The sequence below is a fragment of the Mirounga angustirostris genome, unplaced genomic scaffold (assembly GCF_029215605.1).
Source record: "Mirounga angustirostris isolate CCGP_5_RB_7025 unplaced genomic scaffold, mMirAng1.0.hap1 SCAF_15, whole genome shotgun sequence".
NCBI classification, from domain to species: Eukaryota; Metazoa; Chordata; class Mammalia; order Carnivora; family Phocidae; genus Mirounga; species Mirounga angustirostris.
This window is the reverse complement of record NW_026991723.1, coordinates 68,896,749-69,040,927: the sequence shown is the minus strand read 5'-3', so window position 1 is coordinate 69,040,927 and position 144,179 is coordinate 68,896,749. Positions and strand designations below refer to the sequence as shown.

Below are 144,179 nucleotides of genomic sequence, written 5' to 3'. Positions count from 1 at the left end.
GCCCAGTTCTGCCAATTCCCAGCATCTTAGTCTGATCGTGTCCCCTCTCTGGGTTGCCTGTAAAATGATGAGGTCAGACTAAATAATCTTTGAGATCCTTCAAAACCAATGACTTGGTTTATCCATTGCCTTTCCCCAGATCCCCATGAGATAGCTACTGTAAATTATTTCCCAAACATGGAATAAGTACTCTTCCTTGTCCAACGCCTGGTGCTCTCCTCCAGGTGGAATTAATTAGTTATCAAGGCTTGATGTGGGGAAAAAAGAATTCCATTCTCATGTTATATTTGTTAAAAACACATTTCCATATAAGCACATCCATCTGTCTTTGTGCTTGCACTGAAAGATACTTCTGCTGACAGTTTCTTGGAGGGTTCAGAGACTAGAGGCCTCTTTCTCCAGCACTCACCTCACTCGGGAGTGAGGGCTTTGAAGCCCAATTAATGTAATAGACTTCATTGTGTTGGAGTGCTGGTATCTCCCTTTCTAGCTTACAAGGTCTTTCCCATACTTTATGTCAATTGGGCCCTCACTGCAGCCCTACAAGGTAGGTAGTGTGGGTGTTATTATTACCGTCTTGTTGGTGAGGCATCTGAGATTAGGAGAGGTTAAGTGACTTGGCCAATATCACACAGTGGTCGCTGGCAGAGCTGGGGCACCAATCAAGGTGTCCTGACCCCACAGCCAATGTTTTCACCATTACTCATCCATCCATCCATCCATCCATCCATCCATCCATCCATCCATCCATCCAACATACATTTACTAAGCACTTCACATGAGCCAAAGATGGTGACGGGCTCTGGAAATACAAAGCTGAGTAAGACAAGGTCCCTCTCTTGAGAAGCTAACAATCGAACGAGTTGGGAGGCAGATCTCTACAGCACTGATGGGAATACAAGTGCTGTGCTTTGGGAGGAGAGAGAAAAAGGAAACTAACTGCCTGGGGAGACCTTCTCAGAGCAGCAGATGCTGGAGTAGGAGTTTTCAGAGCTATAAAGAGGGGAGAGAGCACTGCAAGGAAGAGGAACGGCATGGGTAACTAAAGGCACAGAGGCATGAATAGTCGACATATTCAGGGGACACTGCAAAGTTCAGTGGGACTCAAGATGAGGGTGCATTGTGGGCACGGAGGGAGATGAGGCTGAGGGTTAGGGACCTGGTGGTGAAGGATCTCTTGCTTTCTGAGTGGAGCTAGCCTTGACCCAGTAAGTGAGGGGTCGTTGGATAGTCAGCACATGGGTGTTCCAGATTTTCCTGTTTGGCTAATAGTGTGTCTGCCTAATCCACAGTCACCTACACAGTTGTCTCTTCCTCCCCACACATGGCTGACTTGACCCAATTATTCCAGAGTATTGCTCAATTTCAGTATAGCTCCCATAAGAGGGGAGAGAGAGAGAGAGAGAAGAGAAGGAAGAAGAGAGATGTTTGAGCAATGCAGATGGCCCAGCTGGGCCCTGGCCTCTCCAAGCCCATGTGGGTTTCACATTCTCAGGAAAATATTTGCCACCCTCACTGTCAGAGGGAAAGTGGAGCTTCTTCATGAACTGTTTGAGCACAGGTCTAAGCCTGAATGGGAGTAGTCATTGGCCTTGGGTGGAGCTGGAAGGGAGCCTGGTGGCTGATGGGGGGCACGGGTGGAGGGGACTAGGAGGGTCCTCTCCTGGCCAGGGAGATTTTCCTGCTCCTGAGGCTCTCGCCAATCATCAAAACTCCTTGGGTTTCCTCTTGTCCCTCCCCCCACACCAAAGAAAAGGATAGGAAAAAGGGGGCCTGGTCAAATAAGGAAGGTGGAAAGAACCATTTCAACTCTGTTTCCAGTCATAATGTAGAGTTAGCAGCAAGAGCTTCTAAATACAAATACAATGTACAGTGCCTAGTATTTGCATAGCCCCTTAGAGTTTCTACTTTATCACGTGAACTGGGACCCTTGAGAGTGTTATGCTGCTAAACAGGACAGGACATCAGGTATACACTGGAACTGTTCTGGGTGCACTGTGATGTATGGTCACCCTCAATATTTCCAAATCCAGTGGTTCATGAAACCCTCACGTTTTCATTTTACGATGGAAGAGAAGCACGTGTTCCCTGGTGGCCTGCTGCCAAAGGGACGGAAGAGGAAGACGGCCCAGCAGAGGCTGGGCGGAGTCAGCAGCTGCTTCCGGGTGGCAGAGGCTGTGTTGTTAGAAGTGGAGCCAGGAAGGGGACACCACCCCACCCCGTGTGAGCGCTTGGGACGAGACAGGTCTTGCCTTCAGCACGCATCCATTCATTGCCTCGCTTAATCCTGACATTCTGCATGGAGCTAATATTTTGCCAATGAGAAAAACAAGGTTCAGAGAAATCAGGTCATTTGTCCAACACACAGAGGCCTTAGTGAGGAGTTGAGATTCGAGTTCAAACCAGTACCTTTTCTATCATGCTAGGCTGCCCAGTGGGGAGCATGGAGGTTCTCGAGAAGACCTAGGTCTGGTGGTGAGAGCCATTCCCCAGCATTCTGAGCCCCCCTCTCATAACCAACTACAGCTTCAGCAGTCACTTATCTGAATGTGCCTTGTGTCTAGCCAGGCTTGTACCCAGTATGAGAGATACGTGCATTGAAAGAGCCAATAAACAAACCATCTTAACTGGACTCTCCTTTAGCAGGAAGGCTGCTCGAACAAGCATTCTCGGCAGAAACAGAGGGAGAAGGTGAAGAAATGGGCTACAGAGGCTATCTCTGGTTAGTTGCTTATGCTCCAGGACCACCTCTGGCCCTGAAAAAGCTACAGCTACCAACGCAAAGGGCAGTGCCCCGGCCACTTTCTCTGCTCCTAGGATACTTTCCCCTTATCTCGTCCTGATCCCGGCTAATTCCAAGAAGTCTCCTGGCAGCCTGCTCCCTGCCTCTCTGCCGAAGTGGCAAGGCAAAGTGCCCAGCAGCCATCATCCTTCTCTGCTCATGAGCGGCAACCCGCACACAAGGTGATGGGAGTTTGGAGAGCATATTCTCTTCAAGCTACTCATACATTTCATAAGATGAGTACGCATGGCAGTTACCTCATCCCGATTGCTTGTCCAGGTGGCTGCACGATCTTGCCAAGTTTTCTCTAGAACACTGTGAGCCCTATTAGGTTCTTGTTTGTCTGAAATTTTCCTCTCCTCTCTGGTGAGTCATCGCCTAACATGGTCGATTCCCTCGTTACTCAAAGTGTAGACCGTAGTTCATTCAGTTGCTTCAGTGCCTCCTGGGAGCTTGCTCCAAATGCACAATCTCAGCTCCCGCTCTAGACTCACTACACAGTCTGCCTTTACCACGATCATAACATCTGAAAAGAGCTGCTCTCAGATGCCCATGACTGTTCAGTTCCAAAATTCCATCATTCCCTGAAATTAGTTTCATATAATGAAGGATTGAAGGTGATGGTCAAGTGCTACCAGATACTCTTAAAACACGACAGAACACTCCTCTCCTCAGATTATAGAGAGTTATTTGGGCACCAGCTCAATTGGTAAAGTTGTCCTAGCTCAAGAATATTTTTTGTCTGGTAGGCCAAGGCCAAAGTACTGGTTGCGGTGACACGGAACTCAATGCTGAGAATGTGTTTAGGGCTGGGTTAGATTAGAGGCTCAATTTAGGTTTAGTAGGAGCGAGTGGTGATGGATTAGCAGTGTCTGCCTTGGACCAAGGGCTGTAGAGTGGCTGCCTGTATGCCACGCTTTGCCCTCCCTATCCTAAACACTACCTGCTTTCCTGGCACTCATTCTCATTTACGACTCTACTGAGCTCCAGGCATTTCCCAGTAACTCCTGGGAATAAGAACTGGGTGACTCCAGACCTGTCCATTTAGGATAAGCACTAAATCCAATACCTGCACACTGCCATGTAGACAGTGACCACTCATTCTGGCCATTTCCCACCCTGTAGTCACAGTTACATTTCTACAGGAAGAAAGCACAAATACGGCCCCAAAATGGGCTCCCCTGCTATGTCTGATCCACTCGTCTCCATGCAAGGCCTAGGGGGACCATGGTCTTCTTACCACGGGGTCTGGAACTTCTTATATGTCCCAGAAACTTGTCCAAGTGACAGGAACATTGCCCCCAATACCAGTTTTGCTCAGAACACACCACGCAAGGTTTTAGGCAGCAAGTCAGTCACCTTTAGCTTCAATCCATCCTGCTCAGTCCAGAACTCAATAGGAGTGAGGATAGTGACGAACTGGTACGAACATATGACCTCGAATTTCATTAGGGAAGATGCCTGAGGCCACATCAAGAGGCTAAAGGCTCAACCTGAGATGCAAGGGGAAACCTGCCCTCATTTTTCTCTTGGATAGAGTCAGCCGCCCAAACTTTCTGGCCTCTGGGTCAATAACCCTTTCCTTTTCTTTGAAAACAAGCACTGTAGAGGTTTCAAAACCAGAATTTGAGGACACCAAGACCTCTTCCCTGGGGCTGCCCCAAGTTCCCTGCCTTCATACAGCTGCCTGAAAAGTGGGAACCAATATATACTGGGTGCTATGCAATTTCATATACTCGATCTTATGGACACTTTACAACAATCCCATCAGGTAAATGTCATTATCCAAATTTTACAGACAAGTGCAGTAACATGTCCAAAGTCACACAGCTAGTAGGTGGTGGAACTAAAATTCAAACCCAATCCTACTGGGCTCCCAAATTGGCATGCCCTTTGTGTTCATGATGTCTATAATGAAATTCAATGATCTCCCTTTTTCTAGAACCTCGTGTTTACTTTTTAGTCCTTATCTTACTTGATGTTTTAGCAACATTTGACACAGCTGACCTGTGCCCTCCTTCTTGGAACACTTTCTTCTCTTGGCTTTTGCAGTCTTACTTGGTGATGTTCCCCCTACCTCAATGCTCATCCTCACGTGTCGTTTTCAGATTCTCCATTTTTTGCTTAATTTCTCAATTTCAAAAAACTCAGGACTCAATCCTGAGCTTTTTCTTTCTTTCTTTTTTTTAAAAGATTTTATTTTTAAGTAATCTCTACACCCAACATGGGGCTTGAACTCACAGCCCCGAGATCAGGAGTCACACACTCCCCCGACTGAGCCAGCCAGGTACCCCTCCTGGGTTTTTTCTCTTCTCCATCTACACTCTTCCTGAGTGATCCCACTGATCTCCCGGTTTAAATACCATCAATGTATGGAGGTTTCCAAACCTGTGATTCTTGCCCTGACATCTCTTTGAAGATCCAGACTCGCATAACCAACTTTGATATTTCTACTTAATTAATGAGATTAATTTTTTTTCCTGAAAAATTTGATTCTCCAATTTTCCCCATCAAAGTAAATGGTATGCAATTACCCATTGTCTTAGATTCCTGTTTCCCTTGCCCTCAGCAAGTCCTAGAACATCTACCCCCAAAAGATATCCCAGCATCCATTTCTCTCCTCCACTGCCAACACCCTAATCCCTGAGCATCCCTTGCCTGGATCACTGCAGTGGCCCTTGGAACCAGTGTCTGCTTCCAATCTCCCTACAATAGTTTGCCACCCAGCAGCCAGAGGATCTTTCTAAAAACATACATCAGATTAAGTCACTTATTTAAAAACCTTTCAATGACTTCCCATCTCCCTTCTAATAAAATTCAAAGTACTTGCCCTCCCTCACAAAGCCCCACCTGATCTGACCTAATCTCACCCTGCTTCTACCCTCACCCACCATACTCCAGCCACACTAACTTTCCTTCATCCCCCACACTCACCAGAAGGTTTCTGTCCTGAATATGCTGTCCGCTTTCCAGAATATTCTTCTCCTGATCATCCCACATTGGTACCTTCTTGCCATCAGCTGAAGTGCCACCTCTTCAGGGAAGCCTTCCTTGACCACCAATCAAAAGGAGCCCTACCATTAGCCACTGTCACAATCCTGTATTTTAATTCTCTGAATAGCACTATCTGATCTTTTTTTATTCATATATTTACTGCTTTACTGTCTTAAGTTCCTCATGTTTTATTTTCAAATTTTTATTTAAATTCTAGTTAGTTAACATACAGTGTAATATTGGTTTCAGGAGTAGAATTTAGTGATTCATCACTTACATATAATACCCAGTCACATCAAAACAAGTGTCCTCCTTAATCCCCATCACCCACTAGGTACATCTTCCACCCACCTCCCTCCCTCAACCCTCAGTTTGTTCTCTATTGGTAAGAGTCGCTTATGGTTTGTTTCCCTCTCTCTCTTTTTTTTTCCCTTCCCCTATATTCATCTGTTTTCTTTCTTAAATTCCACATATGAGTGAAATCATATGGTATTTGTCTTTCTCTGATTGACTTACTTCGCTTAGCACAATACACTCTAGCTCCATCCACGTTTTTGCTAATGGCAAGATTTCATTCTTTTTGATGGCTGGGTAATATTCCATTGTGTGTGTTTATGTGTGTGTGTTTATATATATACATATATATATATGTGTGTATATATATATATACATATAAACACACACACATATATACACATACTACATCTTTTTTTAAATTTCTCTTTAGGATTTATTTTTTTTTAAGATTTTATTTATTTATTTGACGGAGAGAGATACACAGCTAGAGAGTGAACACAAGCAGAGGGAGTGGGAGAGGGAGAAGCAGGCCTCCCACGGAGCAGGGAGCCCATTGCGGGGCTCAATCCCAGGACCCTGGGATCATGGCCTGAGCCGAAGGCAGACGCTTAACGACTGAGCCACCCAGGCACCCCATACCACATCTTCTTTGTCCATTCATCAGTTGATGGACATTTGGGCTCTCTCCATAGTTTGGCTATTGTTGATAGTGCTGCTATAAACATTAGGGTGCATGTGCCCCTTTGAATCAGTATTTTTATATCCTTTGGGTAAATACCTCGTAGTGCAATTGCTGGATCATAGGGTAGTTCTATTTTTAACTTCTTGAGGAACCTCCATACTGTTTTCCAGAGTGTTAAGTACCTCATTATAAATCAGGCTCCAAGGCCTTCCTTTTCTTGTTCACCATTTTATATTTAAGATGCCTAGAATGGTGTCTAGCACATAGGAGGCTCTCTGTAAATATCTATTAAATGAATGACCAAGGAGACAAAGCACTGGTGTTTGTAATTCAGAGGGACAAAGCTACCAGGTAGCTTTTGGAGAGAAGAGAGCGTGGTGAGCTAGCCCAGCATGGCTCAGGCACATTACAGTCGTGTTCTTTAGAGGCAAGGCACTGGTCTGGGGGTGTTTGAGAACCTCCTTCACACCTTCAAGGACGAAGTCCATAGTTGGAATTTACTTTCTTTCTTTCTTCTCTCCCTTTCTTATTAATTAGAGAATGAATTTTAAAAGCTATCCATAACCCCATCACCCTAACAGAGAAATTCTTTTCACCTATGTGTATTTCCGTCAAGTCTTTGTCCACGATTGAGCAGATATAGTTTTCACAAAATTGCAGTCATGGAAGATATAGTATTTAGTGGATTTTTTTTTTTTTTTTGCATTGGCCATTGTGTCATAAACATCTTCCAAGCTACTCCAGATCTGCATGGTTTTTAAAAGAATATTAATAATAGTTGGCATAGGGCGCCTGGGTGGCTCAGTCGTTAAGCGTCTACCTCCGGCTCAGGTCATGATCCCAGGGTCCTGGGATCGAGTCCCACATTGGGCTCCCTGCTCGGCGAGAGGCCTGCTTCTCCCTCTCCCATTCCCCCTGCTTGTGTTCCTGCTCTCGCTATTTCTCTGTCAAATAAATAAATAAAATCTTTTAAAAAAAAAAATAATAGTTGGCATATACTGAGCATCCATGATGTGTCAGCTACTACTCAAACATTATCAGGGCTTGTCTCATTTTACCCTCACAATAACCTTACAAGATAGGTACCATGAGATGGGCACTATTAACATTTGCATTCTGCAGAAGAGAAGACTGAAGCACAGAGAGGCTAGGTAATTTGTCCAAGGTAACACAGCCAGGAAGTGCATTCTGTTTCCGGAGACTGAACCCTTACCACTATGTTTTACTGTGTCAAGTGGAAGTTACTTTATCATTCTCTGGCTATTGGATATTCATCTGTATTTCTGGATATTTGTCTGTAAAATGGGGATACTAACTAACTAACTAACTAACTTCCCTCAGAGGGTTGTTGTCTCTAGGATGAAGTGAGAAAAATGTATAAAGTATATGAACAGACAGTTCATAGAATGCAAGCAGTCAACAAAAGAATTAAAAGATGCTCCACTTTCCTAGTAATCAGCAACATGAATATTAGGACAGCAGTGAAAGACCAATGCCAGACATTGGCAACAATTTGGGGAAGGATGCACATTCACACCCTGATGGCAGAAGAAGAAATGGTGATGATTTTTTGAATTGCAGCTTGGCAGTTGTAAAAATAAGCATAACCTTGCATCTGGGATTCCTCTTCTAAGCATCTGACAAAGTGCCTGTGCGTGGGCATGATATGTACGAACAAGGACCCTCAGCATAGGATTGTTGATAACATTTACTGTATACCACCCAAATATCTAGCAAAAATAGGATGGTTAAATAAACCATGATATACCTGTACAGTATAATAGACTACCATTAAAAAAGAATTGCATAGATCTACATAAACTCTAATGGAATAGATGTCATTAAGTAAAAAAAGTAAGATTCAGAACATTACGTGCATTGTGGTCCCATTACATTTTTTTAATTTAAAAGTTATATGTGAATGGATAAGCAAAGTGTGGTATAGAAATACAATGGGCTATTAAGCAGTCTTAAAAAGGAAAGAAATTCTGGTATATGCCAGAAAAACCTCCAAGACATTATGCTGAGTGAAATAAGCCAGTCACAAAAAGACAAATACTATAGGATTCCACTTATATGATGCTATAGGCCAATGTTTGTATCTCTCCTAAATTCATATATTGAAACCTAATCCCCAGTGTGAATGGTGTTTGAAGGTGGGGCCTTTGGGAGGTGATTAGGTCATGAGGGTGGGTGGAGTCCTCATGAATGGGATTAGCATCCTTATAAAAGAGACCTCAGAGAGTTGCCTTGACCCTTCCGCGGTGTGAGGGCACAGGGAAAAGAGAGCCATCTACGAACCAGGAAGCAGGCCTTCTCTAGATACCTAGTCTGCCAGTGTCTTGATCTTAGACTACCAACCTTGAGAACGATGAGGAATACATTTCTGTTGCTTATAAGCTTCCCAGTCTATGGTGTTCCATTATAGTAGCTCAAATGAATGGAGACATATGAGGTACTTGGATTGTCGAAATCATAGGGACAGAGAGCTGAGCAGTGCTCCCGAGGGGCTGGGGGAGGGAGGAACGGGGAGGTACTGTTTAACGGCTATAAAGTTTCAATTTGCAGGATGGGAAGAGTGGATGGTGGTGCTGGTCCACCGAATTGTGCACTTAAACGTGGTTAAGATAGAAAATTTCATGTTATACATTATAAAAATTAGATGTAAGATATATATATCTTATGTATGTATGTATGTACATAACGATTTTCCATGTAAAGAGGGAGGGCTAGGAGAATGTACACAGAACAGTTGCAGGTGGTAGAGGAGAGAAGAAGTTGGGGAAGTGCCGTGTGAAGGCGGAAATTTGTTTCCATTCTACTTGTTTACATTGAGAATGTCCTGGAAATGGGTGTTCATATAAGGATTCCTTCTGTCTCTATGTCACGTGATTAGCTTGATTGCTCTTATACCACCCTCCTGTACCAGTACCCAGGAGAGGGCATAGTTCTCTCTAAATTCCAGTGTGGAAATTCACGGTAAGGTTTTAAATTCATACTGTAAGATAAATTGCTACTTTTCAAACTGTGAGCTTGCCACATGAAAGGAGGGGATTTTGACTTTGAATTTGCCTTGAGAAGTGGGTGGGGAGAGGAGTGTGAAACACTCTGGAGGGCCACTCCTTCCTTCCTGCTCATTCCAGGCCTTTCTCTGTTGGGCTCCTTTATTTTGGAGGGTAGTTAGGGCATAGTAAGCCCTTGGTGGGTCGGTTGGAGATGGAACACTCCATCTGTCACATGATAACTAACAATAGATGGTTACTGAATGAAGGACAGAGAGCAATAAGAGAAACTGAAGGAATTACCTCAAAGGAACCATGAACTACATAGATCACTGGTAATGGCAACCACACAATGCCATCCCATGGAGATTAGGATGAGGGCGCTACCTTGGTTGCCAGGGTGTAGCTGGGCTGTTCCATTCTGTCATGATGGTGGTAGATGGTGTGGATGAAGTATCATCCCCTATTATTCTGAGGAGGAATATCAAGCAAGTCAGGCTGAGGAGCTCTTGTCTTGGTGATGTTGGCTGTCTTGTGGTGTTTTCTGCCTGGGGGTGCACACATGGCATTAATACCAACACATCAAACATCAACCCAAAGTAGTAGTGAGGACGTCAATCAACTTGTTTGGGTTCTTAGACGTCTTCTCACAAGATCAGCCACATCGTCTGCAGGTCCCAGGGCAAAATGAAAATGGGAAGCCCCTTGTTCAAAAAATATGAGACATTTTGGGGTGTCTGGCTCAGTTGGTAAAGTGGCTGACTCTTGATTTTGGATCGGGTCATGATCTCAGGGTCCTGGGATGGAGCCCGCGCCAGGCTCTAGGCTCAGCGGGGAGTCCTCTTCAGGATTCTCTCTCTCCCTTGGCCCCTTCCCCCACTTGCATTCTCTCTCTCTCTCTCTCAAATAAATAAATCTTTAAAAAACCGAAAAAGCAAAAAACAAAACAAAATATGAAGCATTTTAAGGTGACGTCAGAGGAGTAAGCCAAGCACAGGGCCCCACTAAGTAGGAGGATCTGTGTGACTGCTCGGCTTAGAAAGCCTTCCTGCCGTCCACATCAACACATCTGCATCCCCCATCTTTCTCTGAGTCCTCAGTCTCTCATTGTCCAATTCCTCCCACACACTCTCCTTAAGCCACTCCCTCAACCCAGTGTCTCCACCTCCCTAACTTGGGTAATTCCATCGTCCTCACGTGGGAGAGCTCTGACTCAGTTTTTGCATCTTGCCAATTCTGGAACCCTGTTTCACCAGTTGTTATGGGAAATGCTGCCCTACCTGTTCTCTGAATCAGTCCTGTGGACTGAGATGAGGAGGGGGTGTGGAGGCTCCGGGCACTCTAACTGCAGTTTGATCTCTGCGACAGAGGAGGAGTTCACCCATTCCTTCGGAACTACCTGAGGGCAAAGCCCCTCACCACTGAAACCATTCGCCTTCTTCCAAAGGGAACAGTCTCGTCTCAGAGAATGAATACATATTTTTTCCTCTGAGAAAAAAATCAACCCTTTTCCTAGTAACACCATGGCCCTGGCATTGTTGTGCTCAAAGAAGCTTCTTTGTCCTGTTTTTACTACAGAGAGCCCCACATTCACTGAATTCCTTTCTGACTGAGCTGTCTGGAACTATTCTAAATAGTTTCTCTCTGATTCTCCATTTTTTTTCTTTGACAGAAAGAGAAAATTGAGTTTCTGTCATCCCACCACATGGCGACAGGCCAGGGAGAGCAAGGATGGTAAGCCTGATTCTTAGAGGTTATCACTGCGGGGCTAGGAAGGCATCCGTAATACCTCACAGAATCCTTACTTACGGTGTTGACTCATCCTGATCTGGGGTTGCCATGTTACTGCCCCTTCTCCTTCGGTCACATTTACTTGCCTCCTCTCTGAGGGAGCAGGGACTATCACCAGGCTCTAAACTCATGCTGGTGGCATCCGTGTGCCCGTGATGTCACTCCAGAATCCTTTCACCCAGCTCTTGCCTCTTTGCTGATCCAGCCTTTCAAAAATGTCTCACCTCATCTTGCGTTTCCCAAAGTCCCTCCTCCGATAGAACTCTCTCTCCTTCTGCACCAATTGGATACCCACTGAACACCCAACTTCTCCTTCTCGACTCATCTCTGTATTTTCACTTATCTTCCTTCTTCCCCTTTACCTGAGCTTGGAATCCCTTCCATCTCCTTCGAAACCCTGCCCCATGGACCTCCCTCCCTTTCTGTCTTTGACCTCCAATCCTTTCTCCTATGGGTCCCCCGTCCCAAGTCCTCCAAATATCTGCCAGCCTGAAATAACTTTCCCTTCACCCCAGCTTGCCCTTAGGGGATCATCACATCTCTTGCCTTACACTTCACAGCACATAAATTGAGCATATTTCTCTCACACTTGGTCTCCATTTCCTTGCCTCCATACATCCTCAACCCACAGCAATCTGGTTTCTTCCGACCTCTCCACAGCAACCGCTCTGACAAAGGTCAATAGCCTCCTTTTGCCAAACCCAGTGGGTGTGTTTCGGTCCTTATCTCACTCGATGTCTCTGTGAGTCTCATGTTAATCATCCCACTCTTCATGAAGCTCACTTCTCTGGGGATCCACACCTTTCCCTCAAGTTTCTCCTCCTACCTTCTTGGCATCTTATTCCTTTTCCTGGTTATATCATCCTCAGCCTTGATGACAGCAGAAAGAGAACACCAGTAATTAGGAGTAGGACATGAAAGTTGGGGTCCCAGTGATGTTGCTTCCTGGGAGCTAGACAGGATCCCACTAATTGTTAACTGAGAGCTTGGAAACCCAGGAGAGAGGTGCCTAAAGAGCTAAAGATTGTGTGTCCAGGTGCTCAAGCAAGTACTACGGAAAATTTGCATGGTCTTTCATCTCTCCAAACTGTCTTTCAAGTTCCCAGAATCCTTCCCATCAGGGTGGAGATAAACACAAAAGAGCCACATGGCTCCATGACACTGAATAAATCAAAACAATCCAACCATACCACGCTGAGGATCAAGGGTAAGGAGTGATTGATGTGCAGTCTCTCCCTTCATGCACTATAAGAACGTTACTCTAGCAACGCTTCCCTCTCTGCTCTACATGATCATTCCCATCAGCATACAAAGAGGCTCTTATTCTTCCTGTCTTTGAAAAGGTACTATCATATTGTATTTGTCTTTCTATGTCTGACTTATCCCTGACCTACATAATGCCCTCAAGATCCATTCATGTTGTAAGAAAGGGCAGGATATCCTTCTTTCTCATGGCTGAATAATATTCTGGGGTGTGAATGTGTGTGTATGTATGTATGTGTAGCATGTCTTCTTTATCCATTCATCCATTAATAGACACTTAGGTTATTTCTATATCTTGGCTATTATAAATAATGCCACAATAAACATGAGAGTTCAGATAAGTTTTTGATAGCCTGTTTTCATTTCCTTTGATTATACACTCAACAGTGGAATTCCTGGATCATAGGGTGGTTCTGTTTTTAATTCTTGAGGAACCTCCATACTGTTTCCACAGTGGCTGCACCAGCTTGCATTCCCACCAACAGTGTAGGAGGGCTCCCCTTTCTCCGCATCCTTGACAACGCTTGTTATCTCTTGTCTTTTTGATAATAGCAATTCTAACATGTGTGAGGTGATATCTTATTGTGGTTTTGACTTGCTATAATTTCTAAAGGAAACAAGGAACAGAGGAAAGATGCTGTATTAAAACTTAAAGACTTGGGGGACACCTGGGTGGCTGGCTCAGTCGGTTAAGCGTCTGCCTTCGGCTCAGGTCATGATCCCAGGGTCTTGGGATCAAGTCCCGCGTCGGGCTCTTTGATCAGCAGGGGGCCTGCTTCTCCCTCTCCCTCTGCCCCTGCTTATGTGCTCTCTCTCTGTCAAATAAATAAAATATTTAAAAAAATAAAATAAATCATCTACACCTTGCCCTCCCATCCCCCCTGCCCTGCCTGCAGCCTGCAGGCGGTCCTCGTTCACAATCTGGTGCCTGTCCTTCCTTTCTTCTGGACCCGGACCCGTACAAACGAGTACTTTGTTGTTTGTAGCTGCCTGCTATTGGTCTTTGTTTTATAAAATGAGGTCACCCGTCTCCTCACATCTGGCTTTTCTCGGTCAGCAGCACGCCTGGAAATCCCTCCAAGGTCACCTGAAAGGATCTCGGCTCCTCTTAAGTGGCTACTGCGTATTCTGTGGCCAGTTACGTGAAGGTGAAATTTCTCCACCCACTTTCCCCAAGGAGTCTGATCCTTGCAGATGCGGAAGAAATCGCAGTCCACTGGGAAGGCAGTGAGGTGCAGTGGGAGACCAGGAATCGTGGAGACTGAGAACACAGGTTCCTCAGTACCTGGTAAGCATAAACTAGGAAGATTATGGGAAATAAGCCTTTTAAATAATGATGGTGTGGATGCTCTCCTGCCGTGGACACTAATATTTGCATGAATCGGTTCTGACTTTCTTGCAAACTTTGTTTTGTTTCTAAGTTTAGCTTTTCTTTTTTTTAAAGATTTTATTTATTTATTTGACAGCGAGAGACACAGCAAGAGAGGGAACACAAGCAGGGGGAGTGGAAGAGGGAGAAGCAGGCTCCCCACAGAGCAAGGAGCCCGACGCGGGGCTCGATCCCAGGACCCTGGGAACATGACCTGAGCCGAAGGCAGATGCCCAAAAACTGAGCCACCCAGGCGCCCCTCTAAGTTTAGCTTTTCAATAAATAATACCTTCCCATGGTTCAAACTCCCCAAACGTATAAAGGGTACACAGTGAAAAGGTTCCTTCCCACTCCCGTCTCCAAGCTGCCCAGCTCCCCACCCCACGGAAGTGTTACTAGTGGGTACTTTCTAAATTATAAAGAATTTTGATTTTCTTTATTCCATTTACTCATCCTACCAGAGTAAAGTAGGTAGTAGAACAGTTATCACTCTGTGTTGCAAACAAGGAAGCTGAGACTCCAAGATTCAGGTACTTGAATCTGATGGCGACAGATTCAAGCCCAATGTGGATGGGGCTCCCCAATCTGTCAGACCCCAGGCCCACTTGGCTGGGTTTTCTACTCACTGAATGAGCTCACTATGTGGCTCAGTGAAAGGAAGCCAATCATAAATCCTTGTCTAGAGTGAGTACTCATCTCTTCCACTGATTTATCACTTCAGCAAGCCTGGATTTTTCTCCCCAGAGGCTTTTCATTTTTATTTTTTCCTACTGCAGAGCAGAGCTGATTCCCTGAGCAGTGGGATGTGACCAAGCCAGGGACTATCCCACCTACGTTCTTGCAGCATCTGGAGCTTCTAGAGAAAGCTGGTGCTTGTGCAGCTGGGCCCCTTGTGCCTTCTCTCTATCTGCCTGGTGTCTGCCCTGAGGGCCTCAGGACAGAGGCTGTCTGTTTCTGTGTCTGTTTTGCTACTTCTGCCAACAAACCTTTCCCAATACCCCTTGATAATCCCCTGATGCTCAGTTGAGAAAGATCCCCTAGGCTTTCTTGGGCTCCATCCACCTGATCCTCACAACAGTGAGACAGGCATGAGGAATCTGAGGCTCAGAGAGACCAAGCGACCCACCCAGGACTACACAGCAGGCAAGTGGCCCCACTAGGACTGACACCAGAGTTTTCTCAGGCCAGTTCACATGCTTGGTCTACGGTCCCGGGCCACCTGTATGGACCGCCCGTGCCCTTTGCTTCTGCCTCCAGCGCGCAGGCAGTACTATACAGAGGTTAAGGTCGTGGGTTTGGGGATTAGCAGAGGGCTGGCTTTGGCACTTACCAGCTCTATAATTCAGGACATGTTCCCTATTTCTCTAAACTTTGGCCAGCCAAAAAGTGGAGACAATGAGCTTCGTCTCCTAAAGTCCCAGGAGAGAAAATGGGACCATGTACATAGCATACTCATTGCAGGGCTTGGTTGGATGTGAGCAGTGGAGGCTTTCTAAGATGATTTTTAAAAAACTGACTCATTAGTTCCAGTTCTCCTTCCTTGCTCCCGGCAGACAGAGGCCCACCGATCTTTGGGCACCGAGCCGTGTTTTGCACAGAATGGCTGACACTTTGAGCTGGGGCTCCAAGGTGACAAGCTGAACTAACAGGGAGGGGCTGCCAAGGCCAGCAGGTAGGAGAGTGCTGGTATGGCCTCTGAATGATGGCTCTTCTTCCCATGTGCTTGGACCTCACAGCTGGCTGGAGGGGGTGCGGAGAGCGATAAGCCTGGAGAAGTAAAGAGGAACCAGATCCATACCAGGGGGTAAAATGGAGAACAAAATTAGCTCGTGGCCTAGCAGGTCCATGAGGGGGATCAAACCAGACCTCCACATCTAAGACTATTTTAGGCAAGATGGAAAAGAAACAGAACTTCCTAGGTGCCTCCGGGTACCCCCCCAGCTGATGGGCAGCGAGAACAGAATTTTTGTTGTTGGAAGAACTCATCTGTTTCTCTCCCCAGTTGCAAGTTTTCCTTCTGGATCCCTCTGATTTCCCTAGATTTACCAGTCTACCCTTCCCACTGCTAGGATAATCCCAGATAAAGATGATCTCTCATGAATTTGGGAGTAGGAACATTCAGTTGTAAAATCAGAAAGGGTTTGATTATTGAGGTGAAAGATCACACTAAAACAACCCAAAACAAGGAAACAAACAAAAAGCTGCCTCAGCTTCATCTGTCTGCAACACAAACATTTAAGTTTCTTCCTAAAGCCATGGGAGGGAAATTCTCTAAAGTTTATCGTGAACAAGAGGTTGTACTTAGAAAAATGACAACACGGTGCCCATAATTTCTAATCTCACATATAGACCAGGTCGCCAGCCTTGCTTGCTTTGTTGAATACGCCCTGTTCATCAGGCTAGTCTCATGCAGGTAAAAATATTCCTAAGCATAACCTAGTTTCCCCAGGCCTTGCCAACCTGCGGGTAGTCTTGGGGTTACCCTGAACACTAATAACTCAGTTTCTTCAGTCGATGCTTATGACAGACAGAATAACCGTCCCCCACAGAGGTCCGCATCCTGATCCCCAGAACCTAAGACTATGTCAGATTACATGGCAAGGGGGAATCAAGGTTGAGGATGAAATTAAGACTGCTCATCAGCTGACCTGAACATAAGGGGATAATCCAGGTAGGCCCAATGTAATCTTGATTACATTGATAGGAGGGTCTTGATAGGTGGCAGACAGGAGTGTCGGAGCTGAAGGGCATGCAACAACAGAATCAGAGGCCTGAAGAATGTGGCCGCAAGCCAAGGGATGTGGGTTGGCTTTAGGAGATGGAAAAAGCAAGGAAAAAATGGTTCTCCCCTGCGCTCCCTGGAAAGGAACACAGCTCAGCTGACACCTTGATTGTAGCCCCATGAGACACTCTGACCTCCAGATCTGTACAGTAACAAATCTGTGTTATTTGAAACTGCTCATTTTCCGGTGATCTGTTGCAGCAGAAACGGGAAACGAATATAATGCCCTTGCTTGCTGACAGAGGAGCTGAGCCCTTTCCACCCACGGCGAGTCTCCTGCTTCTTCTGGACAGACGTCCCTGGGCTGACTCACGTAACTCACAGACACGTCTCCCTCATTCTTCTGCTCCAGCTCCTGCAGGGGTGGGTGATGCCCACGGTGCCTTTGGCCGTGCATTGTTCCTGTGGCGGGGATCCCCTGGGAGCACCCAGACCCATCCCCAGGGGATCATCTTACAGGCCACACTGAGCAGCTCCTGCTGGGGTTTCCAAAGAGGCACTAGCCCAGCTGTCAGTCGTCACTTCAAACCCCACCATTGCCTACGAAGGAACTGGAAGAAGATTGCTTCTCCCACTCCATGCTTCCCTCGGGCATCTAGTCTCAAGGGACTGCTCCTTGTGTTCCCTGTGCAACACAACCAGCCGGCATCCCGTGTCCTCCAGGGAAGGAGTGGGGTCTGTCCGTCCCTCCTCCCCAGAGGCTCTTGCTGTGACCTGCCCCGCTCCTTCAGCCAGAGAGCATCATGTACACAAACTCGACTTTCCCCCTACATCCATTCTCACCAGACGTGCCAGGCACATTTTCATCCCTGCTAAGCCACAGGGATGCCTTTCCATGGCTACAAAAGAGCTTTAGAGTTCTACTTGCCCCACACGGCTCCCTCACCCATGTTTCTAGAGTCTTTACTTCCTCCACAGTGAATTCAGCCACCATGGGGGTTTTAGGACCTTGACCAGCCAGTCGGAAGAGCCACTGAAATGCTTTACTCTGGAGAGGGGGTCCCTCATCCCACTTCCCATCTGCAGCTGGGCACGCTGAGCAGTGAGGCATCCGCACCTTACCCCCCCTGCCCCGTGTGCCCTCAAAGACTTACTGGCAAAGCAGCCTCTTTTGGAGAGAGGTGAGGATGTGGCAGGAACTCAATACCATCCCCCGCCCCCGCCGTCCCATTACAGTACTCCCCACTAACCTCTGCAAAGCCGTTCAACCCTCCTTCCTGATGGACCTCAGGAGCATGTGACGGGCCCCAGGGGGCTGCTTTGGCTGATAGAGCGGTCGTGGGGAAGGGGAGGGGTCTCCTGCAAGCTGGGCCCACCAATCAGACCCCGTCTCTGCAGCTGAGTCTCTTGTGGAGCTCGTTTGCATAATTCGGTTCAATATTTACTGAGCCAACCTCATTTTCTGGGCTGTCTCCATGGCCGACAGCTGGGAAGGCTGCAATTACGGCATTACTCGCGCACAGGGAAGCCACAGCGTGAGCATTCTGAGAGGAGGCTTCCAAACACATGCAGCCCGCGGGGAGCCCCCGCTGTGGGCGACCCCATCCCCGCAGCTGGAACTCTGCCTGGGCCCCAGCTGCGAGCCAGGCTGCTCCCAGGCGCAGCTGACAACAACAGCATCAGCAGCAGTAACAGTAATCCTCCCAGCCGGCTTCTGCGGGGTGCTTCGCTGCAGGCACTGGATGGGGAAAGTCGCTTCTCCAGGGCCGCCCCTCTGGGACGCACCAGGGAGCGAGGGGAGGTCGGGGAGGATCTGATAGCAGATGGGCAAACGCAGGCCCCCACTTTCACTGAATCTGCTGCTGGGATGCAGGGTCATTTAAAGCAGGGGCCCAGCACCTAGAAGTGTCAGAACATGGGAGGCTTTCAAATAAATAGGCTGATTCCTGCTTCTTGAGGGATGGGACATATTTGAAGCTTAGTTTAGACAGCCATTAAATGTGGATAAAAATAGCTATCCCAGGGGCGCCTGGGTGGCTCAGTTGGTTAAGCCTCTGACTCTTGATTTCCGCTCAGATCATGGTTTCAGGGTCGTGGGATCGAGCCCCCCTGGGTGTGGAGCCTGCTTAAGATTCTTCCTCTGCCCCTCCCCTCCCCTTCCCCCTTCTCTGTCTAAAAAAAAAAGGAAAGGAAAAAAAAATAGCCATCCCAGTTTGGTGACGATTAAATGAAAAACTGTAAGTAAACATGCCCCAAATTCTAGGTAACACACAATAGGAGCTCCATAAAGGGCTATAGACTTCATGAACTCATCCCTTTTCCAGCTGTACTGACCATGGGAATTGCCCCAGACAGACAATAGTGTCCAACAGATTACTTGTGTCCCCTGATATAATAAAGTGGTTTTTAAAAATAACAGTAACCACGTTATAGCACACTCTGCTATTTACAATGCACCTTTCCAATAATGATCTCATTTGATTCTCTCTAAACCTCCATGTAAATTACCCGATAACTAATATCAGTTGAGAGCGTGTCCATGCCAGGCCCGGGTCTGGATGCTTTGTCTTTATTGATTTCCTTCATCTTCACAAGAGCCCTAAAAAGTAGGTGTTATTCTCCCCGCGGTACAGATGAGGGGGCTGAGGATTGGGAGTCACACGCGACCCTGCCCACACAGCCGAGAAACAGCAGAGCCCCAAATCGTCGGGTCTTGGTGTGGCTTCTTTAACCCCTAAGCAAGATGCTGTTCTCGTTGGTTCCGTGAGAAAACTGGACGTGGAATCATGCAAAAGTCTCCCAAGTAAGTGGTGAGTGGCAAAGGTGGGAGTGGAGGGCAGTAATCCGGATCTTGTCCGATTCCCAGCCCGCAAAGCTCAGTCTCTCTGTCATTCCAGAGCAGAGCGGTCATGTGCCTTCCGTGGGCAGCTACCCGCGGGGCCAAGGACCCTGGGCAGACACACGACAGGGAGCTATGTGGTCTGTGAGGTGGCTGCGTTGTGTGGGGGCAAGAACAGGGATCCCCTGCTTCGCTCTTTTCTTCACACCAAACCTGCAGGGCCCGGGAGCCTGGGCGGCTGGCAGATCAGAGAGAAGGTGGGGAGCGAGCGGGAGCTGCGAGCCCCGAGAGGGCACCCGCCTCCAGACACACAGGAGAGCACCAGGAAACATCTGAGGGGTGAAATGAAAACAAGCACATGACTGAGCCGAGGTGGGAGTTTCCTCCACAGGCCAGCAGAGAGGAGACGCAGAGAAAACAGTGAGCCAGTCAGCAGGCCACATTCTGGGGCTGCCCACACACACCTGGGGCAGTGAGCGGCCCCTGAGGGGTTGATAGCTACAGAGACTTTGTGGGAACAGCAGGCAGCTGGTGAGGGGACAGGTCAAAAGTTTACGCCGGAGAGTCCAAATCTGTGGGACGCTAAATGCAAGGTAGTATCTTGGTTTGATCTCGGAACAGTAAAAGGATATTAGTGGAAAGCACATAAAGCCTTTGGTTTAGTTAATGGTAATACACCCGTGTTAATTTCTCAGTTGTGACAAGCATAGCACGTTTGTGCGAAACGTTCACATCAGGGGACCCTGGGTGAAGGGTGTTCAGGAGATCTCTGTATTACCTATTCCTGAAAATTTTAAATTCCAAAAGAATTTTATTAAACTGGGACGCCTAGGTGGCTCAGTCGGTTAAGCGTCTGCCTTCGGTCCTGGGATCAAGCCCCGCATCGGGCTCCTTGCTCAGTGGGGAGTCTGCTTCTCCCTCTCCCTCTGTCTGCCGCTCCCCCTACTTGTGCTCTCTCTCTCTCTCTGACAAATAAATAAATAAAATCTTTTTTAAAAAGTTAAAAAAATTTTATTAGACTTATTTTTTTCATCTCCAGACAGAATGAATCTCAATTCTGTCCCATGTTATGCAATCTTGACCGAAGTGATTCAAGCACTCTGTGCCTCAGTTTCTTCATCTGTGCCCACAAGCATGGGGATGATAACGGTCCCTGCCTTTGAGGATATACAACACTGAGCCTCAGCTGGCACTGTAAATAAATGTTAACTTATCATGATCAGTACAGTCTGCTTTCAAGTGTAAAGTGCATTCCCGGGTTGTGGTTGACATGGGGAAGGCTCCCAGCACCCCCTTCATGGAAGGACTTGCTGCCCAGCCACAAAGAGCAGCCCTTCCCAAGGTCATGTCCTCCCCGGGGGCAGAGTGATGGGGGGAAGGGTGGTGTAAAGACTCTACCACTTCAGCCAGATGGGGGACAGCTCTGCCCAGCCAGCCTTGCTCCAGGCCTCCCAGGGGACCGGCCGAGGCTTTGTCAGGCTGGCGTCACAGGTGACTTCCCTTGCCCAGTTCCTCACAGGCATTGATCCCTGATCCACCTCTTGCCCCCACCCCCATCCAAACCCCATTTCATTGTTTACTTGCCAAGAACCTTACCTGCTGCAGCTGGTGCTGGGAGTGGTCCAAGAAAGCAGGTGATTAGATGGGGGCTTGGGAGCTGTGCTAGCCCCTCTCAGCTGGCAAGGAGGGCCCCGTCACTGGTGGCGGGTGAAGTGCAGGCAGGCCCTAGTGCAAGGTGGCTTCCAAATGTTAAAACTTGTGGCTGTTGGGGGGCCTGGGTGGCGCAGTCAGTCAGCTGAAACTTGGTTTCAGCTCAGGTCCTGATCTCAGGGTCCTGGGATCGAGCTCTGTGTCAGGCCTTGCGCTCAGCGAGGAGTCTCCTTAGGACTCTCCCTCTCCCTCTGCCCCTCCCCGCTGCACTCTGTCTCTCCCTTTCTCTCAAATAAATAAATCTTAAACCCCACACTGTAGCAGTGCTGAGTTGGATGGCGCAACTGTGGGTGGAGTGTGGTAGTAGGCAGTGAATGCATCAGGCATTGGAGACTTGGGGGTCAGGTGGGGGCTGAGTAACAGTGGCTGTAAAGATCACAGTATTAGATGGCCATAGTAAGCACTATGGATGCCCCTACAGAAAGATAATGAACAGCTGAGGTCAAGAAGCAGATAATGGAAAGTCAGGAATGGAAGCCACAGGGCCCCTTTAATTGCATCCAAGGAAACTTGCATCCCTCAAAGAGGGAAGGGGGAAAGAATTCAGGACAAGCCTGAAGTAGTCTGAGCGGCTAAACTTCAAAGACCGTTGACTGCCCAACCAGGGCAAGTCTGTTAGGCCAAGGTAAAGGCCTGGGATCCTGGCCAATGAGTTAGGGACATCTGGGTGGATGCCTCTGAATGCTTCAATTCCCCAGACTCCTCTGAACCTTCTGAACCAGAAGCATGGTCTAGCCTTTCCCTGCCCTCAAGACAATACCGAGGTCTCTACTTGCAAGGCAAATGTGCCCCACCCCACTCTCCAGGGCCCACTTCAACCTCCTCTTCCCCATCTGGAATCTCCTTTAATAAACCCTTTCCTTCCCTGAGATTAAAAGCATGTTCACATTCCTTTTTCCACCAAAAATCAATACAGCTTTTATTGTATCGTTAAGATGTCACAAATAAGTCTGAAAAATCATCTGACATCTTGCTGTTTCTGTAGCTAGATGACTTAGATCTTATTCATCAGTCTGGCAAACTGTTCCTTTTTCAGAAATATAGATACCATCCCAAACTCTTCTGATATCCTTGTTTTTAACTGCTGTGACTGGCTGAATCAAAGCAGCTGAGTTTTATATAAGTTCAATGTCATTTCCTTCAAGAATTAACTCATCTTTCTGGGCTTGAGATACTGAACAAGCAATACCTGGCCTCATCTGAGCCCTGTGGTTGTATTTCTTTCTTTTTTTTTTTTTTTTTTAAAGATTTTATTTATTTATTTGAGAGAGAGAGAATGAGAGACAGAGAGCAGGAGAGGGAGGAGGGTCAGAGGAAGGAGAAGCAGACTCCCCGCCGAGCAGGGATCCCGATGCGGGACTCGATCCCAGGACTCTAGGATCATGACCTGAGCCGAAGGCAGACGCTTAACCATCTGAGCCACCCAGGCGCCCCCTGTGGTTGTATTTCAACAGGAGAACCATTTTCCTGAACAACAATGTTGATGGAGAAGTGAGCATTCCCAGACCTCATCTGGTAAGGGAAGCCCAGTATAACGCGCCCTTGATCGTGTTCTGTTCACGACTACAGATAGTGCGAACAGTAGCCAGTTCTTTTCTTTTTCCCACCATTTGTCAGGTAGGAGCCTCTTCTTTTTCTTTCCAAGGAGACTGAGTTCTACATCGATGTGACTGAAGCTCCTTTGCAGGGCTCCTCTGGGGCCCTTCACAATAACAGTGCATCCCTTCAGGGTGATGTTGACATTTTCTGGAATGTCGACAGTCTGCTTAGAATGGTCTTCATTCTCGCAGTAGATTTGGCAAAGAGAGCTATTTATATTCCTTTTGTCAGTTTATTTTTTTCCAGCATCCAAAATCTTTTTAATAACAAGGCAGGATCTGAGGTTAGTTTTGGTAGCCATGGTGGGCCAGTTGGCCTCTGGTGCACTTGGACTTCTGGTCCTTGGAGCACTCATGGGGATTGGGGGAGTTGTGTAGGGTTCACAGGGCCTTGCTGAAATGCCTGGATACCTCTGGGCCCTTTCGAGGATCAGAGAACAGGATGGTGCCAGAGCCCTTGTGGGAGTCCCGGGCCTACTGGTTGAAGGTGGCAATCTTGTTCCTGGCCTTGATGTGGCTCATGCGCACACCTTAACTTTGGAGACCTCTGGGACACGCACATCATCCATTACAGTTCCTACAAGCTCAGTTGTTTTGTCTTCCTGGAAGCAAGCTTCATCTTCTTGAGCATCTAGGAAAGGAACAGAAGCCACCAGTTGGTGCAACTCATGAACAACCTCTTCAGCAAAACTGGTTGAAGGTAGAGCTGGTTTGTCCATCCAGAGATCTGTACAGATTTACCAACAGCCTTGGTAGATGTCCTGGCTCTTGGGCTCCTTGCGCCAAACCTTTCGGTCCCTGTTGCAGTGGATGTCACCTCCCATGATGGTGCCGCCTGCTCAACCAGGTCCGTATGTCCCTTTTATTAGTTTCTACAGTCATAAGTTTCACATTTAGGCCTTTAGTCAACCAAAGGTAACTGAAGACCCACACACATAATAAGGTGCCTTTATTTTTGTCTTCCCCAACACCATTTACTACAGGTTCCATCCTTTGTCCATTTGTTCTTGGTGTCACTTCTTTCATACAACAAGCTCTCATGTATTGTTAGATCTGTTTCACAATGTTATGTTTTCTTCCATTTTCTGCTTTGTCCCATGCCTACTTCTTTGGCTATGGCTTTATAATATGTCTTAATAGCTGGTGAGTGAGGTGAGCATGAGTGATAATTATTATCATTACAGTTGAGGACATCCAAGCTCAGACAATCTAAGTGACTTTCCAAGATCACATGACTAATAAGTGGCCAAGTCAGGATTTGAACCCATGTCTGCATTATTTATCTTTTTTTAAAAAAAAATTTTTTTAAAGATTTTATTTATTTATTTTGACAGAGACACAGCAGAGAGGGAACACAAGCAGGGGGGGGTGGGAGAGGGAGAAGCAGGCTTCCCGTGGAGCAGGGAGCCCAACGTGGGGCTCGATCTCAGGACCCTGAGACCATGACCTGAGCCGATGGCAGACGCTTAACGACTGAGCCACCCAGGCGCCCCCATGTCTGCATTATTTAAAAGACTGGGCTCTTTCCACTCCTCCAGGCTGTCCTCAGAGTTGTCTCTTTCCCTGGGCAGGAGAAGAGGTTGGGAGGGTATTTTGATGACATTGGCTTCATGCTTCTGGCATCAAAGGAGGTCACGTTTCTTCCCAGAAGGAACTAACGTTTCTTTTTAGCTCCTGGAACCAAAGGATGAGAAGCCTTATCCTTGGGACACCCAGTAGGGTAGAGAGAAGCGGCCTTGAGCTCAGGGCCCAGAGAAACAGCCCTTCGGGGAGTGGGCTTCATGCTTCCTGTACCGTGGCCGCAAGCGAGGGCTGAGAAACCGCAGAATTATCTTTATCTTTTTGAAAATGGATCTGACCATATCCGTCTCCTGTGCTAAAAGCAAAATAAAGGAATAACACTACACGCCCGCCTGCCACCACCCACCAAGAAAAAACAAAACCCGCCGTGGCTGCGCAATGAAGTGATGGGCTGCAGACTCTTTTGTGTTTGCGTTTCTTTTTATTGGATAAATCTCTTTTTTTCCCCATAATAGAATCATATGCAGAAGCCCCAAATGAAAAACAATAAAGTGTGGCTTTATTAAAGCGTACTTTTTATTTATTCATTTATGTATTTATTTGGTGTAAAAAGGTCGTTTTATTAAAGCACAGGGACAGTGCCCGTGGGCAGAAAGTGCTGCCTAAAGTGTAGCTTTTAAAGTCTAAAGTGCAGATCTGTTCAGCTCCCTCCTGTGCCTGACACCCAGTAGGTGCTCAGTAAATATGTACGGATTTGATGAAGTAGGCTGCGGGGGGGCCTGTCCATGGAATCCATTTGGCATCCACTGACCTTGAAGTCAAGCATGAGCCTCCATGATGGCACTGAAAAGCCTGACTTTGGCCGTGTCTTACCTTAACCTCCCATCTCTTAGACTGACACCAGAGCCATGCTAACCAGCTCACCCTTCCCAAATGTGCCCGGTCCTTTCTTGTACCTGTGCCTTTGCAAAAGCAGTTCTCTCAGCCTGGAGTGTCTCTTCCTCCATGTCTCCTGCTGCGTGAACCACCAAATCTTTGTAACCCAGCTCACACATCCCCTGCTCTTTGAAGCCTTCCTTGATTTCTTGCCAGCTGCCCTGGAAGTGCCAACTTTGTGCTGATGTACCTGCTATCATACTTGTCATGGCTGGTAAAGCTCTGTCCCAGAACTCCTGCGGGCAGGGTTCAGGCCCTTTGCTCCCCATCCTCAGTCTAGCATTTGGTCTCTTGGTGCTCAACAAATACTATGTGAATAAATGAATGAAGAAGTGAATCGATACACGAATATGGAGACACTAGTCAACCCACTGGAGGTTGGCCAGGAGAGAATCCAGCCCAGGACAGCCCTCCCAGAAGGACCAGCAGGGGTCAAAATCCAGCGATGTGTGGCAAGCCCCAGGAAGGCGGTTGTAGCTAGGTCACAGGCTGGGACCATCTATAGCCGTGAAGTGGCAGCCAATCAAGGGTCGGTTCTTGCAGGGGTGGGGCCTCTTCCTGCCTGAGGACTCCTCTCTTCCAGCACCCACACTTCCCTCTCTGTTCATCCCAGACCTGGGCTTTAGCAAAATCACTCCTACCTCCATAGCCTCTGGACCGCCCTGGGGAAGAGCCCCTTCCTCATTCTAAGTCCCGAGTTTCCTTTGCCTGTTCATGGGCAGATACCAACTGCTCCTTTCATTCCGGAGAACTTGCCTGAGGCTCCTTCCCAGACAGTGATCCTTCTGGAGGTCTTGGGTCCTGCCTTATTAATCATTCTCTCTGCTGGCCCTTGGGGGTGCCTCATGCTGGGCTTTGTCTTAGAGGCTCAATGAATATTAACTGCCCAGCAGATCTGTGGGAACACAGAAAGGTCATCAAAACCATCAACAAGCTCTAGCCAGCCCTGGAGCAGGGACAGAGCCATGAGGAGCTCCACACCAAGGGGAGAGAGACAATGGTAAACAGTGACACTGTGGTTGGCTGTATACATGGGTACGCTTTCAGTGCTCACCAATTTGATGCCAGACCCTCGTTGCTGTCAGACATGGTAATGTCCTGCTCGTCAGATTGTTGAAGAGCAAGTATAAAGATCCCCATTTTTTAGACGAGGAAACTAAGGCTTACAGAAGTAAAATGACTTGCCCAAAGTTCCACAGTTCTGCCGTCAGAACCCATGTCCCTCTGCTGTAGGAACCTTGAAAATAAAAGCCATTCCCTGGTTTGTTTGGGTTTTTTTTCATGGGGGGAGGCAAGCATCAGGGAAGCCTTCAGGGGTGTGATCCTTAACCTGAGACTTGAAATCCCTGAACATTGGTTCATTTATTCAACCAAAATGTGTTGAGCACCTATTGGATGCCAGGCACTAAGAGTACTTAGAATAAGATACAGACCTTCCCTGAAGGAGCACAGAGTCTAGTGATGGGAAAAAAAAAAAAAAAAAAAAAAAAAATCAGACAAAGGCAAAGCTTGTGTTAGTGGCAAGTGTGACAGGAGAGTCCACAGGAGGCTCTCCACTCAGCAGCGGGGGGTCGGGTCATAGATGGCTCTCCATCCAGTATGGGGGATCATGGGAAGCTCCTACGACAGTCTGGGGCATTGTGGGAAACTCTTGGTCCAGGGTGGAGGATCGTGGGAGACTCTCCAGCCAGTGTGGGCATCATGAGAAATTCCTGGTCCAATCAGGAGATCTTGTGAGGCTTGGGGAGGAGGGGATATCTGGGCTGAATCTTCTAGAAGGCTGAATAGGAGAGCAAGGGGAAGAAGTGCCCAGGAAGACCCTAGAGCAGTATGTGCAAAGGTCTGGAGGCCAGGCCTTTTCCGAAGGCCCTGAGAACAGGTGGACAGACAGCCATTGGTGTAGTGTGTATGTTCCAAGCCCACAGTGGGAAGTTTATGAGGCCTCAGTCAGTTGCTGGAGTTCGTGCAAGTCCAGCATTGCTCAGAATTGCATTGTGTAGTTTGAGATGATTAGTTCTGTGAAGTCATAAAGAAAGGGACATAAAAAGGTTGTAAAAGCATTCCAGGCCACAGGAAAAGAATGGCCCTTTGGAAATGTTGTCGGTGCACTTCTTCCAGGCACCTTCCTCTGCCAGGGGGCTGTAGGGGCCTCTGCTTGAAGAATCCACAATCACGCGAGAGCCATTCCACCTCCAGTTGGAAGGTGGCTCCTGGACTGGAGCAGGGACAGCCAACATGGAGCAGGGAGCTTCAGATGATTCATAGCCCCTTGGAGGGGCCAGAAGACCCAGCACTCGCTGCACCAGCTGTCTCTGTTTGGATGGGTTCTGAAGGTGAACAGGCTGGTTTTTCTTTCTTCTTTTTAAAAAATATTTTATTTCTTTATTTGACAGAGAGAGACACAGTGAGAGAGGGAACACAAGCAGGGGGAGTGGGAGAGGGAGAAGCAGGCTTCCCACTGAGCAGAGAGCCCTATGCGGGGCTTGATCCCAGGACCCTGGGATCATGGACTGAGCTGAAGGCAGACGCTTAACCGACTGAGCCACCCAGGCGCCCCCAGGCTGATTTTTCTAAAGAGAGGGGCTTCTCCACCCTCACACCACTCCATGTACAGTAAGACACATCGGAAGGAAAAAAAAACCCATCTGACTTAAAATCCATGGGCTTTCCGTGTGCCTCTCCCTCCATCCATGTCGCAGGAGGGCCAAGGTCCAAGAGCACCTCCGAAGAAGAAAATCACGCTGTCTCCCCACCCCCAACACTTGTATAGACAGAAAGTTGGCATAAAGGGGGACTCGGGGGTGGCCTGTGAGCTCCCAGTCTCCCTCGGCTATGTTCTAATGAGAACTTGGCAGATGGCTGTCTCAGAGCCTCGGCTTCCTCATCTGCCAGGCAGTTCTCGAAGAGAACTCAGTGACTCAGTGCAGATAAAGCTTAGTGCCCACAGTCCTGCCTGGAGGTTTGGTTCCCTTCCCTCCATTGCCCTGCATGACATGGGCAATAGAAGTCCAGAAGGGCTAGATATTCTAGCCTGGCCTCTTCCCCTCCTCCCTCTGGATGGAGTCCCCGCAGCTCGCCTCAACTCTTCCATGACCCAGAGGCGCTGGGTCTTCCTCCCCTGCCTGGCGTGCCCCACTTCACCCTCCCACCTGAAACACCCATGGCTCTCCCTCACCACAAGGGGACATGTCAGGGCACGGTGGCGGGCATTCACCTTTCCAGCCTACTCTCTGTCAGGTCCTGGCTTTTCCCCGTCACTCACCTGGGCTTTTCATTTTACTTTTCCTTTACAATGTCAGACCCGCCCTCCTCCCATCCCAACCCCATAGCCAAGTCTTCAAAGCACAATTCCTCACAGTTCCCTTGTTAGCCGTGGGTGCTGAGCTCCTACTGCCACCGATTGGTATGGCAAGTTTTGCTTTTGGCTTTGACACAATGTCCAAAAAGGAAATGTGCAAATAAACAATTATGCTCAGCTAGGCACCTTTTGTGTGCTACACGGTCAGAGAGTAGAACAAGGGGGCAGGCCTCCCCTGGCTCCTGGGCAGGAAAGCCTTCGCAGAGCATGTAACAGTGACGTGGGTTTTGCAGGTTGAATAGGAGTTCCCACGAGGAGAGAGGAGCATGGGAGAATTTCTAAGCAGAGAGAGCCCAGCATATGTAAAGGTGTAGAAGTGTGAAAAGGCGTGGGTGATGAAATCCTGCTGTATGTGGTAGAGAGTCAAGGAGACAAGGTGAAGGTGTAAATTGGAGCAGCCTGGACTGAAAAGGATGTGGGAAGTCAAGCAGAAGTTTTGTGCTTGTTATCCTGAAAGTAGGAATGGAGGGCAGTACGGCAGAAGGGCCTCAGAAAGTTCCAGGTGTCTGATATCCCAACTGTGTCTCCAGCAGACAAGAGGCAAACTCCCCCGGTGCCCCAGGCACCTTCCCAGTGTTTTCTGGGTCACTTAACTGGTCAAAAGTGGAAAAACCGTCACCTAGAGCAGTTCTCAAACTTTCCAGGACCTCTTTTCCCTCTTAAAAATTGTTGAGAAGCCCAAGATTTTTTGTTCATGTGGGTTCTGTCAGTATGTATTTGATCAGAAATTAAAGTTGGGAAATCTAAAAAATACTAATTTATTTAAGAGAAACCCACATGTCGAAATTTTTAAAAAGTCATCATGAAAAATAATTATTTTTAAACAGTGAGAGAAGAACGGTGTTGTGTTTGGTTTTTGCAAACCTCCTTGTTGGTCTGGCTCGAGAGAGGCCCGCCGGATGGCCACCTCTGCTCCTTCGATCTGTGGTCCTAGCACAGCTCACGCAGCCTCAGGCAAACTCCCCTACAGGCCCCTGAGGGTGGAAGTGCAAGCAGCAAGCAGAGTCTTAGGGTTGTTCTAAAAGTACTTCTGACCTCACAGACGACCCCTGGGAGTGGCCCATAAGCCACCCGGTAAGAACTGCTGGCCCAGCAACAGGCAGGGAGGTCCCCAGAGGAGGGAAGAGCCGTCTGAACAGCGAGGAGGAATCAAAACAAAACAAAACAAAAACAAAACATCATCACAGAAAGAACAGACGTAACTCTTGGACACAAAGAGGAAGAGACAAATGTGAGGCACCTAGGGTGATTTGGGAGCCAATTGACATCCGTGTGCCTCCTGGCTCTGCCACGTTGGCCTGATCGACCTCACTTGGCCCATCTGTAAAATGGCAACAATACTAGTGCAAATAAAGCGCTTAGCACAGGGCAAGACTCCTGGACTTGTTCTCTCTCTCCTTTGGGGCCAGAAAAGGACTTTGTAAAAACAGCATTTGTTCAGGAGCTAGGAAATACATGTTTGTGGTAGGCTGCTTTTGCTTCTGTAACACAGATCAGATGTGGACTCCAAATGAATGGAAACCTTGAAAACTCCAGTATATTAGCATAGCTGCTATGGTGTGATGTGGCTGTTAAACCAGCAACCTCAAAATCAGGCTGCATCAATAGAGGTATCACGCACAGAACAAGGGAGGTGAGAGCTCCTCCTAGAGTTCATACTGCTCAGACCCTCCCTGGAGTATTTTGTTCATCAGGATGGGGAAGGGACTTGACATAATTCATTCCAAGTAAAGGATTTTTTTCAGCATCTACAAGACTTGGCCAGAGGGTGAGAGGTGGTCAGGGAGAGACAATCACTCTTAAAGACCTGAAAGGTTGACAGAGTGACCGGCAGAAGTGACTAGAGCCTGAGTCTGGCCTCTGCTGGGAAGCAGAGGGGTTTAACAACCGCTAGGGTGTCTGAAATCTAAGGAGTCTGAGCCGACAGTGCCACATCACTGGAAGGATTCAAGTGGAGGCTGGAGGTCAGGCATGAATGAGGCACTGGGCTTGATCACTGGAAGGCACCCACAGACCCCTTCCAAATCAGAGTTCCTCTGCCTCTGGCAGGCTGGAAAGACTGTCAGGGGAAATGGAAAGAAAACATGGAGAAGAGAGTCGCCAGGGATGTGTGAGAGGCACAGTTGCCATTTTGTCAGGCAGGTTGGCTACGTTCTCTGCCAAATTTAATCTGGAGATGAGATGTACCGCCAATTGCTTGGCCTGGAAACTGACAGCAGAAAATTCAGCACTGCTCAGAAACAGTTCATGGAAATGAAATCTTTCCGTGCCCGAAATGCCAAGTGTCTGAGCTGTGCTGCCCAGCCTAGTGGGAAGCCCACCGGCCTCGTGTGAATAGAGTGAGACCGCTAAAGCAGGGAGGACAAAGGCACCAAATCAGACACCCTCAGCACTCTCAGAAGTAACTCAGCCACGCTCAGTCCTCTCGTGGCAACCTTCTCATTGTTGGAGAGAGGTGGCGAGCTTTTCCCAGACTGCAGGATGGGCAGTCGGCACCCACATCAGAACACAGGCCTAGCCTTGGTAAGGGTGTCCTCCCAACCAGCCTCTCCCTCAAGGCAGGTTCGATTTGATGGATGAGGAAACCAGACCCAGAGGGAGAGAGGCATGGCTGACGTCACACAGCTGGGGTGGGGTGTGAAGGCAGAAAGCCAGGCCTGATCAGTCCAGGTCTTGACCCCCAAGTCCCTCTGAACTGGCCTTGGCCTGGCATCCTGGGGAGTGCAGCTGTTGGTCTGCTCTCCCCCTCAGTCTCAGATGGAGACCCATCTGGAACGTGTCACCAGCTGCCACTGTGTCTGCAAGCAGCCAGCTCACTGGATTATGTCAAGTCTTCCGGAATCTGCTGCAAAGGCCCCTGGGGTGAGGACACAAGACAGCAGCCTTCAAGATACTGTTCACCGTCCCTCAGCTTCTTAGCTTGTAGAACGGAAGGGGTGGCAGAAGGCACAGGAGGGCCCAGAGCCCCAGGAGGGATGACTGATGTCCTGACTATGTGTTCACGGCCCATGTGTATCTGATATTGACTGGGCATCTCCTTTGGTCTAGCCCTACACCAGGTTCTGGGGATACAGAGATGAGAGGCACGGGTTTCCAGGAAGAGGGGCCTTGTAAAGTTTCAGATATATACTTGCTGAATGTACGAATCAGGGAAGCAGCCCTGTGCCAAGACAGACACAGGACAGAGCACAATTCATGAGGGCGGGAGGACTGGAGACCACGAAGAGCCCAGCGTGTGGACTGTCCTCCTCTCCCCCAGCCGCCCCCTCCTGCAGGCTCCCTGGATGTTACCAGCACCTAGAACACACATTGGTCCCAAGTAGAAGAAACTGGGAAAACTCACCCAGCATTTAAATTCCATGAGCATTTAAGCTCTCAGGGCATTTAGAGATGGATCTGGTGGCCCAACAATGGGAACAAATAAGGCCTTCTCCAGAGTAGACAGGTGCTATTACTGGAGTGCTGAATTCAGAACTTATCTACGTTATCACCTCTATTTAAGTCCAGTGAAAAATAACACTTAAAATACTCATGTTCCAGCTGTGCAAAGAAGTGGCCGCACAGCTAGCAGCTTGGCGTCCAAACAAGAAAGGAGCCCGAGTGCCTAAGGAGATGGGTTACACACAGAGCATGAGGAGAGCCAAGTTTCTCCCTGTCCAAGAAAGCAGACCATGGACAGTGAGAAGCTAGACTGGGTCCTGGGGTGTTGGACTGCAATGAAAAGTACCAGTGTGAACTTATCAGTATTTATATGCAGATACGGAAATTCAGACGCAACTGTGTGGGCACGCTCGTATACTTACTTTCTACGGGTCTACCCGCCCAGATGACCTGGGAGCAGTGAGACTCCAGTAGCAAGGGGCATACCTAGCACCAAGTTGTGGTTTCTAAATACAATCTCCCTGGAAGGGAACCAGGGCTCCTTGAAGAAATGGCCAATTCCAGGGCTGGGGCACAGGGAGGACGAGAGCCTGGAACACAGTATTGTGGCACAAAGGAAGGACGGACTCGAAAAGAGTGGTAAGAGCAGGCCAAGCACAGAAGGCAGCCCTCAGAAGGCAAAGGCTGGGACAACGTGTGCATCAAAACTGCAACACTAATGGATTATATACCACTGAATAAAACAGCGACCTGAGCCCATACCGATGCAGATTGTGAACGGGGGAAAGAACGCCAGAATCCAGGAGATGGCTAACTAATAAATGTACAAGAAATTACGCAGTCTGAAAATCACTTGGCAACCATCTTAGTAGTAATTCAGGCAAGGAAATCAATGGATACTAAAATTAATGGGCGTAATTTTCATGAGAAATAAGATATTCTGTCTCAAAATACCTTATCATAAAACACTGAATACAAAGGGACAGTGAGTAACAACTGCTCAGTGGAGAAGCTGGGCAGATCCTTGAATAATCAGAGTGAACCAGAAGTGGGACAAGCTGACATCCCTCATGGGATGCAGCAAAAAAACGCACAGCAGCACTTCTGTTATTTCTTCCAAAACCACAGAACTGGAGCCTAGTCATGAGGAAACCACCAAACATAAATTGAGGGCCATCCTAAGAGACAACGGTCCTGTAATGTTAAAATAAAAAGTTAAGGTCATGAAGACCAAGTAAGGACTAAGGAAGGTATAAACTTGGTTTGTTATCCTGGATCCGGTCCCTTTGCTACGAAGATACTTACTGGGACACCGCACACTGAAATGGGTTCGGGGGTAATTGGGAGCACTTTGTATTGTCCCTGGGACTTTTCTGTGTGAAATTGTTTAGGGGTGAAAAGCTGTTAACGCTCTTTGCAAAAACGCAAACACGGTCTAAAAATTTTAACACCAAAGTTAAACATATGAAACTATTGAACTTTCCTTTAGTTTCCTTGGAACTGGAAAAATAAAAATTAGCAAAACTGCTATCGAACCAGCACAGGCAGGCCTAATTGACCAAAAAAGAAATTTGAACCCCCTCCCACCCCCAAAAACCTCCTAAAAGTTGCAAAAATCACTCCAGGGTTCCTAACATTGTTCAAGACCTCCACCTCAGCTGTTCCACGGCAGAGCATCACCAGCCCCAATCGTTCTCATCCAGTTTATAGTCAATCACTTTTGAATAATTTATCAAGTATCCTCCTATCCGCTATTGCAGGCAAATTAAAACCCAGACTGGCTTCCAGAACTTACTGCCGAACTTTTAGGAGCAGTTTTGAGACAACGGTGGACTTTGTTAAAGAGATGGAAGCTGTCAGTTCCACAGGCTTCCATGCGGAAGGCCCACTGGCTAGCACAAAGGATAAAGCCTCCCAATGTTCTTGTCATGGCCAACGTTAATAGTTGTCCAAAACATTGGGGAAAAAGACAAGGCTGCTTGAGAGGCAGCCAGGGTTGAGATCAGCTTCCCCAGTTGCTCTGAAGACCACCTCGTTGCCTGGGGAGGGATTACGCACTCTCAACATCAATAACTCATGGCAAACCAGCTGGGAAAGGATGAGGGCCTAGGTCACGAAGAATGGAAAACGAAGTTTAAGTGGTCTCTTTGTAGGCCACAAGTCTGGGATGGCTATTTTCTCATCTGTGCTCCTGGAAGACAAGTTCCGCTACACCTGGTAAAAGAATTCATTACTAGTTAAATGTTGTCATAGAATTTCAAACTCAATGGCAGAGACCTGGTCTCCAGTCATTCTGGAATTGGCAGCACCATGCACATGAAGCAAACTTGTCACCACTGTTGTTTCTTTGGTCATCCAGCCTCCTCTCCACTGAAAACCCTCCCCGGGGGACCATTGCTTTCCCTACTGAACATCATGAGATGTCACCACCACCGCCCCCGTGGTTCCCCAAACACTGCTTCAGCGCTTGATCTTTTTCCTAGCAAGCCCAGGCCTTCTCTCCCTGTCACTGCCCCTCCCACCCTCCCATTCCCAAACGACCCACACACCGTTCTGGAAACTAGTCTGCCACCCAAACAGGTCCAGCAGCTATACTCCCCCTCTGGGGTTCTACCCACTCTCTTCTTCCAGCCGTGGTTAAGGTGCTTCCTCCAACTGTCTCAACTCTGATCCTAGGGCCCAAAGATTCCCAGATGTGTTCATCTGACTGCTTTGTTCTGGCCAATTTATCGCCATGCTGGGTGCTTCTGAGTGTTTAGTGCTGAATGGCATTCTCTGACTTTAAGTGCAAGGTAGCGCAGCAACAGCAATGAATTAATTTCAAGGTGGTACCCTAAGCCCCCACATACATGTGAGGCAAGCACACATGGAACACACTGCTTGATACCACTCCTCTGGAAAGAACCTGTGATGGTCACAAGTAAACCAAACTGAAGCTAAGACCCAAAGTCAAGAGGCCAAGATGCCAAAAAAGCAACAGAAAGCATCATATACTTTGATATAGGGTGGGCTAGTCACAGTTTAGAACAGGGGTGGCTAACTTTTTCTGGAAAGAGCCAGACAGTAATTATTTGGACTTTGTAGGTCTCAGTCTCAGCTCCAACTATTTGACAGCAAATCTGCAGCACAGAAGTATAGCTACAGGCAATACGTAAACAAATAAGCATGGTTGTGTTTCAATAAAACTATAGACACTAAAATTTGAATCATCTTCACATAAAATCCTTTTTTGAAAACCCTTAAAAATGTAAAGACCATTGCTAGCTCATAGGACTGAAGTTTGCCAGCCCCTGGCTTAGAAGATCAAAGTGGAACAAAATGGACATGGGAGGTCAACTAAAAGGACATGTACCCAAGCCTCATGGCTAAGGAACTCACCAGAACAGACTTGGTCAGGAAGTTCTTATGCCCTGAAACTGCTTAATTTTGGTTGAATATTTTGTACCAGTCTTATTAGGCTGGCTGCTATAATACAAGAGCATGGGAAAAATGGGAATTGAACTAAAATTTCTAAAAGCCCTTTTGAACCTTAATTTATGGTCCATCAAGTATTCCAGCTGTGTTGATGTTTTGATTGAGGAAAACAGGAGACCCAATAAAACTGACCTAGCATCTGGCCCCCTACATGCCAATCACTGAAGAAAACAGAACTATGGGTGACAGAGGCATCGTCAACTCTCAATCTAAGATTCTATATGGCAAAAGGATCATTTTAAAAAATGAGAAATGCAATGGTGGATATGTTGAAAATATTTTATAATTAATTCTCTAGAATCCTAGCCATGTAGTACAGGAAAAAATTATAGGGTGGAACACTTCAGTATTTTTAAACAATGTAAAGACATATTTGACTAGAGGATGGCAATAAGAATTTAACAAATATAAACTCAAGCTTCCTCACATTTTCCATAGAGCAACTAAACAATAAAAATATTTCAAGAAATAGATGACAGAATACCTCAAACGTAAAAATTCCAAAATCAAAGAGCCAATTACATTAAAAGATTTACCAAAACTGTTTGTAAATTAAAAGGTAACAGCAAAAGGTCACAAAAAGCCTATTTTTTTCACAGCGTCTTGGCTAATTCTTTAAGCAGATAGAACAAGGTAAAGAATGATCAAAACTTGGCCTCAACTGTTTTCTTGTAATGATTAATCCCACTATTTGTGGTTTTGTTGTCTGAGGACAAAAACGCCGTGCCATCAACTTCTGCTGTCACTTTCCAGAGAAAAGAGGCTGCTGCTGGGGGTTTTTTGTGTTGGGTTTTTTTGTTTTTTTTTTTTTCCAGTTTTCGCTATACTGATCAATTAGGTAGCAGACAGAATGACATAAAATAAGTGAAAATATTCCATTATTCGACCAGAAATGCCACCCTCTTCCCAACTCATTGCTCTGTCTTGAAGGAGGAACATATTTACAAATGCTCGTTTTATTCTCCTGAGACATTTTGCATGATCCATTATAAAACATACAGGTAATACAAAGTCCAAAGGTGTGCCGTGTTTAAGGAGTACACACATGAAGATTAAACTACATGATAACACTGTGGGGAGAAACCATGGTCTCATTTATTTTCATGAGAGACAGGTACGAGTGCATGACATGAAAGCTTAAAAGTCATCCCCAAAGTCTGCTAAGGATTATTGCAAGAGATTACGCAGGGAGAAATCTGTGCAAATTCATTTTCTTTACTCAGTATCAGATGGTAGGGGAAAAAATAATTCCTTTAAACAGTCTTGTTTATATTGAGGAAAAAAGATCTGAAAAACTGAACAAGTAGACATATTCCCCCTCTTTACGATCAAATAGTAATGCCAATGAAGGAGATTCTAATAAAAAACAGAGTTGAAAAAAATCCAAATAAACGCCAACACTGCTATTAAGATTTTTTTTTTAATATGCCATGAGATATTCTTGATTGTATATTTTCCAAAGTACTTTTCCAGCTGCATCTCCCAACCCTTCCAGAAGATTCCGCCAGTCTTTCCAATGCAATAAAAGATGCTGGATTATACTTTTGTCCACCTCCTCTTTTTGAAAGTAATATAATCCTAATGACTTTAATGGTCATACATTCTTATCTAATAAGGAAAAACACTTACAAATATCAGAAACCCAGTTTTGGAACATTTGCATTTCTTTTGAACTGAATCAGCATTTTGTGGGTTTAAAAAAGGCAGCAATTTGAACTCACGACTTACTGACAAACACATTTCTGCAGAGGGATGGGGAAGAGAGGGATAGTGAATGCTGCATTTCTCCATTGGCCCCAAAGTGCTAATTTTACAAAGGGATACATCAAAAGCAAACATGCGATGGTGGCTTTAAAACTTTTACTGCAATGTAACAATGAAGTAAACAGTAATTAGACACCTACCAATTTCTTCCCAAAACAAACCAAAAAAAAAAAATGTAAACAGGAAAATAACTCTGCCTATACTTGTACAGCTTCTCAAATCATGTCCGAAGGGTCTCACATTCGATGATCAAGAAATTTTAAAATCGCAGTAATTATTTTCATTTTAAGAAAAGGTTCCCCTTCTTCCTCCCCCACCGCAAGTATTTAACATGAAAGAATGGGCTTTCTTACACATCAATTCAATATGTATTTGAGCAGCAGCAATAACCATCAATAATTTGGCATTTCTGCTTACAGTTGCTCCAAACTTTTTCCAATTTCACAAAGCCATTATCCAGTGTTGCCACGAAATAGAGACTGTAAATTCTAGGTAGCAAAGATTCTCTCTGAAACCAAAGTTAAGTCAAAGAAATATAAAGCAGGGCATTACACTAAATTTCTGGATCTAGTACACTAAAAAGAGTGAAACCTAGGAAAAGTTACCTACTGTTTTAAAGAAGAAATAAAGACCTGCAAAAGCTGATTTTTGGTTGTATAATATTTTACACACTGTGTGGATTTGCGGCATCTGCTAATTGAAGCAGACATGCACTGTATTTATCCCTGCCCTATATCCTAGATCCCTCCCTCCCCACCCCCAACAATCTACTACCTTATACCAAGTATTGTGGATATGAGCCCAAGTCATCCCAGACAATCCAGTGAACAAAGTTAGTGTAATGCACTGGTGTGAAGTGTGAGATAAAAAAAAAGTCCCTTTCAATCTTCATCAAAGTTTTGCTGTAGAAGAAAATTGGCAGCCAAGTTCTCATTCTTCTCACAAGCAAAATACGCTTGTATCACAAGTCCTTCAGGAAATCCTAGTGCCTTTAACTGGAAGAAAAGAGAGAAAACACACATGGGTTCCAACATAGCAATAGGGGCAGATCAGCATTGAAAATATGAAAGGCACAAAAAAACTCCTGAAGACGTTATGTGAACACATGCCTACCTGAGTATGGATTCACTGTCCAACCCGAGCGGCTAGATGGGAGCCTAGACCTCTTTATCAACCACCGATGAAATTCTCTGTTCCTAGTTAAAGCTATTAGACGAATAGCTCCTCTGCTAACACTCAATGGCACTAACACTAAAAATTAGTTGCTGACTATGATGGTTTAAAAATAAATGACCCTACAGCCTACAGAAATGTGTAAATCAAACAGCTTTTACTATGTAAGGGGGGCGGGGAGATAAAGATGAGAGCAACAGGAGAGGAGTTTAACAACTTCATCCAATTATTTATAAAGAAGGTCAGTCAGGTCAACTATCACTCTCCATCTCCTCACCTTATGAAACACTTCACATACTAGAAAAATGGGTGATCAATTATTAATATTACATGATATATTTTGAGATCAAGACATATGGTGTTCTATTTATATCTGCTTAATTTTTACGGCATTTTAAATGGTGATACCAGCCACTTAAGTTTTGTTTTCCTAGTCTATTACTGTGACTCCAAAATCACTGCTTTTAAAAGTCTTTAAGCACTCAGGTCAATTATCTAATTCACTAGGTACTATATATTTGTCAACCAAGTATTTTTTATGAAGCCTCTGTTCAACTGTCTAAACCACCTGCATTAGACTATTATACCAAGAAATGACCTTAAGTCTCAATTCAGCATGATTAACTATTCATCCATGAAAGGAGAAGATAAAACTCAAAAATGATTTTGTTACCTAGGTCTTGTCCAGATTAAAGCTGGGCTAGCTGAAGTAAAAGGTAGATAGGGCACGATCCAATTATATGCTTCTACAAGGCACACACTTTAGATTCAAAGACACAAATATGCTGAAAGTAAAAGGATGGAAAAAGATATATACCATGCAAACACTTACAAAAAGAAAGCTGGAGTAGCTACATTAATATCAGACAAAATACACATTAAGATTAAAAACTGTTACTAAAAACAAAGACATTTTATGATGATAAACCACCAGGAAGACTTTGTTATAAACACATGTTACAAGAGAGCCCCGAAACACATGAAACAAAAACTGAGAGAACTGAAGGTTCTGGTGATTCAACAGTAGTTGGAGACTTCGTTATCCCCACATTCAATGTCGGACAGAACGACCAGGCAGAAGAAAAGACAAGAAAGCTGATTTGAGCCACATTATGAACCAACTTAACCTAAAAGACATTTACGGAACACTTAACAACAGAAGATCACACGTTCTTTTCAAGTATGTATCAAACATTCTCCATAAAGACGATGTTAGGCCAAAGAACTAGCCTCAATGCATTTAAGAGAATTAAAATTTTGCAAAGTACATTCATTCTCTGACCACAACACAATGAACTCTGAAATCAGCAACAGAAGGAAATTTGGGAAATTCAAAATATGTGGAAGTTAACATAATCCTTAACCAATGGATGAAAGAAGGAATCACAAAGGAAATTAGAAAACACTTGAGATGAATGAAAACACCGCCAAACTTAACTAAAACTTATAGGATGCTGCTGTAGCAGTTCCTTGAGGGAAATTTATAGCTGTAACTATCTATAGTAAGAAAAATCTTAAATAGATAATCTAAGGTTCTAGTTTAAGAAACTAGAAAAAAGAGAAAACAAAATCCAAAGCAACCAGAAGAAGAAAAAGAATAAGGGTTAGAGAGAAAATAAATAAAATAGAGATTAGAAAAATACAATCAGGAAAACCAGAAGTTGGTTCTTTTTTTCTTCAGAGTAACAATACTGACAAATGTTTTAGCTGAACAAAAAGGTGAAAAAAAAAAAAAAAGAAAACCCAGGATTCAAATTACTAACATCAGAAATGTGGGAACACTACTATTGTTTAGAGAAATAAAAACTATTTTAGGAAAATACTGTGAACAATTGTATGCCATCAAATTAGATAACGCTGATGAAATACAAATTCCTAGAAAGACAAAATCACCAAAACTGACTCAAGAAACAGAAAATCTGAATAGCCCTGTAACAAATGAAGAGGCTGAATTAGTAATCACAAAATTTCCCCAAAAGAGAAGCCAGGCCCAGATAATTTTACTGGTGAATTCTACCAACTGTTGAATGAATTAAAACTATTCTTCATAAACTCTTCTAACCAAGAGAGAAGAAGGGAATACTTCCTAATTCATTCTCTAATGAGGCCAATATTAATGATACCCAACCAGACAAAATCATCACACATAAAAAGCTACAGACCAATGCTCCTTATGAATACAGATGCAGAAATCTTCAACAAACATTGGCAGACGAAATCCAGCAACATGTAAAAAGGACTATCCACCACAATCAAGTGGGATTTATCCTAGGAATGCAAGGCTGGTCCAACATACAAAAATCAATGTTATTAATAAAGCATATTAACAAAAAAAGAACAAAACCACACAATCATCTCAACACATAAAAACCATCTGACAAAATCAATACCCTTTTGTAATAAAAACAATCAATAAACTAGAACAGAAAGGAACTCCCTCAACCTGATAAAGGGCATCTAAATCTAGTAAAACCCATAGCTAACATCATACTTAATGGTGAAAGACTTACTGCCTTTTCCTAAGATCAGGGACAAGACAAAGATGTTGGCTCTCACTACTTCTATTCAACAATACACATACACAGAAGGCTGCAAACAGGACAATTAGGGGAGAGAGAGAGAGAGAGACAGAAAGAGACAAAGAGGGACACCTGGGTGGTTCAGTCAGTCAGACCTTTGGCTCAGGTCATGATCCCAGAGTTTTGGGCCGGCATCAGGCTCCTTGCTCAGTGGGGAGCCTGCTTCTCCCTCTGCCTGCCGTTCCCCCCCTGGTGGTGTGCTCTCTCTCTCTGACAAATAAATAAAATCTTTAAAAAAAAAAAAAAGAGAAGAGAAGGGAAGGGAAGAAAGGAAAAGAAAACAGAAGTCAAGAGAAGAGAAGAGAAGAGAAGAGAAGAGAAGAGAAGGCAAGGCATCCGTATTGGAAAAGAATTAAAACTACTTGCAAATGATATTCTACAATTAGGAAATCCTAAGAAACACACACATATTATCAGAATTAATAAATGAGTTCAGGAAGGTTGCAAGTTGTAAGATCAACACATAAAAGTAAGTTGTATTTTTATACAGCTAGCAATGAACAATCCAAAAATGAAATTAAGAAAACATTCCCACTGATAACAGCATCAAAAAGAATAAAAATACTGAGGAATAAATTTAACAAAAGAAGCACAAACCAAAGACTATAGAACATTTCTGAAATTATAAAAAAAATCTAATAATGGAAAGCATCTCATGTTCATGGCTTGGTGAGATTTAATACTGCTAACATGGCAATATTCTCCAAACTGATCTGCAGAAAAAACACAGTATTAAAATCCCAGTTTTTTGTTTCACTTTTCTTACAGAAATCAGACAAGTGGATTCTAAAATTGATATAGAAATGCAAGGGATCCAGAACAGCCAAAACAATCTTGAGAAATGAAAACCAGAGATTTCAAAACTTACTACAAAAAGCCACATTAATTAAGACCATGAGGTAGTGGCATAAGATAAACATATAGATCAATGGAACAAAACTGAAAGCCCAGTAAACCCTCACAATTATGGCCAGTTGATTTTCAAAAGGATGCCAAGACAATTTAATGGAAAAAGAGTAGAATTTTCAGTAAATGGTGCTGGATATCCACAAGCAAAAAATATGAAGTTAGACTCCTACATCTCACACTATAAACAAAAAGTAACTCAAAATAGATCACAGACCTAAATACAACAGGAATTATAAAACTCCTCAGAGAAAAGATAGGAGTAAACCTTTGACTGTGGATTAGGCAACTTCTCTTAGTATGACACCAAAGGCACAAGCAAAAAAAGAAAAGAATTTCTTCTCCAAAACAAAAATCAAGAACGGATATCCCTAACCATTAAAAAAAAAAAAAAAAAAAGCTATAGAACAATTGAGGCAAGTGTCATTCACTCACTTCCCTTATTTGAGGGGGAGAAATATTAGCATGATACATAAAATATCTTTTAAGAAATACATAATTATAAACCTTGAACACTTGAAATGTTTATATCATAAATATGAACAAATTATCTTTCAGATGATTTTCTAAGTATTAAGTTAAAATGAACTTTAACAGATTTCCATCTCAAAACGCTTCAGAAGATAAGATGGGGCAAGTACTGTGATTCCATATTTACAAATATTAACAATGGAGCCTAGAGAAAAACGAATGACTTGTCAGAGTATATCATATAAACTAAGTTACTGCAGTGAACTGGTTGACCTAGTAAGATGGAAACAGAATTATGATATCAGGTTCTGATGGTCAATGTACATATTTTTTATATGTAATTCATATACATATCTATTTTACATTTTAGTGACAGTAGTAAAGTAAAATTTTAAAAAATGGATAATTTTGAGTTAGGCATTCACTTTAAGATCATTTTCCTTCTTTTAAAGATTTTTATTTATTTATCCGAAACAGAGAGCAAGAGAGCACAGGTAGGGGGAGCAGCAGAGGGAGAGGGAGAAGCAGGCTCCCCGCTGAGCAGGGAGCCCACCACCGACACGGGGCTCAATCCCAGGATCCTGGCATCATGACCTGGGCTGAAGGCAGATGCTTAATGGACTGAGCCACCCAGGTTCCCCTCAGGTCATTTTCTTTATAAATTTTAAGACATAAATGAAATCTTTAATTTTTAAAATATGTTTGTAACTATCTTATAAAGCTGACTGGCATTCATTACTAGTCCCTTGGCTAGCACAAAGGCCACGATGTGAGAGCAGGGATGAAAATACATGGTCTTTACAGCAATCCTCAGGACAATGCTGCATCTGGCTCTGTCCAATAGCACTATCTCCAGGGGCAGAAATACTGTGTATCTGTGCTACCCCCACGCAGCAGCCACTAACCCCGTGTGACTACTGAGCATCTGAAATGTGGCTAGTGGACTACGGAACTAAATTTTCAGTTTTACTTCAACTCACCCTTTCTATAGCTTCTTTTTCCTGAGGCGTTACTTGAATGTAGTTCATATGACCACTTCCGGCTTCTGCAATTCCTCCACTGCCACCTCCACCCCCTCCTCCTTGACCACCAGCTTCTTGAACTGGTTCATTTAACATCTGAATAAAATGCTCCTGGTGCTGGCTAATTTGCTGTGGTAATTTGAAGGACAGGAAAAAAAAACAACAACAATACAATGATATAAAGTATCTTCAGGAAACTAAGAATTCTAAACACAAATAGAGAAAGCTAGAATTTTGTAACTGCCTTATTTTTAGACTGATTCTGAATTATTTAATCTTTGGAAGGATGTGATTTCTTATATACTATTAAAGAAACTTGGTACTTTTCAGTGAGGCAAACAGTGAAGAAATAAGAGAATTGAAATTCTCTTCCATAAATGCGTCCCGTCCCCCCAAATCAATGTTAAAAAACTACTTGGGGACTATAAAAAGAAACAAAACTTCTGTATCTTCCATACTAGTAGGTAGTACAACACTGTATAAAACTCAAAATACTTCGTGACTTGAGCATTAAATAAACCCATGGGTATGTCTCTAAGAGGCAATGCTCCACTATAATAAGTGTGGGGAAAAAAGATTTTATGAACGGTTTCTTTGATAAAGAGTTTCTCTGATTCTTTGTTTCCCCAAATTATTATTTGACCAACTTAAATTAAGCCCCCCCCCCTCTTTTTTTTAGTACATCTAATCTACAGCATATTCTATTGAGTGCAGCTCGGAAGAAGAGTTTATAGAGCTTGTGGAGGGGAAGGGAGTACACACAGACTTTAAAAAAGTATGATATACTCTACAAACCCACTTTTGAAATTAACTCTGATTAAATAGTTACCTGCAGTAATTGAGGATTTTCCCGACCTATCTGTTGTAGCAATGCTGGAAGCAGGGAAGGATTCTGTTGAATAATTTGTCTCATCTGTTGAAACTGAGGCTGATTCCGTAAAAATTCAAGGGGATGTCCTAAAAAACACATAAATATTTTTAAACAAAAGCAGCGGGCGCCTGGGTGGCTCAGTTGGTTAGGCGACTGCCTTCGGCTCAGGTCATGATCCTGGAGTCCCGGGATTGAGTCCCACGTCGGGCTCCCTGCTCAGCAGGGAGTCTGCCTCTCTCTCTGACCCTCCCCCCTCTCATGCTATCTCATTCTCTCTCTCTCAAATAAATAAATAAAATCTTTAAAAAAAATCTAAAAAATAAAAATAAAAAATAAAAAATAATAAACAAAAGCAGCAATTACATATACAAAGAGCTGGTTCAATCATAATATTAGACAGCAAACACTGACAAGTAAAAAATATGAGTTCGCAGATGTATATAAAAATGAATAATGACAAAAATCTTTCAACCGTACAAACGTCCAAGTCTTATACTATAGAAATTACTCCTATTAGCAAAGGTAGAGAGTACAGAACACTGAAAGAACGAAGTTTTCCTACAATTGTCCTGGGCAGTCAATATCATCAAATAATGAGAATTTATGACCTGCATGCACTTTATCAAAATAAAAAGTACTAATACTGTTCCTAAGAAAAATACATACCTAGAACTAACAAAACCAAAAAATCCACCTATAATACAACCCCAACCTTTAAGGAAAAAAACAAAACAAAACAAAACAAAACAAAAACAATCTGAGCTTGAATTCCTGAGAAATTCTAAACCAAATAAATCAAAGATAATATTTAAAAGAGTTCAGATATGCAGATCAGAAGCAGTTTTATTAATACAAACTTAAATTACAATTAGAAAAACAATTTTGGTTATTACCATTAAACTTCAAACATTTATAACCTATAAAAGCTTGAGATAAATAAGCTATAAGTAGGGGCGCCTGGGTGGCTCAGTCGTTAAGTGTCTTCGGCTCAGGTCATGATCCCAGGGTCCTGGGATGGAGCCCTGCATTGGGCTCCCTGCTCAGCAAGGAGCCTGCTTCTCCCTCTCCCCCTCTCCCTGCTTTGTGAGCACACGCTCTGTCAAATAAATAATCTTTAAAAAAATAAAATAAATAAACTATAAATCAATCGAGTACTAATACATTTAGAACTCTTTAGTCCAAAATCCCATGACAATAATAAATATTAAGGATGCCAAGATAGAACTTGCAACTTTTTGGGGGTAGTCGTGGTTGTCTGATTATACTACGTGAAACCAAAAATTGCATATAATTATGTTTTTGAGGTTACTAATGAATTATGAGAATTTTTTAGATGTTATTTCCTAAAATATCCAAATTAAAATGGCCACATGAGTATGAGAAGTACCCTTCCTTCTGTGACACTGGTTTTACAGATGAAGAAAATGAGACTCAGAAACTAAATTAATCCATTAAGGGCTGCTAAATGGGACAGCAGTCCATATCTGAACCAAAGCAGTGGCCTCTTCTTCCCATTCTTATGCCAATTCCATAGAAATGAAAGCCTGTCCTCTGGGAGACTGTACACAAAATGCTCAGGGCTTGTTGTCAACTAGAGCTGACGGTCGTAAGAGCTAGGAAAAGCATCAAAGAAGGGCCTCTTCAAAATGATCAGTTTAAATTACTTTATCACTACCGTACACAGAACGGAGACTGAAGGAGAATGAAGTAACTCCTGGGCCCCCCACAGGCTCCAGGGCCTCCTCTGTAGTCACACCTTCGGCAATGGAAGGGTGGGTGCCGACCAGTAAAGAAAGAGAGGTGAATTCAAGATTGACTTTCACCTCTAGACCCAAGTCTTCAAACTTCTCAGTGCTTTATTTCTTTGGTTGTATAACAGCCACTAAGATAGTCCTGGCTTTGAAATGACACATACTTTATATGACATTCATAGGGAAAGAGAAGAGACAAGGTGAGCAAACGTTCTAAATCGCTTCAGAATGTTAACACAAAATGCGAACTGGGAAGCATCTCTTCCTCCGAACAGGCTAAACAGAATGTGCCCTTTGCCCAAACTACGGCGCCGAGGTCTCAGTGAGAAGGTATGCTATAGCCCCTGGAGAGAATTTGTTTGGGGCCCTTCTCTAACATCAATGGATAGAAAACTTGTGTGAAGAGTCCTTCAGATGCTCCAGGAAAAAGCCTCAGCTCACACGACAAAGCCAGGACTGTGCCCCGCACCGCCCCAGCCCACTCTAACCTCCAGGGCTCGCTGTGGTTGTCGATGCCGTCGTCGTCGCCGCAGCGGCCGCCACCGAAGACGGAGGAGCCCCAGTGCTGACCGCAGGAGGGGTGTCCACCACAGCCTGACTCTCTCTATCTCCGGGGATCCCCTACAATACAATTTCCCTGCTTTAAAATAGCTTGTCATTCAAAGTTAGTTCAATACTATACAAAGTAAAAGATTTATTGATCTATTTAATGTGCTTGTCTAATTTCCAAAAGCATCAGATGTCTGCTTCTATTAAAAGTAAAGGATTAAGACTTATCTGAAAGCTGCATATATTCAAAGTGCATTAGAAATAACATGAGTGTGGTCTAGAAGAACCCATACTGCAATAATGTAAGGCAGCACTGTCTAGCAGAATTTTCCATTATGACAAAAATGTTCTGTATTTGTGCTATCTAATAAAATACTCATTAATCTCATGTAGCTACTGAGAACTTGAAATGTGGCTGCTACTAAAGAAACTAATTTTTAATACGCTTTTAATTTTTTTAAATTAAAATAGCTACTTGTCCTCAATAGTACTTAATAGCTATTTTACTAGACAGTGCAGATCTAAGGTATAAAGAGATTTGTGATTTAAAACATGCATAAAACAATGTTTACCTATAGCAACACATTATATCTAACATCAAAGATCCTAAGTTTGTATATAAGGAATAACGTACATTTTTAAAAGGCTATTAAAAATTTTTTAAATATCAATACAAACCTTATTAAAATTGGATATATTTGGTTTTTATGCTATATATTACTCTAATTTTTGAATTTCATAGAAACTCACCAGCTCTGCCATAGAAAGGTTTGCATTTGTAACCCTAGCCTTAAAATTATCCAAAGAAACAGGTTTTGATGCATGTACAGTTCTGAAATGAACCCGGGGGGAAAAAAATCTAATGGAAACAGAGCAGGTGGCAACAGTGGCCAAGCAAGAAGGATCTCCTCTATTGACCCATGGTTCTGAGAAAGCGTCCTCCAGAAAGTATCACATACAAAAAATGAACACTGATTATTCAAAATTTACAAAAGTAGATATAAGAACCTTAAATATTTCAGTATTTTCTAAGTTTATAGCATTTGTCTTCTGAAGTTATTAGAATTTAAAACTGCACTGAGACTTCTGGAACACTATTTTGATGCATGATTTACAAGACTTTTCATATACAACCTATTAAAAAAGTCTTTATGAAATCCACATAGATTGTGAAGGAAGAGAATGAAGAAGGAAATATTACATTTGGGTAAGAGATGATAATGGTAAATGCTTCCATTTCCCAATAAATCAGAAGTCAAAATCATAAACATATAACAAATTATGCATAATGAGCCACATTAAGGGTAATGGCTGCCGGCATTAGATGTCACTTCAGGCATTAGAAACAAATGTTTCTGAGAATCCCTTGACTACTACTGATAATAAATAAGCTAACAACTCAAATGCCAATGGAACCAGGCAAATAATATCATACACTAAATTAAATGCAACGATGTTATGTCAGGTAACAGGGAATGGATGGGAGGAAGATAATGAATTAAATAGTCTATGATCTAAAATTTTTCCTAAACCCTTGCAAAAATCCAGAATCCAAGTTGTCCAGACAAACCAGCTCTCTGAATTAATTAATTAGTTAATTAATTAATCTTCCAAGTTTTTATTTAGGATGTCAGTTTTTTTTCTTTTTCTTAGCTATCTGAATTTGTAAGTGAAATCTCTTCATTTTTAAAAGTTGCCGACTAATTACAAAAATGTACACAGTACAAGACAAATAAAATTGGGCTTGGGCTTCCAACTTGATACTTTTGCCCTCAACAGTAAGTATACCCAGGAAGGGTGCCTGGGTGGCTCAGTTGGTTAAGCATCTGCCTTTGGCTCAGGTCATGATCCCAGAGTCCTGGGATCGAGTTCCGCATCGGGCTCCCTGCTCAGTGGGAAGCCATGCTTCTCCCTCTCCTTTGCCTGCAGCTCCCCCTGCTTGTGTTCTCTGTCAAATAAAATAAAAATAAAATCTTAAAAAAAAAAAGTACACTCAGGAGTATGCTGGCCATCAAAAAAGCTACTAAAATGGTAGATCAGATTTAAAAAATCTGTCCCCTTCTACCCCCAAACACACAAACTGCCATCCTTTGAGGATAACATGAATGGGGTAGCAAAGAGAGAGCCAATTTTACAACTCATTTAGCTATGTTGTTTCCTAACTAAAAATCACATCAAAATCTTTTGGAAGAGGTTACATTTTACCAACACAAAATATTAACAAACTAAGAAAAATAAAAGCATTACGTAAATTACTAGCATATATTCTCATTCTCCTGTGAATTGTTATTGTTCCTTAAAAATCTTTGATATTTTGGTATTAAACTACAATAAACAGAGTGAAATATTTCTCACCATTAAAAGATACTCCACTGCTCTGTCGGGGTTGTTGAAACTGGCTCTCAGGGCTGCGATCACTTGCTCTCGTTCATATCCCATCGACATGATCTCAGTTACCATATTCTCGTAAGACTGACCTGTCACTAAGAAAAGGTGTGTGGGGTGGGAGGAAGGGAAAGAAAGGAAACATTTAATAAATATGCACTTCCTGCCTATTTCTTGAGTGTATATGTATGTAATGTTTCAGGCACTACAGGACTAGGGGTACAAAGATGAATAACAGTACAAACTACAACATATATGTGGTAGGTAGAATAATGCCCCCCCTGCCAATCCCCAGAACCTATAAATATGATAGGTTACAAGGCAAAGTGGAATTAAGGTTGTTCATCAGCTGACTTTCAGATAGGGAAATTATCCCAGATTATCTTTGTAGGCCCAATGTAATCACAAGGGTCTTTAAAAGTAAAAGGAAAACAGATGGGAGGGTCAGAGAAACAGATGTTAGGACAAGAGGAAAGAAGCAAGGTCACAGATGCTATGCTGCTGCCTTTGATGACAGAGGAAGGGGCTCTAAGCCAAGGAAGGCGGGCAGCCTCCAGAAGCGTTGAAAGGACACAGAACAGATTCTCCCCCTAGAATGTACAGAAAGAATGGTAGCCCAGTGATTTAGCCCCTTGATTTTAGTCCAGTGAGGACTATGTTAGACTCCTAACTTACTGTGCCTTAAGATAATAAATCTGTTGTTTCCTACCAGGAAGTTTGTGGTAAGTTATCAATAATCGTAGCAACAGAAAATTAACACAGTATGTTTAGTAAGTACAATAAAAACATCAGATACAAATGTATGACAAATATAGAACAGAATTAGCAGGTCAGAGAAGGCAACCTGGAAGAGACAGATGAACTAATTTTTGAAAACAAGGAGGGACGTTTCAGGCAATCGATTCTACTGCAACAACTTCAGTTTTCCTTTGACATCTTTTATTATCAAAGCGGAGGAAAAAAGGAGGCTAGAAGCAGGAAAGTCAGACTTTCATATACCATACAGAGCTGATGCAATGCCCCAAGCACTACTATCCCAGGAAGTCACTTCCCACAGGCTGTCTCCAACCCAAACTTGCTCTTCACAGAAATGGCAGACCACAGACAACAGTCCAAAAGAAAGCCAACTCTCTATACTAAACTTACCTCACTTAAGCCATTTTTTCTTCTACTTCTCTTCTGGGTACCATTCCCTTTCTTGTCTCCTCAAAGAACTGGACCCTTTAGTTATCCTCTCTCTTGTCCACCTCCCACCCTTCACTCTCCACTTAATTATCCTGATCAGCAGTTAACTATACCCTAGAATGTCATCCTAAAAACAGAAGCCTACCCCCTTGGTCGCATCTCAATTCCTCTTTGAGGAACTGGTCCACCTGTCTGCTGCCTTCCCCTTCCAGCCATAGCTATCTGCACAGGCTGTGTCCACTTCTCACATTCCACCCACTCCTTAGTCAATATTGATACGTGATTTTGATCTCGAAAGATGTCCCCCTCAGATGTACCCCACCAGTATCTGACTTCTCCCTTTCAATAACTAGCACCTCTATCCACCCAAGCACAAGAGCCAGGAACCCTGGTGACTGCCAAGTTCCCTCTCCCTTCCCTTCCACACTTTATCTACCAGCGTATCTGCTAGGTCCTATCTCTGAATTACAGTGCAAAATTACCTACTTCCCTCTTTGTCCACTGCCTTCACTGAAGACCAGGCCACAACAATCTCTCACCTGGATTACACTCTGCTTCCTCTCCTGCCCCCGAGCCTATAATCTATTCTGCCAGCTGGAAAAGCAAGCTTTTTAAAAAGAAAACCTCATCTCATTTCGGGCTCCCAATACTCAACAATCTCTGTACACCACACTCCAACTAAGCTGATGTTTTCCAGTTCACTTCACAAGTCATACCTTTTAGAACCAGTCCCAGAACCTCTACACACTTACACACACACGCGTGCGCGTGGCTTCTCTGAGGGTCAATTCCTTCACAGGCTCCAGTTCTCAATTTAAACTGAGAATACATCCCAGAGATGTACTACCTAACTATCCTAAGTATAAGTACCTTCCGTTTTTCTTTATGGAAGCCATTAGTTTCCTTAAAATCATTAATCATGATTTGCAATTTACTTTGTTTCACCCTTCTTTCTTTCCCCCATGTAAATGAAAAGCTCAACTGTGAAAGGGACCCTGTCATTTTGCATCACCATTTCCCTGGCACAGGTGAATGATTTATTTTTTTCTGCAAAATTTTCAATAAAGGCATTTAATAGCTATGAAAGTATATTTTTAAAAAACTAAGTATCATTGAGGAAATGTGGTATTTTTTATCTTGTTTAATGATTTTTCCTTTCCCCTTCCATAAAGGACTTGTTAATGTATTTTTATTTCTTAATTACCCATTCATATGATTCTAGCACTACACTATTTTGACATGATGTTTCTCATTTAATTCTCACAATAACTCCATGGGAAAGGTTTATTGTGATCATGGTTTAACAGTGGCTGGTAAGTCATGGTACAGACTAACAGGCTGTCAGAGTACAGAGCTCCCACACCTAGTCATCAAGCTACACCTCCTAAAATCATGCCTCCTAATTAATCAAGTTATAAAACTCAAAAAGAAATGCCTATAAGCAGTATGATACTCTTCAGATCGTAATAGTACAAGGGCAAATGACTCATAGGAAAACTAGAGACAATGGACAACACAAGGGAGAGCCAAGAGGCTCTCTTAAGGAAAATAGGGAAAAAAACAAAACTGATTTTGACAGACTAAGTGTGAAGGGGAGATGAAAAAGCATTATCCAATAGTTAAAGCTGGGACAGAAAGGTACGTTCACTGCAAGTACCATAACAAGCAACAAGACAGAGATGGGACCCGAAAGGGCTTCAAACTGGAATAAAGATAAAGTGTAAGATTTAGTAACATTTTATACCCATTTCACAAACATTTTGTAATAAACCTGTACACAGTTCAAACTTTGTTAAGACCTCGTTTAAAATTCACATTTGGAAAATTATCTGCTTTAACCCAAAGAATATGCTTAACTCTAATAGTACAATTTAAAGGATTCAATATATAACACATTAACTCACAAAGTCTTTAGTAACATTAATCAAATAATTATCTAAATCATTTAACAGCTTGATTATAAGCAACCATGAAAATGAACACATTTTCATGATCTAGAAAAGTGCAATTTGAACCTCTTCCCTATCTCTTAGAAGGTTATTTACAATGTAGATACTTACCAAGTGCACTTGTTGCATCTTCAAAAAGGTTCGACCGAGAAGAATCTCCTGATGTACTGCAAAAGGTTTTTAGAAAACTGTATATCAGAAAGTATATAAAACTTACATTAGTTTAGTAACTGTCCAAATTTTAAAGAGACTGTTTGATTTTAATTAAATGTAAAGGTCTGGCTACAGTGTTTAAACCATCTTCTACATTAAACCCCAAAGCTTTTTCCATAACATTTATGGCTTGGGAAGAATTTTCAATCTTTATATTCATACTGTTCTGCAAATGCATCACTTTAAATGTCCAATGACATAAAATAACAACTGAACGGAATGCTTACCATTTAAGGAATACAAAAAAGATAACGCACAACTATTTCCCTAAAAGAATTTACAATGATAGGTTAAATAATCTGTAAGTCAAGTCACAATAGAAAAAATACCAAACAGTACAAGTATCCTCCACTTTTCCAAAGTTCACATTCCACCACATTTTGCTTTTACAAAAGATCTACATTAGTACCCGTCTTCATTAACTAGAAGAAATCTGAAGAGAATTTTCTCTGAAGAGGACTTCTGCTTTTATGAGAAAAGTGAAAGTAGTGTTTCATTTGTTTTGCGGCAAGCCTTTATAGAGGAACACACTCTGAGAAGCAAGAGCAGCCCCCAAACTCCTTCCCCAGAACTGTACTTAAGCATCTCAGCATCAATTCTGAGCTGTGTCCGTGAGCATCTGTGCTTCATCTAAATGTATTTTGTGCCTCCATTACCAAGGTGTGTTCTAACATATCCGAAAAGCCTCAGAGGTTATTTTACGGGTCTGGGAATGATCAAAACTTTTTCCACATAAATTTATGGTAATTGCTTCTTTGCTTTATGCCACTTCAGCTTACAAAAGGTTTCACAGGAATGCTCTACTTTCCAATAGTGGGGGAAACCTGTACACAATAAACAGCCGAAGTAGAAACCACATTAGGCTGGAAAGGCCTGGGAAATCTTTACATAACAGAATTTCAGTTAGGTCTTATAGGTAAGTTTTCAACACAGGAGCTGAAAGAAGACATTCAAGTCAAGGAACATGGCAAAAGCAAAAAACGGAGGGGTGTGATAAAATCCAAGTTGTAACCGAAAGTAAACCAATTTAAAAGGACTAAGTTTCTGTTGGGCAACTGCAGAAGATGAGTCTGGAAAACAAAGTAGACAAAAACAAGATTATGAAAGACCATGAAGAGTAGGCCAAAGAAAAATAAGTTGAAATTTACAAAGTAGTAAAGGTAGCAGCTAGCAGTTTAGATTAAAACATACATACAACACAACACACACTTATACCTCTGTCCCAGTTTTAAAAAATAAAACACAGTACGGGCGCCTAGGTGGCTCCATCAGTTAAGCGTCCAACTCTTGATTTCGGCTCAGGTTATGATCTCAGGGTCGTGAGATCGAGCCCCATGTCAGGCTCCACACTGAGCGTGCAGCCTGTTTAAGATTGTCTCCCTCTTCCTCTGCACTCCCCCCCCCCCAACCTGTACCACAGGAAGAGCAAGAGATATATCTAAGTTTGAATTCATAAATTATTTTCTAATCCTCAGTTTCTTCATCAATACAATGATGTCAACAATAATATCCATGTATCCCAAAGTGCTGTATGTAGGGTTACTGCTGGTTAAGTGTTTAGCAAAGTGCCTGGCATCATAACATCCAATACGATTAAACTAATTTTCTGGTGTAATTTTTAAATTATCTTCATTAACTAGATAATAAAGCTAGCTTATATAGAAGGCAAAACTTTGAAAAAATTATATATAGAAAAAATAATTCTCTTGCCCAAGACCCCTACCCAGGGAACAATCACTACCACCAGCTTCTATATAACGATGACTATGTCTTACCTTTGGGTGTGTTTTATTTAACTTAATTATCTCATGTTAGCATAACAATGACCTCAAATTTTCCCCACAGACACAGTATTCCACTTAATTGACCAAATCAAGCTATTCATAGGGAATTTTTAGTTTGGTTCTCAACTTTTAAATTCTTTCTGTAGTCAAATTTATCAGTTGTCCCTTTTATGACTTTTTTGATTAAGATTATTTTTATTTTTCCCATGTTCTCTAGTTTATGGTTTCCTTTTATGTTGATTCTTTCTCTACCTAGAATTTATTTTTATGAGTACAAGGTAAGTGATCCATCTTCCCTCTTCCATCTGGCTAGGCATTAATCCCAACAGCATCTTCCCCACGGAGTGGTTTGAAATTACATCTTTATCTTACATTAAGTCCCAGGTATGTACTCTGGTCTGTTTCTAGACTACCATCTATTTACCTAAGCAGTCTTTCTAGTAAGAGCCATTGTAAATTATTACAATCATTTACCACCATGTATAATACACTTTACTACCTGGCAGGATTAATCTCCTTCATTCCAGTTCTCTAACAGGATAATTTATGCTGTTCTGCACACTGCTTTGAAATTTCTTCTTACATATCTCAGATAAGAGTGAGGTAGGGCCGAACCACAATTCTTCAACTTTGATTCCCCTTCAGCACTTCTCCTTCCCCATCTGCAGTTTTCAGTGTGCTGTCCCCTTGCTACTGTTCTTCTACACATTACTATACACAGCCACAGAATATGTTGTTTTGTAGCTTTTGCTTGGTTTATGGTTATTGCCCATATTGTTTTGTAATCTGTTTTTCTCCCTGATAACAAAGCCTTGAAACCACATTCACTCCATATGATACCTACTACATACTTTAACTGGCCGGCAGTATTGGACATTAGGGCTTCTCAAACTTTAGGAAGCCCAAGAATTTACCAGGAGAGCTTGCTAAAATACAGATTTCTGGGATCCACCCCCAGATAATTCTAATTTAGGTCAGGGGTTTACTTTCAAACAAACTCCCACTAATGCTGATGCTGCTTACTATCACTTTGAGTAGCACTGCTCTCTAATATGAATAAATTACAGGTCAAGTCATTCCCTTACTAATGCATTTAGGTTGGTTCCAATTTGCCTTTAACTATAAATAATGTAGTCTTGTGCACATGCGCAGTTTCTCTAAGGTAAAGATAAACAAATAGAATTTGCATTGTAACTGGTGGTTTTTAAAGAACAAAATTGGCCTAAAGACACAAACGCCTATTAATGAAATGTCAGGCCAGTGGTGATGAATAAACTTTCCGGTATCCCTCAAATTTATACCAACATGTCTCTCGACAATTATCTCACTAAGTTTCGTGCTTTATAGGACACTCCACGTTGTACAATACAGATGAAAGGACTAAGGCACATTTAAGCAGCCAGTTTTCTGAGCTTCTCTCATCCTTCCTTTCCCATGTTATCCTTCTCTAAGGTGATAATGTGGAGAAATAAAAATAAGCAGTTGGTGTATAAGGCCAAACCAAGTAAGTAACTCTAGCATCTGCTCTCTGTATCACTGACCATCTACTGATTTATGCAACTTCTGTAAGTCTGAAAACGTAATACTGACTCTTGAGAATGCGTAAATGAAACTGTACCCCAGAAAGAAATTTTAAAAAGAGATAATAAAGAAATTTGGATAGATCATATTAGCACATTAAAATATACTGATCAATTCTGAAATTCTCACTATGAGCTTTTCAAAGAGCTGAAAACATTTAAGAAAATAAAATATACTGCACTGAACGAAGACATATTTAATTACAGTTACAATATTTATATGATCTGGAAAACCAATGTGTTAAATTTGTTCAGTTCCCTCCCATACACAGAACTGATGAACAACCTTTTGATAGAACAGCTTAACCTGAGTCTAGGTTCTCTCCCACTAGGTAAGAGTGTTGAATGCATTTCTAAATATACATGGGAGAAGCATCAAGTTAGGCAACAGTGTCTCAATGCCTAAAGCAAAGTTCAGCAAGCAGGCATAGATAGGGGAAGCATTTTATTACCTGAGCCTATGCTCTCCTCGTAGGGAATCAATTCCCTGGAAAGAGGCCCTAAGTGACCAATTAATCAGATGACTCAAACCTCTCCAAACACTGTGGACTGAGTCAGACACAGTAACCAGACATAAAGGCAAACACTAAAATGAAGGATCCTAATTTTTTTCTAATCATTGTTGTATTTATCACAAACATGCTTTCCTATCAGTGTTTCCAACTCCTGTATAATCTCTACTCCATCTGGTTCTGATTCCGAGGACTTTAACTACTGCCACTGAGGTCCCAAGCTGTACTGAAGTCACAAAAGACAAACAGTGCCAGTGCACACTGGACTTAATACTACCCATGTTCTCAGATAAAGGAGAAATTCTCTATACATGTCCACCCAAAAGAACCAAAGCACTTGTTTTGGTTATTTTATTTATCCTTGGGGGGAAAAGAACCTTTGTCATAAACTACTCAATACTCCTGCCAACTTCCCACAAGAAAATATTTCTTGGGCGCCTGGGTGGCTCAGTTGGTTAAGCGACTGCCTTCAGCTCAGGTCATGATCCTGGAGTCCCGGGATCGGTCCCACGTCGGGCTCCCTGCTCAGCAGGGAGTCTGCTTCTCTCTCTGACCCTCCCCCTCTCATGCTCTCTATCTCATTCTCTCTCTCAAATAAATAAATAAAATCTTAAAAAAAAAAAAAAAATTAAAAAAAAAAAAAGAAAGTATTTCTTGCTCCTCAAATATCCTGCACCTTTTCCTTTGTTTTAAAGATCTACACTGGTAAAATTTAAATTTCTACAAAAGTTCACAAAAATATAGATAAAACAGTGGAAAATTCAAACAATCCATATGTTCAACAAAAGGTAGTAGGTCACTATGCACAATAGTTGATACTTAACTCTGCTGTGAACATGTGCTATTTCACAGCTTTTACATTCATTATTTCATTTAATCCTTACAACAACTCTAAGAGATAGGTCCTATTGTCATCCACTTTTTTAAAAAATTTATTTATTTGACAGAGAGAGACACAGCGAGAGAGGGAGCACAAGCAGGGGGAGTGGGAGAGGGAGAAGCAGGCTTCCCGTGGAGCAGGGAGCCCGATGCAGGGCTCGATCTCAGGACCCTGGGATCATGACCTGAGCTGAAGGCAGACGCTTAACGACTGAGCCATCCAGGCACCCCATGTCATCCACATTTTACAGATGAGGAAAATACCCAAAGATATTATTTTTCTAAGGTAAAGTGCCAACAAATGTCAGATCCAAACACAATGCTACGCAGCAACTGGAAATATTTAGTGGCATGGAAGGATATTTACAATATAAATGACAATGATCAGAAAAGAATATAGATCAAATATAAATAATGATTAGGGGTCAAGGTCAAATTATTTATAATGTCAAACTATAATAAAATAGCAAGTTATTTTTATTCTTTTTTTTTTTTTTTTTTTAAAGATTTTATTTATTTATTTGAGAGAGAGAGAGAGATAGCGAGAGCAGGAACACAAGCAGGGGGAATGGGAGAGGGAGAAGCAGGCTTCTTGCCGAGCAGGGAGCCCGATGTGGGACTCGATCCCAGGACCCTGGGATCATGACCTGAGCCGAAGGCAGACGCTTAACGAATGAGCCACCCAGGCGCCCCGAGTTATTCTTATAAGTCATTTGTATTTCTTAATTTTTCTACACAAAATAAATAATGACTTTGACCCTCTTTCCCCTCCCCCTGCGGGAAAAAAATGCAGAGTATACAAATTTGGATTATGGAAATTTAAACAGGCACAAGCATGCTGTTTAGTCACAATTCAATGTTTAGAAAAAGTTTAACGTAGCAGAAACAAAGTTTGATCAAAACAATCATCAAAATAAATACTCGCGTTAAGTTCTTGTCATGAACTTGTGTTGAGATATGATTTCCTAGACTGTAGGTCTTACCTGTCAGTTGCTGTTGGACTCGTGGCCACAGGGGTCTCTGCTGGCTTTTCTGCAGGCTTCTCTGGTTGCGCCGCACTAGCAGGTGCAGGTTCAGAAGATGCTGTCGTTGGTGCTGGAGTGACGGATGCAGGGGAAGGAGTGGGAGCCAGAGTGGGCGCAGGGGCTGGGGCCTGAGCCACAGCTGGAGCTGTGGAGGAGCTAACTGTGGTAGTGGTGGCAGGATTTGACTGCTGGGTTGTAGCTGGTGCTGGTGTTGTCACTGCTTTGGGCTAAACAAATTAAAAAAGTAAAACAATGGATTATGATAAAATACATTACCTGATCTCTAAGTAGACTGTACGGTTATAGGAGGCTACAAACGTAACAATAACACAAACTTGTAACTTGAAAATAATTTCATAAAGTAACGTAATAAGTGATCAATATTATCCATCTGAATCACTACTTAACGTTACTCTTTCAAAGCCAATGACAGCATATGTATTATCTATCAACCTTAATTAGCTTTAGCTAATAGTTTCAGTCTTTGTTATCAAGTTAATACGAAAAAGAACCAAAAGCAGCCACTACTCAGAAATATACAGAATGTGTACTGAGAAAAAGAACCATGTAATTACTGTCCCACCACCCCCAAGCACTACACTTTAAGTTCCTTGGTTATAATTTTCAAGTATTTATTGTCATTTAAAAGCGTCACCAAAATAACTTTGATTTGAGCTGGTATAGAGCACATTGGAGAAAGAGTGGCCTGTGCAAGGTAGGGCAGGGGAATTAAAAGAAATACTAGCAGCGTTCATTCCCTCCTTTCTTTATTCTAAGAGCCCTGTGTTAGGCCTGTAACTTTTAAACTGCCAATACTCTGCAAATTATTAATGTTCTAAAACTCCAGTCTAGATGAAATGAAATTTAAATGCATTACTATGCTCATTTATTTCCCTTAAGATTACTTGTGATCAATATAATACAGTCACATTCCATGCCCTCAAGGTCTCTGTTGCCATAGAGCTATTTAAGCCTCATTCTAAATGGTATCAAACCCATCTGCTTTTTGAAGTTTTTCTGCTTACTTTTGATCTAAATAGCTTTTTCCTGTCTCTTCTTTATAATAAGGTCATTTCTCATTGCTTCCATAATGCCCAATTCTTCCCCTTCTAATAGCTGGCTTCTATTAACTTGAAAATAAAATAACCGCAAATATCATTAGAATCCTATGTAAAATAAGAAAAGGCTTGGCTCTAAGTAGCTATTCTTCAAATGCATGGATCTATTCTGAGACCTATCCTGCTTAATTCTTAGCTATGTTCTAAATAATCAAAGTTATTATAATACTAAAGGAAATAACACCAATAACATACATATCCAAATATGTGGCTACCACATTTTCCATTATGTACTATACATAAACTAGATGAGACAATGGAATATTATTCAGCCCTAAAAGGACACAAATTCTGGCATGTAGCTACAACATGGATGAACCTGGATGACATTATGCTAAGGGAAATAAGCCAGTCACACAAGGGAAACACTGTATGATTCCACTTATATGAAGTATGTAGTTAAACTCATAGAAAGTAGAATAGTGGTTACCAGGGACTGGGGGGCAAGGGAAATGGGAGATACTATTTAGTGGGTATAGAGTTCTAGAGACAGATGGTGATGATGGTTGTAGAACATGAATGTACTTAATGCCACTGAACTGTACAATTAAAAATGGTTAAACTGGTAAATTTTGTGTTATGTATATTTTATCACAGTTAAAAATACTAGACTGAGACAAAGTTTCCTCAGATGATTCTGTTCCTCTATATGTAAAGTTTAACATTTAGTGAGTATAAGTGCTTTAATATAACAAAATCACTATGGTTCTTAATGGATTAAAAACTTTTAAATCCAATACCTATGTTTAGCTGCTTTTTCTCAGGACAAAAATATGCAGTTAATTAAAATTTACTTGCTCAACTATTTTCTACTGCATATAGTACCTTAAACTTACAAAAAAAATCCTCATTTATTCTTTCAGTCTTTGATAAACTGTTTTCCAATTACTTTTTTTTTTTTTTTTTTTTTTAAAGATTTTATTTATTTATTTGACAGAGAGAGATACAGCGAGAGAAGGAACACAAGCACGGGGAGTGGGAGAGGGAGAAGCAGGCTTCCCGCCGAGCAGGAAGCCCGATGTGGGGCTCGATCCCAGGACCCTGGGATCATGACCTGAGCCGAAGGCAGACGCTTAACGACTGAGCCACCCAGGCACCCTTCCAATTACTTTTTTAAACTTATTTTCAGTGTCACAAGTATCACTGTTCTTCTCAGATTACGACAACTCAATCCTAAAAATTCATGTCATGAGTACCACCACATCCCTATTTAACTCTCCACTGCATGCTTATGTATCTTTAAACAAAAATATAACAGAACCTCTGAAAGAACCCGAATTCATTCTCTGCCTTAGAGAAAACTCTGACTTTTATAAACTGTCCCAAATATATTTCAATCCAACAAGTCACAAAAATATTCCCTTTAAAAAACTTCCTCAAGGGGCGCCTGGGTGGCTCAATTGGTTGGTTAAGTGTCCGAATCTTGGTCTGTCATGATTTCAGAGTCCTGAGATTGAGCCCCACGTCCAGCACTGCACTGGGCAGAGAGCCTACTTAAGATTCTCTCTCTCCTTCTGCCCTTCCCCTCTAAAAAACACCACCAAACCAAAACCTTTCTCACAACTATCATTCTATCATTTCTTCAGCTGCCTTTTCCTTTTTTAGCATCTAAAAATCTACCCCCTCAACTAAGGAATATCACTGAAATTATGAGTTTACATGCCTTTTCTGCCTGAGGAGTCAAGTCAGATCTAGTACATAATTTAGCAAGTCCCTTTAAGGCACCCTTATTAAAAACACAAAATAAGAACTATTTACTCAATTACTAAGAATCACACTTTAAATTACTTAATTACCGATTTTACTACTCCAGCAAAACTTAACAATTTTTACATGACCTTTTATTATCTGTTTCATTTAAAGTTATGTTTAAGCTATAAATGTACAAAATAATTAACTTTATGGCTGACTCAAAGTAGACTGTTAAAACCTTTAAATAACAGTTAAGTACCTGCCATATGGATGTGCACAAACTATATACACAGTTGGGATCATTATTTAAAAAAAAAAACCCAAAAACCCAAAAAACCCTCATATGCATAAAGATATACAGAACAAGGCTCAAACTCACTTTTGTCACCATAACCACCACGAAGTTTTTTTCGTCAATTTTATATTCTTTTAGAGCAGTATCATCATTGAGGATTTTGCCTAGTACATTAAGAAAAAAAGAACACATCATTTGAAGCCCCATAACCTTTGTCTTACACATTAACTGAAGTTAAAATAATCACCAATGTCAATTCTATCAATTAATACTTTCCCCAAAGAAAAACATTAACTAATCAGCCAAGATAAATATAAACGGAAATATAATCGGGTGAAAAGGCACTAACATTTGACTGAAAGATATCAAACACAAACACCGTATATATTTCTGAAAGACTCAATCTGTATACACAATTTATAAGATGACAATTTCTAAAACCAAAGACTGTCACTGTAAGCAAGAAGATGGCATATTACTTACAATATTTAATTCATACCTGCATAAATTAATTTTTGACCTGCTACAGGAAAGGCATCTTTCCCCTTTTCAGATTCAATCTTCTCTTTCAGTGCCTTCACCTACAGGAAAAACAAAGATTTTTTTCTAAAAAGTCTAAACAACAAATGACAATCCAGAATTTGAATAAATAATGCAAGGTAAAATTTTATGCATATTAATTATTAAATATACTTCCAAAAACTTAAAGATCCTGTCTTTACAATATTATATCAAAAAGACTCATTCTTAATACATATCGCTAGGCATAAAAGGGGCGCCTGGGTGGCTCAGTCCTTAAGCGTCTGCCTTTGGCTCAGGTCATGATCCCAGGGTCCTGGGATCGAGCCCCACGTCGGGCTCCCTGCTCCACGGGAAGCCTGCTTCTCCCTCTCCCACTCCCCCTGCTTGTGTTCCCTCTCTCGCTGTTGTCTTTCTCTGTCAAATAAATAAATAAAATCTTAAAAAAAAAATACATATCGCTAGGCATAATAGGTATAAACTTTGTTTTACCACAGATGCTAGACATACACAGATTAAAAAGAAAAAACTTTACCAGTTGACTTGATAAATCCATTCAAAATAAAGATTTCAACATCAGAAAGTTTTGATTCTCATTATAGTTTATGGCCTTATTTCCCACAGAGTAAAAAAGTAAAGAAAAACTCTCTAACCTAAAAGGCCTAAGAAATGAAATAGTCACTTCTACAATAATAATAGAAGTTAAATATGAATGTTAAATGGCAAATGATTCACTTTAAAAGTGGGATACGTTTCATTATAATCACACCCGAGGGAGCTTAAAGACCAATTAAAACAATTTCTGGGGATGTGGCGTGAACATCTGTATTTTTTTTTAAAGCTTTACAGGTGGTTCCAAAGTTCAGCCTTGGCCAAGGACCACTGTACCACTTAAATGATCTTAAACAAGTAGTTCGGTTTCTCTCAAATATCAGTCTCATCTACGAAGTACGAGGGACTGAAATAGATGATCTTTATGGTCTCTTTGATTCCTAAAATTATGTGACAATAGGGTCATTATAAGGTATTTTGAAAATGAGTCCAATCAATTTCTGACACTGATCAGAAAGCAGGGTGGCACAGGAGTAAAAGAGGCAAGAAGACATAATGGAACTAGTTTCATTACTTTAAAGGCACAAGAATCAAGAGGGAAAATTCTATTCTTTCTATTTCCGAGAATACTTCTAAAAAGCGTCTAAGTTGATAGTTCTGAGCTTTAGGTGAAAGACTGCCTGATAGGGATACAAAGAGAACGTACTAGTTTCATTAAAGACACAAGAATCAAAGGGGAAAATTCCATTTCCTTCAATTTCCCAGCATACTTCTGAAAATTGTCTAAGTTGATAGTTCTGAGCTTTAGATGAAAAACCGCCTGAGAGAGAAAGAGAAGGTCCCTTTGTACAATTAAAAAGCAACAATGTATCTTCCAAAAGAAAAAAAAGATGATAATGCTTATACAGCTTTAAGTACATTAACATACACAAATTCAAGTAATTCTTAAAACTCTGGGACAAATGGGAATATCATCCACTCAATGTTATAGATGAGAAGAGACGTTAAATCTCCTCCCCAGGTCACACAGCTACTAAGTAGTAGCTGAAACCCAGCTTTCTGACTTCAAGCTTTAAAGCAGAGTTATTTTGCACACACCATATAAATTACCCTTGCTGCATTGATCTTCCTGAAATGAGTCAACAGCATCACCACTATTCTGATGTTCCCCAAAGTAGAAATCCATCAGAAGAATCTAAGTCCACTATTTTCTATTGTTCTGAATTTCAAAGGTTAAATGAACACAAGTAACAACTTAAAAAAAAAAGCACTCAGAGAATCTGATCTCAACATCAGTAAACTCAGGCTATAAATTCCACGGCCTTATTCAATTTCACATAATGTTCTTTATCATAATGGTAAACTCTCTGCTATGTGTGTTTCAGAATAAAGAAGAACAAAGACTTCACAACTTCAATAACTCTACAGTTGGCCCTTGCTTTAAATTAATGTTGACAGTTCTGATTTTACCTATACATTCAACTAGCACTTCATGATAAGAGCAGGAAATAAAAGATACGATATATCCAAATTTCTAACATAAATTTTAAAGATCATTTCACTAAATCCCTGCACTGCTATGGATTCTAACGCCTAGAGCAATGATTGTCTAGGTGAGGTTAGGGAGCCATAAAGGTTCGTAAAACCTTATCAAGTGGTCTGCAAGGTCAAAGACATTATTTGCCTTTTTCCATTCTAATTTTCTCACAACTATATACTTGAGTTTTCCAGAGGTTACAAAGCATGTGATTCCACAAAAGACTGAATGCAGAAGCAGGTGAGAAGCTAATCTATCTTCTATTAAGCCAAACATTAAAGAGTTTTGCTGGGGTGTCTGGCTGGTTCAGTTGGTAGAGCATGTGACTCTTGATCTCAGGGTGGTGAGTTTGAGGCCCATGCTGGGTGTGAAGCATGATGGTACATTGGACTAATCATGTCTGAATAAAAAAAAGCAGAACAACAACAACAACAAACACCTCCAATCATTTTGCTCCAAAGAAACCAAACCGGTGATTAAATATTAAGAATATAACAATGAGAACTCTATAGACATCACTATCTATATAATTTGGCTAAAAAAGTAATCACAGACTAACACTCTAAGTGTTTAGGGGCGCCTGGGTGGCTCAGTTGTTAAGCTTCTGCCTTCAGCTCAGGTCATGATCCCAGTGTCCTGGAATCAAGCCCCGCATCGGGCTCCCTGCTCCGCGGGAAGCCTGCTTCTCCCTCTCCCACTCTCCCTGCTTGTGTTCCTTCTCTCGCTATGTCTCTCTCTGTCAAATAAATAAATAAAATCTTAAAAAAAAAAAAAGAAAAAACTTCCCAACTCCCCATATCTCTTGTCAGCTACACTCTCCTCCCTTTAGTCTCAGGCATTTTTCAAAAAATTAACTACACACACTGTAGAACTTACTGGTAACACCAGACCTACTACTCAACTATACAGTGCTGACAAAAGAATGGACTTTATTCTCATTCTGCTGCTTATTTTCTCCCTATCCCCAGGATTCCATAAAACTGCTCTTACCAGTTATCACCAAATTCAGCAAAAATCATAACCAGACACTTCTTAGTCCTTTCTTACCTTACTTGACTTGTCACATTAAACAGTACTGAACCTGTTTCTCCTGTTTACAGTGCTTTCCTTTGGCTTCCGTAAGGCCATGCTCTTCTGGATTTCCTCCTATCTCTCTGTTCACGGCTTTGTGAAATCCTCTTCCTTGGCTAGCCCTTTAAGTGCTACTTGGGGTTATACCCAAGGCTGCCTTTTGTTCTATATAAACTTCCCAGATATTCCATCTCCTTTAGTTTTAATAACCATCCAGGTGTCACTTCTTAGCCCTCTCAACTTTAGCCATGCATACTTAAGTCTCTACTTTATCCCATAGGCATTTCAACCATAATATATTTGCTTAAAGATGGCCTATAGACTAGTAAGTCTAAATCCTAACCTGATCAAATTGAACACACTTTAAAACAGCTTATTAAGAAAGGTCTTCTTTCTGGATGTTGCAAAAAAAGAAGAGGTAGCACCTCTGCACATGGCTTGTCTTGGGAAAGTTATGACCAGCAACACATGCAGTTATGACTCCTCTAACTGCGCTGAGCCCCATGCCAGTGCTATTTCATTAAGTAGTAAACAGGATGGATCTAGAATTGATCACCACAGTCCCAATAAATAATGAAGGCTATCTTTTCATTTTGCTAAACTTTCATTTTGCTGTTTATTTCCCCCTGAAGAATGAGTTTATCATCAACCCAACCATCAACAAAGCACTGTTATCAGAAACCAAACTTTTTTCCTAGCCGCATACTTCTCTTATGAAATTGTGTGCATTTCAAAAGAAAAACATATTCTTTTTTATTTATTTTTTTATTCTTATGTTAATCCCCATACATTACATCATTAGTTTTAGATGAAGTGTTCCATGATTCATTGTTTGTGCATAACACCCAGTGCTCCATGCAGAATGTGCCCTCCTCAATACCCACCACCAGGCTAACCCATCCTCCCACCCCCCTCCCCTCTAGAACCCTCAGTTTGTTTTTCAGAGTCCATCGTCTCTCATGGTTCGTCTACCCCTCCGATTTCCCCTGCTTCATTCTTCCCCTCCCGCTACCACCTTCTTTTTTTTTCCTTAACATATATTGCATTATTTAAGAAAAACATATTCTTTATCTAACATTAAACATGGTTGACATGGCTTTTCCCCCCCCCAAAAGGGAGACAATCACAATTAATAATAATAGTCTATTAAAAAGTGCCAACACAAAAGCTGATCAGTTATTCTTTTTCATCCCATTTCCATGAGGTGCTTGTCTCTTCCACATTCTTCAAATCATTCATCCAGTGGTTCCAACTTACCACCTAATTATTTCCCCATGTGAATATTACACTGCATCCCCTGGCACTACCCTAGTCCAGGCCAATAACCATTAAAAGTAGTCTTTTCCATTCAACAAATTTAAGTTTTATGTTTCAGATATCAAAATGTCTTACAAATTGTATCCCCATGACAGTAACATAATGTTTTGCACCTCAGTCCTCTTACACAGCACTTTTGCACAAGATTTCTAGGACTACAGCTTGTTGATTAGGTTAGCAATTGAATATTCATATGATAACCCAGCTTCCTCAATGTTACAGTATATTTTCCTTATTTCTGCTGTAACTGTATTGTTCCTTATTACTGTTATAACTATAAGTAGTAAAAAAAAATTATGCAAGCTTTAATGGGTAGCCCTGAAATACAGAGGCTGAATGAGTAACAGCTCATGGGTGCTATGTACTTACCACATGCCAGGCAGTATATGAAGAGCTTCACAATATTTAACTCATTTAATCTGTGCTACATCTCTTATTTGAATACTGGCTAGTTACTCATATGGAAGTTGATATTTGTGAGCACTGATGCAGGCAAATATGAAGCAAACTGATGCCTTTGATCCAACAATTCTACATCTAGAAATCAAGGCTAAAGATATGGTCACACAAATACTTCAAAGATACATGAACAAAATATGTGTACCACACTACTGTTTATAATACTGAAAACCCTAAACATTCAATGGTAAAATACATTATTGTACATTCATTTGAATACAATGCAATACAAGAACAATCACTATACATGCAAGGTATTCACTGAATGCATGTACATATGAATAAATGACACATAATTATCTTTAAGGGGCAAAAGCTAGTTGATTTTTAAAAAACAGTGTAGTTATGTTTATGTGCTACATGTACATAAAAAAAATGTCTAGCAGCATATAGAGTCCATAGTGGTTACCTGGACCAGGAGGATAAAGCCTTCTGCTTTTTTATACACTTTACTAACTATAACAAGCCTGGATTATTTTAGTAATTTAAGGGAAAATTTAAAAAGTTTAAAAAAAAAATCATTGCACCCCCTCTCAACCATTGCTTACTAATATTATCCAAGAATACACTGCAATTTTGGGGCATCTGCGTGGCTCAGTCAGTTAAGCGTCTGCCTTCGGCTCAGGTCATGATCCCCAGGTCCTGGGATCAAGCCCCACATCAGGCTCCCTGCTCAGTGGGGAGTCTGCTTCTCTCTCTGCCCCTTCCCCCTGCTTCTCCTCTCTCTCTAGCTTGCTCTATTTCAAATAAATAAATAAAATCTTAAAAAAAAAAAGAATACACTGCAATTCTGGGAGGAGTCTTCATTAAAAAAGAAAAGTCTGGGGCGCCCGGCTGGCTCACTTGGTAGAGCATGCGACTCTTGATCTCAGGGTCTTGAGTTTGAGCCCCACGCTGGGCACAGAGATTACTTAAAAAAGAAAAATAAAAAGAGAAAGGTCTGAGGCAGTAGTCTAATACCTAGGTAAATTTTTGGAAAATAATTAAGAGCAACCAAAATTTGGCTATTAGCCATTAGCAAAAGGAGAGTCCCAAAGCAAAAGGGTTTCACAGATTTACACTGTGGGCAATGCATTTTTTTTGGGGGGGGGGGGGATTCTTTGGGTGGTATACTTCCATTTGAGAAAGTGGCAGGCACCAAGGAGTAATTCCTGGATTCCTCCCCCAAAGTAGTCTCCCGCTAATTCTAAAAACAGAATTGATTATCAAGAATCAGCTGACTCTAGTGCAACAGGAAAAATCTTCCCACTAGACCCACGGAATGGAAAAATGTAGTAAAAGAGATTTTTTATTACTGAGAGTACAGTATTAATAATATGTGAGTAGACAGTAAATAAAAGCCATCAATTCTCAAATTATAATTATGATCCAAAAGGCTATGATTTTAAAATATACTCTGAGGGGCATGTGGGTGGCTCAGTCAGTTAAGCCTTTGCCTTCAGCAGGGGCCATGATCCCTGTCAGGTTCCCTGCTCAGCATGGAACTTGCTTCTCCAGCTTCCTCTGCCCCTCCCCACCACTTATGTTCTATCTCACTCTACTCTCTCTCTCTAATAAATAAACTAACAAACAATCTTTAAAAAAAATGTAATTTGAAATCCAGAATCTATTTTTCCCATAGAAACTATGATATTCAGGCTCCTAAGCCAAACTATTCATGCCAATTTAATCTATACCAAAATATATTCTTAACGGTATGATTTCAACAAGATAAAAACACAGACTTTGAAAACTAAGTAGAGAAGTAGAAATCTCAAGATACCTATAACTTTTAAAGTTTCTATATAGGCAGAGAATGGATCTAACACACTACAAAAAAAGCCACCTACCTAATTCAACCAAAAGTTTGAGGGGGAAAGGAGAGAGGGAGTGACACATAATTTTTATCCACCTGTTAAAGTATTTAGGATCTGTTCATATACATTAGTCATTTGTAGCCAGTCTACTTCCTCTGCTAGAAAAGGTTTATGTAATATTTAAAGGGTTTATAAAGTTCACTGAGTTATAGAATTAGCTCTTGGAGACACTATATAAGGAATTTATCCAAACTTACAGGGAACAGATGGTGTGATGTCCTTCAGCAGGATTCTGTGCTATGACAGGCTGAAATTTAGCACATTTCTTTACAAAAGTAACAGAAATTTTATACATTACCTATCAAATCATCTCACAATTTCCAAACTAAAAAAAAGCAGAACACCACTCTTAAAAACTGAAATTGCTGATTATATCAAGTTGACACAATGAGAGGAAACCACATCTATATAAACCTTTTTAAGATAGTGAAAGCATTGATCAAAATAATGGAAAACCAATGAAAAAGCAGGATTTGTTTTAAAAAAAATTGTATACGTTTATTTTTAATTTCACAATTCACTAAAAATTTTCAGATCCATGATCTCATTTGATTTGCACACCAACTCAAAAAGGCAGGCAAATTATTATTACTCCTATTTTACTAATGAGAAAAAAGGTTTAAGTGCTCAAGGACAAAGGACAAATACAAAATGGGAAAAAACTCACCCCTAGGTTGGCCGTAGTGTGATGTATTTGAAAGTGAGCAAGATAATAAAAACAAGTAAAGAGACTCAAGAGCTACCCTTAAGTTTTGCTATGAAGAGCAGCCGGGAAATGAGGCAGTAGCCAAAGAGGGATACTGAGACAAGGGAGGGTTTTTTTAAGATAAGGAAAATGTCTGAATATTCTAGAATGGAAAAATCAATGAGGCAGAAGAGAAAAGGAGAACAGATGGAGTGAGGTCCTTCACAGACGACCAAGTATAGGGTATAGTGGAAAAGTAGAGGCACCAGCCTTAGCACCACCCCTAATAGATACCAACCCCCAACAAAAGGGGACTATAGGAAGTCGATAGCTCTGGTAGGACTCTGCAAAAGTTCTGTCCCGACTGTTTCTATATTCTCAATAAAATCTAAAATCTCAATAAAATCTAAAAGCTAGGGTTATCGGCTGAAAATGAGGACATTCAATGAAATCTGCTTATGACAGTGGAAGAGTTAATGGATGGACTAGTAAAGTGTACACTAGTGAAGTACACTTAACAGGCAGTACAAACGGCCCAATTACAGTTAATGTTCACGAACTTTAAGTGAGACAAATCAATGTGGCTATGTGTTTGTTTGTCTTCTAGCTACACAAGTGCCAAGTACAAACAAAACTGAATTTAATCACATTTGGGGTTTTCCAAGAAAAAACAATGAAGTGAGATTGGGACCATGTTGTCAAGCATGGTCACGGTTTTATGTGTATGCTCTCAAACTCGTAAAACCTTCCAAACAACCACATGAGGTTAGTACTGCCAGTGGCAGTACTCTCATTTTAAGATGAGGAAACAGACATATTATTGGGTAACTAGCCCAAGGTCACAGAGCAAGTGCTACAGCCAGGATTGAAACTCAGGCAGCCTGGCTCAAGAGACATGCTATGCTGACCCTTGCAAGAGAGTGATTATAATCACTGACCCTATTTTAGCTGGGCAAAAGTGGAAGCAATAACATGAAGGGAGGGCCAGCAAAAAGAAGCGTGGATCAAATGAATTATAGGTCTCATAAGAACTGGAATCAGAAGAAAGGTAAAGTAGGTTACTAAAAACAGATTACTGGGGATGGGGGAATAGCTACAGTTACTGGCAGTAAGATCTAGTTACCAGTCATGGGACTGAATAATTGAGGTAGTGTAGAAGGAAATATCACTGGATGAGAGATTAAGGAATACAAGACCAGGGTATGAGGCAAGACCATCTTTCATAGATACTGAAACTACCAAAGCCATTGACTGTGTGATGGCAGCAAGTTACTAATCACGCTGGCATTCATTTCTTCTTTTTAAAACATACACTAATACATTATTTTCTGGTGTGGATGTCTTTTTTAAACAATGTCTACCACATGCTGTGAAGATCAGAATTGTGATCATTTTCACATGTTTTTAACACAAAGATAAAAGCAGCTACATAAGGGAAAATGACAATGTCAAGATAACTAATATATGTCCATAGTTACCATCTACATTTCCTCATCTCCCACTCATTCCTCAATCCACTTAAACGTAACTTTTGGCTTTCCATTCCATGGAAATTACTTGTCAGGGTAACTAATAATCTCCAAGCTGTCAAAACCAAAGGGCATGTCTCTTGAACTCTCAAGCAGTACATTAGATCCTTTCCTTCTCCTTGAAACATTTTCTTTTCTTGGATTCTTCCTACTTCAAAGATTGTTCCTTGACTGACCTATTCACTACTCAATCTCCAAATAAAGGCTTCAACCCCAGGCCCCATCCTATTACCTAGCTACATTCTCACCATGGTTCTTCAATTCTAGTAGAATACAATTAATTACATATAGTGGATAATTTAGGGTTCAAATTACACAAGCAACTGACACTGAAAAAGACTGCTAGATGATCTTATCTGGTCCCATGGATTGAAGTCAACCACATAGGCTGCCTATCGTCAGGGCTCTATCTCCATCCCAAACTTCTCTCTGGAATTGAGATTCGTAACAAATCTCCTTGTCATCTTTACTTGAACGCTTAATAGGCATCTTAAATCTTGAGTTCCCACCACAACCCCAAACCTGCTCCCTTACCAGCCCTCCACATCTCAGGAAAGACCGTAAGTATTCACACAATTTATACAACCAAAATCTAGGCTTAATCTTCAATTTCTCAATTTTCCCCACTCCAACCCATCAAAAATTCTCTCAACTCTACGCTCCCAAGCACATCTCAAATCCATCCATTTTTCTTCATATCTGTGGCTCCTACTTCCCTAGTTAAAGCCTTGACTGTTTAAGACTACTATACAAGCTTAACTGTTCTCCCTGCTATTCCTCTTGCTCATCCTATTATCCATTTCCCATATAGCAGTCAAAGTAACCTTTAAAATCATTTTCTCCTCTGCTTAAAATTCCCCAAAGGCTTCTTATTTTACCTTGAAAACCCCCCTTGCCTAACTCTGATTACCTCTCTTCTCCCTCACCTACTAGATTAGCAATACAAGCCTTTTTTGAGTCCCAAAACACACTCTTAAAGGTCTTTCCCTACAGAAAGCACTCTTCCCCATCTGAGTACTTATTATTATTCAGATATCAGTTTAAATGTCACTGTATTCAAAAAGGCCTTCAGTGACTAGTCAATTTAAAAGTAGCCACCCAGTCATACACTATCACATTACCTCACCCTATTTCAATTCTCTACATAGCTCTTAGCATTATCTAGTTATTAAAATTTGTTTTTTTAACGGATTTATTCCATTGTAACATATGCACCATGACCGTAGGACTGAAAGTTTAGTAAGTACTCAACAAATATTAAATAAAAATCAACATGCAAATATTGAGGGATCACTAAAAGAATACATTCAATTCATTCAAAAGATGTTTATTAAATGCCCACTATGTGCTAGGTATAGGAAGAGCAAAAGTCTGGCAGAAACCGTATCTGATTTCCCAGGTACTTCCCGTATTATGTTTTACCAATATGCCAAGAAACCTTCATTTCATCTCTGTGATATAGTTTTTTAAAGACTTATTTATTTGCTTTAAAGAGAGAGCATCTCAAGCAGACTCCCCGCTGAGCACAGTGCCCAACTCCGTGCTCCATCCCAAACCCTGAGATCATGACCTGAGCCAAAAGCAAGAGTCAGACCCTCAACCGACTGGGCTACCCAGATGCCCCTGTAATACAGTATTTTAATACATTTATTACTCTGAATGTATTAATAATCTAGGAAACTTCTATAATAAAGTACTATCTCCAGCACAACTATATTAAAATACAGTAAACCACAACAGGAACAAGTTGCTAATAAATGACGGCTAACAAATACCATATACAGAACAAGTACTAAACAATATTTTACAGTGTAATCACCAATATTATACAAATAAACCACAAAGCAAGGTATTTCTTTACACATTACAGTACACTAAATGTGCTTTCTATAATTAAAACTACTGTATCTTTACAGTTCTTTTATCCAAAATTCCAACATATACATACAATAGCTTTGATGTCACTTATGTACTATTAATTGCATTTCAGCTTCTTCATTTAAAGTCTAATCTCTCACTTACTATTGTTCCTCCACTTATTGAAAGCACACAACAGTGACAAGGGTTAGCATATTGAAGAATTAAATCTGAGTATCACATAACTCTTTCTTGTCATCATTTTTAGTGATACAATAAAACCTGCAATGTATTACAATCATCTCAATTTTTGTTTTTTAATATATTTGTTCTTAATTAAGGGTTGAAGTAACCGCAAAACAAAATTAAGTGCCTTTGGATTTGAGCTTTAAAAAACTGTGTACTCCATTTTCCTCTATATGTCCATCCATCACATCACCAACTTTCAGAATTTTTAAGATTTTATACAAGTAGTAGTCTATTAGACATCACAGAATGCTTTATATAGATTAAATTTCTCCAATTTTTTTAAATAAAAAATGTCTTTAAAATAAAACCACACAATTAAGAATATTCTCTTTTAGCAATGGTCTTCCCATCCAACCTTCTCATTTTATTTCTGTATTGTTTGACTATAAGAGGAGATAGACTACTATCGTTAACAGTAAAAAGACTTGCACTGATTACACTAAAGGTGGTGCATGGGAATGGTCAAGTAAATGATACAAAATGGCTAGTAAGTGTTAAGAAAATTTTGGTAGTTGAAAAAGGGGGAGAGGACTTTCAGCATTCAAAAACTAAAGCAAACGCGAACAATATAAAAACAAATTCCATTGCTTTCCCCGCTTTGTACATCTACTCTACAGCTTTTGAGCTACTAGGTCAATAAGGCTCCCAAAAGACCCACCACATTCCACATGTGCCTGTACTCCTCCAGTGCTGACACTCAAAAGACCGCTAAACATATACATGTTCAACAAATGAATCACTCCCATAATTCCTCTTATCTCAGTCTTTTCTTGCATTCATTTTTTTCCCGCTCATCTCAAGCTCACCAGAGTTTCTATGCTGGCCACTTCAAGTTACTTAATTTTCTTAGTTCCTTCTAGGTAAAAATCAAACAAGGACAAACCTTTGAGGAGCCAAAATCAAGGTCTCTGAGAGCAAAAACTGTTCTTCACTTTATGTGGATCTCCCTACAGGTCTCACTAAAATCCTATTTTCTCCTCTTTATTTTAGATCTATTTCTAATATCCTTGGTTACCTAGTTTTCACAACAAATTTTCACAACAGGACACTTAGAGTCTCCTTGTATTATTTTAACTTTCATTGTTTCTTTTCTTACAGAAATTTTACCTAAATACTGTATCCAAAATAGATACTAAAAAAACCACTAAAGGGCGCCTGGGTGGCTCAGTTGGTTAAGCAACTGCCTTCCGCTCAGGTCATGATCCTGAGTCCCAGGATGGAGTCCTGAATTGGGCTCCCTGCTCAGCAGGGAGTCTGCTTCTCCCTCTGACCCCTCCCTCCCCCATGTACTCTCTCTCTCAAATAAATAAATAAAACCTTAAAAGCAAAACAAAAAAACCCCACTATAAATATCTCTGAAATTTAAGTCCATTAAAATGAAATCCTACAAGGGGCAGCTGTAGAGCACAGGACTCTTGATCTCTGGGTTGTAAGTTAGAGCCCCACATTGGGTGTAGACCATTACTTAAAAATAAAATCTAAAAAAAAAAAAAAGAAAAAAAAAGAAATCCTACAAATCATTTTAATGTAAATGCTCCTGTCTTCATTTCTTGCTCCAGACTAACAATGTTAGTTTTTATATTTATATAAATAAGAACAAAAATATATTTAGACAAATAGGAATAAGAAGCTGAAGCCACTCTCTGTAACAATGGTCTTTCGGAAAATACACTTTTAGAAGTATATTTATAAATCCTGTAACTCAAGATATTCCTTAGAAATAAACCAGTAAACAACAAATATATTGAGTATATACAAATACAATATTGGCTCTAAGATAATCAATGCACGAAGTGCCGTAAGAGTTATCCAACTATCATAGAACATTCAGTGGAGCTGTAGAAAAGTTACTGCATAACTTCAATAAACCCACAGGTATTTACAAAAACTCCTTTAGGTTTCAATAATTCTGGAGTTAATTCTGAATACTGTAAGCTGGGAAAGCTCCTGCCGCACCAATATTACTGCAAAGAACCAAAGTCAAATAGACATTTTATGAAAAGTTTTGTCTGAGAACATTAAACAGTTGCACTTTAAACTTTAATCCTTTAACTTATTAGTACACACTTGGCAATAAGGAAAAATTCAAGAAAAATCTGACTTCTATTAATTACATCAATCCACAGGGCATTGTCAATTACTTCTGAGGACACTGAAGAGTTTCTCATCTATAATTGCTATCTCCTGTACCTTTAAGAATTTATCACAAAGCATACTTTTACATATTCTTGCAATAAAATTATTTTGTGCCACAGTTCCAAAAAGATTGGGAACTATGTTTCTTAAATAATTGAAGAGACACAAAACTTCAGATTAAATGAGACAAGTAAAACATAACACTATATCCTCACCCAAAGGTATCCGTTCGTTAACCACTGATTTCATTTACTGACCACCAATTAAATATCATTTAATCCTCACATCTCCGAAAGGCAGGTAGGTACATAGCAAATAAGTTAGAGGCACAAATGGAACTCATCTATTTAACACCAAGACCGCTGATCTCCACCAAAGCCAGAATCAACTATTTTTTAATATAGATGGGCAGAAAGCAGCTGGTTTAAACTAAACATGACAATCTTAATGATATACAGAACCACAATTCCAAAAGAAAAGCTGATATACACCGGTGGCATATTTAGATTCTTGGCATAAATTGTACTGACTTCAACACAGTGGCTCTTTTTGCAGTCACAAATACAGAAGATGGCATGAAAATCTACCACGTGGACTTCTGAAGTGTTCGAGGGTTTAACTGCAGAAAAGATTCAAAGTTTTTATTTTCTTTTTTTTCTCCCCTGAAGTGCTATTATTTGGGGGCTGGGGGAAGAGTGTAGGGTAAGTACCTACATTACAGGACTTACAACACAAGAGGAGTCTTTAATCTGGAGGTGAGTTTGAGCCTGGATATGAAGGGCTCTAACACAAAAAATCTTCACCACCGAAGAGGCCTGGAAGTGCAATCTACGTGTGGGTGTGGGCTCGGTGGCGGGAGAACTGCGGCTACAGGATTCAAGACAGTGTATGCGAATAAAAGGGTCACCAATTCTGGGGAGGAGGGGGCAAATCATTCATTTTCAACACCCCTCTCCACTCACCACTCGCCTTTCACTCTGGGGCTGACGGAACCTGCTATCTTTTTTTAAAGCTCATTCTCTCCAGTTACCACGTCCCAGACTTTAGCTCCTAACCGGGTCCACTCAGGGGTAGTGACGACGCCTACATCTCCCTCCCGCACCTGAGGACCCATAAAGGCCGACTACCATCACCAACGAAGCCTCGACCTCCCCTCCCCCCCGGCCCCACTACCGAGAGCTGCTCAGGCCCAGGCCTCCTGTGCCCCGCGGCCGTGTGCTCCACGCCATCTGCCACCAGGGCTTCGGCGTCCGGCCGCCGCTTCCCCTTACTCCTGCCACAAAGCCCGCGGCCAACTCCGAAGGCTCGGGTGGGCCGCACACCGCCAGAGCCGGGACCCCGGGCCCTGCCCGTGCCCAGAACCAGCAGGCCTTACTCAGCGCCCGGGGCCCAAGCCCTACGCTCGCCGCGCACTCCCGGGTGTGCTGAGGGCTCTCCCCGCTCGGCCGCGCTGCCGGGCCCTGCTCGGGGCTGAGGCCCGGGCCCAGGGCACAGAACAGCCGCGCCGCCCCCCGCCCAGGCCCGGCGGGCCCCTCGCGCTCCCCGCGGCCCGCGCGCGGCCGCCTCCGCCCCGCCCGGCCCCACGCTCCCCGCCGCTCGCACCGTCTCGTCGGGGTCGATGTCGATCTTGAAGGTCTGCTGCTGGAGGGTCTTCAGGGTGACCAGCATGGTGCCGGGGCGCAGCTCCGCTGCCGGGCCTGCTCCGGGTGCTGGCCGCTGGGCGGGGTCTGTGGCCTGGCGGGGCCCCGGGGTCGCCCGCGCTCCTCGCGCACTAGGGAGGAAGGCGGTGGGGGTGGGGGTTTGTCACATTCGCCCTGCGGAGCGGCCTCTCCCCCAGCCCTGGGCCCGGGCCGCGCCGCTCCCTCCGCGACTGCGGCCTTCCTCGCGAGTTCTGGCCGCCGTGCTTCCTCACGCGCCCGGCGCCGGCCACTGAGTCTGCAGGAGGCACGAGGGGCTCTGCGAGACAAGCAGAGAATCCGCTAGCTCACCACAGGCTGGTGGCCGCCATCAACGTGACTCGCCGAGACGCGCCCCCTCCCCCACCCGAAAAAATCTGGGGGATGGGAACGGGCTGGCGAACCGCGCAGGCGTAGGGTGCGGCGAGGCTGTGCGCAGGCGCGGCCGAGAACTCCGCCCCGGAATTGGGGCGGGGCGGATTGCGGCTCTGGAATGTCGGTGGCCTGGATCGGGCGTGCGCAGACGCAGTCAGTGGGCGTCTGGAGGGCTCTCGGGGCTTCCTTGTGGCGTCTGCAGCCGGGGCGTTCTCCCGCCTGCCGCTGCTCCGCCTACGTCCAGACTCCTCCCGGCTCCCTGAGTTGCGCAACCCGTAGCCGGGGAAGCGCTACGTGGAGACCGCGCTAAGTGGATGCCGAAGTCTGGAGCTGGGGAACTGGAGGGCGGTAGGTTGGGGCGGGGTTTAAGAGAAAGGCTCGTGGTAACCCCGGTACTGGGCCGGAGCTTACCGGGAGCTTTCTATGTGGATGAGCATTTGTGGTGGCGACTCTGATTCTTTACTCCTGAGAGTACAGGCCCCAGTGCCGGACTGCCTAGGTGGACCTTGGGCCTAAGTAGAAGGACGGACAGAGGCGGTCAAGTTCTTTCACTCCTCCGTGGACAGAACTGTCCGGTGGCTCCTGTCACGGAGAAGTCAAAGTCACAGTTCCTGGAACTGGATACATAGCCCCAGCCTCTCACCGCATCTCCCTCCTCTCCCTGGCTCTTGGGGTTGTTGGTGGGTACTAGGCACTTGCTCCCGCCTAAAGGCCTGCCTTTGCACTTGCTGTACCCGCTTCTGAATCCTCTTTACCCAGATGGCTGGGTGGCTCACTGTCTCAACTCCTTCAAATCTTTGCTCAAATGTCACCTTCTCAGTGAAGTCTACCCTGATCCTCGGCTTAAAACCGCAGCTTCCCTAGCTCCATTATCCTATTCTGTTTTGTCCATAGCATTTAACATCCTCCAGTTACCATATAATACAGATATTTATTATCTTTGTCATCTTTTCCTCCAAGCCCCAGACTGAAGCTGCACAAAGGCGAGGATCTTGATGTGTTAACCGATGTATCTCTAGCATGGAGAAACGTGCCTGACAGCAAGCACACGATAAATATTAGTGGAATGGGTAAATGTGTTTCCAGTTCCTCATCAGTAAGGTAGGAATAATAATAGCACTCAACTCCATTGATTATTGGAGGGGGGTATTGGATAATGTATATAAAGACAAGGAACAGAGTGAGAATCGCATAAGGAGTTAGCTGTTTGTAGTATGCCCATTTACAGATAAAAAAAAAAGTGGAATACAGAGATGCTGAGTAATGTGCCTGGAGTCACCCACCTAGTAAGTGACAGATCAGCATTTTAACCCAAGCAGAATGACTCTAGAGCATGTGCTCCTAGGTGCTGGGCTATTCTGCCTCTTATTAAGGTACTGTTTGACATAAGGTGGTTCAAGTATAAAGGAAAGTTAGAGTTAGATCACTAACCATGTGACCAATTGCAAATTACATCTTTGTGCCATCATCCTGACTGATACAGTATCACTGCTTGGTTTTTCCTGTATTTAAGAGCTCAGGTATAATCCTTCCATGGAACTTTCCCTGACCAACTTCCCTCTCCACTAACCTGGCATTTCCTCTTTCACAGCACAGATGTCCCTGTATTGTAATTCAATATTTAATCCTCTGCTCTCTGCATTTCTGTGTATCTACTGTTGGTCATCAGGTGATCTCATCTTGTCCTTTGTTTTGAAATACCTCCAGCCTGGACCTGTCCCCTTAGCTGTAGATAGAGTTAGCCAGTTACCTATATAATACCTTCACTTAGAGTGTAACAAGCGCTGAAGCCTACCATGGCCAAACAGAACCATTGATTTTTCTCTGGACCTCTCTTCCCCATGAAACCTGCCCCTTTACCAGTTTTCCCCCATTTTAGTTCATGGCACCACCATCTACCCAGGTGCTCAGACCAGAAATCTAGTCATCATCCCTGGTAAATCTCTCCTCTGTTCCTATTTCCTCCCCCACCACATGTAATCCACTATCAAGTCCTGTCAATTTTATTCTCCAAAATACATCCCAAATTCAGCCATTTTCACCATTTCTAATTCACCAACCCTAGGCTAATCCATCATTATGCTTCACCTGCCTCCCAACTGGTCTCTCCGCTTCTACTCTTTTCCCCCAGCAGCCTCCCCAGCAGTCAGAGTAGTCTTTTTCAACCATAATTCAAATCATGTCACATCTATTCTTAATACCTAATTACACTTTAGAATACAGTTCAAACTCTTTACCTGGCTTTGAAGAGTACACATGATCTGACTCCTGCCAAATTGTCTGGCTTCATCTCTTTTCTTCTCTCTCCCTTTCATTCACCGTCATCCCTCTGCACCTCCCTTTCTTTCGTACCTCAAACAGGCTAAGCTGTTTCTAACCTGTGAAACTTTGCAGTTGAGGTCACTTCAGCTTGAAACTCTCTCTTCCTACATCTTCGAGTGGCTAACTCCTTTTCATCTTTCAAATTCCAGGTCATATTTTACTTCCTTAGAGAGGACTTCTTCAATAACTGAAATGATAAATGATAAATATTAACTCTTTAGGTGAGGCACTATCCACTTTACAAGGACAACCTCATTTGAGCGCCCACAAAACTCCATGAGATAGGTATAACATTACCCTGGCTTTAATTTTTTCATGGATCTACCTGAAATTACTATTTTCCAACTTGTTTATGGTCTGTCTCACATTACTACTCAGTCCCCATCTCTGCTTTGTCGGGAGAGGAACTTGCCTTACGGCTCTCTCCCAAGCACCTAGATCAGTGCCTGGAACACAGGTGCTCAGTAGTGTATGTTGACTGAATCCTCAACTCAGTTGTAAGCTCCATGAGGCCAAGTGTTATGTCAGCCTTGTTCAGAATGGTATCTTTAGAGTCTAGCACAATATGAATGCTTAATATACATTGGCTGAAAAAATAGTGAAGTCACTTTAATTAAAATGAGTCAATTTAGTTGAAATTTAAACAGTTGTAAGAAACTATCTGAAACCATTTTATAATTTATTATAGTTTTATTATAAATTTAATTCATTTATTATAATTAAATTAGAAGTTATTTATTTTTATAATATTAAATGTGTTTCATTATAACTTTATTTGTTATAATATTAAAACTTTTTTCTGCTACAACTGCTATTATCCATCTGCAGAAAAAGGGAGGTGAGAGATGCCTCTCTATATATTAGTGTATATATTTTAAAAATCTTTTGCTCATGGCAAAATAAATAAAAAACGGTATAGAAAGGGATCGATTGAAAATAAATCCCCCTGCCCACTTCCTAGAAATAATAATTGTTTTGAGTGTCTTTAGACATATTTTAGGTATGTACAAGAATGTATCCCCCAAATAGTTGTGGCAACAGTAGATTTTAAATGCCAATTGAAAGATTCACCGGATACATTTTCTAAAGTACAGTGTTCAGATAAAAAGTTGTTTTTGTTTTCTTTTAATTTCTGGTAAAACTGTATGCCAGACATAACCACTCTTGGCCCAATAGCTCAGGTTGGACCGGCTGTATGCCTCCTTGTTAGACGTAGTTGCCTTTACCTAGAGTCTCATAGTTCACATGACAGATGATAGGACTTCACCCCCGACCCTCCCAATACAAAGGCCACCGAGGTGAGGATGCTTGTGAGCAAGGCCTTGTAGGATAGGCCTTGGGCTTCTCCAAGAGCTATTGGGCCAAGATAAAAAGATGGATGGGAGTCATTGGTTCCAAGTACTTGGGAACAAGCCAGGTAATTTTGCTTGTGTTTTTGGAAATCAGTCAAATGATTTCAGGGAAGAAGATGAGCAACCTGAGATGTAGCAACTGCTGACTTAAAAAATACTAGGGCAAAAATGCCAGACTTCAAGCCATTCATTCAGCAGATAATTATTGAGACTCCCCATGCCAGGAACTCTTCTGGGTGTTGGGGATACAATAGGGAAGAAAACAAAGTCCCTGCCCTCATGGAGTTTATATTCTCATGGGATGGTAGATAAATAGATAATGAACTAAAAATCAAAGGTATTTTTAATCTATCAGGTGATAAGTGGTATTTTTTTAAAAAGCACATGAAGAGGATCAGTAGTGCTCAGAAGAAATAGAGTTGCTACAGAGAATGGTGCCAGATAGCTTTCATTCTTTTCCCCATCATTCTTTCTTCCCTCTTCTTTGCCCAGCAATTGGTTCCAAGAAGGCTGACCTATGTGGACTACCACAACTGGCTTCCTGGGGAGTCCTTGCAGGACATAGGAATGAGCAAAAAGAGTGAAGTTAGGGAATTTATTCTTCTTTGTGGTTGGTAGTGCTCTTGATACAAGGTCATTGCTTCTGTAGGGTGCCCCTCCAAGGGTGCAGAAAGGTACCCAGTGGGTCACTGGGAGTGGTAAATGGAACTACTCCTGCTTCCGTGCCTTGGTTCCTAGACCCAGCTGGTCTTCCTACTGGAGACAGAGTGCCCTATAGGGTTCTCTGATTCAGTGTGCAGATTGCATGCTGGAGAATGAAACCCTCCTGCACAGTATTGCTTCAGACATGGTAGTTTAGCTGTACCATCAGCAAGCCATTCCATTGCTCTCTCAGATTGGCTTTTCTGGAAAGGTTGGTATATGAAAAGACCAACAGGTCCTATGATCATGGGATCATTCCCAAACCTCCATTGTGAAGTGGGCCCCCTGGTTGGATGCTATGATGGGTGGGGTTCTGTGTCTGTGGATCAGGTACTCTGTAAACTCCTGTACGATGATACAGGCCAAAGCTCTGCTGGCAGGAAATGTAAACCTACACCAAGAATAAGTGTCTATTCTTGTGAGAACAAATTGGCCCTCCAGTATGCAAATGGCGCAACACAGTCAACTTCCCACTAAGTGGCCGGTTGATCATTTAAAGAATAGTACTATACTGAGAATTCAATACTGGTCTCTATTTCTGGCAGTTTAGATATTCAGAGGTGATGGTAACTAGATCAGCCTTACTGAGAGTTCATGCCAAGAGACTATGCCTAGTCTCCATCTCTGCCACCATGGTCACTCCGTTCATGTGCCCATCATATTTCTACACTTACATCCTTAAAGTCTATTCTAAATACAGTAGCCAGATGAGTTCGTTTACACGCAAAACCCTGTAATGGTTCCCCACTTCAATCAGTAAAATCCCAAGTCTTTACAATGCCATTCGTCCTGTTCATTACTTTCCTGACTTTGTTAGCTACACATTTCCCCAAGTTCACTGTGTTCCAGTTGCACTGGACTCCTTACTGTCCCTTGAACTGGCCAGGTCCACTCCCACCCTGGTCTTTTGTTGTCTCCCTGAAACACTCTTCTGTAGATAGATAAACCCTCTCCTTCACCTCCTCCAATCTTTGTTCGAATTTCACCTTCTCAGTGAAACCTATCCCTGACCCCTTTATCCTACTTATTAATATGACAAAATGCCCCACACTTCCCCATCCAGCATGCTCATGCTCCCTACCCTGCTTTCCTTTTTTCCCCTATTAAACTTACTGTCCTCTAACATGCTACTTTATTTATCTGTTGTGTTTCTTGTCTAGTGTCTGTCTCCCCTGCTAGAAGACAGGGCTATTGGTCTGCTTTGCTCCCTCACATACTTTAAGCACCAGGAAAAGTGCCTGGAAACAGAAACAGAACTCAATAATGCAAGGGAAAATGAGCCACCCATGAATAAACGCAAATTAAAACAAGGTGATACTTTTGTGTTAAAATTAACAATTAAGACTCCGTAACCTCCCCAAATACCAAAAGTGTGCGGGAAAGATGTTTCCATAGTTTGCTAGTGGGTTTACAACCTTTTGGAAAGCCATTTAGCAATATAGCTGGTTCTTAACTTCTCAAATTTCAGTTCTCATACACTCTACATGAATACCTCCAAAACGACTTTCCTCAGCCTATCTATGACTTGAAAAGTTGATTTAATGGTGTAGTCACCCAGCCAGTGGGGCAAAGGCCTGGCATTCACATGTTTTATGTTTAAACAGTATCATTTACACAACCCCAACATTCCTTTTTCTCATTTGAACTGATTTTCTCATTAGTTTTGCAAGACTAAAAAACTGTTAGCAATAAATTGTGAAATAGATCTTTTGCTAAAGTCCAATATGTTTAAACAGTTTTGGTACTTTTGTTTTCGTGTTTTTCCCAGCTCAACATTCTGTTTCTCATTTGACAGGCTTTTTCATTTCCAGCTAAAATTGATTTTAATTCATGAGTTTATTTCAAGTATACCTGACTTGTCTTTGGAGCTAAAAATCATAGCTGGCTTTTTGTTGAAATCATGTTTATTTGTTAATTAGTTTATTATCATTTATCCTCCTGTATTCATTGGGAAGCAGTTATATGCCAGGCCCTACCTAGTTCGGGCTGTCTCTGCCCTCAAGAGATTAATAGGAGAAACAAGCAAGGAGCTGTGTGATGTGTTGGGATTGGGGCAGGCTTCAGGAAGGCAGTGAAGTTTGATTAACTCTGGGTGGGCTGGGAGATGGACGCAGGGACTCGGCATCTTTTCAGCTCTCTCTTCCACAGCCAGTTATCTAGTCTATGTATTGGCCAAATGTTCTGAAAATTGTGTTAGAATTAGAATGTTATCTTGTCATAAATGAAACTATGAATAAATTAATATAATTCTATGAGCTTCTCTGAAGAAACTCTATTTAGAGCATTTAAAGAACATCTTTTTTAAACTTTAAATGGAAAGTGTGGGTTCCTTTTCTATGGACCCATGTTGATTATTTCTGGTTTTGCAATATGTGCCCGCTTGTGTTTTGCAGAGTTGTTACACTATATATTAATTAAGAAGAGCCCCAGGACCCAAAGTGTTTGAAGTTTAGATAGTAGTTGTCCCACTGACATCTTTTCTTGTGTAGTTATTGTTGTATGAAATTGGTTTTATAGTTTCTAGTTTATATATAAACTAGCTATATATGTAATTATATGTAAACATATATATAATTATATATAATTAATAGAATTGACTACATAAAGATTTCATGACCTCATCATGTAATAGCAATGTAAACAGAATAACAAGCATGCAACCAACTGGAAAATATTTCTAACATGTGACAAATTTAATATCCTTAATATATAAATTACTCACAAATTGGAAAAAAAAGCATTGTGATCCAATTAAGCAAAAGCATAAAAAGTTTATACAGAAAATTCATGGCAAAAATACAATTAGTAGTGCTTATTATGTGCCCAGGTGTTTTTCTAAATGCCTAATAGATTGACTTTTAACCCTCATGTCAATTATGAGATGACTCTGATCAAGTTACTTAATCTTCCTGTGCTTCAGTTTCCTTTCTCTGTGCACATGTCTGAGAATTTTTCTGTGAGGGGCGCCTGGGTGGCTCAGTCGTTAAGCGTCTGCCTTCAGCTTGGGTCCTGATCCCAGGGTCCCGAGATGGAGCCCCGCATCAGGTTCCCTGCTCAGTGGGAAGCCTGCTTCTCCTTCTCCCACTCCCCCTGCTTGTGTTCTCTCTTTCGCTGTCTCTCTCTCTGTCAAATAAATAAAATCTAAAAAAAAAAGAATTTTTCTGTGAAAAATGCAAAGAAGTAAAGTTGTTGGGTTGTAGAGACTGTGTATTTTTAATAGGTCCTACCAAAATTCTATCCACATTGCCATGTCAATGTATGTTCCCATCAACACTGTTTGAGATAACCACTTTCCCCTGGCCCGAGCCAACACTTAATAGGCTCTGTAATTTCCTTTTTTTGCCAATGTGGTGGGCAAATCACTTCTGCCTCTCAAGAATTCAAATCCTGCTGAGCATCTTTTCGTGTGCTTCATGGCCATTTGTGTACCTTTTTTGGAGAAAGGTCTATTCAATTACTTTGCCCATTTTTGAATTGGGGTGTTTTTTGTTGTTGAATTCTAGGTGTTCTCTATGTATTCTGGTTGTTAATCCTTAGTCAGATATGTGATCTGGAAATATTTTCACCTATTCTGTGAGTTGCCTTTTAGTTCTATTAATAGTATCTGTCAGGCTATTCGGGCCACGATAACAAAATACTGTAAACTGGGTAGTTTATAAACAAAAGACATTTATTTCCCACAGTTCTGGAGGCTGGAGAGTCCAAGATGAAGGTACTGGAAGATTCAGTGCATGGTTAGAGCCCACTTCCTAGTTTATAGATTGCAGTCTTTTCATTCACTGTGTCCTCACATGGTGGAAGGGATGAGAGCTCTCTCCAGAGTCCCTTTTATAAGGGCAGTAATCTCATTCATGAGGGCTCTGCCCTGATGCCCTAATCACCACCCAGAGGCCCCACCTCCTCATGCCATCACCTTGGGGGTTTGGATTTCAACATGTGAATTTTGACGGGACACAAATATTCAGACCATAGTAGTGTACTTTGTTGCACAAAGCTCTTTAATTTTCATGAAGTCCAATCTGTCTATTTTTCCTTTTGTAGCCGTGCTTACGGTGTCATGTCCAAGAAATTGTTGTCACTTCCAATATCATGAAGGTTTCCCCTACGTTTTCTTCCAAAAGTTTTATAGTTTTAGATCTTATGTTTAGGTCTTTGATCCATTTTGAGTCAAATTTGTATATGGTGTTATGGAGGGTCTAGTTTCCTTCTTTTGCATGTGGATACTAGATGTTCACTTTTATTACATTTGATAATTTTCCATATTGCAAAGCCCCTTGAAGAGTGCTGTGTCTTATAATCCTTTATATCCCTCAGTACCATGCATTTAACAAGAGTTCAATGCACTTAAAAAAAAAAATGCTTTGTAGTTACTGACTATTGAATTGAAAATATTACCCTGCACCTTAATTGTAGGGCCAGCTCATAATAGGCATTTAAAAAATGTTTATTGAATTATGGAATTGAATATACTTATTCTAAGGGATTTCATTGTCAAAGAAAAAATATTTTTTCAATTAAGTGATATTGACAGAATTGGAAAATGAGGATTATTGTAAATGTTGTATTACACAAAACATATGTATAAAAAGAGAATGATATAAATACACATATATAAAAAGAGAATGATATAAATACCCCGAAATAATGTACATAGCCATTTTCAAAGCACATACTCAACTTCTACTTTGAAGATGGTGAATTAAAATGAAGAATTCACTATTTTTTTCTCTCCTCCAAATCTTTTTGAAATAATCTGATTAAAAGAAAAGCCATAAGAACTCTGGAAAACCAAAAAGGGTGATGTAATAGTTACATAAAAATGTTCCCAATGAACAAGGCTTGTTGGCACTACATCCTTGTATAGTCCCCTCCCACATCAAAAGCAGGACTTTAGCCAGTAGATCAGTGAGAGTGATGCTGTGCCATTTGAATCTAAGCCTTTAAAAGTCCTGGCGACTTCCTCTTTTACATTGATGGGGAGAAAAATAACTTTTTTCCTCTATCCATCTTAGGTTCCTTGGCTAGGGCCCTGCAGATTAGACCAACTCAAGGCAGATTAACAAGAGAGAAACAAGAATTTAATAACACCTGCATTGCATATATACATAGGAGAACTCAGTGATGATAACTCAAAGAGGTGGTTAGAACTTGGGCTTATATAGCATCTTAGAAAAGCACAATAAATTCCTAGAGAAGTGACAAGATAAAGGAAAAGGGTTATAGGCTTCTTAGGGTGGCAAACTATGGAAAGGTAAACATTGGGGGGAAACTAATGGAGTAGGTTTGTTTGTGCAGGTCCATCTCAGTGTTGGCTTTCTGTCTTTTTCATGGCTATAAAACTTCCCTGGGAGAGGGGAGTTATGGCAGTCCTCATTTCTCAGAAGTTCCTACTTTTAGTCAGATAAGGGAGGCTCTGGGTAGATTTCTTTCTGCATCTGTCAATTCTCATTTGCCTCCAGCTCAAAATAATCCTTATGCCAAAGTGGCATATTTTGGGGTGGCATATTCTCATCCCCTACACACTCTTAGAAGCTGGCAATATGTGAAAAGGTCTTTAAGATTTTTTATAATTTTTGACATAATAACTCTATTTCTAGGTATTATTCCTAAGGAAATATTCAGAAATATGAACTCCCTTTTACAAGTAATATTTACATATCATTGTGAATTACAATAATAAGAACTGGAAGGTGAATGTAGCCCTACTGTTGAATGCCAGAAGAATGTTTCAACAAATTATGTTGTATATATTTGTTAAAATTGCTTAGTCACTGACAGTCATGATTTTGGAGCATATTTACTGACAATGAAATGCCACTCATTCATTTATTCATTCACTCTGTAAATATGTGTAAATAATGTGTGTCAGGCAGTATTATAGGTACTGGGTTTTCATAGTGAACAGAACTCTCTTATGGAACAACTACTCCCCTGGAACAGTCATTCAGGAGATGACAGAAAATAAATAGGCAGACACATATATTATGTAAGGTGGTGATAAATGCTAAGAAGAAAAATAAAATCAGAGGAAAGTTACTACTGTTAAAATATGATATAATGATACAATGTTAGGAGATGTTTGTATAGTGTAATCCCAGTTTTGTAAAGAAATAAACAACCATTACCACCACAATAAATACATGTACATAAAGACAGAATAATGACTTAAAAAATTAGAATATTCACAGTGCTTAGCCTAGAGTAGGAGAATAACTGGTAATTTTTTAAAAATGTGCCCACTTTCCAAAATGTCAATAATGAACATTTATTTAGAATCAGAAAGCCAGGGCGCCTGGGTGGCTCAGTTGGTTAAGCGACTGCCTTCAGCTCAGGTCATGATCCTGGAGTCCTGGGATCGAGTCCCGCATCGGGCTCCCTGCTCGGCAGGGAGTCTGCTTCTCCCTCGGACCCTCCCCCCTCTCATGTGCTCTCTTTCTCATTCTCTCTATCTCAAATAAATAAATAAAATCTTTAGAATCAGAAAGCCACAACACAAATCTTTGAAAAATCCATAGAATTAGGTTTAAAATGAAAATATTAATTTACACATGTTTATTCTTAAGTTCAATTGCTTAAAAGAACATGACATTTGTCAGAACCCATAAAATGTACAACGTGGACTGGACCCTAATTTATACTATGAATTTTGGGTGATAATAATGTATCATTGTAGTATCATGGAACATAACAAGTGTACAATCATGGTACAGAAGGTCCATTGTGGGAAAGGTGTTGTTAGGGTGTAAGATAGAGGATACATGGGAATTCTCTGTACTTCCTACTTAATTTTGCTGTGAACCTAAAATTGCTCTAAAAAATAAAGTTTATCTTTTTAAAGATTTATTTACTTGAGAGAGTGCATGTGTGCACATGCATGAGTTGGAGGAGGGGCAGAGGAAGAGGTAAAGAATCCCAAATAGACTCCCCACTGAGCGAAGAGCCTGCTATGGGGCTCTATCTCATGAACCACAAGAGCATGACCTGAGCCAAAATCACGAGGCAGACACTGAGCTGACTGAGGCACCCAGGTGCCCCCAAAATAAAGTTTATTAATTAAAAAAAAATAACATGGCAGCAGTAACGATGTTAAGCATAGAATTTCTTTAAAGAGGAAATTTTGGAAATACCCTTTATCTCAGTAAATTTGGCACAAATCATATTTCTCTTTCTCACAGTTCAAGAAGCATGGTTTTTCAGTATCACCTGGTAAACACGTCCATTTAAAAGGGGCAAACCATATTTACCAAGCTCATCAAACTGAGATACAAAACCAATGCCTGTTTAATATTTAGAATGAGAAAGTACTGTCATGTCAGCTGGAATACATGTGTTGGTGGAAGCAACATTTTTTTCTGTGAAGGCATGGAAAAATGCTTTATTATCAGAAGATTGCCTGGAGAGACTGAAATTTGAGGAAGTAGTAACTAGTTTTATGATTTGATTCTCAAATGATGTATTTCTCAAAGTGTAGGTTCATGGACTTCCTACATCAAACTACCAAGGGTGTTTATGAAATGCAGATTCCTAGACACTAACCTAGATTTACCTTATCAGAATCTCCAGGCATGGACCCAGAAACTGCATTTTTAACAAGCACTTTTACAAAGCAGAAGTTTGTAAACCACTGGTACTTGGATATAAGGTAATGATGCCCTTTCTCCACAATAGGGAAAACTTTGCTGATGGGAAATTTAACAACTCGAGGGTGTTGGTGAGACATACTTTTCTCTAAATCTACTTCGAGAGCACTGGTAATTTTAAACTCTGAGCCTCTGCTTTTCTCTGATTCCTTGACTATGTTAACTTTATTTAATTACTGTCAAGTCATCACAGAAAATTATTCCTTTTTCTCTTCATATCACTGCCCAGAGTTATTATATTCTTTCTATGTACTCTATAGAGGGATAATTACATACAGTGACAGTGACAGTTTGATGAGTTTTGACAAATGCATATATCCATGTAACCAACATTCCAGTTGAAAAATAGAATATGGGGCACCTGGGTGGCTCAGTTGGTTGAGTGACTGCCTTCAGCTCAGGTCATGATCCCGGAGTCCCAGGATCGAGTCTCACATCGGGCTCCCTGCTCAGTGGAGATCTGCTTCTCCCTCTGACCCTCTCTCCTCTCATGCTCTCTCTCTCTCAAATAAATAAAACTTAAAAAAAAAAAGACTTAAAAAAAAAAAAGAAAAATAGAATATGCTATCATGCTAGGAAGTTCACTAGGGTCCCTTTCCATTTTATCCCTGCCCCATCTATCCTGGCAACCACTATTATGATTTATATCCCCCCAGATCAGTTTTGCCTGTTCTTGAATGTCATAAAATAGTGTATTGATTATGGGCTAACCCCATAGTTGTTATAAAAGATGACACTCATTTTTCCAAGTTATTTTAAGAGAAACTAGACAACTCTTAAGAAACTCCAACATATTTCAATTTTCACTGGTAAAGGTGGAATACCTTAATTAAGATTTCTTTGCCTAGAGATATAAACAGGATCCTGCTGAGGACTTTACAAACTATCCTTCTGTAGCCAGTTAAACCTTCAATTAAAACCAGCTTTAATGTATCAGTTATAAAACTCTGATAGTAAAAGAGAGAATGCAATTGGGAGAAATTTTTCTGACCCAAAAGAATGATATCATGTAGATTCTGCAAGAATTTTAAGATCAACTTGCTGAAATATGATTAATAATAGTAGGAAGAAAGTTTGGAGATAGGCAAATGTATGCCACTTGATCCATAGACTGGACCACCAAGTCTGGTCCCAGATTAGATTCTAAAAGGGATCGGTAATGTTTTCCCCAAACTTGGGTTTCACCATACTCTTACACACTTTTGTGTTTTCAGCCCCATAGTCGCAGTCCTTATCAGAACCTAAAGGAATGTGACATCATTTGAGAAATATTACATCCTTTCTACCATCCATTATCATAATTCCCTGGGTCCATAACACTTTCTCTGGTTCTTACCGTTTTTGCATGCTTTCATTCTTCCAGTACTTGAACATTTCTCCTACTATTTGTGTGGTTCCATGTCACTCTTGTAGAATTGTCATTTGCCTCTGTCTTTCTCATCATTCATTCTGTATCCTAGCTTAAAGAGCTCTATGTCATCACTTTAATTTTTTTAAGAATCTCCCCACATTTTTCTCCTCACTGGAGTTGCCCAAGGTCATATTTCTGAGCACTTCCTGGTTCTGTCTTCTTTTGGAAACTTGTGGAATTGTGCCTGTATTTAAAAAAAATTAAAAGATAGGGGCACCTGGGTGGCTCAGTTGTTAAGCGTCTGCCTTCAGCTCAGGTCATGATCCCAGGGTCCTGGGATCGAGCCCCACATCGGGTTCCCTGCTCTGAGGGAAGCCTGCTTTTCCCTCTCCCATTCCCCCTGCTTGTGTTCCTTCTCTCCCTGTGTCTCTCTCTGTCAAATAAATAGATAAAATCTTAAAAAAATATATGTTGAAGTCTATCTTCCTAAAGTCCTCTGTACACATTTTATCCAGCTCAGTCTTGCCCTACTTTGAAGGTGATATGGCCATGTTCTTCCAGGTTCCCATCCCTTTCACTCTGAAGAATGGCTTCTTCCCATTGGTTGGAATCAGAGCACAATTATTTCTATTACTTCCTTTACCCTCTAGGACATGAAATTGTTAGGGAGACAAGTGAAAAACTCTGCTTTTATCTGAATGAAGTATCCAAATGTTATCTGTATTGTGTACGCTCTGCCAATTTTGTGGCTTTCTTCCATGTGGCTCAGCTCTGCATCCATGAAAACATCGCTTCTGTTCTTCTCTTCTTTCATCTTCATCCAAGTGTTCAGAGAGTCCTCTGAATCTATTGTTATCACAGCCTACAGTGCTGCTCCATCTCCTTCCAACAGGTCTTTGTGCACAGCATACCCTTCTATCACTGTGTTCCCATGGATCTGTTCCATCTCGCCAACTCTCAGTGGTATTTGTGAGGTCTTGTTTGTCGCCCTGTGCTAAATATCAAAGTTGCTGTGTTGCTTGTGTTCTGTGCATGATATCTGGACATCTGCTGCCTACGCTTTCTTTCTGATGTCCTTCCCAATTGTTTTCTTATTGAATCACTCGGCACCTCCCTCGCTATTGAAATTCTTCCCAGACCCTCCTTAATGTCATTCATGGAAACCCATTTCAGTTTAATCTAGGTGTTTTTTTCTCCCTTCCCATCTGTTTTCCATTTACAGCCCCTTTGGCCAGATGAGTTGGTATCTGACTAAACACATTCTTTTCAGTCTTTGAAAAATTCTCTTCATTCCCAGTCAAATATCTGTCATTCCTACATTTGAAGCTGTGGCCCTGAAATAAAAATTTGTACCAAGTGTGTACCTAGTGGTTCACTTTTCATATCATATTTTTGTTCTAAACATTTGTGCCCCTAAGTCTTTTATGTCCCAAATTTCACATCATCTTGAGATGCTTCCATAGTCTATTTTGATGGGCTTTCATTTCCCTGTAACTTGGCAGGTGATACCTTTGACCAGCCTCAGCAGGATCTGCCATGTGCTAGATTTGTACTCCATGAAGATAACACCCCTTCTTGCATGACTTGATTGTGTCAATTCACAGGCATTACTATATCCCTTACAAGGGGTTCCCCAAGTCCCAGTGCTTGGCTTTTCCTCCATAACTTTATCATTTCATTTGTCTTCTTCCTCTGTAGGAGAGCATTATTACAAGTGGTGTAGTACAGTAGAAAGGAATTTTGCTCTGCTACTTGTTATTTGGTAGCTAAGGAGGACAAATAAGTGAACTCTACAAGCCTCAGCTTCCTTATCCTTCAAATGGGGAGAGAATACTGACCTTATAGAGTTATTGTGATGATTTAATAAGATACTATATACGAGACCACTTTGTAAGCTAAAAGTAGAACAAACATAGGTTTTAAGAATAGTCATTAGATTATTTAGTTTTCCTCCCCGCTGCAGAGCACATGGAGCATGCATGAGAATTTGCTCAACATTGGCCCTAACCCTGTATTAACTCAGTTATTGAGTGCCTCCTGGAAGCCAGGTCCTCTGAAAGGAGAAACAAGGCATGTGTGCAAAACTTGGTGATGGAGTACTTGGCCAGAAAGAAACTGAATTCGGGAACATTTCCTTTCCCCAGAAGATTAAAGTCGGCATTGTGCTGGCCTGTAAGCTTCCTACAGTCATCTGTGCCATGCCTTGTTCTTTGGATTTTAACACTTGAACAAGTGCTTCTGGGCACCCAGAGGTCAGCCCAGTGGTGTGCAAGAATCTGCTTATTTTCTAGAACCCTGGATCTCTAGCTTATGCAGGATCCACCCTAAGCTAAATTCATCTGGGAATTAGCCACAGTACACCCTTATCCACCCTGACCATGATGGGATGGCATGGTTCTCTAGCAAGTTTGTAGGACCGGCATTAATAACAAATAACTATGACAGTACCAACTACAATTCACATGTTTTGAATACGTACCATATGTCCATACTCTGTTAGGCTCTTTATATACATCAGTGCTTTTCAACCATTACAAATTATTGCTCCCCTAAGAATGGCTCCCCGTTCTTAGACATATTTTTCTTAATATCCCTTCTATGACATTTTAATACCACAGATAATACCGGGTGCTTGTTTAGGTACTGTATGCATGTAAGGTACTTTCTATGATTTATATGTGAAGAGAGTGAGATTTTTTCACCTTCTCCCCCAAGAACCAATTTTCACCCCCCATTGAGGGTGATATTACCCCCATTGATAATGTGTGTGTGTGTGTGTGTGTGTGTATTCTTCCCCTTCCCTCAATCATTCCCCAAGTAATTTGCAAACTGTTTGCTCAATCCCTGAACCTATTACACAACTATTGACCCCAGGGAAAGAGACCTTAATTCGGAGGTAACAGCAAACACTCCATTTAAGGAAAGGCTGCATTTTCTACATAGAGCCCAGCCCCAGGTCAAGCCTGGACAGACCCCAGCTTGATGAAGTCTTGTGGTCTCTCTCACATACTGTTTTCTTTATGACCTCCTCCCCCAGGACCTTGAATGGATGCTGAACATTCCTTATCAGAAACCTGAGGAGGATACTAAAAAGACAGCCACAATTTTCCTTCTGCTTGCTGCCAAGTTTCTTGAGGTCCCAGCTGTTGGTGTAAGATTTTGTAGGATTTCATATATATATATAAAAGCACGCACACACTGCAATCTGAGGTTTCAAATGCTGTCTTAGTTTTCTGTATCAAAGGGCTAGAAAATATGGAAATGAGGGAATGTAGTAGAAGGATGGGTGAAGGAGAGGAGGAGAGAGAGAGGAGAGGTCGGAAGACTAGAGGGATGGGGGTGGGAGGAAGAAAGAAAAGGAAGAGGAAGTGTAATGGAAGGAGCAAGGGCCTTGCAATCAGACAACTAGCCTGGTCACTTTGTGACCTGGGGAAAGTTATTTAAATGCTCTAGGTCATTAAAAGAATTGTTCTACAGGGTCTATCTTTGTATGCACAATATCTGGCATACAAAAGGTGCCCAGTTATGTCAGCATTATTATTATCATCACACATACATATTGGTAATAAAAGGAATTGGAATCAAATAAGTTTGCCATTCAAGTTTTCTAATCTTAGAAAAGGCTTATGTGTACCAATACATATGGGCACAGCCGCAAGGGCATTCAGGACCTCAGGAGCAAAGGCTGACGGCAGAGGAGGACACATCTGGAGTTTCTAAGGGGCCCAAAAAAGAGCACTCCTGTTTCCCATTGCATTTTTAAACCAGGGGAGATCTAAGACAAAGGAGTCATCAGTGGAGGCCAATATATGGCCCTCATTACTGATCAATGCTACTTTACAGAGCTTGACTTCTATCTTTGAGCAAGTGGAGTTCTCAACATCAAACTCCAGCATTCGACCAACTTACTCACCAGCCTCAGGCAACACCAGAACATGGCAGCCTCCCCCATGTGCGGAAAGATGCCTCTTTCTGTGGGTATTCTCTAAGGAAAGGAACAGAAACAAGAGCTAGGCCATGCATGACTTCTTTCTCCTTCTAAACTCACCAACCAGGTAAGTCAATTCATCTCCCGGGGGGGGGGGGGGAGTGGGAGAGGAATGTGTGACGGAAAGAAGAGGCCAGGTGTGTTCTGCCAGTGGATATCCTTTGACCTGGACAAGATAAAACAAGAGGGGGCTGGATGTGAGAGTCCCACGCTCTAACTGGCTCAGAGGTAGTAATGCAAGGTGACAGAACTGGGAGAATTTCATCAGTCTGTAGAACTGGCCCTAAGTGGGAGGAAGGGATACTGTAGTATGCTTCAAACTGGTCAATAATGAGCAATCTGGGAAAAAAACGATACCCGTTTATAAGTTTTACTGATATAAAGGGTGTGTAGCACACAATTTATAAATAATAATAAAACACACAATACTCTCTTTCAAATTCCATGTAGCCAGTTGATTCTCACTGAATGTTCTCGCTGATTTTTGCTGAACTCTTGTATCCATAGCCAACCTGTGGTTGCAATTTAACCATGATTTGACAAGTGGAGTCATTTCCACCATCCAGATAACAATAGATGTGAATAACTCACAATCATAGACAATAGCAAAATGTAGTAGGATTATTGAGAAGTGATGAGTTTGCGTATTTATGACCTTTGTTTTTAATGTAAATTAATTGTATTTTATATCATATTGAGAAGTGATGAGTTTGCGTATTTATGACCTTTGTTTTTAATGTACATTAATTGTATGTTTATATCATATACATTTTAATAATGGCTGTGTTTAACAGTCCAACTTGTAAAAAGCCTGAAAATTTATCCAGTCAGCACACCACTGAGGAGTATCCAACAGTTCAAATGATGTTCAGCCCCCACCTAAGGAGATATTGGGGTGCCACAGGTGGACAGAGGGCAGGCGGGCTGCAGGGATTGCCAGGCATGAAGAACAGCATCCACCAGGGGGCAGTGTGGTTCCAGGTGGTCCCTTAGGCAGGGAGCCAGACCTCAGCCTGTGGTTACTAGAGGACTAAGGACAAGCACCAGGACCGGAGGCAGAAGGTTGAGACTTGGGGCTTCTCTCTGGGTGCTGACTGGAAACCAAAACACATGACCTGAGCTGCTATTGGAGGAGGGGTCAGGGGAGAATCATCCTGCTCCCTGCACCCATCTGGCTTCAGGACAGGGCAAGAAGGCCCATTGCAGACCCCACTCTCTGGTGAGGTGAAGACTCAATCTGGACAGGAAATGTACTTGGGGCTCAGAAGCTTGAGTGAGACAGAACTTAATTACCTAAAATGGGGTTCAGGGCCTGTCACTGAGAGGACCAGGGAGGGGAGACCAACAGTAGAAGCCAAGCAGAATTTTCTAGTCAGCTAAAAAATGTGGAGCCATGAGGGACACAAGCAGAATCACAAAAATCCATTTCCAAACTGCTTTCTTTCCTGCACACAGGAGCTGTGGTTGAGTTTTTAAGTGGGAGCAAGTTACGTAGCACAACATACCCATCAACAGAGGCTATGATATGATAAATACTTTATAAATTTATCCTAATTCCATTTCATATGCTTACAGTCACTTTCTAGAAGCCCCACTTAAGGCTTAAATGCCTCTTTTAGGAGTTTGAAGGTGTAGTTTCTTGGTGACTTACTTTTTCTCTATCCAAAATAAATCTAGCCACCTTAACAGAGCAAAAGCAAAACTAGTACCTGGAAAACATCACATTTTCTTGCTAATTTAGGCAAAATGGTCCCTAGAATTTTATAAACCATCCAAATCATTTATATAAAGTTTTTGTTTTTTCTCTACACTCACCTGTTAGGAGATTACTTCCTTGTTTTGTTTATGAAGGTCTAGCTTTGTCCTGAAACTTGAAAGCCCAGGATTTCAAAAGAGTTGTGTTTATCTCTTTGCTTACTTCAGTCATGAATTGCTCCTAGGCCACGGGAGAAAAGTCAGTTCATATTGATGTGTGGGCCTTAGGTTAATAGAAGATCAACAATTTTAGTTTGAGACGATAACGTCTTACCTTGTTATTTTTAACAGTTCATGAACTGTTAAGTTCAGTGATATATTAGAAATAATGGGAAAACAGCAAATTGTGGGTGATTAATGTCTAGCATAAATTAGTTCAAGTTGTTAAATAATTTATTTATTACAAACAGTATATTATGTCTATATTAAAAAGCTAAGTCATGTTTTATAGAGAAGAATAAGAGAAAAGATATCTAAAATAAATTAATGAATAGGATCACAGTATATATACTGTTTTATAACTCAAATATTTTTTACAGTACATAATTTTAAGTGTGTGCATAAGGAGACAATAGAGTATAATGAACCCTCGAACTTTGTAAATCTTGTTTCATCTATCGCTTTATAACACCATCGATGTGACATTTCATCTCTAAATACAGAACTTAATAAATAACAATATACCATGATCACATTTAAAAAATCATCGTAAAAATGCCATAGTATCATTCAATATACGACTGTTGTTCAAATGTTCTCAACTTTCAGGTGTGCGCGCACCTGCCTGTATGCGCACTTGGGACTTCTAAAGGTGATATAATATATTGCCGGTGGTTAATATGTCTCTTAAGTGTCTTTTAATCTGTAGGTTCTCCTGTCATTTCTTTTGTTTTTATAATTTATTTATTAAAGATAACTTCTTTTTGTTACTTACTAAATCACAAATATTTCCCCACCATTCATTAAGTCTTCATAATATTCCATTGTGTGGACGTTCCATGATTTATTTTCACAACCTTCTACTGTTGGATAATTAATTGTGTCCAACATTTTCCTAACATTCAATTTATTGTAAACAACACCCTAATACGTATATCTGTGGGAACTTGCTTGATTGTTTAAGAAAAATTGATAGATACAGAATTCCTGGTTGAAAGAATCAGTGTCTCTCTCTCTCTCAACCAATGCTTTTTCCAATGGTTTGCTTTACTTCTAAAGTAAAGGTATGGACTTGCTTTTGAATTTGATTTAAATTTAAACTCTCCAAAAATTGAGGATTCCTGTAGTAAATATTGAAACCATTTCTTTCTATACTGGTAAGGTTCAGGATTTGGTAAACAATCTTTCATTATGGAAGGGTCAGGGAGAGATTTATGGCCAGATGACTATACAGGTGTTGACAGTTGAAGAGCAGGTTAGACTGGAAGGTGTCATATGTCCTTAATGACCCACCCCTCTGGCTTGATGAGTCACTTTAGTTTGAGCCGAAAATGTCACTCTCTTTCATATGATTCATGAAAAACCCTGAGCGTGTATATAGAATGCCTTGGAAAATGTGTTCACTCCTTCTTTGATTGGCTATGCTCATACTCTGAGGTTACAAGAAAGTCTAGTCTCCTGGAGGGAAGGTGAGTAGTTGTTATTGCCACAGGATAAGATTCCATAACTTTCTTTGAAAGCTCCCAGGAATTCAATGTGGGGTTGCATGAATGGGAAGGGGGTGGGGGTAACGATAAAACAAGATCAGCCATGAATTGGTAACTATTGAAGCTAGAAGATAGGTACACGGTAATTCATTGTACTGTTTTCCCTGATTTGGAGAATGTGTGAAAATTCATGTCCATAATAAAAATTTAGAAGGTCTCCCAGAGCAATATGGCCAGTCCATGGCCTGTGCCCCTGGGTGGCTCTTTGGGGTTCCAAGTACAGCCCTTGAAGCAAACGTGAATAAGATTTCACAATAAATTATTGTAATGGGGTGTTTTTAAAGTAATAACAAGTCCTTGGAGAGATTTCAAATGATATTCTACACAAGCATGTGCTACCATTCACTTTTATTTCATGCAATAAATGAATCATACAGGAATATTTTACAAGGGAAATTATTGTGGCCCCTTGTCAATGACCCCAGAGGATTCTGCCTTATATCCTCTGTCAAGGAGACTACTCTTACAGTGCAGCCTTTTAAAAAAACCTTCACAATCAGGAAATTCTACTTTCTGTATAATCTGGTTTATAAAGGTACTGAAAACATGTATGGTGTACCAAACTGGGATACATGAGTTAATACTGAATTTTTTTCTTTTAAACTTCTTTTGAAAGCCAGGGATGCCCAAGGACCTCATACATAGTAAACCATCACCTAGAGTGGCTCTATAAAATTGGTGTCTAAAATTTTAATTGTAGATTAATCCCATGTTCTGGTGGAATATATTGTAGATCTAAAGAATGCTTACACTAGTTATATAGATATTTGATCTATTAGATGCCTCCTCTTAGTCGGCTAAGGACTAGGTGTTGAGAATGCAAAGTCAAATCACTTAACCAACCTCAGTGGTGATTCTCCGACATACAGAGAAGAGGGGATATTTCAATTTATGAGTCAGCAACCACTAGCAAGCAGATGGCTGATTTTTCTTTCTTGCCCCACACGCTGACAAGGAAACTAGAAAGCTATAACCCTTAATGAGCATAAATTAAATCTTGATTATAAAAGACCTCATTTCATAAAATAATAAAGATTCCATCCCTTCGAGGGAGTCTTCATTTTACGCATAAGGAAACAAAGGGTGAATGAGGCTTATCAACTCAAGGTTAGATTGAAATCATAGTTTGTTCTGATTTGATTACATCAAATGGCAAATTCTAAAATTCGTCTGGTGACTTCCTTTATAAAATAAGAGAACGTTTTATATTCTCTGTGAAAAAAATGGATTATATTCTGTCTGGCACCACCAACTGCTTGTTTCTCGCTAATACCAACATACACAATATCATTGCTATTTAGAGTTTGTCTAGAATTGAGGTATAATACGATGGTGAACAGAAGCCAGCTTCTGTCAGCTCATGAGAGCCTGTCTACACATCTCTTCCCAACTCTGTTCTGTAACATCACGTGGATGGCTTGAAATCAGGCATGGTGGGCGTGTTTACACCACATAAATTGGCACACACTGCAACCAGGACTTTTTTTTTAATTGGGAGAGCCAGTTTGCCAGTACACCACTTGATAGACAATAGATGCTTGATTGTCAAGGCTTTGATATTTGTAGTTTCAGCCAATTTACAAAGGACCATGAAGGCTCATTACATTCCGCCAAGATACTGATCAAGTCCAAAATCCTCAGTCTGGTCTGGCCATTGTCCACGTCTGGAGCTTCGCCTTTTTTTTTTCTTTTTGGTGCAAAATGGTGGTTTTATTAAAGCACTGGGACAGGACCCATGGGCAGAAAGAGCTGCTGCATGGGGGTCTTGAGGAGTGGCTGATTATATACTCCAGAGTTGGGGGGGAAGTAAGGAAAAGGGAGGTTTCAAAAGGGTTTTCATATGCTAAAGAGGAACGACAAGATAATGCTAGAGAGGAGCTACAAGATATCAGAGGCCTCGCTGTTGTAAAGGTTGTTTTCCCCTCTAGCAAGATATTAACATTAAGATAGTTGGGAGATTCCTGGAAGAATGTCACACATGTCCCACCCAGGAGTGGGGGTTGAGGAGAGGTTGCAGGGTGTCAACTTATGCTTTGTCTTCAGCTAGCCTTCTGCTCCCTCATCATTTCCCCCCTGAACAATTTTGACCCTTAAATCTTTAAGGTTGTTGAAGGTGGAAGGTCTTATATTCTATAATGTTTTCCTGCTGAATAGAGGTGTAGAGCTGTCCCTACCTATGGGTCAACATTGGTCAGTTGGGAAACATATGGGGGGGGGCAGCTGAATCCAACGCGGTCAACATAGATGAACCTCCTTGAGTAGAAGGGATCATCTGCTGGAGATTATGGCAGTGAAGGAGTCTTGGCACTAGGCAGGGAGACACCGGAAATGACAACAAAATAAGGTTAATAGTGTAATGAGAAAGAGAAGTCTGAATAAAAGACCTTTGATAGTTGGCCTTTGATAATCCAGGAGTTTAAAGCAACCACTAAAGGGAAGAGAGATCAATGAAAGCGCTAATTCAAGTATTCATGGCAGAAACTCTGGAGCTTCACCTTAGGTCATCCTTCTACCTGCTCACTGTTCTTCAGACCCACAGACATGCCTTCATTGCTTTGAAAACTTCTTCCCCACATTTGGATTTTTTACAGTTTTCTCTATGCTGCAACCCACCTGCTCCTAGTTAACACGTACATGTCCTGCAGCTCGTAGCTGAATTTCCACTTCCTCAGGATAGCATTCCTAGACTCCCAAAGTCTAGGTCACGTACAAGAGTTAAAAGCCTTCCTCACAGGCTCACTCTTAGCCTTGTAAGACAGATCACAGTCTGTAACTCTGTGCCCATTATAATTGTTTGATTCAGGGTCACCTCCTTACCCTGGGCAGTGACTCCCATGGGAGGTGGAGCTGTGTCTGGTTTTCCTCCATGTGCTTTCCCTACTAACTAGAAAGCATAGGGCCTTTTAAGTTATGTATTTGGAAAATAGTCCAAAGACTCAGGAAAATGTGGAGAATAAGGTAATAAGCATCTGTATACTTTATCAACCAGCTTTAACCTCGACATTTTGCCAGAATTGTTTCACTTTTTTTTTTTTTTTTTTTTTTAAAGAACAAAAACATTGCTATTCTAACTAAACCCCTTGTGAATTCTTCTCAATCCCATAGCCGTCTTTTCCTCCCTGGAGAAAACCCTTAACACAAAGGTGGTGTGTATTCCTCCACTGGAAGAAGCTGTAATTTGCCTGGGAAGGTCCATCTATGTGTACATTTGAAGAGATATTACTCATCTATGCCAGCATATGTGGTGGCTGGAAGTGAGCAAAAGACCCTTACTAATGAGGATTTATGAATGGCATGCTTCTTAGAAAGGGAATTAACGCCCTGTTTGGGTCAGGATTTCCCAATATGTAGTGTGAATCAACCATTTTATTCTGTTTTTTAAAACTCCTTTATGATTTGTTTGAAGTTGTCTAAGTTCTGACATTAGTTTGATTTGTAGACCCTTTAAGCTCCATTAACATAAGATGACAAAGAGGAGTGTTGAGTTGTGGTAAAGAGCATGAACCACTGGGGTGAAGTCTTTATTAGCTGTATGATCTAGAGCAGAGCGATCCCTGAGCAGCGTTGCTGGCATCACTGGGAAACTTGTTAGAAATGCACATTCCTGGCGCTCACCCCAGGTCCCCTGAAGCTGAAACTCAGTGGTGGGGCCCAGCAATCCGTTTTAATCAGCCCCGTGGCTGATTCTGGTGCCCACTATCATTGGAGAACAACTGATCTAAGGCAAGAAATTTAAGCCCTCCAAGCTTCAATTTATTTATCTGTAAAATAGAAATGATAATCCTCAAGACACAGGATCTTTGTGAGGATGAAATATTAGTTAACATTTATGGAGCACATCTCCCAGTGCCAGGCACTGTTCTTAGCACGTACCATATTTTATCTCATGTAATCCTGAAATTAACTTCATCTCAAATAAAGATTAGAAAAGTACCTAGCACATAGGGAGCAGTCAATAATTGTTACTATTATATTATTACCTTTCTGAGTTGTAAAAGATAAAATGAGATGATATAAATACTGAGCACAGCATCTAATACATAGTATATGCATAACAGGTATTAACTGTTTGCACATAAAAGTATTTGTCTGAAGAGTAAACATTATTCACATGGGTCTTTATGGGAAGTGGGATGGAGTCTAACATTTTAGACTAGACTGGACTAACTGACAGGGAATCTCCCCCTGGAAAAAAAGGCCATTACAGAAAACGTTTTATAGATCACATTTCAACATTTCTTTTTGTGATTTGTCAAAAATCAAGGAAGCCAAAGAGAGCTCTTTGAACTAATTGGGAGGGCCAAGAAAGTAATAACTACTCTCTAATTAAGCTGGTAATAGCTGCCCTCTATTGGTGAGATCAAAGGCCAGAGAAACACTGCCCATGAGGACTTTGGAAGACAGGCTGCTCTCTATGATGATAGCCTTGAAGTTTTGGACCCTCCGAAGTAGCTCAGAGAGAGAGAATTGTTCTGTCTGTGAGGGTCCGAGAGAAAGAGGGAGAAGGCCCAGGTGGATGGAGAACACTTAAAGGTTTGTTAGGCAAGCGTTCGTTTGTATTTGGGCATTTATATTTGTTTCAGAATCTAACTTTGAATTGTGTCTTCTAAAATAAAGAAGTCAAAAAAATGCAAATGAAATGAAATGAACAAGTCACTAGCTGTGGCTTTGCAGCTTTATATAAAGAATTCCTGAGTATTGGAAAAGAACTGCTGGAAAAGCATGCTCTCCCTCTGTCTGCTGTGAATGGGACACCTTTCCTGTCTGCACTCTCTTCCCCAGCAAAGCTGACCTCTCCATCTTTGTGCCCAAAACCCCACTGGCTTCTCCTCTCATGACACCTGGTACGCACAGAAGCGCTTGGCTTTTTCGTGGTCTACACCAGAACTGCCCAGTCATGCAAGTTACATTTTTTACTTAAAATTTTTTTTTAAGTAGACACTAAAAAAAGTGAAAAGGAACAGGTGAAATTAATTTTAACAATGTAGTTTATCGAGACCACAATATCCTGAATATTACGGCTTTGATAGGTAACTAATGTATAAGTATTAAGGAGATATTTTACAGTTTGGGGACGGTACCCATTCTTTGAAGTCTGGTGTGCATTTTATACCTACAGCACATCACAATTTGGCTTAGCCCCATTTTGAGTGCTCGATAGCCACATGGGGCTCGGGGCTCCCGTGTGGGACGCTATGGGGCTAGAAGGCAGCATCTAACCTGTCTTTGCACCCACAGTGCTTTGTTCAGTGCCTAAAGCCAATGTCATTTCATGGGTAAATGTGGCATGTAGAATTCTAAGATCACGTCCAGCGATCCTTGCCTTTGTATAATCGTTTCCTCTTTGAATGTGGGTGGAACATATAACCATGATGAGATATCAATCTATTGATTATGATATGTTATATGGCAAAAGGGAGATTATTTGGGTGGGCCTGCTCTAATCAGGTGAGTCTTTTAAGAGAGAGAAACATTCCTGCTGGCCTAGAAGAAAGCATACATACACCTATGTAGTGAACTGCCAATGGAAAGGAGCAGCCTCTAGAAACTGAGACAGGTCCCCAGCCAATGAGCTAGAGAGAAAACAGGGACCTCAGTCCTAAAACCACAAAGAACTGAATTCTACCAACAACTAGTGAGCTTTTAAGAGCACTCTGAACTCTAGATGAGAACTATAGCTGACACTTTGATTTCAGCCTTGTGAGCGCCCCCCAGCACAGAACCTAGCCATTTTGGGCCCAGATGACCTACAGAACTGTAAGCTAATACAGGCATATTGTTTGGAAGCCACTAAATTTGTTGTAATTTGTTACACAGCAGTAGAAAAGTAATGCAGTAAATAAATGTCATAATTCAGCAACATCATCCAGCTGGTGGCAAGGTCTCTAAACCGTAGGCATAGTCCCTCAGAGGAATTAGTAACTTCTGAACTTTAGACTTAAAAATCAAACCAGTATCATGATGACAACATATTTATTTAATCGTGAGTATTAGCAATCTCAGTGTTTGAGTGAGTCTCTCTTTCCCAGGGCCATTTGTATCAGAGGGAAGAGCTAAGTGAGAGGCAAAAAAACAAAACAAAACAAAACAAAACACAAAAGACAAAGCCTCTGGAAATAAGTTTGATATACTTACCTTGTAAAGGAGTGACTGTTGATTAGAGGCAAATACAAAAAATGACGACGATAATAAGGATAGCTCACACTTTTTGGGTTTGTACTCTGTGCCAGGCATATCACCCACGACCCTGAGAGGCAGATGCGATTATTACCTTCCTTTTATGGATGTGGAAACCAAGTTTAAGAGGTAGGAGGAGATTTAGCTGCATAACCAGGCGATAAAGGTAATTAGGAATTAGGAAGGAAGAGGAAGAAGAGGTATTTTTGGATGAAGTACTCTTCAGAACAGATTAGCTTGACTCTCAAATGCAGCCCTTTCTCTTGGATGACAGAGAGCTCTGTTTCCTCTCTGTTAACAGGTTCTCTTCATACCCGTTCCTTCTAACAAGGTGCATTTCCCAAGTGGTCCTCAATCTCTGCATTCTGCCTTTTACTTTCTCCTTTGGGGAAGTCGATGAGTCCTGTCACTGCCAATAGTACCTCTGGTCCTGGCTGTGAAAGGTACATCTTGAACCCTATTGTTCTGAGTTCCAGCCCTCCAGGGACATTTCCACTTGGATGTCTCCCTGTCCTCTCAAGTTCAGCTCAGTCAAGGTGGAGTTCAGCACTATGCCCTGAAAACCAGCTCTCCTCTGTGATACTCTACACCTGCCAACAATTCCATAACCACTGGCTAGTCCACCAGGCTGCAAACCCCAAAGACTCTTCAGCCCTTTCTCATCTCCGTTCCCTTTAGCCAAACTACTGCTAAAAGTATCTTTCCAGAATGTTTGCTCAGCCATTCCTTCTACACTCTCCAACCTCCTCAGTCCTTTAGTCCACTGCCCTTCTTTACTGTCTTCCTTATCCAGCTTTGATTCCATGGTGCATCAGTTCCGTCCCTCTTGCCAGGGCCCAAATCCCCTTGCCACTCTATTTTCATCATTCCTATTTGACATGACTTGAAGCCAACCATCTTCTTGCTCTCCAACGAGGAGACTGAGTGGTACTGAAAAAAATTGCACAGAGGAAAGATAAAGTTAAGGTAGAAGCCTCTCTTCTAGTTTCCACGGAGGCCCCAAGACCAAGGATGCCAAATACTGTCACATTCCAGAGCAAATTATTGGCTCCTCCCTATGCATGACTCCTAAAGAAGGTGGATGAAACAGGTTTTATGATCTTTATCTTTCACTTACCTTTAGCTGTGAGTTTTTTCTATCTGATACTCCCTCCTACTTACCCCCCTAGCCATGTGGGAGCTTCATAGTCGTCTTTGATAGGTAGCTTTTGAGGCTTGGAGGGTACAGACAGACATTTAGACTCATGCCTAGGGGAAAAAAGTCTTTAATGAGAGGTTTGCTGAAGTGAACTGCGTGTCAGCACAGCAGAGGGCTGCATTTAGGAAATAACCACATTCTGGCCTCTGCCAGGTCAAAGCTGCATTTTTTTTTTCAGGGGCCAAATGTCACACCGACGGTAGGAATGTGAGTCTGCCTTGTTTAGAAAGGAATCTTGACCCAGAGGGCTTCCTGCAATCGATGAGGTATCCTTGGCAAAAAGAGGTCAGGGGTTCCACTGGGTGGAGAAGCAGAAGGGAATCATATGGGGCTGGTTCGAGGAGAGGACCGCCTGAGACAAAGGAATTACAGATGGAAGGGGTCCAAGCAGGGGAGCATCTGAGGAGGCTGTGGATATGATCCCATGAGAGGGACATCAGTCAAGGGAAACTACACCAGCTTATATCTGTGTCAGTCAAATAAGGCCTTCCCTCTTCTTACCATTCTGTTGCCTTTGCCCCCATCCTGGAGGGTCCATTAGAAGTCAGGTGGTGGGGGGAACGGAGCAGCGGTCAGGGAGAAGTAGCATGAATGGGGAAATAGAGATGAACATCCCATTCCCCACTGCAGGCTCTTTGGGATGAAGTGACCAGAGGACATTTTGTTATCTGAGATGATCACAGTCAGAAGACCTTCCTAATGTTTCATCTGAAGGGTGGGGAAGAGTAGGCGCAAAAGAGAGGATTCAGATGGGCAGTTGGGGGTGAAGAATAAAATTGTTTCTCTTTGCATCCTCTGAGTCCAGCTTGCTCAGTGAGACCATTCAGTTTGTATCACTGAAATAATCTCAGTCCACAGTCATCCTTGAGGCCATGGCAATATAACACTTTTCTGGTGGGTGCACTGTCCTATTCTCTGCAAAGTTACCTTATGCTTCTCTACCTTCCTTGATCCCTGAACTTCACACTGGCCCCTTACTCTCAGATGATCTTGCCTCACTCTTTGCAGAGAAAATAGAATCTGTCAGATGGGAGGAAATTCTCTCCATTTCTTCTGCATCACTAAATGGAGTTAACTATACTTAGAGTGTTAATTGTTAATTGATGCATATATTGTAAGTATATAAAGGTTGGTTCCACTATTTGTCAATAGTATATTCTCTTAGGCAGGTGGACTATTTCCTTCATAATCTTATTCTCAATATCAATTTGCCTATCATCTCATTTTCATATAATGTAAAAATGAACTTTTAGCTCAATTTGAAACTTGGAAACTTTTTCCATTTATATTAAAATCTATGAGAAGATCTAAAGTCAAGTTTTAATTTATCTGTATTGCGTTCTGCAAAATACGTCCACAAGATTACCATTTGTATGGTATTTTGCAATATTTGAAATAGGGCATTTCATGCCTTTGCCATCACCCTCAGAGAGCTTTTCCAGTCTCAATTCTCTTATTCCATCTAATTACAATTTCATTTTAAAAGCAGTTGGGAGCATATATACCCTGAGCATTTAAAAATGTTACATTTAATGTATGTAATGAGTTTTTAATTCCAATATAACTAACAAATATAATTGAAAAACAGAGTTGCTAATGGAAGCACGTTTCTCTATAAAAGTAATTTACATTATATAAAAGAATTCTAAGTTCATTACAGAAATTTTTGAAAATCACAGGAAGTATAAAGAATGAAATAAAAATCAGCCATAATCACACCACCACTCTCACACTCATTTTTGAGATCTTCCAGTCTTTTCTAGTTTTCAAAGTTGGTATAATAATGCACACACATTTTATTATTTATTTTACTTTATTTTATTTTAATTCCAGCATAGTCAACATACAGTGTTGTATTAGTTTCAGGAGTACAATATAGTTATTCAACAATTCTTTATATGACTCTGCTCATCGTGATAAGTGTACTCTTAATTCCCATCATCTATTTCCCCCATCCCCTCACCCACCTCCCCTCAGGTAGCCATCTGTTTGTTCTCTGTAGTCAGTCTGTTTTTTGGTTTGTTCCTTTTTTTTTTTTTTTTTACTCTTTGTTTTGTTTCTTAAATTCCACATATGGGTTAAATTATATGGTATTTGTCTTTCTCTGACTGACTTTTTTCACTTAGCATTGTATCCTCTAGATCCATCCATACTGTTGCAAATGGCAAGATTGCATTCTTTTTGATGGCTGAGTAATATTCCATTGTATATATAAGCTATATCTTCTTTATCCATTCATCTATTGATGGACACTTACGTTGCTTCCATAATTTGGTTATTGTGAACAATGCTGCAATAAACATAGGAGAATGCCAACATATTTTAAAACCCTGCTGTTTTTCATCAGAACATTATATTGAGGCCATCCTTTTTCTTTGCTATTGAGTCCTCTCCAACAATCTGGTTTTGGGGACTGAATTGTATTCCATCACATTATAATCTGTTATAATTTATTATATTATTGTCATGTGACATGTAATCTGTTCCTATTATAATTTCTTTAACAACCCCCAGCATGCTTATTTTTTTTTTAAGATTTTATTTATTTATTTGAGAGAGAGTGAGCAAGAAAGAAAGAGAGAGAGAGAAAGAGAGTGCATGAGCCAGGGGAGAGGCAGAAAAGCAGACTCCCCACTGAGCAGGGAGCCCAACGTTGGACTCCACCCCAGGGCTCTGGGATCATAACCTGAGCCAAAGGCAGACACTCAACCAACTGAGCCACACAGGCACTGTGCTTATTTTTAGAAATAGAAAAATCTAGTATATCCTTGGCTTCTGGCATGTATTAAGTTTTGGTATTTTCATTCTACCATCAATAACCTTAACTTAGATTTTTGCCAGATTGCATACTTCTTAGTCTAGCAAACAATCATAGTCTTGTTTTAAATTCAGCAAACATAAGAAGGCCACCAAGATCTTTAGGTTTCTGAAATTGTGGCCTCCCTTCATGGTATCTCTTTCCCCCTTTCTGTTACTTCCTAATACCTTATTATCCAGCTTTCCCCCCATTGAATTATTTTTACTCCTTCCTCCATCTCTCTTCAAGATGGAGTTTATTTCTGTTGGATTTTTCCTTCTTAATGTTCATTGTAGAAAAAATCAGATATTGCACATAAGGCTGGTAGGCCTTATGTTTGTATATTTACATTTGCAAATATATATTTACCTGCATATCAAGGGTGGAACCATCTGGTGAGAGATTCATATATACCAAGTTCATCCCACTGATGTATAAAAGGAGAATGCTATTTTTTAAAATATTTATTTATTTGTTTTAGAAAGAGAGAGAGAGAGCATGAGTGGGGAGGGGCACATGGAGTGGGAGAGAGAGAATCTTAAGCAGGCTCCAAGCCTTGATCTCATGACCCTGAGATCGTGACCTGAGCTGAAATCAAGAGTCAGATGCTTACCCAACTAAGCCCCCCAGGCGCCCCAGAATCCTGTTTTTTAATTTACCTATTGAGAAATGGAGCTGACATGTGGTCTGAAATACTTTAATATGACTAACACATTCCCTTACTGAAGGAAGACCTTCAAGGAAAGCCCAATCATAAGAAGTTTGCTTAATAAGAATGAAATCAGAGGAAGGGTTTTGGGATTAGACATTCAGAATGTCCAGTGGCAACAGGCTAAGGCAGCCTTATGTATGCATTGTTATAATTAAGGTTAGATGTGGGGTTAGGGTTAGGATGAGAAACAGAAATTATGACTGAGAAATTCATCAAGGGAATGAGTACTATCTTGACATGACTCTTGTATTAAATCCCTCTGCCTTCCCATGCATGGTGCACCCTGCTATCAGAAACTTCTGCATTGATCACTTGCTTCCTTCTTCACCCTCTCTCCTTCCTCCTGGTCATCCATGACTTCTGCTTTCTTCGTCCTTCTCCTGTATCTGATTGTTTTTTCTCTGTCTTCTTTCCATGCTGACTCTTAGTCTTACATCTCCGGAGTACCACGTATACAAATTCAGTCCTGGGCCTTCGGATAGTCATTCACGTGGCTCCTGATGTTAATGTAACACTCTTCTCTTTCCAGACACAAGCAAGACATCCTGCCTTTCTTGTTGGGTGGGGCCACGTGACGAGTTCTGGCCTTTGAGCAGGAGCAATATCTGCCACTTCTGGGCTAGAGCATTTAATTATGGCTTTAACTTTATCCTCTAATTAAGTGAATTCCAAATCTACCAAACTAAACTTAATTGATCACCTGAGCTTAGGTCCCAGTTTCCTAGTTACCTTGCAATCGGTTGTTCCGTTTTCAAACCCACTCAGCATTTCTGCCTTTGGAGGCACCTGGCATCCTCAGTTCCCATGGCTCTGGGGATTCTGAGGCATGAACTGGTTTGCTTCTCGTTGACTCTTTCTCCCGTACCCCCTTTCTTTCCCCTCCTTGGATTTCCATTCCCAAAGTATTGTGACTATTTATAATCTGCTGCCATCTCCTTTTTTCTTTTCTTGTGGGTTCATGTTTTATTTTTTCTTTTAAGTGTTACTGTCATTTTAGAGGAGTTCGGGAAAGGAAAGGCAAATTTGTATGTATAATCTTTCATATTTACCAGAAATCCATTCACTTACTCTTTCTTTCAGTTTTTATTACATCTCTCAGAGCACTCCTGAGTGTGTCTTGAACCCCACAGGGACTTGATACAAGTCAAAGCAGTTGTAATATGGTAAGTGTGGCTTCCCTGACCCAAAGAGAAAAAAGGGCAGAGATTAAAATTACCATGCATGAAAATTTCTGAAAACAGCAGATAATGCAATATTTAACCCAATTTTCTTTTCCTGCATTCATTCAAAACTTGGTGAGCACCACACTCAGATTTAGGTGCTGGGACATGGATAAAATGATTAGAAATTTTAGAGTTTCTCGTGGTGAATTTCTTTTGTGTTTCTTCATATGCCACGTGGTAGTTCAGTCACTAACGTAAGTTGACCTTTGTTTCCAGCTGGAGGTTCAGAGAGGAGTGACTGTCTTTTTATAGAGAGAAAACAGCTGTGCCATCATCCCATTTGCCAGGAGAGAGGAAAAAATTGCCAAGGGTTCCTGTGTGTCATTGGCAAGAACAGTGAGATGCTGGGGCAACACAAATTATTCCAGAGGTACAGACTCCTCTGTCAATTTCCAAGAATTAGCTTTATCCACAAAGACCCTGATGGAGGGCCTGAAATTCCTCTTTGGACCAGCCAAAGCATGGCCTTTTACACAGAACACTTCATGATGCCAACAGATAGTTTCCAGAGAGGAATTGGGAATTAAGTTGAGCTCTGGTTGCGGATGATTCTTTTTCATGCCTAGCTACCCAAACAAAGAGAGTGAGCCAGAAGCCAAATCTGTGAGTGAACACACAGAATGGAATTGGTGCATGGGAATGCATGGGGCTCTGCCTGATTAAACTGCTGCCAGAGCGCCAGGGGACCATTTCTCTCCACCTCCCCGGCTCGGCTCGCTCAACTTTTGGCAGCTCTCTCTTCCCTACCCCCGCCATCCCCTTCCCCATGTCCTCAGATCCATGTGCACTGTTGTTTGGAAGAGGCCCAACTCACACAGATTGGCAGCACTGTAATTGGTGTTTTACTTACCTCTGCCTCTCTTCTCTCCACGTTTGATCATTCTCATAATGACAGCTTATTTTCTCTCTCCCTTTACCATCGGGAAACAAAAAGGAAACTCTTGAAAGAGTTGTGGAGTTATATTTGAGTTTTCTGATGTACCGCTATGGAAAATACAATTCATATTTTAAAATGTTTTTTTCACTTCTGTCCCCCCTCCACCCCTCCCCCCTGCAACCCAAACAGTCAGCCCTGATGGGAAACATTCATGTTGAGAATTGATTTTCCCCTCAGAAGGTGTTGTGACTACAGCAGTGACGTCCTCGAGAGTTGGCATGTCAAAATGTTGATGTTCTCATTGAAGACCTTCATCATTGTCATCATTGTTGGTGCCTTCATTTGCTAGCCTCTGTTTACGTGCATTTTATTTCAAGTGATATTTCTTGGGATAATATTCACAAGGGTTTAGGGCTCCTGGAATGAAAAGTGTTATATAAACTGAAATGCTTGCCACCAGCTAAAGGTAATCTCTACCGCACACACCACACCAGGTGGTCGTAACAGCTCACATGTGCACAGTGTTTCTAGTTCAGAAAGATTTTTCACGTCTATTGTTTCATGGAATCCCCCGAGAGCACCATGAAGAGTACATTGGGGGCGGTCTGGCTCCAGGAATCATCCTACCTTGTCATGCCACCAGGCATGAGCTTCTGTACCCTGGGCCCTGCTAACTTTTCACAGGTATGACTGTGTGGCTCTCTAGAAGCTATGTCCCAGGTGGTTTTGTCTTGGAGAAGAGTCAGGTTTATAGAGGCACAAATAAGCACAAAGTAATTAGAGGGATTCTTTTATTTTCTCATGTCTCCAAAGGAGGAAAACTGGGCAGGCAATTAGTTACAGGATCTCTTTGGCAGACTGGGGGGAGAGGGGAAATCTGTGAACACTGTAGAATTAAGAAAACTGATTCCATCACAACTATCTAAACATTTCAGTTAAGGATACATATAATGAGGGCAATAGTTATAATACGAAACGAGTATATCATGTGATTTACCAGAGATCAGGATGCTACTTCTGTGAGTGACAGTAAGGCACTGTTAAGCCAGTGGCAAAAAATAAAAAAACTGTATGTTTCCTGGGACATACACAGTCTTTGAACTGAGATTTTATAAGGCAGCGTTTCAAGGTGGTAAATAAACAGTTCCTCTAGAAGAGTGTTCTTCTAGAAGAGAAGACCAAGCAATACTGCGATAATTGTGGGTGTGGTTTGATTCCTTTGGAGGTCTTGCCTAGAAGTCTAGTTTTTGAAGGAATGACTTAAATACAAAGCTGTTAGAGTGCCTGGGTGGCTCAGTCGGTTGGGCATCTGGCTTGATTTCAGCGCAGGTCATGATCTCAGGGTTGTGAGATGGAACCCTGGATTCTCTCTCTCCCTCTTTCTCTCTACCACCCTCCCCCCCACCTCTCTCTCTCTCTCTCTTCCTCCTTCTCTAAAATAAATAAATACAAAGCTGTTAATGAACACAACCATAGTTGGCCATATAATGGTGTGGGAAAAACACAGTCTTTTAAGCCATGCACAGGCCTTGGACAAGTAGAACTGAGCTTGACTTGTGGATCCTCCATGTACTTTTATGCAACCTTGGGCAAACCATGATTTCTGTGAGCCTCAGTGTCTCCATGTGAATATCTGTGGATTACAAATACCCCCTTCACAGCATCCTTGTGGGGATCAAGTGAGATAAAACGTGCAGCGTGGCTGGCCTGGAGAAGCGCTCCACAAATGGTCGCCATTCTTCCCGTGGCTTGATGTTAGTCCCCTTCTCCATGGAACCTAAACACCTGAGAGTCAGAGACTCAGTTCAGCTTCTTTTTCCGTTCCCTTGAAGCCCCAAGTTACAAAGACTCTCAGAAAGTTGGCTGCAGTTGGTCTTTATTCATCACAGCCTTGCCTCCAACTCACATCCTGACTGATAAATTGGCTCTACTGGATGAGGCTTAGAAAGGACTGTTTAAAAAGCCCTGTGTTTTGGCTGATCACACCGCGGCTGACACTTGGTCCAGAATCTGGTTTGTGTGAATGATTTTAAGTAGGAATCAACTTTTCATTTCTCATGCAACAAAGGAAAAAGGATTATAGCTTTATCTGTTACACGCTGTAAATCACTTAAATGTCTCTCCCCTACATGCCCTGGAATCATACGTAAGGAACGTGGGAACGATGAACGTACTTCCCAGAATCTGAAGTGAGAATCACACTTGCCCTGCATTCCTTTGTCTGACCCTTACACTCACCATGGGATCCCTGGTGAGAGGGGACCCATCTCTAGAGGAGTCAACTGGCCATCTTCCTTTTGCATGCAAGGCATCTCGTATAAACAGACTCAGAAGAAGGAGCTCCGATAGACTTGAGAGTGAGCTAACATATTGGTGAAAAACTTCTTATTGGAAAAAAGGAAATCTGAACAATATAGCTCAGGCAAAATAGGAATTGTATTGGCTCACACGACTTAGAAATTCAGGGATGCTGCTGGCTTCAGATGCCAGGTTATCCACCCTAATGGAAAAGAGGCATTCTGATTACTCTAGCAGCCGAGTCCTAGGGAGGACTCCACTTAGACTTGCATTTAGTGAAAGAACATGCACTATTGCATGTCGTATTCTATTATTCATTGCAAAAGTCACATGTAATGGATACTACTTCTATTTTGTTTTCTGCTTTTGTCTTTCTTTTCTTCCTTTAAACATACTGCACAACCTAAAAGGGCAGGGGAGTAAACATACAGTTTTTTTTTTATTTTTTGCCACTGGCTTAACAGCGCCTTACTGTCACTGAGTGTAGATCTGTAAATATACTTAAATATATGTTTTCTATTTCTATTTCACTCGTCATGGCTCTGCTTATATCCCATGTCCATCTTTGAGCCATTCACCATGACCAGAGAAGTGAGTACATTGACTAGTCATTGGTCAACATGACTACTGTTGAGTTGGGAGGAGCGTGGCATCATTATCCATAGTTCCATTGTGACCACATGAACTGGGGAGGATGAGGGTAAACAAACAACATACTCATCTACTACACCTATCCCTGTGTTGTACCTTTTCTGTTGAGAGGCGTAATTGTAACTAAATAGATTCCCTTTGGCTCCAGTTCAATCCCTTTCCTCTTCTGCCAGCTAGTCTGAATCTTTTCATAAAAGGCAATAGTTAAACGCTTAAAAGTTCTTGAGAAGTTGCATTATTTCATTGCCTTTATAGACTTCGCAATAAGAAGGTTTGTTCCCCGTACAGGCTACAAAAAAAAAAAAAAGCCAAACAAACAAACAACAAAAACCAAAACCCACAAAAAACAAAAACAAAAAAACCTTAGCTATAAGAAAAAGAATTCCCATTTTCAGTAAGTTTTCCCAGGTAAAGTTTCTAAACCTTTTGTCATCTTCATAGATCTGATAGACAGTTTTCTTTATCTTTCTTGCCTTTTTCTAATTCAGGATTCCAAATGAAGCCAATAGGAAGAATATAGTGTAGGGTATTGGTAAAAGAATATGAATTTCTGGGTTAACTGACTTGTGTTCAAATCCCACTTCAACCACTAGACCAGCAGTGGTTAGGGAAATGCAAATAAAAAAATCATTTTTCATTTATCATATTGGCAAACATTTTATTTTTTATTTTTTTTATTTTTTAAAGATTTATTTATTTGGCAAACATTTTAAATATTGATGAAATATACACCTGTTCCCCCCCACCCCCACCCCGTGCCCTTCAGATCCTTCTGTTCTGTGGCAACAATACCACAAGCATTTTGCCTCAAGCCCCATCTGAATCCATATCTACTCCTGGACTGTTCAGTTATACGAGCCAATAAGTTCCCTTTTTCAGTTTAACCATTTTGGGTCAGTTGTCTAGTACTTGAAATTGAATTGCAACTCCCATAATTGATAATTTCCCTTCCTAATGAAGGTATGGGGAAGGTATCAGCCAGGACCCTGAGAACAGATGGACTCTATCCGACCCCTTCCTGCAATGCCAGTTACAGCAGTAGGGACTATAGGTTTGTCCGTATGAAGTCTTTTGTAGAGACTGGAAGTCCACCACACTGAAGGCTGCCTGCTGAATGGGACTTCACATAGGGCAGAGTGGACGTGAGCAGTGCAAGAGATGTGTTATATAAGATACTTGGTGTGTACCACTTTACAGCCTTGCATCTTCTCAGCCCACATTTTACTCCAGCCACTGTCGTAGCAACGAGCTTTGTGCAAACCTATTCTGACAGTGCCTCACTTCATCTGCATCACATCTTTCTGCCCTGGGACTTGTCTAATGCTGTGCTGTGAAATGGCTGTGGAAACCCACTCAGGCATGCACAGCCTAAAAGGGCAGGGGAGTTAAAGCCCAGTGGGGCATCCCTGTTCTAATGGGGGATGAGAGTTGGTGGATAAATGAGGCATGTTATATATGGCTCCTCGGAAGGTCTTAGTGGGGCAAGCCCTAGTAACACAGTGGTGACCAACTGGATAATATACTCCTGTATTGCCATTTCTTCTTGGCCTCACTTTCCTGGATCATTTCCCAAATAAACTGCTTGCACACAAGCCCTTGTCTGAGGCTCTGCCTTTGAAGGAGAATCTATAATCACTACAATCCTAATGAGATCCCCAAATTTATTTCAAGTTTCCTCAAGTCTTGCATAAATAAGTATCATGGAGCTCAGTGTGGGTGATAACCAAATATTTTTGGCTCTTGTCCCAAACTGCATGAGCCTACAAACACTGATCTCAAATTCTTTCTCTCTGGCTTACACAGTCGCTGTCCACCAACTGAAAAGCTCCTCAGTGGTCATGCCTTGGGACGGTTGCTAATTCCAGGGCCTTGGGTGACAACACTGTTGTCCGTGTTCTTCAAGTAATACCCAACATGCAGACCTTGACTCTCTAGCTTCTCCCTGCACTCCCTTGAATCTTCTCTTTGTTGGATCCATACATCAATGAAGAGAAGATCCCTCTTGTTGTCTGGGTTACACTTAATTCCCAGGTCCTGGGCACTGGGAGCAATATCCTCATAACTCCTTTTAATTCTGCCTGCAGCCCAGAGAGCTCAGACCTAGTCTGTGGGCTGGGTCAAGGAGCGATATACAAGGCAGATCCCAAATCCTTCATGTCATATTTATCTCTCTTGAACATTTCCAGACCTTCTCCACTAGCTTCCTTCCAAATAGTCCCATAATTCAGAAAGCTGTTTCCTCATTGATTACTCAGTTATGGCCTATCCTTTGTTTGATTTGTCAGGAAGGTCTGAAACTCAGCATGGTCTGAGGCTCACATGGAGTCCTGCCACTTCTGCTCCCACAATATTATCCTGACAAAGTGAACTTCGTAACTAAACCACCAATGTTTAAGTGGAGTAGAATGTCAAAAAAAATCCTCGTTATATACTGAGATTTCAAACGTGGCTTATGGATTTCCAGGCCTCCCCAGCCTGATTACCAAATAAGGCCATATTTCCTTTTCTGATCTAAAGTAAAATGATTGTAAGCCCCCATCCTGTGAAGGCCCTTCCTCTGCTGAGTCTTCCTCACCAACTGAATTCTGGGAGTCAAGAGAACATTCCCATGCTCTACAGGTCTGTTCTTCTGTCGTGTTTGTCAGCCATTCTCACCCAAAGTAACCTGTTCTTCCAGGATTCCTCATGCTCCACATAGATTTACAAGTAGGGAAGGGGCCTAGGAACTGGATGAATTTCATCAATTTGGTAATCACAGCTCTTAGGGCTTTAAAAAAAAAAAAAAAAGGTAACACTAGTCAGCCAAAGAACTTTGAAGTGGGTAATAATTTGCCACTCCCACATAACCTTGCTACCATGTTATAATGAGAGCAAGTCTCAGACCAAATTCTGCCACCCAAGCAGACACTTGCTAAACACACATTCACTAGCAAGCAGGCACAAAACAGGTCACGGTATCTATTCTGGAAGCTTGATGAAGTCACAGCCTCTGTCTGGCCCTTTGGATGGTCTGATGAACACCTTGCATGAACTTTTGTTCACTTGGAGACAAAAGCCAAGACTGCAGAGGCAGTATTCTGTCACCCTTTCAGTCAATATCAGACATCAAGGATATTCCACATCGATGGGCACACACTGCCATGCATGTAGGGCCTTTTAGCAATCAAATGTCCCTAGGGTTGTCAGTTAGTGGGCTGTCTGGATTCTGATACCCTGGTTGTGCTAGGGTTGAGATGGTTTAGCCAGTCTATGTATTAAGAATACTTTTTCCCTCCCACATTCTTAGAAATATCTTTATTACGAATGTTCTTTTTTAAAACTTTTAGAAACTTTTCTTTAATTGAAATGTATTAGACAAAGAATACTTTTCATTAATAAGAGCTCATTTCTGACATCCGTAATGCTGATCAACAAGACACCATTTCGCATGATAAAAACCCATTTTTGACATTCCACATGCAAATGGGCAAGTTTTGACCACTGATTGACATACAGACAGCAAAAGCATCCACATCAGAATGCCTGCTGACCACCCCAGCTACCCCTGGAGTTAAAAATGAAACTAAATGGCGCAAGTAGTATCTAACTGGCTGTGTTGACGTGTTTTAAAATAAGTTACTGTCATCTCTGTAGGTCCCTGAACTTCAAAGTCCAAGGCCCCAAATCTCTTGGATTCCACCGATTGATCACTGGACCCAAATAAAGCAATCACAATAGTTGGATGTTTTTCAAACTGCAAATTATGACCCATTAAAAGATCATAATATGAATTCAATGGGGTATAACCAACATTAAAAACGATGACATAGAATATATAGAAATATCAGTGTTAAGTATAATAAAGGTAAATATTGTTTCTGAAACTTTATGTTAAATATTTGTGGCATGTGTTTACTGGTATACTTTGTAAAGTATAAAACATTTTTTTTTTTTTAAGATTTTGTTTATTTGACAGAAAGAGAAACAGCAAGAGAGGGAACACAAGCAGGGGGAATGGGAGAGGGAGAAGCAGGCTTCCCGCTGAGCAAGGATCCCGATGCGGGGCTCAATCCCAGGATCCTGGGATCATGACCTGAGCTGAAGGCAGACGCTTAATGACTGAGCCACCCAGGCGCCTCTAAAATAGCTTTTAAAATGTTTTGTTTGGGGGTGACTGGGTGGCTCAGTCAGTTAAGCGTCTGACTCTTGATTTCAGCTCAGGTTGTGATCTCAGGGTGGTGAGATCGAGCCCCACGTGAGCTCTGGGCTGGGCATGGAGCCTGCTTAAGATTCTCTCTCTCTCTCTCCATCTGTCCCTTCTCCTCCCTGCTCTCCCCTGTGCAACCTCCCTGCTCTCTCTCTCAAAAAAATATTTTTAAAAGATATAAATAAAAAAATTAAATGTCTTTTTTTAAAACTGTGTATCAAAAAAGTTGATAACACTCAAAATACAAAGTTGGTGTTATTTACCCTTTAAATACTACTTAAATACCAGTGCTCCTACTCTAGATTCACATTTAGGCAAAACATTTCTCACCCTCTTCAAGGGCATGGTTCTGGCGGAAGGTACCCCACTTACGTAACTGGGCAGGCAACTTACTCTGCAGCATCAGCATTCAAATGTATGGTGACTTCACTGCTTTCGCCAAGGACAATGGGTGGGTACTTGCTTTATATTTATATAACTACAGGGCCAAGCCTGGAAATTTTCCAAAAACAAAAGGAATCTGTTCCAAAGACTCTGAAAGCTTTCTCAACCTCTCCAAACTAAAAGTTGCCAGAAACCTCCCACTGGCAGTTCCAGGAAAAAAAAAAAGAAAGAAATTCTGCCTTTACCAGACATTATCATCATACCTGCCTCGCAAATAGTTTATATTCTAGACATATACCCTAAGCCGGATGTTTTCTTTTATATCAAATAAATTGAAAAGAATGGTTGAAGTTTTTCTTTTTTTCTTTTTTTAAAGATTTTATTTATTTATTCGACAGAGACACAGCGAGAGAGGGAACACAAGCAGGGGGAGTGGGAGAGGGAGAAGCAGGCTCCCTGCAGAGCAGGGAGCCCGATGCGGGACTCGATCCCAGGGTCCTGGGCTGAAGGCAGTCGCTCAACCAACTGAGCCACCCAGGCGCCCTGGTTGAAGTTTTTCTGACGATCTCATTGACTCTTCGGCTCGCGTACAGTGACTTGTATAGAGGGAAAAATCTGTCATTTGCAACCAAGTTCTGTCAAGTGTTTTTAAGAACTCTCTTACTAGAAGGTAGCATTACCCCAGAAGCGATTTTTAACTTCCGACAGCATTTTTATTAGCCAAGTCATCAATGCTCCAGGATCCTGCATAAAAATTGAAAATGGAGTTTGCAGAGATGAATAATGTCTACATGATTCTTTGAACTTAAACTGAAACCCAGTTTTTGTTTAGTAATATGATAGAAATGTACAGTTTGGGCTTCTAGTATTAAAATATAAATATATATATAATATATGTGTGTGTATGTGTGCATTAAAAAAAACAGTTGAAGAATATTGTGTGTTAAAAGCGATGAATGGAAAGCCAGTCTGTTCTACCGGTGGGACATTCCAATGGAAAGGTACATGGGTGGTTTACCTGAGAGAAAAACATACTTGATAATGAGTAGAAACCACTGAAAGAAGCTCACCAAGGATTGGCACTTAGTTGGATCCCCGCCGGACACTGAAGGAAAGGACTTTGTGTTGCCTGGGCCCCAAGTCTGGGAGTAACATGATCTGGAAGCCTGGGTTGGGGTGTACGCAAAGGTGCTTGTCTGAGAGAAGCAGAAATAATGCCCATGAAGAGCGACCCAGGAAGTGACTCAGAGGGTAATGGGGATGAATCATGTCAGGCTGTGGTTCCAGAACCAAGGAGAGAGCTTAAAAGCACAAGTGAACAGGTGAAGCACATCATGCTTACGGCGGCTGGCAGATAACGGGAGGCCTCCTTCAGCTAGTCAGTGCAGCGTGAGAAATCACCTATTGAAAACGCTCGGTCTCCTCTTCCAGCAAACAAAATAGTCCAGTTCTTTTAAATGACCTCACAATGGATGACTTTTTCTTTTTGGAGACTCAGGAAAATGTGACAAATGTCTCTTTTATAATTTGCATTTTTTTTCATGTGTACCCTCATAAAAAATGAAAGTGAAGTTCTAAAATTCAAGCCCATTTTAGTTTCTTCAACATGTAGTGTGTAGGGAATAATGTAACATATTGTCAGCTTGTCAGGTTTATCCTTAGGCTTGTGTGGTCCATCCCTGTTGTTTGGATGCCCTGTGAGGGTGAGTAGGACAGAGGGCAGAGAAATAGAGAACTGCAGGTATGCAAGAGATGTGATAATACAGAGCTCAAGGGCAGCCTTAGGCATTGAACCATCTGCCTTCCCGTCCCCACTTTGCACTTTCAACCTGGGCCATACCTTCATCTGCTGGAAATCTAGAGCAGGATCGCCTGAAGTTTAATTATTTAAATGGGTTGGCCTGTGCAGGCCCCAACTCTCTGATTTTTCAGGTCTCTGCTAGTTCTAAGATGCGTTGAGATTAAACACACAGGCTCTGGGGCTGTGCTCAAATTCTGGCTCTGCCACTTACAAGCCCGGAGACCTTAGGGCAATTCAGTAACCTCTCTGTGCCTCATTCTCCTCAGTCGCAAAATGGAGATAATGGAGTGCCTATCTCGTTAGGATTTTTGTGAGTATAAAATTACTCATGAGGACACACTAAGTCCTCATTAGCTATTGTTATTATAGTAAAGAGAAGCAATATAGCACAGGGGTTCAAGCAAGGAGTCAGAGCCAGACTGTTTGGGTCTAAATCCTGGCTGTGTGACTGTAGGAAAATTTCTTACCTTCTCTGTTGCCTCAGTTTTCTCATTTATAAAACAGGGATAATAAGAGCACCTGCTTCATAGGACCTGAGCAAGAATTAAATGAGTTAATATGTTCAAAGTTTCTAGAACAGTGCCTGGCATTTAATATGTAAGTGTTTGCCACTATTAAAGTTGTGCATATTTTGCTTTTTTTTGTTTTTTATTGGAATCTCACACTGGTCCTGGCCCATACTAGGTACTCATTTAAGAGGCTGTCAAACACACGAATGAGTGAATACATGCAGTCAAATTCAATGGCTTGTAGTATCCATGTTGACTGCCCATAGCATTCCAAATTTGCCAGATACACTTGGACTCGTCTGCATCACACATGACTTTAGACGAAATGTAGACATTGTTCTCAGCTGCCTCTCCGTTCTGCCCTGTGGTACTCAGTGCTAAAAGCAGGAGCCCATAGGACATGGAGCCGTGACAGCCTGGGGAAACATCTCTCCGTTTCTCCATCAGTACACTAGAGAGTCATCATAACATTCTCAAAGTTTGGAAATTCAAGGACACTAATTAGAGACACAAGTCAAATCATTCTCCATCCCTTCCTCTGTGGATATTTCTGGTGGAGAGCAATCACCACTGTCATTTGAATGTTCAGGCAGCACTGCTGGGGAAGCAAGCAAGCAGGCCCCCTAAAACAGGCAGGCTCCCTGTTAACCCAGAGCCTATCTCTCTGCTGCCTGGGTGGCAGCAGGACTTCTGTCCCTTCATAAACATCAAGACACAAAATAATGGAATGTTTAGTCTGAGTAATACATTAAGGAAATCAATTAAGCCCACATGCAACTTTTTAAGATTTTAATTACAGTACTTAGGGTACCACACTAGAGCAGTTTGTCAGGAACATAATTTGTTAATGAAAAACAACTGACAGTGAATTAGTCGGGATTGTAATTAGCTCTTGCTAGCCATCCATTGGAACCCTGATCAAAAGCCAGTCTGCGAGAGAGGGCTAAATCAGCTGTGAATGATAACCTCGACGGCTCTATCTGGGCCATCCCTTTGAGGCCCGTGTACTTGGAAGAGCCTGGCTGAGACCCTGTACACCTTTTTAACTCAAGTGTCAGAAGTGCAGACCCTCAAGCCCCACCCCAGACCTGTTAAATCTGCATTTTAAGATGCCTCGTGACTTAGAAGCTGATGAAAGGTTGCCAAACACCGTGGGAGTAGAAAGAGCACAGGATCAAAATCAAACACATCTTACTGCAACACCTGACACACCCACCTGCTCACCAGAGATGTGTCCTCAGGCAATTGCTAAGTCATTTTGAGTCTCGGTGTCCTTGTCCATAAGTTGCATCCACTACTTCTATACTGTAGGGTCCTTGCAATGACTGGCGAGAGCATGTGAATGCGCCTAGCACAGAGGTGAGCAATGAGAGTGTAGGAGGAGCTCAGCACGGCTTCCTGAGAACTGGGCCTGACTATAAACAGTGCCCCATGAAATGTCTAAGTACCTTCATCTCTCCAGTCTTCCCCTTCCATGAAAGGGTAAGACTAGGAGAAAGAAGATAAAATATGACAACTAAGTTGAAAGAGTAGAGAGAATATTTTTTTTAATAAAATAAGGAAAATAGTGGAATTAGCCAAAGAATATGCTAAAATTAGGTTACATTTTTTTTTTTAAGTGGCCCAATGACCAAGTAAGAAAATGTGGCTTGCTAATATCAAACAACTGGGAGAATGCAGGGCCCAGATTGTTCTATGTTTTCCTAGAGGCGGGAGGATCCTGAGGAATGAGGTGTCCATGTGCAATCCTCCCAAGATGGGATTCATGCAAGAATCTCGAGAACTGAGATCCATAGTTGAAGATCAAATTTTTTGGGAAACGTTCTTGACCTACTACACAATGAATATGCTCTTGATAGAACATGCAAACTTAAAAATATGTACATCGAAGCAATTTTCTCATAAGAAAATTTCCCTCAAAGCTTCCTCACCTAACTCAAGATAGTGTTGGAAAGAGGCTTTACCTAAGCTGACTATTAGATCATGTGCTCAGTGCAGGGGATTATTGTTGCATTATGGCACATACAGAAAATGGTCATAATTTTATAACACACTGTGGGTAGACTGAAGAGGTTCTGGGAACATCTATGGAGGACAAGGTGAACAAAATCATTTTTTTACATCATGTAATTACAAGGAAAATTAGATGTTGAAGAAGATGACAGTAAGTTTGCATAAAATATTCAAATTGAGTACTGTCAACTTTTTAAGTGAGAAAAAGATTTTGCTTCTGGAAATTTTTTTATATCAGGTTTGATGCTTAAAATGGCTATACTCAATTCCTGATGAAAAGTCTTTAGTAATGATCTCTTCAAATTTTGGATATTCACTATCAATGAGGATGATGAGTGTTTGCATGAGAAGATCATAAAAAAGTATTTAAACTGTTTTACAACTGTTCCAAAATTCATAGTTGTTGAAACTATACTTAAGGACTGTAATATCCCATCCTTTTCTTTTATCAACAAAATTAATGTTGAAATTCCTAGTGATAAGGCAAATATTCTTTAAATCTAATTGAACTTTTTCATATCTAGTTCTTCAAAATGATAATAATGTGGCTCTAGTTTGCAGAACTCTCCCATATCATTAGACCAGTCACCATTGAAAGGACACATCAATTACAAATGGGCAGAAATCCCACACCTATGGGAAGGCCACCACCAGAAGTTCAACATTTTTGCTCCACCTTCTCCCAACACAGACAGTTGGCACCTAGGGCTATGCACTGTGCTCCTTGGGCACTGGGAACACAAGTTCCTCCAGAAGCTCCATGGGCCAGTATCTACAGTGGGCAGTCTGGGCTCCATTGTTAGCTGCTGGTATGGTGGTCCAGATGGACCTCTTGAGGCTGAACTGTTAGTGCTCAGTGGTACTCATTAGACTCCTGTCTGCAGGGACTGTGGGGTGTACAGACAGATGTCACTCATCTGGGGCCATCCTCTGCAGAGCCCCAAATAAGGCTGCTCATGGGCACAGGTGACCAGCACAGGATCTTTGGCAGCCCCAAAGATTTGGGGGTGTAAGGTCTTGTGGCACACCTGTAACTCATTCATGGCACAAAACTTGACCAGTTGGGAAGCTTTGGATCACTCAGGGGCAGGAACCAAGCCATCTTCTTTCTCTTTCACTTCTTGAATCTATGCATGGTGGGCTCTCCTACCCCCTTCCTCTTTTACTTCCTGCTCAAAGGATTGGTTAAAAGACTTGGCTATCTCCATTTGGCTTTCATTTCTGGCAGATGGTAATCTGACCTTATCTACTATTTTCATCCCACCCTAAGATGCCTGGGATACTCAGGGCGCCTGGGTGGCTCAGTCAGTTAAACGTCTGACTCTTGATTTCAGCTCAGGTCATGATCTCAGGGTCGTGAGATTGAGGCCCATGTCAGGTTCTGCCTGGGTGTGGAGCCTGCTTAAGATTCTTTCTCTCCCTCTTCCCCTCCCCATTGGTGCTCTCTCTTTCTCTTAAATAAATAAATAAATAAATAAATAAATAAATAAATAAATAAATAAATAAATAAAAAGATGCCTGGAATGCTCAGCCTTAGGCTTGGGATCAAGTGTGGTCTTTTTAGTGGTTTGATTTGCTCTGCTTCCTTTGGTATTTGTGGGGTGCTGCTTCACATTGGTTTTCCTTGCACATCAGCGATAATATCTCACCCTTGGGTTTGGGGAATGGAAGAGGCAGAGATTTAATGAGTGGGAAGCAAGAGGGTTCAGGCTTCATCTTCATTCTTTATTCTCTTACAAGGGCTTTGCATTCTAGCAAGCACACACCTTAATTACCTTATCAAGCTCTTAACTAGCTATTAATAAATTCTATAGTTTTTTCCCCCATTTGGTCACTGAAAATTAAATGGCTATTGTGTTGGAAGTTTCTATTGGTACAACAACATACAGTCTAAAGGTGATGTTAAGCCATATGCAGGGATTACAGAGAAGGTACGTTGAAAACCACAGCTCACCAAACCCACAGCCATATCAAGAATATAATAGGGTTGAGAGAGTAGAGATTTAGAGAAAATTTATGAGGATTTCTTTAGAGAGAATTGTGGCTGTACTGTGAGTCTTCACTCCCCATCTAAGGGGGAGGTTTGAAGGGAGCTTCCCCTTTCAGCTTGTTGAGGGAAAGGAGTTCCAGTGGGACTAGTGAGCAGTTAGGGGAACACTCAGGCCTATTGTCTGACCCCACACCACTGCTCCACCCAGGATATCAGAGTATGACACCTGGACTATCTCACTGCTGTGGCAGCAAAGCAAAGGAGAATTGTTCTTTCTTGCGGACTGACCTTCACTCCCAGATTCTGTCAGAGCAAAGACAGTGTATTTACCTGGCAACCTTGGGTGGGGCCATCTTGTAGTATCCTGTTCCATAGAGTTATCAGGGTGGAAGAAATGGCCTCCATGGAGGCTAAGCCAAAGTTGTACTTCTGGATTCTTAGGGGCAGAGAAGAGAGTGAGCAATGCTAGGCCAGTGTCCCCTTTACCTGGGTCAAGGGCATGGCCTGTGACTGCTTACCAGCAAACTGTCCCAGAACACGACTTTAATATCTTCCCATCCCCAGGGCCCAACCTGTTTATGATAGGTTAAGCATTTTCTGCCACTCTTACCTTTCTTTCCTACCACCTATGCCCACCTCACCCCAACTCTGAGGGAATCAGAAACTGCAGGTGACAAGTTAGAGGAGGAGAGAATTGGCAGGTGGAAGGAGCTACTGCACTTGGTCCCCTTCCTCCAGCCCCACCCTCCCAGGGAGGCCCTCATGGGAAGCAGGCAAAATCATACCTTCAAATGAGTTGCCAGTTTTTGTTATTATCATGAGAGCCAAGCCTTTTTTTTTTTTCAAAGATTTTATTTATTTATTTGAGACAGATAGAATGAGAAAGAGAGAGCATGAGAGGGAGGAGGGTCAGAGGGAGAAGCAGACTCCCCGCTGAGCAGCGAGTCCGATGCGGGACTCGATCCCGGGACTCCAGGATCATGACCTGAGCCAAAGGCAGTCGCTTAACCAACTGAGCCGCCCAGGCGCCCCCAGGCCTTTTTAATCACCAAGTTTATACTCTATCTACAACCTAAAGTGTCTATCAGACTTGATCCGAAAGGGATCCAAAAATCATGAGATTGCCTGAGTTTTCATCCCACTGAATACAATTTGAAGGGAGGGTGGGAGACAAAAGTAAAGTTACTATCTGGTTTCATTCCATGAATTCTGGTTGTTCAAGGTGCTGCTTACCCTTTCTTAACATATAATCCCTCAGCACGGAGCTCTGTAGGGATGGGAGCATTGGAGCAAACCTTACATGGAGCTCCAGCGTAGAGTCACAGAATGTCAGGCTTGGAAAGAAGTCTGATGTCATCTATTCCAAATGGCCCCCTCCTACCATTTTCAACCCCTCTGCCACATGCCTCCCAATGCTCACCGCACCTGTGTTTGATATCTGCAAAAATAAAAGGACGCACATCCTCCCAAGAGAGTTCACTCCCTTTTGAACAACACCTCTCATTTAGTTGATTGTTTCTTTTGCTATGCAAAAGATTTTAGTTTGATGTCGTCACACATGTTTATTTTGCTTTTTGTTGCCTTTGCCTCTTTTGGAGTCAGATCCAACAAATCATCGCCAAGACCAATGTCAAGGAGCTTTTCCCTATTTTTTTTTCTAGGAGTCTTACAGCTTCAGTTCTTCTGTGAAAGTCTTGAATCCATTTCAAGTTAATTTTGTGAGTGGTATAAGATGGGGGTCCAGTTTCCCATCCATCTTCATGTGATTATCCAGTTTTCCCAGCACCATTTATTGAAGACACTGTCCTTTCCCCATTTAGTATTCTTGGCTCCCTTGTCAAATATTAGTTGATCATAAATGTGAAGGTTTATTTCTGGGCTCTTGAATCTGCTCTGTGCGTCTGTGTGTCTATTTATATGCAAGTACAATACTGTTCGGATTACTATACCTTTGTAATATAGTTTGAAACCAGGAAGTATAATGTGGAAGTTTAGGAGACATTCATTTAGACCTGATTTAATTGTCCTTGGGTGGTGCCTGGTTACTCAGGTCTCTGGGAAACTTCACCTGCTCCCTAAACCTCTACTTTCCATATCGTTGTGACACCATATGGGAATTTTTCTCTATATCTGTGAGCGCCATGAGGTCAGGGGTTGTCTTGTTAATTGTTAAATCTACAGCACGAAGCTCAGCATTAGGAGAGTAACAGGAGCCCTTGACTTAGTTCCCCTCTCCATCAACGCGTAATCCATTATCTTCGCTGGGCATACTTCTAGCTGTTCCTGTTCAGTCTTCTGAGAAGAACTCTGATTCCTTGAATAGATTGATTATCCTTTCTTTGCTATAAGCTGCATCCCTAGGTTTGTCTCTCCACTTCTAAAAACACTTCAATTTTTATATTGTACTGAAAAGAGGAAGAAAATGACTTTCCAAGGTCAATGAATCAGGCTGGTGGGTCGACCAGGAAAGAAATAGGTGAGTTCTGATATATCATATGAAACTCTGTCCGTAAAATCAAGCCATCCTATTTTTGCTATTTCCACCTCATTCAATGGCATTGTTTTCTTCGGAGGAATAGAAAATTTATTATTCAGACTCTGGGCAGAGGAGCAAAATGGCCTGGATTTGGAGATAAGAGGCAGTTTGCTGCCAGCCAGCTGCCACCCTTGCTATCTAACAAACGTGGGTTTAAGTGAAAACATCGTAGGCCTGTTGCTGCCTCTGTTCCCAAAGAGAGTTATTTATTTTGAGCCGTAGCTTTTCTTGTTGTTAGTGCTGTTTTTGAAAAATGGTGTGTATGTTCATCTTACTCTGTGCTTCTCCCCTTCCTCCAGTCCCAGCCTCTGCCCCAGGAGAGCCTTATAACCACTCATGAGGTTCTCTTGACCCTGGGTTCTCCTGCCATCCTTTTCAATTCAATCCCTACACCACATACTTACCAAAGGTCAGTTCCGGCCTCCTTGTCAAGAGCCCCCCTGGCTCACTGAACAAGGGCCAGGTACTTGAGCATGCCCTTGTAGGCTCTCTACCTTTTGTTCTTTTCTATTGTGTTCTTTCTGCTCAGCCAGTTTCACCGACAGCTGCTTTGTGATCATGTCCTCCCTTTTTCTAGAGTACCCAGTTTCCTCCCTTGGAATGTGTCTTCTCTCTGGTTCCCCATGCTTTATTGTCATCCTACAAAGTACAGAATTAGCATTACCTTTTCCTTGAAGATTTTTGTACTCTCTCTTGCTGAAAGTGGGATGTCTCTCATCACAAGGTTGTTGAAAGGACTGAATAAGATTATGCATAAAAGCAGAGAGTGGTTGCCAAAGGCTGAGGGGAGAGGGAAATGGGGAGTTGATGTTCAATAGGTAAAAAGGTTCAGTTATGAAAGATGAATAAGTTCTAGAGATCTGATGTACAATGTTGTGCCTCTAGTCAACAATACCGTACTGTGCACATTTATTTATTTAGAGGGTAGATCTTGTGTTCAGTGTTGTTGCCACAATACAATGAAAAGATTATGCATGTGGATATGCAAAGGGAAGTGCCTAGCAGGTACCAGACACAATATTTCTTTTCCTTTCTATTTTTAATTCTTTGATCTCCAAGAGAATTTACCCATTTACTTTGTATCATAGTTATTTGTGTGCATGTCTTAATTGTTATATATCATAGCGAGAAAAAAGGTCACAGATTTTGATGTCTGATGTCTGGTTTTGAGACCTACCTCCAACATTCAATAGCTGTGTGGTCTTGAGTAAGTTGCTCAGTTTTTTTAAGAATCAGTTTTATCAACTGTTAAGAAAAAAAAGAAAAGAAAAATAATTACTATCGGTCTGGTCCTAGGGATGGATTAAATGTGACAATACATGTGAAAGGGTCCAGCATGTGGACAGATACATGGTAGGGGCTCAGAATCCTACCATGGTTTCCTTTCTCCTTTGAGGGCAGTGGCTGCAATGTTGACATGTTTGTAACACTATGGAACAGAGCATGTAGCCTTAGTCAGGCTCAGTAATATTTCCTGAATGAATGAATGAGTGGAAGGAAGGAAGGAGGGAAGGAAGGAAGGAGGGAAGGAAAGAAGGTTAAAGACAAAACAGAAGGATGAGCCCTCTTAGTTGCCTTTGTAATGCAAAAGGTTATGAGGGGTTTCAACTCAAAGACAAGCATCTCCAAAGAGAATAGAAATATTTCCTTTTTTTCCTAAGCCTGTGCAACATTTTCAACAGCAGCTGCAACCTTGAAATTTGGAAGGGAGAGCTGTTTAAAGCTCCTGACTTCTGGAAGTCAGTAGTTGTTATTCCAGCAGTGCCACCTCTGTTAGAGAAAAAATTATGGTGGCACTCGCGAAAATGGTAAGGAAGACTTTTTTCAAGACTATTACGGTAAGGGTCAGCTCTATTGCAATTGGGGAGAGAGATGGAGCTGAACTCCGACTACAGCAAGGACAAAGGGATTTATAGCCAAGGAGCAGAATGATGGGGCCAGGGGATAAGAAATTACTAAGGAGAGACATCAAGAGTTGGGAAATTCTTGCCAAACTAACCCAACAGGATTTTTGCTAAAGGAAGGCCAAGGACTGAGGCATCAAAGGTGGGGAATGAGGATTTGGATCAGATATCAAGGGTTGGGGGTGGATTCTCACTAGACTAACAGCAGGATTCTTGATAAAACTGGGCTAGGCAGGCTGAGGAGGACAGGATGGGGGCGAAGGTGAAAGTCTAGTCGAGAAGAGGGCCCTGAGGAGCTTGGCTAAGGTTTGGTCAAGGAGAGAGTATTTGCCACCTCTCTCTTTTCACACAGGACAGAGGCTCTGAAAGAGGCCTGCTGAAAGCCGTCAGGCTAGCCTAGCTGGGAGAGCAGGGCTGGAGCACGAGTCTGCCCTAGAAGTTGGGAGGGTTTGGCAAAATGTTGTAAACATTCCTATCTCTGGGTTTTCATTTTTAAAAAGGACAGAATACCCCTTTTCCTCCCAACCACCTTGGTGGGCGTATTAGTTTCCTGTGACCTTTGCAGCAAAGAACCACGAACGTGGTTTAAAACAGCAGAAATGCATTCTCACAGTTCTGGTGGCCAGAAGTCTGAGATCTCTACTGCTCCATCAAAATCAAAGCCTCCATGGGGCTGGACTCCTTTTGAAGGTCCTCGGGGAGAATATGTTCCCTGCATCTTCTAATGTCTGGTGACTGCTGGCATTCCTTGTTTTGGCCCCATCGCTCCAATCTCTGCCTCCATCTTTATACGACCTTCTTTTCTTCTGTTTCTAATTTCCCTCTGCATCCCTCTTATATGAATACAATATGTGTTAGTCGGCTGGGGCTGCCATCACAAAATACCATAGAGTGGATGGCTTAAATAAAAGAAAGCGTATTCCTCACAATTGTGGAGGCTGGGAAGGTAAAGATGAAGGTATTGGCCGAGTTGATTTCTAGTTAGAGTTCCCTTCCTGGCTGGCAGACAGCTGCCTTCTCCCTGGGTCCTCACGTGGTGTGTGTATGTTGGGGGCAGGGGAGACAGAGAAAGAGAGAAAGAGAGAGCTCTTCCTCTTCTTGTAAAGCCACCAGTCCTCTCAGATTGGGGCCCCACCCTCATGACCTCATTTAAACTTAATTACTTCTTAAAGGCCCTATTTTTTAGTACAGTCCCACTGGGGATTACGACTTCAATGTATGAATTTGAGGGGTACACAATTCAGTTCATAACACATGTGATTGCATTTATGATCACTTGGATAATGCAAGATAATCTACCCATCTCAAGAATCTTAACCTAATCATATCTGTAGAGACCCTTTTTCAGAAAAAGGTAATATTTACAGGTACCAGAATTGGGACCTCATATATCTGGGTGGTCATTATTCAGCCTACTTCTAGCCAGCCAAATGAGCCTGGATTTATAAAGCAATTGGACATCCCTCATGGTATTAATCAAATCCAGAACATTATAGATTTATTCACAATTAAATGGTCCTCAAGGTTATTTCCAAGTTCCATCATTCTAGAGTTTTGTTGCTTTGAACTTTGCTGATGTGGGTAGTCTCTGGGAACCTTTACTTAGCCTATTGGTCCTTTCCACCTAGATATTTAATAAATATCAAATTTAACAGAATCACTTTCCTCCCATCAGACTTATTCCTTCCTTGTTCCTCCATGTCAGTAAACAGCAAGGCATCCATCCAACAGTTCAAGCCAAAAGCCCAGGAGCACTCAATTCCTCTCTTTCCCTGCCCTTTAAATCCCATTGTGATCTTTACTTGGCATCAAGGAAATACAAATCAAAACCACAATGAGATACCACCTCACACCGGTCAGAATGGCTAAAATTAACAACTCAGGAAACAACAGATGTTGGTGAGGATGCGGAGAAAGGGGAACCCTCTTACACTATTGGTGGGAATGCAGGTTGGTACAGCCACTCTGGAAAACAGTAAGGAGGTTCCTCAAAAAGTTAAAAATAGAGCTACCCTATAACCCAGCAATTGAACTAGAGGATCCAAAGGATACAAACATAGTGTTTCATGCACCCCAATGTTTATAGCACTAATGTCCACAATAGCCAAACTATGGAAAGAGTCCAGATGTCCATCAACAGATGAATGGATAAGAGGTGATATATATATTTCATTGAATGTACATTGTATATACATACAATGGAATATTACTCAGCCATTAAAAAGAATGAAATCTTGCCATTGGCAACGATATGGATGGAACTAGAGGGTATTATGCTAAGCTAAATAAGTCAGTCACAGAAAGACAAATACCATATGATTTCACTCATGGGGAATTTAAGAAACAAAACAGATGAACATTGGGGAAGGGAAAGGAAAATAAAATAAGATGAAAGAGAGGGAGGCAAACTATAAGAGACTCTTAACTATAGGAAACAAACTCAGGGTTGCTGGAGGGGGGTGGGTGGGGGGATGGGGTAACTGAGTGATGGGCATTAGGGAGGGCGCTTGATGGAATGAGCACTGGGTGTTGTATGCAACTGATGAATCACTAAATTCTACCTCTGAAACTAATAATACAGTATATGTTAACTAAATTGAATTTAAATAAATTTTTTTTAAAAATCCCATTGTGATCTTTAGCAAACAGTACAGCATGGGACCCACCAATCAGAACAAAGTCAGGCTGTAGAGTTGTCGAGTGGGGTCCCTACCATGCTAAACATTGATATTTTATTTTTGGGTTCTAGAGGAAGTCTGGGTGTATTGGGGTGTTGGGGTTGGGGCACCACTTGGGAGCTCTCGGCTGTGACCGTTTACCAACTGGTGTAGAAATATTTCAATATTTTGGCCACTGGGAGGGCTCTCTGGGGACTTACCAGCTAAATAGCAGTTCTGCCCACATCCACTTACCAAGTTCTGTCACCTTTATATCCAAAAGCTATCTCACATCCAGCTACCTTCTGTCCACCTCAGTGGTTGTTACCCCAGAACTGGCTACCATCGTCTCTTGTCTGTACTCCTGCACTAGGCTCTAGGGCTTCCCTGCTCCCAAGCACACACCTCTACACTCTATTCTCCAAGCAATAGCCACAGTGATCTCTGAAAAATACAAGTTGTAGGATGTAATCCTGCTGCAGTGAATTCTGTTATACATAGTACCAAACGCAAACTTCTTATCCTGACCTTCATTTGGCCTTTCTTTACCTCTCTGCTCTAACCTCATTTTCTCTGCTCTCTTTCATTCTACCCAGTGGCCTTCTTTCTATATGTTCTTTCCTCCCCTCCCCTCACCTTGGCACTAGCAGTTCTCTCTGGAATGCTGTTCCTGACTAGATCTTTGCATGGCTGTCTTCTCATTCAGGGCCTAAGTGTCATTCTATTGCATTTGTTATAATAAGATGAGATTTGTACAATACCTTTTGTTTATTCACTCAAACTTGTATGGACGTTTATTACTATGAATGTGGCTCTCTGCTGGGGACCAAGGTGCACAGATGAATAAGACCATGTTGTTCTTCTCAAGGGCCTCAGTTGAGTAAGAGAGCCAGAAAAGTAATTTCAAAGACTTCAAGATATTTCTAGTACAGTGCAAAAATGAGTTGTAATGGAAGTCTTGTGGGAGAACAGGGAAGGACGTAACTATTAATAACTGTGCCTGGGGGAATCCAGGAAGGGTTTTGAGAGTAACTGATTTTACCTGGATAATTACAGTGGAGAATCCTTATTTTAGAATGAATGAAACTGAACTAAATTATACCATTCTATTTAAGACCTAAGACTTGGGGCGCCTGGGTGGCTCAGTCGTTAAGCGTCTGCCTTCAGCTCAGGTCGTGGTCCCAGGGTCCTGGGATCGAGCCCCGCATCAGGCTCACTGCTCCGCGGGAAGCCTGCTTCTCCCCTCCCATTCCCCCTGCTTGTATTCCCTCTCTCGCTGTGTCTCTCTGTCAAATAAATAAATAAAATCTTTAAAAAAAAAAAAAAAAGACCTAAGACTTATCTGTGTTTGGTACAGATAAATATTTAAGTAAATTAGATAAATATTTAAACATGAGATATTCCTGATTTTCATACACAATTTTAATGGGCATTAAATATATTCAGAGTAGGTGTCTTTATATTTTTAATCCATTAGGGGGATAAGCACTTCTCATTTAGCTGACTTGACAACAAAGATTGATGGAGCAAGTAATATCAGGTGTGAGACCTTTGAATATCAGGTGGGGGTTCTAGTTTTTCCAGTTGAAATGAGGTGAGTAGAAGGTCATGGTCACACAGCTGACCTCTTTTATTCCTGAAATGAACTTGATGAAGTCGATCCCTTATTCCTTGGACAGGTAGGCACATTCCTAATTGTCCTTCACATTTCCCAGGGTGGATGTCTTTTCCTTTCCCCCCCAGCTTTATTGAGATATAATTGACATATTGCTTTGTGTTATGTGTAAGATATACAATGTAATGATTTGATACATGTGTATATTGCAAAATTATTACCACAGTAAGTTTACTTAACACATCCATCACTTAACATAATTACATTGTGTGTGTGTGTGTGTGTGTGTGTGTGGTGAGAGCATTTAAAATCTCCTCTTTTAACCACTTTCATGTATATAATACAGTGTTGTTAACTATAGTCACCATGCCTTGCATTATATTCCCAGAACTTATTCATCTTGTAATTGGAAGCTTGTATGCTGTGAACACATCTCCCCATTTTGACTACCCCCAACCCCTGGCAGCCACCACCAGTCTATTCTGTTTCCATGAGTTCAGCATTTTAAAATTCTACATATAAGTGAGGTCATATGATATTTGTCTGTCTCTAATTTATTTCACTTAGCATGATGCCCTCAGGTTTCATTCATATTGTCACAAATGGCACGATGTCCTTTTTTATGGCCGAGCAATATTCTAGTGTGTGTGTGTCTGTGTGTCTGTGTGTCTGTGTATTTGTATGTATCGTATTTTCTTTATTCGTGTATCTATTTATCGACACTTAGGTTATTTCCGTGTCTTGGCAATTGTGAATGATGCTGCAATGAACATTCTTTGAGACAGTGATTTCATTTTCTTGGGTGTCTCTTTCTAATCCATCTTTGTAGAGATAAGAGAGACAAGGACATGTCAAACCTTGATTTTCACTGCATATTTACTATATCATAACCACCTGGCTTTATTTTTCTTCTACTTCTCTTTCCTAGTAGTCATCAGAATTTGTAATTGTATGTTAATTTTTGGATTTTTGTTGTTGTTGTTGAATATCTGTCTCTGCTACATTGGAAACTCCATGAAGGAGGACATTTCTGTGGTCTGCTGCTGTATCTCCTTATTGAGCACCTAACATATAGTTGGTACTCTGGATATATTTATTCAACAAATGAATACATGAATAATCCTGATAGTTTGAGTAAAAGAGGATAATTGGAGGATTCACATAAATTAAAATATGATTGAGGTTGTGAGACACCTCCTTAGAGGGTAAATCAACCTGTTGTAGTTCATGGAGCTGTTTCAACTGATGTGAATTCCAGGTGCCCAACCATTCTGGTATTTTTTTCCATAAGGATAATTTAAATTGGACTCCTAGGGTAGGAGGTGCTAAAAATTATAGATAATGGACATATCATTTATTTGCTCACTAAGCGAGTATTGTTTGCTCCTAAAAGAAGGGAAGAATTGCTAGTCATTCCTATATCTAACAGAATATACAGTGGTCCCCCTGTATCCATGGTTTCACTTTCTGTGGTGTCAGGTACTGGAGGTCAACTGTGGTTTGGAAGCAGAGGATGTTCCTTTTGACCTTGTCAGAAGGTCAGTAGTAACCTCCTGCTAGTCACAATGCCTATGCCATTCACCTCACTTTATCTCATCAAGTAGGCATTTTATCATCTCACATCATGGCAAAAAGAAGGGTGAGTAGAGTAAATAAGGTATGTTGAGAGATCACATTCACATAATTCTTATTGAAGTATATTGTTAGAAGTGCTCTATTTTATTATGTTATTATTGTTAGTCTTTTACCGTGCCTAATTTATCGTAGACATGTATGTATAGGGAAAAACAGCATATAAAGGGTTTGGTACTACCTGTGGTTTCAGGTGTCCACTAGGAGTCTGGGAACATATTCCCCACAGATAAAGGGGGTAACTGTATTATTATTTATTGAATATACTCAAGAATATTCTTCAGGATACATTTATTTTATTTTTATTTTTATTTTTTTAAAGATTTTATTTATTTATTTGACAGAGAGAGACATAGAGAGGAAACACAAGCAGGGGGAGTGGGAGAGGGAGAAGCAGACTTCCTGCGGAGAAGGGAACCCGATGCAGGGCTCGATCCCAGGACCCTGGGATCATGACCTGAGCCGAAGGCAGACGCTTAACGACTGAGCCACCCAGGTGCCCCCTTCAGGATACATTTTAATAAATGGGTAAAATTGGTATAATTTGGGAATAGGTCATTTAACAAGTATTTCAAATTTGGTGAATAAATCATTGAACAGATAGGCTTCTTTGTACACCTCTGGGTATCAAGCCCCACCTGCCTTTTGGTGGGAGAGGCTTACAGTGTCTTTGTCAATTAAAAAAGCCTGTGATTCACCCAGATGGTCCAGATGGGGCTCAGTAAAATCTCCTGGCAAGTCTGCCCCTTGGTTTCCCATCCTGTCATTAGGAATTGATTTGATGTAGTCTGATCATGCACATGTCTTAGGCTTATTTTAGTAGAAAATGATAGCTGGAAAGTGTTGGGTGTCTTTCAGCCAAAGATCACCAGGAACACATTTGTAGTTGAAGTTAGGTTTCTTGGTGAGGCAGGCAGATGCTCCCCCAAGATTCCTGCCCCCTGGTAGACAAGCCCTGTATAATCCTCCCCACCCCAGTCTAAATGGGACCTGTGAATATGTTGGAATGTCACTCCCACGGTTAAGTTACTAATCAGTCAAAAAGCAGATTATCCTGGGTGGGCCTGACCTAATCAGGTGAGCCCTTGAAAGAAAGTGAAATATTAGGGAGATCATCCAACTGGGCTGGGAAAAAAAAAAAAAAAGCCCAATCATGTTGTGAACTGCCTATGGAAGGGCCCCATACAGCTAAGACATGAAAGTGGCCTCTCAGAGCTGAAAATGACCCCTGGTCAACAGCTAACAGCCAAAAGCCGACAAGAAAATGAAACTTCAGTCCTACCACTACAAAGAACCAAATTCTGTTGACAACTTGAGTGAGCTTGGAAGGACCCCAAGCTGCAGATGAGAACACAGCCCCAGCTGACCCCTGATTTTAGCCTTGTGATAGACTGAGAAGACCCAGCTAGCCTATGCCCAGACTCCTGTCCCAGGGAAACTATGAAGTAATACATTTCTACTGTCTTTAAGCCTCTAAATTTATGGCAATATGTTATGCAGTAACATATAATAGAAAACTAATGCAACTGGTTCCTTGCAACAAGGGAGACAAAACAAAATCGAGAGACTTGGAGCATCTCAGTGAGGGAGTTGTCAAAGGGGGTCGTTCTGGAATCTGGGCTTGTGTTAGGTGATTTGGGCAAGGGTTCAAGGAAGCATGATTTTGTTCTGGTTTGGGTGCTATCGGAAAGAAGGGACTAGTCCGTGATTGGGTAGCGTAATAAGTTTTATCTAAGAGGCAGGACTAAAGCTGCAATGGGTGAAGAAGCCCAGTCACTCACATCAGCAGCAAGAGGGGGATGTTTGGCCATTTTTGTGGCTTGGACAGTGCTCCTGTCTTTGTCTTCAGACACCATTCCAGAATGGCCCTGTTTTTGTCTCACTCATCACAGTCAGAGAGGCCTTGTGTTTCACAGAAAAACACTGTGTGTTTCCTGTTAGAACCAGGCCGGCTCTGAGCTGACAGCCATCAGGGGCTGCTTTGGTGTAGGTAGGTGATAGTTAAATACTCCTACAACCTCACTTAACAGGTCTGGGTTGTTTTGTTTTTTTTTTCAGATATGGCAATTTTAATAAATTAATTAATGGGGGGGGTGCCTGGATAGCTCGGTTGATTAAATATCTGACTCTTGATTTTGGCTCAGGTTATGATCTCAGGGTCCTAGGATCAAGCCCCATGTTGGGTTCTGCACTTGGCATGGAGCCTGCTTAAGATTCTCTCCTTCTGCCACTCCCCCCTTAAAAAAGGATAAAAAAATTACTTCTTAAAAAAGTGGATGGGAGGGTCTTTATAAGATAATTTTTATAGCTTTATTGAGGTATAAATGATATACAAAGAAGTGCACATATTTAATGTATACAATTTGATGCATTTGGACATATGCAAATTCTGCTAGGTGTACAAACATTTACTAAATAAATGCTTATTAGCAAGCCATCACACACACAAAAAATCATATGATCTGTTCCATGAGCTTAAGGAAGTCTGTTCTTAGGTGCTCAATCTACACTTCGCATCAAAGGTTCATTTGAGGGTTGCCTGGGTGGCTCAGTCATTAGGCGTCTGCCTTCGGCTCAGGTCATGATCCCAGGGTCCTGGGGTCGAGCCCCGTATCGGGCTCCCTGCTCAGCAGGAAGCCTGCTTCTCCCTCTCCCACTCCCCCGCTTGTGTTCCCTCTCTCGCTGTGTCTCTCTCTGTCAAGTAAATAAATAAAGTTTCTTAAAAAAAAAAAAAAGATTCATTTGAAGTAAAGACAAGGCTCCTGTCACCCACAGAGCTGGCCTTAGGCAGAATCTTTGAGAATTCATTGCCAAACATGGGACTACTTAGGTATTTAGCTTAGAGCAGTATATCCCTAGTATATGGCTAGTGTAAATCTCTAATAAAATATCCCTAAGATTAAAGGGTATAGGCCTCACTGGATTCTCATACCCCCCTCTGCAAAGGTAGGAAGTTTCTCTAAAATATTATTAGCCCATATATATATATAGGCATATATATATATATGTATGTATGTATATATATGTATATATAGCCCATATATACAGTCACATATGTTTAAGTATAATATCACCGTAATTTCACCAGTTGAGAGCCTGTTTGCAACATTCATCATTAATTTAATATTTAAGTAAACTATTTAATAAAAACTCATTTGATGTCCAGTATGCTAATTTTCAAAGCACTTGTTTTTGATTGAGATTGGATATAGAAGAACATGTAGTACCTCCCACTTGAAGAATGAATATCTTGAAGAATAAGAATCTAGATTAGAATGCCATTTGACCACCCCTGAATTTTGTATACTTCAAGATACTGTCAGTTTCTGCGCTAGAACTTGATCCAGTAGCTCTCATTCTTGACCATCTACTGGAGTCACCTGAAGGAACTTTTTAAACCATCTATGCTGATGCTGCTCCACACCAAATACATCAGACTCTCTGGAGGTGGCTGGCATCCAGGCAGTGGTATTTTTAAAAGTTTCCCAGGTGACTTCAGCCTGCAGCCCAGGTCAAGTACCATTGTCTTAATCCAAAAATGTAATAACATCACATTGTCTGTGTTGAGGTCAAGTAAATTATGACTCTCTTAAAACGGCTGCCCAGTGAGAATTACCTGGGGAGCATTAAAAAAAAAAAGATGCTTCGACCTAACCACAGACCAGTGAAGTCAGAATCAAGGGGTGAGGGCCTGAGCACCGGCACGTTAAGCATTTCCAAGGGGCTCTAATATGCAGATGTGTGCAGGTCTGTTGTATGGGCTACGTATGGACGACTGTAGCCAGCAGTAAAGGAAGAGCCTCAAGAGGAGAGTATCTTGCTCCCACTTGTGTGATGCGAGGGGCATCTCCCGTGGTTGGCAGGGGCTGGCTTATATCCCTGAGGGCTCCCAGACTCTGGACGCTGGGGGGAGCTTGCCACGGTCCCAGTGCCGACTCTCCTCTCCCTAAGCCAATTCCCCCTTATGCTCTCATCCCAGACCTCCTTTAAAGTACATGTCTCCACCTGACCTGGAACGTGGGGTAGGAAGCATAAAGATCCCTATCTCCAGTCCTTCTCCCTTTACGTGCTGTGTGCCAAGGCCCTTCAGATGGACCCTGTCTATGCAGTCTACACAAGGATGGTTAAAGGTAGCATCCTGGGCACCAGCACCACCTCCAGACTGCCCCAGCCTCCTCTTGTTTGCTTTTTCCCCCCTTTAAATCCTTCCTGTAGCTCTGGTTCTTCCCTGCCCCTTTGAAGGGGTGACAGGAGGGAGCATCACAGAGTCATTAAGAAACACAGATTTTGGAGTCACATCCTCTTGGGTTTGAATTCACCACTTGTTTCCTGAGTGATCTTGGCCAGCCACTTGACCTCTCTGAGCCTGAGTTTCATCTGTTTAAAATAAAAAGGTCAAAAATACTAATTTCATAGGTTTTTGTGGAGATTAATTAGATGGTGCCTGTAGGAGGCCTAGGACAGAAACTGGCATACAATCAGACTTAATAAACTCCATCTTTGTTATTGTTACTGCTATTATTATCCAGCTTGGGAATTCCAAGCCGAATATAGTTTGACTCTGGCCTCCTTCTGGAAACATGGTTCTCAACGTTGGCTTTACTTTGGAAATCAAAAAAAAATCTGGGGCCTGGGCTCCACCCCAGAGATTCTGACACAATCATTCTGGGGTGGGGCCTGAGTCTTGATTATTTTAAAAGCTCCCCAGGTGATTGTAATGTGCAGCCAAGGTTGAGAACCAGAGCAGTGGTTCCTAAAATGTAGTCCAAGGACCAGAAGCATCAGTACCTGGGAGCTTGTTAGAAATGCAGGTTCTCAGGCCTCATGCCCACCCTCCTGAATCAGAATTTTGAGAGGCAGGGCCCAGTGATCTGTGTTTTAATTCCTCCAGGGGATCCTGATGCTCAGTAGAGTTTGAGATCTGCTACTATAGAGAACCTGCCCTCTACCATACAAGCCTCTGCTGGCTCTCTTTGGTGGTCCACATGGCTATGGGGAGACCTCTCTTTGTGGGGTACTTTTTTCCTATCAGTAGCAGTATTGCTCCTGAGTTTCAGCCTGCCTATTGGAGGATCAAGTTTAAAGCTGGTCCATCATAATGGGGCGCCTGGGTGACTCAGTCGGTTAAGCGTCTGCATTCGGCTCAGGTCATGATCCTGGGGTCCTGGGATGGAGCTCCACTCAGTGAGGAGTCTGCTTCTCCCTCTCCCTCTGACTCTTCCCCTCTGCTCATGCTCACACTCATGCTCACGCATGCTCTCTCTCTCTCAAATGAATAAATAAAAAGTCTTAAAAAAAAAAGCTGGTCTATCACTAAAATAAAATGGGCACATGCATAACTGGATTAACCAAGGACAATGCACATATACGTGTGCTCACATTCATCTGGCAAGGTTTTCAGCAAACTGTATCATCAGTTTTGCCTTATGCTTTGTTTTAAATCAAACAGAGGAACTTACTGGCTTTATTTTCTTTGTATTTCATTTTTCTTGGTATTTAATAGCAAGCGCTGAAAGGGATCTTGACATAATAAAGCAAACTTTAAAGATATCCATTGTTGTGACCTGACCTAGGCTGATTTGCCTGTTCACAATGATTAGCTTCTTTTTGTTGAATGCTCCTGGTTTCCAATGATTAGAGGTGTGTGAGGGCAGTAGGTCTCCTTGCCCAAAACCTTGCTTCTGGGTGATGTGTTATGAAGCAAGCAAGTCTTGAACCAAATTCAGCCACAACAACAAAATAACAAACAAACAAAACAATAACAGAAAATAGACACAAAGATGAGTCGATCTGTTTGGTGAGCCCACTGAAGTGTGGCCCCTCTGGCCTTGGGGTTCTCCAACCTGAAAGGTTTGCTTTGAGGCAAAATGCCACAAGGCTCTGATCATTGGCTAAACTTTTCCGGCATCCCTGGCATTTTGGGTGCTGGACTTCTCTGGGTATCATAGGATATTTTGCAACCCAGGACCCAGGCATTGAATTCTGTTAGGCATCCTTCTCACAACTATTACCCCCCAGTCATTGTGACAACCCCAAAATGTCCCTCTCCCCCCATTTTCACATCTCTGTAATCTGATGAATGTAGGGGTAATGGGATCAAATAGAATTCTTTACCTAAAGCCTCACTCCAAAGGTGTTAGGTTGCAGGGTTTTGAGACCCGATTTTTCAAAATATTCTGTTATTGCAAGGCAGAATGCTTCTTGAATAGCTCACATTTTGCCAGTGAAACATTATTTCTAATATCCCTTATGCTAATTAACAAGCTCAATATGCTGCTTCAGATAGTGGTATTTAAAGCAAGCACTTGTCACGGTGCTTGTAGCTGGAGTTGGAGTGGGGGCTCCTGATTAGGGTCTTTCAAATGCTAACCAGCCACCTCTGGAATGTGGATTCTTGATTAGGGTACTTCACATATTAATTAACTGTTTCTAGGGTATAGATTACTTTTAATTTACACCTCATATTTGTCACTGTCTATGCTGAAGCACGTAGATGTCAATGCCAGATAAGGTACCATACCTTAGCAGGGAAACCTCTGGTGTGCTGGGTGTAGAAATTAGCACACGTCTGGTGAGTGGTCCAGCAGCAGGTGTGGGAAGGCCGTGGAACACGTCTTGCCTTTGACCCAGGCATACTGTGACCAACCATCTTGGTTTACCAGGACTGAGGGCTTCCCGGGATTTGAGGTTTTCAGTGCAAAACCCAGAATGGTCCAGGGCAAACCAGGACAGTGGACTACACCTACCAGCGACTCGGCCTCTAGAAAGCTGTCCTCAGGTAACAAGTCCGGAAAGGTTACAGATAGTAGGTGTTCATTGTGAAAGTGCAGACTTGGAAGCAAGTTACAGAGTTAGCAACGGGGAATCTGTTGAATAAATTTTGGTGTATGCATCATATGGAGTATTCTAGTTCTAAAAAACTCATGTTCCCTGTATTCGTCACCTTGGGCTGCCCAAATGAAATACCACAGACTGGGTGGCTTAGACAATAGAAATTCATTTTCTCCTTCAACAGTCGTAGAGGCCTGAAGTCCCAGATCTAGGAAGAGCTCACAGGGTTGATTTCTGGGGAAGGCTCTCTTCCTTGGTTATAGCTGGCTGCGTTCTTGCTGTGTCCTTATGAAGCAGAGAGAGCAAGCCTGCTCTCCCGTGTCTCTTCTCAGAAGGGCACTAATCCTATTGGACTAGGGCCCCCCTTTATGATCTCATTTAGCCCTAATTACTGCCTTACTCCAAACACAGTCACACTGGGGGCTTAAGGCTTCAACATACGAATGTTGGGAGGATAGAATTCCAGCCCATAGCATTCTTAAAGACCACTTGTGGAGAAGAAGTATGTACACAATATATTGGTAACTGAAGCACAACACAGTGTGTATGGTATGATTCAGATATTGTCTGAAGAGCAAGTGAGAAGAAAACATATGCATCTACAGCAAGGCTTGAAGACTATACAGCATGTTAAAAAAAATGGAAATTAAGATGATTTTAAATTTCTTTATACTTTCTGTAGTTTGCTGTAATCTTTTGTATCCAAAATTTTAAAAGGCTAGCATGCAGTACTTTTTATTTTTATTTATTTATTTTTTTTGAGAGAGAGAGAGACGTGCACGCACATCAGAGTGGGCAGGGGGAGGGACAGAGGGACAGGGAGCGATAGAATCTTAAGCAGACTTGGTGCTGAGCGTGGAGCCCAATGCGGAGCTCCATCTCATGACCCTGAGATCATGACCTGAGCCGAAATCGAGAGTTGGATGCTTAACTTACTGAGCAACCCAGGCACCCCTGCAGTACTTTTTAAATAAGAAAATTGTAGTTTAAAAATACAAACTCTGGGGCACCTGGGTGGCTCAGTCAGTTGAGTGCAGTCTGCCTTTGGCTCAGCTCATGATCCCAGGGTTCTGGGATCGAACCCCGTGTTGGGCTTCCTGCTCAGAGGGGGTCTGCTTCTCCCTCTCCCTCTGCCCTTCCTCCCCACTCTCTCAAAAAAATAAATTAAAATCTTAAAAAAAAATACGAGCTTTGGTTAGATTGCTGTCAGACCAGGGGAGAATGGGTGTGGCATCTATTAAGGAGAAAAACGGGGCCTAGATTGGTGGTAACTGAAAACGAACAAATGAAGAGGAAATCTAGGATGTTTATGTAGCCCTGAATCGAATACTCCCTGTATAATTTGGCAAACTGAGCCTTGCTGTCTATGAGAATGGGTAGTGGTTTAACGTGTGGTATTGGGAACTGACCAACATGGCTGGAATCCCAGCCCATCGGCTTGCTGGCTGTCTGTCCTTGGGCAAGTTTCTGTCTGTCCCACTTGTCTGTCAGACGGGAATAACACTAGTGCCTATGCCATCGGCTTGTTGTAAGGTCAGAATGAGTTATTTCATGAAAGTAATGTACCTGCCAAGGAGAAAGATGTTCAACAAAGCAACTATTGTTGCTATTATTATCTTTCTCCTAAGAATGCCTGGCTCTGCATCTTAGACGACGCTTAGAAATTCTTTTTGCATCATGGCTTTGGACAGCATTCCCCTTGTCTCTTTGGTAGGGGTTTGTTCATTGTTGTTAGACTTTTTAGATTTGACAAATAAACACTGGACACCCAGGTAAATCTGAATTTCAGATAAACAACAAATAATTTTTTAGTCTAAGTGTGTTCAAATATTGCCTGGGGCATACTTACATTAAAAAAATTGTTCATCATTTATCTGAAATTCAAATTTAACTGGGTGTTCTCTATTTTATCTGGCAATCTTAATTATTATAGATGTGACAACAGCATCGAAAAGAAAGCCAACAACGAAGCTTTCTTAATGAGATCCTTCTAAGCCAAGTCTGCCCCTGCTGAATTTCTGGTGTTGGCATTGCCTTATAGTGGGGAGTGTGTGAAATAACTGATGTGTAGGTCTTGGCTTGGCATGTGATGCATAGTACATGCACAGTAAACTAGGCAGCAGAGCCTACCC

At 41.9% G+C, this 144,179-nt stretch overlaps 1 protein-coding gene, 1 long non-coding RNA gene and 1 pseudogene across 5 annotated transcripts; 1 reads left to right on the top strand and 2 right to left on the bottom strand.

Annotated features, from left to right (window-relative positions):
* Nucleotides 1-22,452: 22,452 nt before the first annotated feature.
* Nucleotides 22,453-23,873, bottom strand: LOC123849232 (large ribosomal subunit protein uL6-like; annotated as a pseudogene).
* Nucleotides 23,874-35,984: 12,111 nt separating this feature from the next.
* Nucleotides 35,985-77,259, bottom strand: RAD23B (RAD23 homolog B, nucleotide excision repair protein). 4 transcript variants are annotated; one of them, XR_010407798.1, is made up of 11 exons: nucleotides 76,792-77,259; nucleotides 61,922-62,003; nucleotides 61,507-61,586; nucleotides 58,276-58,544; nucleotides 52,436-52,512; nucleotides 49,161-49,288; nucleotides 46,745-46,877; nucleotides 44,464-44,591; nucleotides 43,593-43,763; nucleotides 39,330-39,441; nucleotides 35,985-38,478 (listed from the first exon to the last, which is right to left on the bottom strand). XR_010407798.1 is itself a non-coding variant. In XM_045882859.3 (10 exons), exons 1-10 carry the CDS (start codon nucleotides 76,855-76,857, stop codon nucleotides 38,365-38,367), a joined length of 1,248 nt encoding a protein of 415 aa, XP_045738815.1. In that variant the 5' UTR covers nucleotides 76,858-77,256; the 3' UTR covers nucleotides 35,985-38,364. The 4 variants fall into 4 exon arrangements, 3 of the variants coding, with proteins under 3 accessions (XP_045738815.1, XP_045738816.1, XP_064435749.1); XM_045882859.3 differs by lacking the exon at nucleotides 39,330-39,441 and having other exon boundaries at nucleotides 76,792-77,256; XM_045882860.3 differs by lacking the exon at nucleotides 39,330-39,441 and having other exon boundaries at nucleotides 52,436-52,491; nucleotides 76,792-77,254.
* Nucleotides 77,260-77,403: 144 nt separating this feature from the next.
* Nucleotides 77,404-106,598, top strand: LOC123849877 (uncharacterized). The gene is made up of 5 exons (XR_010407799.1): nucleotides 77,404-77,920; nucleotides 78,201-78,341; nucleotides 93,645-93,758; nucleotides 94,451-94,662; nucleotides 101,162-106,598. It is a non-coding gene; the product is annotated as an uncharacterized LOC123849877 (long non-coding RNA).
* Nucleotides 106,599-144,179: the final 37,581 nt, after the last annotated feature.

What these genes read in the sequence shown, in the direction of transcription:
- RAD23B (XM_045882859.3), bottom strand. Translation starts at nt 76,857, where the DNA reads ATGCTGGTCACCCTGAAGACCCTCCAGCAGCAGACCTTCAAGATCGAC. An exon ending in AGATGCAACAAGTGCACTTG is followed by an intron (nt 49,289 to 52,435) that starts GTAAGTATCTAC and finishes ACCTTTTCTTAG; the next exon opens with TGACAGGTCAGTCTTACGAG. An exon ending in AAAAAGAAGCTATAGAAAGG is followed by an intron (nt 38,479 to 43,592) that starts GTGAGTTGAAGT and finishes CTTTTCTTCCAG; the next exon opens with TTAAAGGCACTAGGATTTCC.